At 45.5% G+C, this 144179-nt stretch overlaps 1 pseudogene; it reads right to left on the bottom strand.

Moving 5' to 3' along the window:
• Positions 1-42933: 42933 nt before the first annotated feature.
• LOC146862653 (uncharacterized) lies at positions 42934-65708 on the bottom strand (annotated as a pseudogene).
• Between the last annotated feature and the right edge of the window lie 78471 nt (positions 65709-144179).

The following is a 144179-nucleotide window of genomic DNA, read 5'->3' as shown; positions in this document are numbered from 1 at the left end:
CAGACCACTGCACATATAGAGCGGACAAATACAGAAGGGAGAAAGAAAGTCACCCACCCACAGAAAATATGGTTGACGACGACCACAAAGGCACCACAAAGAATCCCAGTCCAACACGCACTTACCGGGGTATTACCACCCTTCAGTGAACTGGAAGAGCCGGCCACAGTGTCCCCGAGGTGGAAAATATGGATAGAGCGCCTAAATTAGTATTTTGTAGCCACCAGGGAGACCAATGGGCAGTGAAAAGGTTGCTACTTGTCCACTATGCGAGAGACAAAATATTCAAGCTGTTTAAACACTTGCCGAATACAGGCCTTGCCACGGACTATGATGCTGCGGTGGCAGCATTAGACGCATATTTCGACCTTCAACTTAATCCCGATTTTGAACGATTCAAATTGCACCAGGCCAGCCAAAGGGAAGGAGAGTCGATTGATGCATTTTACGCTCGCCTGGGTGAACTGACCAGCTTGTGCTTGGAGGACGATCAACCAAAGGAGATAAGAACCCAGCTCATCCAAGGGTGCCGGGACAAGACACTCAGAGGCCTCATCCTGAGCCAGCCAAAAATTGCCTTGGAAGACATACTTATACTAGCAAGAACCCATGATCTATCAGTGGCTAGGGCCAATGAAATGGACCAAGCGCCCACAAAGCCTCAAGGAAGACCAGAGACCATTTCCTTTCACTACCTGGGAATCCAAATCTACCGTCAATCGCAAGATTTATATGATGGGAATCTCGGTAGAGCAGTGACATCCATCAAATCACAGATGCGTTTCTGCGTTTCTGGAGCACGCTGCCATTGGCCGTGACAGGTAGGATAGCACTCGCCAAAATGGTGGTCCTCCCGCGGCTCCTATACTACTTTACAAACTTACTGATGTATGCCTCCTTCTTCACTGCCTTTGAGACACAACTCAGGGATTTCATCTGGGGTAATGCTAGACACAGGATGACACTGAATAAGCTGTACCTGCCCACGGATCAAGGGGGACTGGCAGGTCCCTGTCTCGAACATTACTACCTAGCCTCTCAACTGCAGTGGATAGCACGTGGCTCTCCGATCGCAACTATGCAGATACAGCAACAACACAACCACCTTACCCCCTGGAACATATAGTCCGGTTGTTTCACCCTGGAGCATGACCGTGACGTCCGGAGCCTCTAGTCCTTGCGGTAGCCTACAGGTGTTTCCGCAGAAGCCTGTTCCTGACTCACAGCATTACCCCCTATGTACCAGCAACACCCCTACAAGGCACCCCCAGTGGGCGCTCAGTACTAACAGCCCTCGACCTCAGGGAATGGCATGACAATGGTGTCCACACCCTCGGGGACCTCTACCAGGACAGGACACTCATACCCTATGCAACCCTCGTTGAGGATGGGGGGCTGCCGGCTGGGCAGTTACTCACCCACCGCACATCGGTGGCCTCGCTCACGGCAAAATGGGGGGATGGCATGGCAGAGCCGCAAATACACCTCACCATACAATATCTGCATGTCATTGGCCGAGGCAGACACCTGACGTGCTGGTTTGCGTCCTCACACCAAACTCACGCGGCACTTAGCCATGACACACTCCGCCACAAGTGGGAAGACGACCTAGGTATCCAGTTTACGGATAAGGACTGGGCCGGAGTACTTGAGAGCCCCATGCGTATCCCCAAAAACATATACACGTAGGGCTCTCAACAGACAGATACAACTATACATCATCCATAGAGCATACCTCACACCCGCGAAAATTAACCAATACTTCAGCCATGAAGACACAGCGTGCCCGCGATGCTAGGAGGTAGGGGCCGATCTCCCACACATGTTTTGGGCCTGCCCCAGAGTGGCGAACTACTGGAGAGGCGTGGCCGCTCTGCTACACGAGAGCACCGACAGAGAGCTACCATTCACTTGGCCCACATACATATTGCACAAGTTCCGTACAACCTCTAGCACAAAGGTCACGTCCAGATTTATAGACTTGGGGATCATAGTGGCCAAGCGCCTGATCAGTAAGAGATGGAAAGCGCCGGACCCACCACACATACAGGCCTGGCATCACTCCATGCTTGTGTGGGCCAAAGCGGAGAGCCTGGGATTGCGTAATGTTCCCATCGCTACATACTGGGATACAATCTACCTCCCACTGCAATGCAACCCGGGCACGCTGACCGCGGACCTCACATGTATGCCAGCCCTTGACAGAGCTTAATCCCGTGGGTGACCATAAAGTAGGCGCCCACCAGTCTCCTTTTGGTGGACACAAACTGCCTGCGACACCCAGCTGACACACATTGTAGGCATGGGGTAATAGTCAGTCGCTTTCAAACATGAGAGCTATGAGTCTTGTCACATACGGCTGGGGGGAAATAAAGGGATGGGGCTATAGGCTATATGTTTGCTTGTTTGCACTGTGCACTCCTCTTTTCATTACTTTTATTCTATCTTTGAATGCACAGTCCACAGTTTCTCTTACTAACAGTGGATCTTTTATTCAGACCTCCTCACAGCTGAACACCAGTATACTACTGGCTTTACGGGACAGTACCCGCACGTATGTGCGACATCGGACATTCGTTAGCATTTGTATCCCAGAAGATACTTAATGCTTAGACAGTGATATGTTTACTCTGCCTTCTTACTCCTCTCCTTCCTCTGTCCTTCACATTCAGCCTATCCTCTAACATAGGCCCCATGTGTACCTGTCAACCGCATACCTGATCACATTGTGTACAATTGCTAACGTGAGCTGTTATCATGATCTATGACACTACTGCACCCTATTTGATTATTATGACGCCCAATAATGCCTGTCTTCACATGTAACCCAAGCTGCACAAAAAACAAAATCCAATAAAACAGATTTAAAAACTTTTTTTTAAAGGAAGACAAAAGGCCATCAAAAAGGAGAGAGCTGATGATCTCCGAACGAGACCGCGAAGTGACATACCCAGGAAGACAAGACCTGAAGCATCCAAGACACGGTGTGGGTACTGTGGGCATGAGCCACATGCAGCTAAAGACTGCCCTGTGCAAGGAAAAACCTGTGCTAATTGTGGGATCCTCAACCACTTTGCAGCAGTGTGCAGGACACGGAATCGAGGCCGAGATACACGAGGGCAGAGACCACCATCACGAGCTGTACGACAACTGTCCCTAACAGACCCTACAAAGAATGAAGAGCCACAAGGAAGAGCCGAAGGTATCATGGGTCGGAAGATTTATCCACGGAGGAGGATGAGGTGGAAACATACCGGATCTCGCTCACACGAGAGCACAAGTGTCGCAGAAGGCCAAAATCCACCTGTACGGTTAAGATTGCAGGATCAGAAGTAAAGGTGATTATCGATACAGGAGCGTCTGTAAACATGATGGGCTTCCAGCAATACCGACACCTCCGCCCTTGGCCGTCAATCACCACGTCCCGGACCAAGATATTTGCCTATAGGAGCAACACCCCTCTGCCACTGAGGGGAAAAATATCCGTCATGATCAGGGCAAATGACCAGGAGGTCAAAACCATTATCCACATAATAAATTGTGAAGGGGGCACCCTAATCAGCAGTCACACGGCGGAAGACCTGGGCCTAGTGTCTTTTTCCAGGAGTGTCCAAGTACATCAGGTCGACGAGATTCTCGACGAATTCCTGGAACTCTTCCAAGGACTTGGATGCATCAAATGCGATCCTTTCAAGCTACACATTGACAAGTTCATCACCCCAGTTGCGCTGCCACACCGGTGAGTCCCTTTTCACTTGAAGCCCTTAGTGGAAAAAGAACTGGAAAACCTTGGAAAGCAAGGAGTAATCAAAAAGGTATCAGGACCGACGCCATGGGTGTCCCCGATGGTTATCGTGGAAAAGCCCATACAGCCAGGTGCCATACGCCTCTGTATTGAAATGAGGTTACCCAACCGGGCTATCAAAAGAGAGTGCCACATTACGCCAACTCTGGATGACATAATTGCAGATGTCAATGGATCAAGGTGGTTTTCAAAAATCAACCTGAACGCAGGGTACAACCAACTGCCTTTAGTGGAAGAAAGCCGCTACATTACAACGTTTAGTACCCACCTGGGGCTGTGTCATTTAGGGGTGGGCGGAATTTGCGAAATTAACTTTCGCAAATTATCGCGAAAATGTTTAAAATTATCGCAAACAAGCGGAAATATCGCGAAGATGCGGAAGTTTTTTTCCGGCATGTTCGCGAGATTTTCTGCATGGTTGCGGGTCGCCAACTTACCCATGTGGTTGCTTGCGGGTGCGGCCATCTTGTTTTGAGTTTTCTCGCGGTGCATGATCGCGAGAAGAAAGACGTGATCGCGCGACGCATGACGTCACTGCAGGCGCGAACTGTCGCGAGACAGCGCAAATGGCTAAAAACAATACAACATCTCATGGAGAACGCGACCGGATCAAGAAAACTTGTCGGCGAACGCAGGGATTTAGGTAAGGCGATCGCGCGAGAATGTATTATTTTATAGCGCGAGCAAGAAACAAATTATCGCCAAGCTGTGGAAACCGGAATTTTTGACATTTTCGCGCTCTCCGCGGAACGCGAAAATTTCAAATTATCGCAATTTCCGCAAACGGAACGAAATTTTCGCCCAGGCCTGGTGTCATTACAAACGACTGAACATCGGAATATCCTCAGCTGCAAAGGTATTCCAGAACACTATCCACGAGATGCTGTCTGGGCTGCTGGGAGTGATAAATGTCAGCGATGACATCCTGATCCACTCTGCCACGGCGGCTGACCATCACAGACACCTGAAGAGCATGTTGCGTCACCTCAGTGAGCATGGCGCAACACTCCACTGAGAGAAGTGTCAATCCTTCCAACCATCTCTAGAATTCTTTGGGTACGTGTTCAGCCAGGAAGGCATCCAAGTGCATCCAAAGAAGTCACAAGCAATCCAATACGCTCCAGCTCCAACCACACCTACCAAAGTGAGGAGTTTCCTTGGTATGGCCATTTATTGGGGTAGGTTCATCCCTGATCTTGCAACCAGTGCCGAGCCGTTGAGGGCGCTAACGAAGACAGACGTCAAATGGCACTGGACACCGCGGGAAGAGGAGGCTTTTCAGAGCATCAAAGATGGGCTACAGGGAGAATCCACTCTTGCCTATTTTGATCCGGCAAAGTGGACAGAACTACTGGTAGGGTTGGGAGTGGTGCTTGCCTAGACCAGGAGCCAGGTCGATGGGCGGGCTTATCACTTGCCAGCAAGTCGCTGACTCCCACTGAAGCAAGGTATGCCCAGATCAAACGAGAGACGCTTGCTATAAGGTGGGCCTGCAACCATTTCCACCTGTACCTGACTGGCCAGCCATTGACCGTGGTAACCGACCACTAGCCTCTGGTTTCCCTTTTCAAGGGGAAGCCCCTCATCCACCTCCCCGGATTGAGCTATGGGCTGTACAACTTCAGCCATACCAGATGGACGTAGTGTATAGACCTGGAGTGAAGAACCCTGCAGATTTTCTGTCCCACACCCAGCACCAAAGGAAGAAGCGGATGACCCCAAGGGTCGGAACAATACATAAATATGATCTCAGCAGCGGTGTGCCCCCAGGCGATGATGCTTGAGGAAATCAAGGAAGCTGCCAAGCAAGACACCATAAACACCCGGAATCTCCAAGCGGTCCAAAAAGGGTCGTGGAGGAACTACCTTCAACATACTAACACATGGGCACCGGAAGACTGAGAAGACTTGATGAAGATATGGAGGGTGATGAGCGAGCTGAGCACCATGGCAGATGTCATACCCCTGAAAGGCTTGAGGCTGGTGATACTGCAAGCTCTGAGGCACCAAGCTACTCAACTGGCCCACGAAGGCCACAAAGGCGTGACCAAAATGAAAGTGAGGATGAGGGAAAAGGTCTGGTTTCCAGAACTCGAGGCAATGGTTGAAGACATAGTACGCCGGTGCCCGGCTTGCCAGATAACCAGCGCTCCTGAGTGGCCGACCCCAGAAATCACAGAAGAGGCCTGCACTCTCCTATGGTGGAAAGTGAGCACAAATTTCAGGAGTTTCCCCGGATAGAAACACACACTCGTCTTTGTGGATGCAGTCTCTAAATATCCTATAGTGTAAACAATCATGTCGACCGCTTTCGCACATGTGGCCCTGGTCCTGGAGAAGGTGTTTGCCACATTGGGGTTTCCCCTGGAGATCCGGAGCGACAATGGGACCCCGTTCCACAGGGCTGAGTTTTCTACTTTCCTCCATCAGCAAGGGATACCCCACCACCGTGTCACGCCTCAATGGCCCCAGGCCAATGGGGATGTAGAGCATTTCATGAGGACCCTGAACAAAATGCTACATATTGCCAGTGTGGATCCTGAGCGGCGTCTTCAAGAGTTCCTCAGGGAATACTGGAGCACCCCACACTGCACCACGCTGTGGATTCCATGGTCCCTTATGTTCTAAGGCCCACAGAGAGACCTGATCCCTACATGTCCAGGGTGGACACCCCGCCCCCGGACATCCAGGAAACCCAAGCGAGGTGAGAGCGACAAAACCATTGAGCAAGCGTTCAACGCCATGCCGCACCCCGGTCAATCTGACCCGGTGCCACAGTCCTACTAAAAGACCGATGGCCCGGGGGGAAGTTGCGGACCGCTCATGCACCAAGCACTTGGACAGTTGTCGCCAGCAATGGAACTATGGTGACTGCCTGGAAAGGGAGCGAGGAAATATCACGTAACATCTCCTGGTTCAAAGAGGTCCTGACAGAGTCTTTAGAGTCCGGCCCTCAGATCTCGCTGAGCCCAAGCAGAAACATCCAGAGCCAGGAAGAAGACAGGGACAACATACCGGAACCTGCCCCCCCAGGCACACTACCTCCTAGTTTGCCTCCAAGCCGGCCAGCGCCCAGTAAACCACCCCTACGAAGCCAACAATATTGTTACAGTCTGATGCAACCGCATTGTGTATTTTTACTGGACTTTCAGAAGTTTTGTTTCAAGAACCAAGTTGGAGAGGAATGTTATGGTTAGCATTCTGGTGTTTCAGTTTCCTGTCCGTAACTGTGCCCACGTTATCCGCAGTAGGCCTGGGCAGTGAACTTCGCTTTGTTTGTGGAATTTGTGGAGTTTTTTGCACACCGCACTCCATGGAGCTGGTTCTCCAGATAGTTCAGATTGTTCTGTGAGTATCTCACTTTGAGTCTTATTTGATTTATATTACACTACAGCAAACTGTTCACTTCTGGTGCCACCATACAGGAAATGGGAGTCACATGTTCCGATTAGAGGTAAAGATGAAAGAAGAAACATTCAGTCGGTGGGGCCAAAAGCAGTAATGGCATTGATTCCCACCCTCAGTTAGAAAACTCAGACGGGTTGTCATTCAATGGACAACCTGATGAACGGCAGCATAAAGTGAAGCAACGGTTTCATGTGTGGGCTATTAGATTAGACTTTTGTGATTGTAATGGCTGCTGGCGGCAGAGGGCAGAGAAAAGTATAGGAAATCGTAGAGATACAATGGTCACAAAGAAAAATGGAAGCATGTTGTAAGGGAATTTGAGAACGTCAGGCAGCCCGATAATATCATTGGTTCATCTTATTCATGCTACAGTGCTCCTTTAGGTACTGTGAACTGCAGCTGTAACTCTCCAATCTCAGGCAGGCTCCACACATGGGCAGTGGGCCTTCATGTAGAGTTTAGAGCAACTCAGCTCTCCTCAATTAGAACATGTCAATATTGTGTGAATTGCGCCCTCCAATGAAGTCCTCTTTTGAAATCCATGCTCAAATCTCCCTCCAGGTGCATACTCTTGTTAGCACCAGAATCAAGATGATTTCTACCTGGTAAACCGTGCAAATCGTGCGGGCAAATACCACACAAATCAAGATTTTGTGCACCTTGGAAAGGGGGAAATATGCAGTATTATAACATTAGCGCTAATCTTTTGTGCCTAAATGGTGTGATAATTGTGCAACCATGAATTATTTCACCACCAGTATCTGCATGTGCATTGATACCTTGTTAATAGAAGTGATTGCTTGGAACTAGGAATGAGTCCCCAAGTATTTGTAACATATGACCAATTTTCCTCTTTCTTGTGGTTTCACTAAGATAGTTGTAAAATTCACCATCCCCTGAATCTTAAGCTTGGTCTACTGCCAAGCCACTGAGAAATTCAAAGGCAAACTTTGTGACAAGGATTTCAGTTGTCCCTGGAACCAAAGGAGCCAGATGCTTATGTAAACTCACTCAATTGCAAAGTAATTTCTTTTTAAGCTTTGACTTTCAGCGATAATGTGAACAAGCAGTCAAGGTTTACTGTTATAGGGTGGTTTTTGGGAGTAATAGATTCCGGCAGCATATATGTAACAGAATCATTTCGAATGTCAAGGCAGCATTATTATTATTGTTTTTAAAAGGACATGGCTTTTATTTGCGGCAGTACAACTCTGGGACACATGGTACGTTCATAGAGCAGCATCCGTGGGCGCTGTGAGTGCAGAGGGCTTATTATGAGAGTATTTCACTCTAAGAGTGAACCTAACACAAGTCTCAGGGAGGCAGTGACAGAGGTGGGGTATCAGAGAACTGGGAAGGATCTCCTAACCATGGCGTGCGTGGATACCACTGCAGGTCTCAGCCCGAGTAGGACCTACAGGCCATAGGCCAAGACAGCCACCAGGGATCAGGCACACACCTGTAGGACAAATACAGGGGGCTGACTACAATAGAGAAAGGTGGCCGAACACATACATTTAAGAATCCACCCCACCAGATTGTTTACTCTCCTCACACGCCTGCTTAGCAAAGTCTCAGTACTGGAATTGCTCTATCAGGGTCACAGGGAGAGAAGAAGGAAAAGTAAGCTGTCCAATATCAGTAGCTTGTGTCACACTTGGTAGCAGCAACAGTTCTCCAGTTTCTGCAACATTTTGTCCAGAACATAAAAGGCGTTTCAGTCAGAGACTTGATACTGACTATCTGTATCTAATCAAGCATTCCTATATTTATTTAGGATAAAACAAAGAAGCAAATGCCATTAGACTTATAGAACTGAATATGCAATTCATTTGTTGAGGTCATTCCCTCTACATAGTCTAGTGTGGTTCAAGAAAGCTGCGTACAGATGTTTGCCAGTTTATTTCCAGTTTCAGCTAAAGGAGACTCTCATGGCTGTCTGCTTTCTTCATAATTCACAGTCATTCTGAGATTGAGGGATCAGTGGTGGACAACTCTGGGGCGCCTAGGAGGTACTGCAGCCTGGTACTGAAAGGAGTTGCATCTGACTCAAGGGATCTCTAGTAATATCCCACTGTACAGCAGCCTGCTACAGAGAGAACATGTAGCGTACCTGAGGGGCCACAGGTAATGGCCCAGGGCCTTGCACCCTTCTTCATGAAAGTCTAAATCTCTGATTTTGTTTAAATTCTTTCTCTTTGACAGGTGCAAAGAGCAAAATCGAAAATTAACGTGACTGGGTGTGCAAAATGAACAAGCATTGTCCAAGCCGATATGTCTAGTTTGCAATTTCAGTTACATCCCAGACCATTTGGCTGGAGCAAGTGTTGTGAGAAAGCCAAACCGATTTACGGTGACAATGCTTGTTTTTATTATATTTTAATTGAATGCGTGGGCTCTGGAGTGCACTATACACGTTGACCCACACTGTTGATAAGCTAACATCTTGTGCGGAATAGGAATGAGCAAGACGTGATAAAATTCCAGTCTCACCTCTGTGGTGTTAGACATCTTTATCCGGCTCAATTATGTGCCTCTGTTATTACACAGAGATAAGGTGTGTGCCTGCGTGCAATTTAAATACACCAGACACAGAATTATCCGTTTCAATTTGGCTGTGTGTTTTCCTCCACGCACATCAACACTACCTAGCAAGGAGCTCTTGAACACTAATTACCTTGCACAGTTTTGCAACATAATTCATTAGGACCTGACACATCATTCAGTATCTAATATTGATTGTGTATTCCTGTAACACCTCGTGCATTAGCCTTTTCAGCCTGAAATAATGGCGTACAAGACTGCTCTCAGTAATGAGAACAGATACTGTAAGTTCAACACCTTTTTCAGGCATAACTTTCTTTGTGGAATACATCCATGTTCTATTTTGGGTCCCTATTCTCGAGCTCATTATATATTTACTGTTTTATCTCTTTATACATGTATCAATTTGCGCATAAGGGCTCCAAGGGAGCTTGTGAACCGTAGTAAATCATAAAATTCATTTTGCTTTGAATCAATTCATTCATCCATGCTCCAGCTAATCACCTCATTTCAGAATTCAATAAGCCTAAATACCTGGATTTATGGTGTTGTGTCAGAATAGGCAAGGGAATATCAACAATGCAGAATGGGATGTCTTTGCAACTTAAAGACAAGCACCTAGTTGGAAACAATTAAAAAGCCTCAGCAGCAATAATTATATCGTTGGAGTTAGCAAATAAAATAAATTAAAACTGATTTAATTTCTGCTGTGGGAGATGGAGGGGAAACACTGAAAAGCTTTAATTTAGTCACTAAAGCCATTAAAGCTGCACTGAAGTAAAACTTTTAGGGGTCTATAAACTCCATGGTACTACATTGAGCTGTTAAGTGCATCTTGCAATCTGTACGGCACACAGAGGCATTCTAGTATTAATCAACTTGTTTTCCTTATGCTTGCAATTTGAAGGTGAGAGCCAAGTCTCTACTCACGCTCCCACTTTGACGCTGGGCAAAGGGCTGCATCAAATGGCTTACAGAAGAATAAACGGATATATTAAAAGAAAGTGCTGCATTCATAGAAGTGGCCCCGTTCCCCATTCATGAATGAGACGCTAAGTAATGTTGCAGTATTGTTTTAAGCTTAACTCTGCTTTTTGGTTGCAGGTGAATTTCTTTACATACTCTGCGCAGAACTACAAATGGAACAGTGGCACACAATGGGGAAGACATGTGCACAAGCGCCCAAGTTCACATCAGCAATCATTACAATCTAAAGACCATACATACAAGCCATTCATTGGCCTTTGCCCTCTTCCCCTAATACTGCATGATTTTATGCAGTCAGAGTCCTACACAAGCCCTATGGACGTATTCTATCCAACTGAAGAGGAGGAAACCAATATTATGGTCAGGTTTATACTTGCACCATGACCAATATTGCATTTGGTGACTGGGGGAGAGGGGAGGGGGTCAACCACTACGAGCGAGGGTAAGAGAGGAAATGGATAGGATACGTCCTCCTGTATGAACTATCTGCACACCAAAAAGTATCCTATGCACTAACTCAGTAACGAACAGACCCTACTAGTGGGTCGGAGGTTTGACCCTATAAGAGAGAAGCAATTCTTGCTTTGTTTCTTAGACCCTTATCCACCCTATTAGTGACATGCTTTATCATCGGGTCTCATCCTGGTGCCTAAAAACCAGGGTGGGCTCGATCATATTCGAGGGAGCACTTTGGATAATTTATTTCTGGGCTCTTAGAATACCAATACCTCAGAACACCTAGGAACCCCTTTATTAGTGGTGTTTCTCGGATGATAAAAGCAATATAGAAACTGGGTGTGTCTAAGGTAACAATCCTACAATCTATGAGGAGTCAGCATGTTTCAGCGCTATTTTGTTTGGCCGATGGGGTCCAGGGTTCATCAGGACTTAAACAGTATAATGCCCCAGATTCGATTTCTTCTGGTAGTAAGTTGGTTAGCCTAACAAGAGTCATTCAGGACAAGCACAACACATGTAAACAAAACATACATGAAGCGCTATCACCCCTCTGCAACAACTTTGTCGTCTTGAGTCCTGTAAAGAAATAATAATATAATAGTATTGGTATCAACCAATCCAAGCACGTCTGCAGTGCTCAATCATTGCATACCCCATTCAGTGATCATGCAGCACCCTAAAAATACGTGCTTGCTATTATCCGATAAACATATAAAGACAGAACAAGAGACAAACTATGGTCATATGAGTTAAAACATATCTATGATGGCTTAACCTGTAACACTGCAAGATGTGAGGCCAATGGTCATGCAGTAATATATTTAGCAAAGTACGATCAAACACCTAACCTGAATTATGGAGACAGGTAAGTCAAATAGAAGGAGTGGTGGACATGCCCCTGTAGTCACACACTGTGGTATCAGGTGAAAACCGGTTATCAAATCCAGAGAGGTCTACCAGGGAACCAACAAAATAAATATATGGGAAAGAAAAAAAAAGAAAGGAGAGCAGGCAGTCAGCTAAGTGTATATTTACAGTTTCTGATATGCAATCACAATGGATGTCCATGCACTTATGTCACCTGTCATACCTAAATTGTAACCAGTCTTTCCCCAAAAGATAAATGGGAAAAAAACGCTGTCCATTTATAAATGAAATATTTCTCCTAGTTGCTCCAGAGTAAGATCAGGTTTTCCCTGATCTTAATTTTGGCACTGCCCTATATTTATGTCACCCTTGTAAATATGGGTAGCATCAAAATCAATGGGTGTTGCGTGGAACGCCCACTACAACACCCATTGCCAGCCCCTTTCATGCTAAGTAGAGCATGAAAGGGTTCCTTATTCACAAGGCTGCGTTCCAAAGAGTTTGTTCTTTCTGGCGATTTGATTTAAGTTTTTTGTGGATCAATGAATCTCTCATGCTTGTATTCCTTTTAAAAGAGAATAGTGGTTTTGTAGTCTACCACTGTTTGGAATCTGCCACTGTCTGGTGATAATTTGTTTGACCTCACTCAAGACGTTTTGTATGTTCTCATGCAGATCAATTGTGTCTTAGCTGTCTTCTATTTGTCTTCCAACAGAACTTGCTTGTGGTTGTTGGAGCTCTGGTATTGGCTTTGTCGATATGTCTCTTAGGGTAGTGGCATTCAATGAATTTTCCAGTCAAAGTCTCGGCTTCTGATTTGTAGTCTGCTAATTCTGATCAGTTCAGTCTGACCCAGAGGAATTGTCCTATGGGTACATTTTCTTTTAGGGTCTGAGGATGTGCACTCTCAAAGTCCAGCAAGCTGTTTCTATCTTGGTGTACATGCTGGATTTCAATTTGCCTACTGCTACTTTAATTCTGATGTTCAAAAAGGGCATTTTGTTGGGAATAACTTTCATGGAATGTTACAAAAAGGGACTGCATGATTTGAGCCAATTGAGGAACTCATTGGCCCCTTCTGTGTTCCCTAACCAGATCACAAAAACGTTGCCAATATACTAACACCAGATTCTCACTTGTGTTTTGTAGGGTTATTGTCCCACATATATTTCTGTTCAACTTAATATTGACCACTACAGCAAAATAAACTGTCCACCTCCACACATCCTCAGTGGAGCAGCGATGACAGTCATGCAACAGGAAGTTACAAACAGGGTAAATGCTTTTAGGATGAAGAGGTACACTGTGGGGGACATCAAGAAAAAAAGAAAATGATGAGAGGAGGAGTATCAATAATGTTTGCCACAATACAGGTAGCAAAGGCACTGCCTAGTATCAGAAGCAGATCACACCCCCATCTATCTCCCTTTGAGGAGTATTTCCTTGCCTTCAAGTTTCCTAACCTGCTGAATGCCCTTTCTTCCTTCAGGGAACCCCACATAGGGCCAGGTAATGCCAGCAGACCTCTATATTGCGGTGATTCCCCAACTTCCTACTCATGTGAACCTCTTCACAAACAGCAGGCACTTCTGTCTTCACACAAGCCTAAATGCCACAAATGCTAGTGCCACAGAGCCATGCCCTCTTACAAAATGTCCAGACAAGACAAGAAATATTGATGTTGGCCTCTGCAACTTTCCTCCAGACCCAGCATCAGCATCATTAGCAACAGGTGTACCTCTACCTGTGGTAAGACCATAACCAAGACTGATCAACTGCTACTCTATAAACTGCTAGATACTTGTTGGTAGTATAGGGCCTTCAATCACATAGAGTATAGCTTGACTGTGCTTGTTCAAAATAGAAATAGTGAAGTTCTGGAGAGAAGTATAATTCAGTGTGGTAAAAGTTATAGCGTGCACACTTTAACGACTAGTTAAGTTATAAGTTCAAGCAGTACTTTATTTAAATGAGGTAGCATAAGGGTGCAACTAGTGTGAGTAGCACACATATGTTTCAAATTGGTTGTGGCTTATATCAAAGGCTTGTTGCCAAATATATGTGAGAAAAACAAAATTTCCTCCTTACAATGCATTATTTACCTGTGGAATTCTGTGTATATACTGATGGTATTGTTGTGCAATAGGAAACCTCTACATAAACTATAGATTTATAAGGTGCAGTTAGTTATTTCTAGAAATGCAGTGAGGATTTTTTGACAATATGCATTGTTAAAGAATGTATAATGTTTCAGTGACTGACTTATAAACGGTTTAATTTGCAGTATAATTGTAAACGTTTCAATATTAGTGTATACCTTTCTGCTAATTTCAGGAATATCTATTAGGGTTTTTTCAAAGAAAAAAGGTTGTCCAGAGGATTTGACTGTTCATGCCTTATCATTGGTTATTGCATGAATGGGAAGCTGTTGACTTGAAAGTCTATATCAGATGCGGTGTTTAACAGGTACATCTCATTAAAATAAATAATGACCAAAGACTCTTTGGAATGGTATTCAAGGCTTAATATAGCTGACTGCATTAATGTCTACATTAATGCATTCATGTTTACATTCATCTTATGCACTTGATTACCAGAAGCAAAAGAGCACAGTACTTTCTAAATGTACGCAATGTCAAACACAGGACGGGAAAGGTTGCATCCATTAGCACTACAGAGGTAGTACAAAAAAGGGTCTAGCAGTAGCTCACTGATTACCTCCCAGAGTGAAAAGTGTAAAACTAACTCATATTCATCGGATGATATCATCAGTAATGTTATCAAGCATGCCATTTAACATGTCATAAGGGATGTATTATGTGAGGTCATAAATAGCGCATGGTGGGGGCACAAATTATAGTTAGTTCAATTGAAGTATAACTGGTGAATTTCAGTGTTTTTTTATTTTTGAGTTTTAGTATTATTTAAACACCTGACTATGACGTCACCTTAGCCTTTGTTTTTTCTGTAAATTTCTAGGTTTTTTTTTAATGAAAGCTGCTTCTTCTTTTTTTAGTGAAAGTTAGTTTTTTTATCATATTCACCCAAATCCCCAGTAGAAAACAGCTTTTGGATGAGTGCACTGATGGGCTGTCCACAGTACCTTGCCTCGACCGAAAACCATGAGATGCATGGACTTCAGCCTGGCGTGATGTGGAGTTAACTGCAGGACCTGTGTCCAAACCCCGTGGATGCCCAGGCCTAGCCGTGGGCCTTGCAGGTAAGAGCGATAGGGCCAGGTGAGGGGATTTCAATGGACGGTGGCAAAGGAAAATTATTTATTTATTTAATTCTCCCTCGTCATCGTCTATCGAAATTCCCCCCACACCGGGCCCCACCGCTCTTCCCTTCATGGGCCATGGTTGCTCATGCCCGTTAGTGCACAGCAATGCACCCAACCCTTCTTGGAAGATCAAACTCCCCCCCGGACCCCACCCATATTTGTCCCATTTATTTTTGTACATTTTTTTCGCAGTACCACAGTACTCCTTCGGTATTACAAATGAGTGTCACCTTCATGATACCGTGGGGCCATGCAAGCTTCACTGGGTGTGACTACTGCAGGAGTAACTAGGATCCCCATGGGAAAGCTGCGCTGGGTCCCAAGGGAGTACAGCAATGCCTAGGGCACAACATTATTTTTGTAAGTTTTGGCTCCTCGGACGGTCTCACTGGGTCTTTCTAATAAGTGCCAAGGGGTCAGGGTAACCATTCAGATACACCTATTTCGTGAACACTTTAAAGCCCAAACCAAGCACCCCTTTATAAATGAATTTTTCAAAAACTGCTGAACAGATTTACAATAAATAATAAAAACCATGCTTTCTAAGTAAAGATCTAACTTTCTGCTAAATTTGGTGTTAGTCCATTCAGCAGTTTTTTCTGCATTGCTTCCTAAAAATTCCTATGGGAATAAACATGCAAAAACAATGTTTTGGGACCCTTGTTTCTTCTTGGCCCACTTGGCATGTCACCCTGAAAATTTCCAGGAAAGAGCTGAGGTGGATGAATTTATTTTGGGGAATATTTCGTGAAGATTCAGCAAATGGTGACTGTAAGAATTTAGGTTGTTGGTTGACGGGGGTGTGAATCCTTCTCAAACAACAGCCACAACCCTTGTCAGTGTGACCCACAAAAGGCACTAAAGACAGTACATTAACCCATGCTTAACCCTCTGGTACCTTGGAACAAAAGTAGTCCGGCTTAACTTAGAGGCAATGTGTAAAGTATTCATGCAATACTCAAAAAGTAGCGAAGTGAAAACACAACACAAGAAAAATCCCAACCAGAGATATGCAGTTTCAAAGATTTCAGGTAAGTATAGTGCATAAAAGCACAAAGCACCACTCACAGTTATCTGGCCGTGCAAGCCTAGGTCAAAGTCACAAGTTCAGACCAACCACGATAAACCACAGGACTGATACAGGGAACAGGTTAGTCCTGCTGAAAAAGTTACGTTCTAAAGTACGTTTGTGGTGGAGGAGGCCGTCGTCGCCATAGCGTTATAAGAGCAGACCAAGTATCGCAGATGGTCGTTGCTTGATATTTGCATGGGCAGTCACTGCCGGCTGTCGCTGATGTAGTGTGCTGTAACGTGACTGCAATCTTGCATTGCCAGGCCTCATTAGCGGTTGCTGTAGTGTGAAGAGTCAGGTTCCCTGGAGTAGCGCGTTGGAGGTTAGCGCAGGCAGCAAGGTCTTGGCATGAACTGGCCAGATCATGGTTGCAAAGATCTCAAAACTTCAGGATTTCTCCTTTTCTTCAAGGAGTACCTCAACTAATGTCACACAAAGGGGCCAATTCCAATCCTGGAAAAAGGCTGTACGAATCGTTCTACGGAGCGTTTTCTCCGTACGACTCGTACCCGGTAAACTTTCCTTACAACTTAGGAAGTACAATTCCTACAGAAAGCCTCTTTCCATACGAATTGTACAAAAGACCGTACGGGTAAAAAAAACAACGATTTGGATCCGGAACAGCCTGTACGCGACGTCCGGACGTATTTAAGCAGCGGTTTCCGGCCCAGCAAGTACAATTCGTCCCTACGGCACTCCGTACGGCTCTTTTCTTACCGGAGCCAAAAACAGCCGTAAAAGGGGTACGAGTCATACAGGCATACACCCCCATGCATTGTGTATGTACGGTGCATACCCCAACATTGCGTATGTACGGTGCGTACATACGCGATGTTGTTGTAAGGTGCGTACATATGCATGGGGGGCCTGTACGACTCATACCCCTGTACGACTCGCACCCCGGAAACAGCTTTTCCCGGGATACGAGTCGTACAAAGTTCGCTTCGTAGCGGGTAAAGTCATTCCCCATGTACGGGACGTTTTCCATACGATTCGTAAATCGGAAAGCCGGTCCGGATCGTACTTGTACGGTCGGACTGTATTTTTACGATTCGTACGGAAAAGTGTCCGGGTCAGTCTCGTACAACTTTTCCCGATCCGATTCGTACGGATCAGGCCGATTCGTATGTATTTTTACCATACGAATCGTACTTCAAGGGTCGGACGGGACTTGTACGATTCGTCTGGAAATAATTACGGATACGAGTCATACGGGAAAAAAAAATACAGGATCGGAATCGACCCCAAAGTGTCCAGGACCGGGTAGGCCCTTTTATGGATCAGGAACTTGTTCCAGCAAAGACCACCAAGGCTCAGGGAGGTCCAGTTGCAGGTCCAGGCAGACCCAGTTGCCACAGGTCTGCTGGGCAGTTGCAGAGGGACCTCTGGAGCTTGTTATGTCCCTGTAGCTCAGAACAGGAAGTTAGTCAGCTAAGCTTTGGAGTCACTTCAACTTGGGATGAAGAGTGCAGGTCCAGTCTTCCTTCTCCGACAGCAGCACAGGCCTCAAGCAGCAGGGCAGAAGGGCTGCCCTTGTTCTGTAGTGTCCACAGGCCCAGGAGTGTACTCAAGAGTGGGTCTGAGCGAGCTATTTTTATACCTGTTGGCGGTTTGAAGTGGGAGAAGCTTCTGAGGTTTTCCCCTTTCAGAAATGTCTGAAACATCCTACATCCCTGCCCTGGTCCCAGTCTGTCTGGGGACACAACAGGGTAGTGTGAAGTCCTTTGTGTGTGAACTGGGCCAGTGCCTTTGAAGGGCATGTGTGGTAGATGTCAGCTCCGCCCCCATCAAGTCAAGATGGCCACACCTGCCAACACCCTATCCTCCATTGTGATGATGTCAACTGCCAACTGTGAATAGTCATGTGAACCAGGAACAGGCTAAAGGCACCAAATAGTTAGGCCAGGAAAAAATGCCAAATAATTAAAAGTGCCATTTTAAGAATTGTGACTTGAAACCCAACTTTACCGTTAAAGAAGGTTTTAAATTACAATTCCTCAGACATCAAGCATTACATTTCTACCTGCTCCCACACAAATATTATCACTTATTAAATGTAATAACGGAACCCAATGTTACCCTATGTGAGCGGTAGACCTTGCAATTGTGAAAAAAATTAATTTTATGTTTTTTTACTACGAGGACATGTAAAACTTAAAAGTACATGTCCAACTTTTTAAATACAATGCATCCTGTCCTTAGGACTGTTTAGGGCGTACCATAGAGGTGATATAAATGTATTAGAAAGGAAGGCTTAGGCCTGGCAAAAGGTTTATTTTGCCAGGTCAAAATGGCAGTTTAAAACTACACTCACAGACTGCAGTTACTGGCCTGGGGCATGTTTTTAAGGACTACTCAAGTGGGAGGCACAGTAAGTGCTGCAGGCCTACTAGTAACATTTAATTTTCTTGTGCATATGTCATTCCTTTTTTTAAACATGATTTAAACACCTAACAGTGTAATGCTTCAAAAAACATATATATTGCCCACTTATTCTGTGGGTATGTATTTAGAGACTCTGAGGTTGCAGGAGGAAGAGAATGGGTTGGTGGATTGGGCAGCAGAACAATAGATAGACCTCATCGACCCTTCAAGTTAAATTTTTATGAGCGTGATTTGATATTACATTCAACAGACTTTGCAACTGCTTAGTATGTCCTACCTTTGAAAACACGAATATTGGATCTTCGAGTAAAATGTCACTATTTGTAACCTCCTGCTCTTTTGAATCCAATATGTTAAATATTCAAAGTCTACTCTTTTGAATCAAATATGTCAAATATACAAAGCCAGCCGCAAGGTAAGTAGCTTCTATATTCAATATGTCATTTTACATTTCAACTTTTTATAATTTATATTTTTTATTTTACCAACTGTTTGCCATACATTGCAAGATTCCTCTTTAAAACCCATATATTTTTCTGGTTTATTCTCCCTTTTAAAACAAGAGTTATTTAGTGCTTGATTTATGCAGTTATTTAACCTTTCCTCCTATAGTAATGCTGAACCCACAGCATAACATAGATACAATTGTATGTTTAATCTGAACACCCTCACATTATGGTTCAAATGGGCTTCAACTGACTGGAATACACATCACAATATAAGGTACCCCAGGCATGGCCAGTGGGCTTCAAAGGAGTACAATGAAGAAAATATATTGTAAGATACAAAGCAGGTAGGCATGAAAGAAAAGAAAACTTACCTTACAATCCTTGACTCATCTATTCAATAAGTCAAAAAGATGTATTGCTACCCCATTTATTCCTAGACTGGTTTGTATTTTTTCTCTCTGCCTACTGGGACACTGTTGACCAGTACCCAGCGAATGTTTACTGTCCCCTCAAAACATGTCATATGGGATTCTCTATAAGTCTTCAGTATATGGTACCAAAGTGTACTCAGGGCATGTAAGTTAAGTGTCAATAGTAGACTGCACCACATATTGTGCCATCACTAATGTGACAAGGCAAAGCCTGTCTCCAAGTTTATGCCTCAAGCCTGGGTAGGCAGTTCTAAAACTGCCAATAAGACTTGGCAAAGCAAATTGTTTTCCGGGCCTAAAACCTTCCTAGTAGTAATCTGTCCCTTAAAGAAGGCCTTACAAACCCAAAAGCAGTGTGCATAGTATTTACAAGTAGGACATATATATTTTATTTAATGTTTTTACATTTCTTACAGTGAAAGAGGTCCCATCTCCATTTTTCACCACAGCAAGGCTGGCTGTGCCATAGAAAAAACAGGATTACTTTATTGCAATTAATAAAGCTAAAATCAGATTGGCACTAATGAGAAAAATACTTCAAATACCCATTTTCATAGTTATCTAAAATCCAACATAGTGCTAAATTTGAATTTTGTCTAACTATTTCAGAAATTCTAAGCCTTTAGTAGCTTTTTTCAGAGTTAATCCCAAACTGTCATCTGGCAGCCCGATGCCCCCCTGCAAGGAGGTATGAATGCATCCCAGAAAAGGGAACTAAGGGGCTTTGGGTGGGTCCTTTTGACAGGATGGCCTAGAGGATATGTCCACCAACTGTGTAAGATTCAAAGGGGCATGCCCTGTCACAGGCATCTGTGATTTACACCTAGGCCTGCTCTTTCCATTTTCCAGGTAGTGAGAATGGCACCACTCTCATTGGGAAACAATCCTGTTTCACAACTGCTTTGCAAGGATAGCTTCCTATTAGCCGACACACAACTCAGGTGTGCCCAGAACTCCTCCAAGAGGAAAAAAGGTTCTGCCATGTTGAATTTTGGTAGAACAGTGCACAGTGGGATTGTTTAGAGCCAGCCCTCCAGGAAATTACGTCAAAGTGGGTAGGATTGCCACAAGGAACTTTTTTCCAATTGGTTAGGGAGTCCCCCCCCCCCCACACTGTAAGTTAGTGCCAGGCATAAATATGGCACCTTGGCTACTTTCTTCAGAACACATGTGGAAGACAGAAGAACGACTGCACTTGCTGCTGAACCTGTGGAGAGAAACCCCAAGGGCGGTACTGTTGGAAATGGCCCTTTTTGCAGGGTTATCCTCAAACACTTTGCTTCTTCCTCCTATTTTCCCTGAACTATGTTTGCTGGCTTTACATCTCTGGGCACTTTACAACTTCTGAGCAGTGCTAAAGTGCATAAAGTGCATATGCTTGCTGTGTAAATTATGATTATAATTGGTTATCCATGATTGGCATATTTGTTTTAATGGTAAGTCCCTAGTAAAATGCACTAAGTGTGCCAGGGCTACTAGGGGACTTGCAAAACTGGTTGTGCCACCCACATGAGTAGCCCTGTAAATGTGTCTCAGACCTACCACTGTAGCACCTGCACACGCAGTTTTAAACTGCCATGTTGACCTGGCAAGTGCACCCACTTTCCAGGCCCTATCCTCTTCCCTTTCTTACATGCAAAGCACCCCTCAGGTAGGCCCAAGGTACCCCGGTGGGCAGGTTGCAGTGTATGTGAAATTACTGGCTGCATTTAGAGAGGTGAGAGGAGTTTCACTTACACCTGAATAGGCAGTGTCTCCTCTGCAAAATGCTGTCTCCACCTCCTGTAGTGAAGCTGGGCCAGAGAGGGAAGAACTGGTTTGGACTGGGCACAGAGACCCTTGCCACAAAGAGACCAAAGACAAACTGGGGTATAAGTAGTGGACCTTAAACCCCAGAGATATAGATCACTTATGGACTCAAGAGGAACCTTTGCCATGGAGAAGAGCTGTGAGGAGGAGTACTGCCCATTTGCTGTGTGCTTTGCTGGGCTGGGCTGGCCGGCAGTTTCTGCTTCTGCCAACGAAAGGACAAAGACTGGAACTTTCCTGTGAACCTGCGTGAAAAAGAATCTCCAAGGGCTTGTGTGTGCTGGACTCCTGTTCTGAATTCTCAGGGACACAAAGACTTCACCACCAACTCCCCTGAACAACTCCACTGCTGGGAATTCTGACTTGCCAGGAGATGCCTATTTCAGTTTTGGGCCTCTGGAGATTGTTCCTGCTGTTGGGTATTGAAAGAAACTGAAAGAAAGCAACTTAGACCTCATCAGGGATGCCACCAGTGATGCCGCGACCTGCACCCAGGCTAGGTGCACAGCTCATGAAGTGCACGACACACCGCCCCGCCTGCACCGCAGCTCCAACACCTGCAGTAATGTGCCTTCCCAATGACAGTGCTCGCTCCCGTGCCTTCCTGCCGACGCCTGCAGTTATCGGCCTTCCCTACACCCGCGCTCACACTGATGCCGTCACCGCCAGTGCCAGCATCCTGTTATTGCTGAACCGATAACTGATGAGGGTGACTTCACAAACTCTTTGACTTTGCATCATCTCACCGGAGCCGCCGCCCCGCCGCCAGCGCCAACGTCTTCCCTTGTCCTGGACTCGACAGATTGCCTCCTTGCGGACACAATACATCGCCTCCCCGTGGCACCTCCCTGCTGCCTTGCATCATCCATAGACTTTGTTTTCCAAGGGACTATTGTTTGGTAGTCTATGTGACTCCGAGCCACGCACCTTACGGGTGGCTCCATACTTTGGATTTATGCCTGTCACAACATCGTAATAGCCCCAGGTAGAGCTATTTGTTTCTACAAGTGTTATTTCTGCAAGTAACTATTTTGTAAGTGCTATTTTGATATATGTATGTTGGGTTGTTGTCGTTTTTTGTCTTGTTTGGTTTAGCTCAAGATACTTTACCTTTTCTAATCTGGTGTGGTGTCCATTTGTGGTGTTTTCACTGTGTTAATGTGTGTTTTGAGTACAAATACTTTACAAAATGCCTTTGGGATAGGCCTGTCTGCTCATACACAGTAACCAAGGAGGTGAGCAGGGGTTACTAAAGTGTGTATACCCCTTACCCTAACTAGAAGCAAGGTTCCTTACTTGGACAAAGGTACACACCTCTGTCAACTAGAGACCCCCATTTCTAACAGGTACCTGTTCCCACTTGTACCCAGAACCTAGAAGTGGACTCCAAGGGTCAGTTGGCTGACATCCTCTTAAGCTACAGGGCCACAAAATCTGCAAGAAGTCTTCTATTTCTAAGAGACCAGCTGATGAGTTCTAACTGGATTTCATCTGGGCCCTACCAGTGGACTCTGGGAGAATGACTCTTAATCCCCAAGTGGTGTCCACAAGGGCCTGGATCTTGTTAGAGTGTATACCCCTATGACCCTGAATCCTGCAAAACTGGATACTTAGAAACATTTTCAGAACTTTCCCTCCAGAGAAATAGGACGGACATGAAGCCACTGCCGTTGAATCGCCGGTCACATCCATCTTGTCCGTTTCCCCCACTGATAAGATTTCGACTTCTAGAAACGTTTCTACATCAGAATGTAGAGGGACTACACCAAAGCTGGACTTTGCTTACTCTGGACTTTCCTGCCGTCAGTGACAACTGTTCCCAGTTTCCCACCAGAGAGGAGGCTCATACCGAGGATCTGTGCTTCACCAGACTGCTCTCGTCGAGCCCTCCTTCAGATCCAGCCTTAAAACCAACCCACCAACAACCCATTGGCAAGGACTTTTCTCCAGGAAGCCCTCTAATTCAGAAGGTACACTTTCCAGTGGTTCAAACCTGGTCCTTGTAAAAAATCATCAGTAGATTGTGTTTGGCCTGTACGTTTGACTTGGGCCCGGTCTAGCATGACCAGATAATCACGATTGGTGCTCTGTGCTTTTAGGCTCTATTTTGACTTAAAGGTTCTAAAATCAAACCTCTGGCATCCTACATCCAACTTTTGTCATTTTGATGTCTATTTCTTCATTAAATTTTACTCCATTTTTATAAATTGAAGTCGGATTTTTTCATAGTGTTTTTTTAACTGGTTTGGTACTGATAAATGTTTTGTTGCATATTTCTCCTAAATTAAACCTGTCTGCTCTGTGCTACAGCTACAAAGGGTTGAGCTAAGATTTTATATTATTGAGACCTAACTGGACCTGATACAGAATTGTGACATTATTACTTAATTAATAATCCACATCCTCACACTCAGTTCACAAATATTTCATAGAAAACACCTCAAAAACATTATTATTGACATGAATTACACAGACAGTACCATCACTACTTGCACTCTAGCAGTCCTGAGTGCCCTATAAAATGGTATGTAGGTTGTGAGGTTAAGTAGGTTGTGAGATTTTCATTGCAAATTGTGATACTAATTCTCACAGCTCTGCTCCAGCCTAATCAGCAGATATCTTCACCACTTGTAATTCTTCATTAGGTGATCATTCTGCCTAAGGTCATTAGTTGCATCTTTCATTTCAATCAATATTACCCCCTTCTCAGTCCTGAAAATGAGTGGGGAGGTGCAGGAAAGTATTTTCTTCATGCACATTGGCATACAAAAGCCCCTGAAGGCTACACTCCATTTATGACGCCCATTGTTTATGTCTCCTCGGTGGGGGTCCTTCAACTGAATGCATGATGGATTACGGCCCTGGTTTGTCTTGTCATGAAGCAGTGTGTGCTTTAGCACCACAGTGCTCAACTGATCCCCGCACTTGTGTTCCCAGCGTATCACTTCAGCAATAACAGGTATCCTGATAAAGGTAGCCTGAAATTCCTCCGTATTCTCCCTTGCAGTGACTTTGTTTCTCAAATGACTCATACAAGGGCATTGGTCCCTGATACTTTGAAGCCAGTCTACTGGAAACTGCCCATTGAACAGGTGATCCTCCCTCTGTTTGGTCTATCCACCCTCTCAAGGTGAGTCTATGGTCCAAATATTCTCCCTGGCCAACCCGAGTGCTTCGATCTGCACCACCGTCATCATGTTCAGATAGACCTGTGCCTGGATTGATTCTACATGAAATTCCAAATTCCAAGTAGATTAACGGCCGTTGACCAGCTTCTGCGTGCAGGTAGTAAAAGGCACCAGGAAAGGATGTGAGATGATGCGGAGGGTCATTGCATGCTTCCTCATTCCGTAAATGGGGATTGGGCAAAGGCTGAGTGCTGAAGTCAGTCTGAAATTGCAGCCTGATGCCCATCTGATGATTACCAGCTGAATTTTCCAGTCTGTAAAATAGGGCCGCCAGTGTTCTATACTATGAGTATCTCATACAGGCTCCGCTCGACCCCCAGCAGGCCCAGAATAGTGAAAATAGTAAGAACACAACTTTTGTATCTGTAAATTTCACCATCTTCTTTAGAATGGTTGAAGGGGCTCTGCTTCTTTGCATGATGAACAAAGTTATCTTGGCTGGTATCTTTTATAACTGAACTATCACAATAGATGTGCTCCTAAGGTAGCAAACTAAATATTTAATCAAGACACATTCAGTGCAGACAAAATAATCACAACTTTATTTTCGGAACCTCTACACAAGCTTTTCTACTAGAAAGGAGCATGACACGTCCTTTCCAAAGCCAGGTAGTAGAAATCAGTTCATTCATTCACTGATTCATTCACTCTGGAATCAGTACATCTTCCCATTCATCCATCTAGAGTTCCTTCTGATATTGCTTAAACATTGGCATGCGTGCAGGTGCGCTGATAGCCTCACTTCTTATAATGTATTATTTTCAAGACCGCCATTCACAGAGTAGCTTGCTTTGCAGTCATAAAACAATTGATTGAGATGAACAATCTGCTTTTCTGACACATGACTTTTTGGTGAAATAGCAAATATTGTTTTCCATTCCATTTTCAAGTGTAAGGCAAGCAGAAAAAGCATGACAGATTGGGGAACACAGTTTTTACAAGTAACACATAAATTAAAGTCACCAGCTCTGATGCTGCTATTAGCATTGTTTACCCTGTACAGATTTCTGTGCTACCTTTGATAAATCTTTTCACGGCTCGTGATTGATTGCAGGGGATGGAAAAAAATCGCATACGGAGAGGAAAGGATTTAAATGAAGCCAAAAGTCTTGAGAAGGGCAGAAAACTTAAAAACAGGCTTATAAAAAGTATTGGAGCCTTAGTCATAAACGTTCCACTTCTGCATCTGTTGTCCCCTTAATTAAATTCTTCGAAGTAATCAGATGCAAAATGACAAATGGCAAGGAGCACACATACCACTGCTGAATAATTGTATCATTTATACCTATAACTGTCAGTCCAGGAAAGACTATTTTTTGTGTGCTACCTAAATCATAGGAGCTCATACCTTTCTCTATGATTCATGCTAGCCCCTTTCCATGATTTACTGCTGAATGATTTCCTTCTCTTTCGGAGAAGCTTTAGATCTTCCTCGTTTGATGGATTTCCTCATAGTGAATGAGAAACAGTTTTAAATATGTGAGCACTCGAACCATATAGAATATAATATTTTCAGATAATATATTTTACGTTTTTTTTCAGATTGATTAGAAAAGACAGGTATTTCTTTAAATAGTTGCATATATATTATTTCATCAAGATATACAGCATGTGTGTCAGCTATCCATACTTACATTTTTTTAATCTTGCATGCTGGAAATGTAGGAGAGACTTTTGAGGGGGACACAGTACATAATCCTTTTTTTTGTAATCAAAAACAATTTTACTTGTCGCCAAACCTCCTCAACTAAATTCGAGCTCGATAGCTTTCCGTTTCACAAAATGACATCTCACTTTTCTGTGGTAAGAAATTACCTGAAGGGTTTTCATACAATTATCCTTTGCCCCTTTTTTCCCCAGCATTATCAAAGTCAGAGAAAAACACACGTAACCAGCATTCGTTAATATGTGTTCAATGCATTAGCGCATTAAAGCCAGACCTATTGGCTTTTGCAGTGCTTCTTTACCTTGAGCCTGAAAACAGAAACCGAGAATCTGCACGGGAACAAATAACGGAACCAGATAAACATGTATAGAGGAGTGGATTGCAAACATTCAGACCTTAGAAGGAAGAACCATAGACTAAAATGTAGAAGAGGGTAAAAAAACAGGCAGTGACCTCTCACAACACAAATAGAGCAAAAAAGAAACTAATGAAAATCCTGGTCAATATGAGGAAAGAGAAGAGGACAGCGATGGGGATAAGTAGTGAATCGGTAGAGGAAAAATGATAAAAACAGAGGGGCGGTCAGTTGCCTCTCACTGATGACATATAGTATATGGGATAAATGTGAGAGGATAAGTGAGGGAAGCGTTGGCAGGTACAATAAAAAGAGTGAGAGAGAAAATTATCTATGTTATCGTAAAGTAAAAAAACTGATTTGGTAAAAACATTTGAAGAGAATGGCCATTACCTCCTGTCCCTCCCTCGCCTTCCTTCTTTACAAATGAGACCCCGCCTTCCTCTAGACCTACCCCCAACCCATTAAAAAACTCCACCCATCCCCACCTGTTCTTTTTTGTCTCCCTAGTGAGACTTACCTTTGGAAAAACGTTCTCTCCGTCTGCAGTGCCCACCAACTTGGCGGTCCTCCCTCCCAATTACTAAAGACTGCCACAGTTCCACCTTTGCCGCCAGGAATTTGCCAGTACAGGCCAATGTGTCTGTCAGAAAGCAGATCACCAGTTTCCCAGATGGCCCAATCACAATGTCACTTCACGCTGACATGACTGTGGCGGCAAAACATCCACAAGTCAGTTGGCGGAATGGGAAGGATATACGTCAGAAACTCACCTTTACTCAACTTCACATGTCCTGTGTTGCCATGGAGCCTATCACACACATCCTGCCGCTGATTGATGATATCCAAAAACCACACTGTAGTGGACAGAACCAACTGTAAGTCACAATCTAATCTGTTTCCATTGACTTCTCAGTTAAAAGATGCACAGACAGGGACACCTTAAGGTGCTTAGGGGCCTTGGGCAAATATTCTCTGTGACACGGTCCCATTTCTCACATGCTAGGTCCTGTTTTGATGTAAAAGAAACTTAAGTAGGGAGTTTCATGAAAGAGAAATACACCTTCTGTGCAAAATGTCTGTAATAGACTCTTACACATCACCCACATTAAAATGTCGTTTTTGGAAAATGTTATGTAAAACAATCTGTTCAAGAAGTAACACAGGGCCATTAGGATAGGCTCTCCTTAGAACAGGATTGGCTCAATCAGGGGGCACCCAGAAAGTCTGGGTTCCTGGGCCAGAGCCCACTTTGCCCATGACTCTAAACGTCTCTGTGCACAGGCTCGCTGGCTTTAAGTATATCAGGGACAACCAACAGCATCGCCAAGTGCCATGCGCATGTGTGTAATGGGTAAGTGCAAGTTATTAAACCAAACACATCAATAACAGCATTCTTCGCATGTAACTAAAGTAGGTGTAAGGTACACACACATTAATGGACACATACAACAAGAAAGACAAAAAGGTATGACAACTAACCAGCCTCCAGGTGTGGATAAACAGATAACTTGTACACTTTAAACACATATCCAGCATACATCATAGGGAGAAGTGCAAGCACAATGATGTAGACATTGCTGAAATCTTCACAATTTGAAAGGCCACCCAAATCAATGTCTTGCACAATTTGAATTCATCCCACAAATCCATATCCATCCATGGAACATTCCCCCTTGTCCTGTGTGACTCCTGCACCTGTTCCAAGCTCTAGAAATACAAACCTGTTTATAATGATCATCAATCAGGGTGAAACAAACACACCTGTAGTCACACATGCCAATTTTCAAATCACATCAATTAGGTGGTGCAAATGGTAATCACTATGATGAATGCCTGCCCATAAAAACTAATCACCATCACATTCCATTTCAAATTGTGCATGTACATAACAAAGAACACTCCAAACATATGTGTAGTATAACCTGTCATAATGTGTAAACACACTAGTATTGTGTCACAATCTAACCTCTGCAACATTGCTACGTTCTCAAACATAGCTAGGGCAAAAGTAATGCCAGGACTAATGTGTTAAAAAAGAAAACAGAATTTATTTGTCCTAAGAAAACACATGGACAAAATATAACAAAATGCCAATGGCCAGTCCATACAGAAATTGTGTGGATTAGCTGAAGTTCCACAAAACATGCCCTGAAAGACACTGTCAGGGTAACCTCCTCACGAAGGGTCATTCATTGGACAGGGCAGGCACCTCAAAGATGTTATTTAGGAGTGGGGCATTTGGTTTTGGAAGGGGCGTCCTTCGTTGGGAAGTGGAGGTTTGGGAAGAGGAAAGGGTGGATTTACGTTCAGGAGGTGGGGTTTGGATATGTGAAGTGATGGAACAACATTTGGCAGGAGTTTCTTGGGAAGTGGAATGGGTGGATGGGTTGGTAATAGGAGTGGATTTGAAGGTGGAAGGGGTGGTCTTGGGTGTGGGAGGGGTGGTAAGCTTCTTGGAAGTGGTGGTTGGAGGTTTGGGAGGGATGAGGGCAAGAGAAAATGAAAGATCTTCAGTAGGATACTTAGTAGCGGGATTGGGAAGGAGTGGATTCTTTGAGATAGAGGAAGTGAGCACATATAATGTGCTTGGGTCTGTTACAGGTGCAGGTGCATGTGTGTCAGGTGTATGTGCTGCAAGTATGGATGTGTTTTATATCTGTGGTGTCTGTTGGGTGATTGTGCGTGTCTGTATTTCTTAGATGTGTAGAATGTGACTGGTGGATCTGTGGATGTTACAGCAGTGGAAGTGCTTGACCTGGATGTTGTGGGTGCTAATATGGTGGTGACAGTGTGTGTGGTTGTGTGTGGTGTGTGTATGGAAGTGATGACAGTTGGGGGTGGTTGTTGTGTTGTCTGTGTTGGATGTGGTTGTGGGGGTGTGGCATGTGCATGCATGTGTGCTGTCATCTGTGCTGTGTGAGGATGTGATGGGGAGTGGTGTGAGTATGTGGGTGGTGGGGGCACCTGTGGGTGTGGTGATGGGTGCAGTGTCTGCTTGTTTGGATGCATGCCTGTTTTTTGTGTGGCTTGTGCTTATGTGTGGATGTGCTGCTTGGGTCTGTATGAGTGAGCGAGTGCAAATGTTTGCATGCTGTGGATAGGTTTCGGACTAAGGTATTGGTATTGATAAGGGGCCGGGGGTTCCACAAGGTTGGGAGGGATGGAAGGCTGCACTGAGGTAGGTGGCCAGAGCCTGAAAAGATCTCTGTAGGCCAGAGATTGCACTGTGAATGACTTCCAGGTAGGCCACCATTTGGCTGTGTTGCCCTTGGACGGCATTCAGTAGTGCAGTTTGCTACACAGAGATGTTTCTCAGGAGGTCAATTCACACTCTGTGCAGCGGGGAGACAGACGCAAGGGCTAAGGTGCCCGGAGTGGGCTTCTCTCATAGGGGAGGGGGACTGTCCAACTGGTTGGGGAGCAACAAGAAGGGTTGAGATGGAACTGGGGGTGGTGGACAAGAATGATTTAAGAACAGATTCAGTGGGGTCAGCCATCACTCAGGAGTGTCCACTGAAGGATGACTCTGAAGATGACAAAGTAGAGCATGTGTCCTCCATGGCACTCCCCACATCCTCTCAGTCACTGGGTCGCTCTGTGTCCCTACTGTCAGGACCGGAACCTCTCTGGCCAGCAGCCTTCCCAATGATGTTGACGCTTTCTCCTTTACTTGCCCAGGATGAATCTGAAATAACATATAAAATTAGTTTATTGCAAATGCGTTAACATACCTGATCACCAAAAGTGCACAGATTTCACCAGCTTCATGGTTAACAATATACCCATCAACATTTGCATGAGCACATGCATGCATGCTACATTACCTGGAAACAGTTGCTCACAGTGATATCAAACCTCGAACAGCTCCAATACCATTAAGGACCTTTTCTACACTCCATCCTTATGTCTATACTAGGATAACTGAACACCCTGTATACTTTGGCCCTTGTAGTATACCATAGTGAACTGATGTCACCAAATAGGATACCTACAAAAATACATTTCCATATTGTTCACACAAGCCCTTGAATTCAGCAAATGGTCATTTACCTTAAACAAGATCATGATATAATGAAGGTCAAGTAATACAGCAATACAGCAATGTAGCAGCAACATGTTCTGTAGCAGAAATCATGTCACATTAAAATGCCCATTTCACACAGATGTCACTTTTTAGTTGAAACTTCATCATATGTCCACTGTCAAAAAATTGAAATGAAAGCTGCAATGAAGTAGTTTTGCTATGTATCACATGTAGCATAGAAAAATAGCCTGGAGACATTCAGGGCCAAAGTATTGGGAAATATATGCAACAAATGCACACTTCATAAGAGTTCATATAGCCCTATGAACATCCCCAATCCTGCTTGGTACTGGTGACAATACCATTCTTAGATTGCATTCCTAGAAGCCAATACACCTTTGAAGGTTGTTGTGTGTCAGTGAATATCTATGATATAAAAAGATGGAATCACTTTGGTCCTAATGGGATGACACATCACATCACCATTTTTCATTGTAAACACCAATTGCCTTGTAAGACTAAGTGTAGACACTCACATATGATCCCTACATTTCTTCATCTCACTCCCTGATGCATGTCATCGATTAGTGATTGAATCTTGAAAGAGTATTGCAGATTAAACAACAACAGGGAAAGGTACACTAGGCAACATTTAGACACTAATGCTGATGACACCAGTGATGTTTGCACACTCATGTTACTGTAGGATCCCAAATAACCAGTGGGAAGTGTTGCCCAGTCACTGCATCAAAAGTGCACTGTATGCTATGTCCCATGTAATAGGGCTTCCATCACAAGAGACATATTATGTGAGCATCACTCCTGGCACAATTAAGTGGCCTGTTTGATATAACTGTCACTCAGAGCATCAAACAACATGAGGTGCTTTATGACTTCACTCAGCCAAGTGTCTGCTCAAGACAGTAAATTGGACTGGACTCTGATATGTACCTGTTCATAAAGACAATAGGCAAAGCACATCATCATACACATACTACCAGACCTACACAATCAAGAACTCTTCTTGTCTGTTGGACATAGGGCACCGCTAATGTTAATGGGGAAATGCCTGTCTGTAACAAAAAAGTTGGCAATGTAACATGGATAACGCTGGCCAGGACTCACCCTCTTGCAGCTGCTGTTGGGCCCTCAACTACCCACCAAACTCTGGATAGTCCAACCCCAATATGTGATCCATTAAGGGGGTCAGGGTGTGGCGCACAGCCCTTCCACGTTGAGTGGTCTTCCCAAACTGGACCTCTGTGATCTTCTGGGTCTAGCACCTCAGGTCCACCCATCCACAATGGAGTTAAACAGAGTAACAGATATATGTAAGATACCTATTCTTCTGGTGAGCCATAGAGCTGGCCACACAGGGAAACAACCTCATCAGCTAGCTCCAGCTCCTCTGCAGAGAAGGCATGGGCCCTCTGACCCGCTTGGCCTGGCATGATTGCTCTCAGAGGTGGCAAATAGGAGCTAAAGTGGAGGATGTCTTGATAGCAGCAGTGTCAGGAGGCAAGTGAGGTATTTATCAAACTGCGCTGTACATTTATGCATTGTACGTGGTCATCACAGCGCATACGGACACAGCCATTGGCCCCCTACCATCACAATCACCAACGTTAGCCTATGGCTGTATCCATTGGGGAGTCAACCGCTAACTGAGTGGTCAACTTCCGCCGGTGTCGTCCTATGCAAAATGTCCAATATGCGGGGTCAGGCAGTGTCCATTTTAATGGTTGAAAGTACTGTATTGGTGACTGTTAACTGCATCACTGTCACTACAAATGAGGGATTGCATGTTTAAATATGTACAAATCCATTGCCATTAAAATGTTACCACACTTTTCATTTATGTAGTGCATTACTGCCTAAAATGATATATTAGTGAGGTGCAGTATACACTGCCGTTGATGGTATTTTGTCCAAAACAAAATTAAGACAAAAATAAAGGTGCAAGTAATACATCACAGATGTATTATTTACACATTAAAGGTCACGACACATGTCAAGGCCACATTGGGGATTTGTGATGGATGTTGCACAATATACTATTTAAAAGCAACATGTGTATATTGCAATCTGAAACATTTATGTACTGTCACATGAGTTTTGGCTTACTCTTCAGGTATGTTACTGTGGACATTGTGAGTAGCATTCAGCGTACCGTTCATTTCCAGACCTTTAGACCATGGAAGAAAGGGATATCTTCAAGAAGTTTCTTTTGAATAGGCAAACCATACTGCATTTGTGTCATCAGGTGGAGCCTGATCTCATGTCTCGCAACACTAATCCCATATGTATCACACCAATGCTGAAACTTATGGCAGTATTGCATTTTCTGGCCATAGGTTCCTTTCAATACACTGTGGCAATCTCTGGCGGTATGTCGTAACCAAGTTTCTGTGGTGTACTACAAGACATACTTCGCTAATGACAAGACACAATGACAGCTACATCCTGGTCCCTAGACGTGAGGATTTAGCCAATGTGAAGATTGACTTCTATGGATTTCTCGTCTCCCACATGTGGTTGGAGCCATTCAAGGCACCCATATTGCCTTAGTACCACCGCAAGCCAGGAAACAAGTTAACTGTAACAGGACGCACTTCTATTCTATTAACGTGCGAGTTGTCTACTTACTGGATTTGTATATCTCAAACGTCTATTCCCGGTTCCCAGGATCAGCCCTTGATTCCTTTGTACCGTAGAACAGCACCATACACCAGCTGATGTCACAACTACTACCTGAGAGGGCCTGACTTGTTGGTAAGTATGATCTTTCCTAACCTTGTGTGGGTAATGTCAGGTACAACAAACAGAAAGTGTGTAACTTGTTGTTGCACTTATGTCTGTTTTCCATCTAGGAGACTCAGCCTATCCCAAATGGCCATGGTTATTGGCAGCGATGAAGAATCCAACAATGCCATGGGAAGTCCGCTTTAATGAGGCCCATGGAAGGACATGGCAGTCAGTGGTGCAGGCTCGTGTTCCTGAAAGCGAGATTTAAATGTCTTGGCCAAACTGGGGGAACCCTTCTCTACTCCCCCAGGAAGGTGTGTTAAATCACTGTGGCCTGCTGCATGCGTCACAACATGGCCTGCGACGTAACATCCCTTATATTGCAGAGGATGGAGATCATGAAACGTCACCGGCTGAGGATCCTGAAATGCTAAATGATGACGCAATGGTAAACAGGAAGGAGCTGACTTGCGTCAAGATCTCATCAACAACTTCTTCTCATGAGTTTAAGAATTTTTGTCAAATGTAATAGCTTTGATTGTTACAGCAACTCTTGTGATGATGAGAAGAGTATGTTAAGGTTAAATATTAGGAAGGGCAAGCTCTGGGAAATCTAGGTGAAAGGTGTTTGTTAAATAAGGTTTTGACAGACTGTCCTTTTGTTTGTGTTGCTTTGTTTTGCTCTCATTTCTGTTACGGACTATGTTTTCCAGAAGTTGACTAGGAGGAGGCAAGATGGCCGCTGACCGCTTGTAGGGAGTAGCTGCTCTCTCCCCCCTCTCTTTTCCATTACAGAAGAAGTTTGGCCGAGGAGTTACTGCCGCTTTTTTTTTTAAAAACATGAAGTGGTCTGTGTTTTTCTTCGGAATGGATTACAGAATGTCTAAGGAAGCAGTTGAGATATGATTACGCTTTTTCAGCTATATGGCTCCGAGAGGGGACTGTGGAAGACTCTACAGGCAATAACTTTAACGGCGCTGTCACCTAGGAAAAGCTGGGGCTCCCTGCTACAGTATATACGAACCATGGCACCAAAATTACAGAAAACGCAGAAATCTGCTAAGGAGCAGAAGGGGAAGACAGAAAGAGGTAAAGCTGTATCACAGAATCTTGATGTGTCAAGTATGAGAGTCAAGGTTCCAACAAAGGCTCAAACTAAGAGCGCGCTGCAGAGAGCCACAGAGAAAGACATTGAAGTACAAGCCATCAGCGAAAGTACGGAGGTGAGGGTAGGGGAAAGCGGAGAGAAGGAGAAGTGTAATGATAATGAACTGCCGGTAAGCAGCAAAACTCGAGCACGACAAGGAGATGAACGCTCAGTGAGGGAGCCGTTGCTGCGACAACCCACCTTGATGGAATCTTTCCCCTCCCTCTCTGTTACACCGACGATGACGATGGGGTTACAGAGGCCCTCCTCATCGGCTTCTGATATGGCTGGAGATGTGCGAATGCAGGCGCCAGGTGTAATCGGGAGCTCGGATCGAGTGGTGGCGCACGGAGCGCAGGCCTGCATGCAGAACAAAGAGAGCACCGCGGTCGGAGCCGCAGACGAGGACGAGGAGGTAATCGAGAAACACGTTTCGAGAAATGTATCCCAGCCGATAGTTTCGGATTTACAGGAGCTACGGGAGTGCCAGGCTCCGCAGCAGTCGGTAATAAATGCCAAGGTAGGGGCAAAATCTGGACATGTGGGAGAGCACATATGCGCATCTGCTAACGAACGTGCTATGAGTAAGGGCAGCACGGGGGATACTACCAGGCTGAGGGTAGATACGCCGGGAGACAGCTTGAGAGACAGCCCTACGCTCTCAAGTTTTCAAATTAAGGGGAAAGGTGCTGAAATGGCAGAGAAACCTACAGTAAGGGATCCCCAAGGTGAAGCAACTCTGGAACCGACCTGCAATAGCACAGTATTAGCTTCAAGACGAGGTACTGTTGTAGATATTAACACCCTGATTCCTGGTTCTCCGGGCGATGATGTCTTTTTCTCAGTAAATGATGAGGAGGATGATGAGGATGAAGGAGGAGATGACGGAGACGACAATCCACTTTCAGACTCTCGGTCTGATGCAAGTCTTCCGTCTCTATCTTCAGAGAGCCCCCCGCAAGACACAGGGTCCGGGATTGATACTTCGGATCTAGAGGGCAATATAAAAGATAGGGTCGCCTCGCAAAAGCGCTCAAAAAGTGTTAAGAAAGGGATGCACTGTAAGGTAAAACAACTGCAAAACCTTCCACAAGCACAAGCACAAGCACAAGCTCAAATGCAAGCAGAGGTTGCGAAGAAAATGGATTGGGATTATTCTGCTACCTCCCAGATATATTATGAACGCGAGGGAAGTAGCACTCAGTGCCTGCCACAGATAAATCTGCCCAAGCAGCAAGATCAAGTTCAAGCTTCAGCCCAGTCGCAGAATCCTAGCTTTGAACTCTTACTTTCGACATTGAAGCAGATGCAGGGCGAGGCGAGGCTTGAAAGTCGAAGGGCTAGACAAGCAAATACGAAAATACAGGGGTCTCTTCGAAAAGTGAATAAATTATATGCTGATATGATGGGTAGGGTTGTGGAGGTCGAGGAAAGAACAGGAAAATTGGAAGAAGAGGTGGCTAAATGGAGAGACACTAACCTTGAACAGGAAAAAACCACAACGGATATAGTATGGAAGCTTGAAGCGTTCGAAAACAGACAAAGACGGAACAACATTAGACTGCTGGGTGTTGGGGAGGGGAGAGAAGGTCATGATATCCGATCTTTTGTCATTGAATTGTTCAGAGAGGGTCTCCCTGATATAAAGAATTGGGACTGGGAGAAAGAAATCCAGCGTGTTCATCGTTTCCCCACAACTTTGAAACAGGGAAACATAACAGCTAAACCTAGAGCGATTCTGATATATGTGGGCAATTTTTTATTAAGAGAGGAAATCATGAGTAAAGCAAAACCAGTGGCTAAACGCTCTTATCAGGGTATAAGCTTTTTTGTTCAGCCCGATTTTTGTCACATTACTGTGGAAAGGAGGTGGCGGATGAGACAGTTAATTGTGCCATTTCAGAATGCTGGATGTGAAGCTTATTTGATGTTCCCATCCCGATTGAAAATAGGACGCAACGGTCAATATAAGATATTCTACTCGGAAATACAAGCTCAGGAGTATCTCAATGAAATTAAACTCTCTAAGGGACAAGAGGTTCAGGCAGCTTGCAGTATTAAATAGGGAAATTCTCTTTCACTATTGATAAGTTATGGGAGTATGAAATGGGCATGGGAAACTGAGTGGGGGGGAGGCTGCATATCTGCAAGCCAGCGGACACACATAGGTCAGGATTGACCTATTTGCCAGTAAGGGGGGGTGGGATCATGGGTTGGGCTCCTTGGGTAGGGGTAAGGCTAGGTTTAGGGGGGTATGGGGCACGGGGCAGGACACATTGAGAGAATATATAAGCACAACAGGTATGGAAGAAGAAGAAGATATGCTAGAGCTATATACTATCAAGGCATGTATGAACAAAGAGAGAATGAGGTTAAGAATTAAAATCGAGGAAGGTTCAGAGGAGAATAGCAGGACTTACTGGTTGAGACAAACAGTAGAAATAAGTTAATGGCTATTCGGTTTGTTACTTGGAATGTATGTGGTTTAAATGACTCCCGGAAGAGGCGGGCAATTGCACAAGTACTAAAAAAGATGAATGTGGACTTTGTCCTACTACAAGAGACACATATATTGGGGACTCAAGGTTATCTCTTGGGACAATTAGGCTTTCATGTATTAGCATACTCTAAACAAGGAGTTAAAAAGAGAGGTGTGGCTATATTGTCCAGAAAAAAGGATATAGTTACAAGGAAAAAATTGGAAGATCAGTGGGGGAGATGGGTGCTGATTGAATGTTTACTGAGCAATAAGTGGGTTACATTAGGGTCGGTCTACGGCTCAACTGATGATGACCCAGATATATTTGAATACCTGGATCTGGAATTAGCCACATGGGCACCATCTGTTATATTAGCTGGGGATTTTAATATTAATGGATCAAATGGATTGGATCCCCGGTTATATAGGGGTAGGAAAAAGAGAGTATGCCAGGCGCTATTTAGTCTTGCGCAAAATAATGTTCTAACAGACGCATGGGCGAGTTTAAGACCGGAGGACTTTGGGTTTACATATTTTTCAGCCCCGCATAAGATCTGCACAAGGCTGGACTACTATTTTGTTTCTAATTCACTGCTCCCTAACTTAGAAATTGAAAGACTCCCTAGAGTATTCTCTGATCACAGCCCGCTGATTTTAAACTGGGCCGTAACAACTGTACCTCTGAAGGCAAGGGTATGGACATTTGAAAGAGGGTTATTAAGTGATGAGCAGTATATCCAGCACATGAAACAATGGATTAAGTCCTTTTTTGAGATTAACAGGGGGACAGCTGCTACTGGAATAGTATGGGACGCCTTTAAGGCTGGAGCCCGGGGGGAGACTTTGAGCTACAATAACTATAAAAGGAAACAAGAGCGGTTGAAAAATTCGGAATTAACTAGAGTACTCTTGGATGCTGAGAAGGAGTTGGAGCAATGCACTTTGGTAGGGGCTCCGCTTGAGCAGGCCCTTATTAAAGTCGCCAGGGCAAAGTTACAAGCAGAAGGGAGAGAGGCAGATAGAGCTGCTAAGACGTACCTGGCAAATAAAGAGAGATGCCATGAGTTTAGTGAGAGGGTCGGACGTACACTTGCTATCCGAACTAGGCAGAAAGTGGCCACAGGGGAAGTTAGAGAAATCAGGGATAGTATGGGTGTCCTACATATAGAAACAGAGGAGATACGAGAGGTATTTAGGGAGTTTTATGCGAATCTATATGATGAACAAATTGAGAAAGAAGAGCAGGCAATGGTTGCATATTTACAAGAGATACCATTATCAATATTAGGAGAGGATGAGGTTGAGATGTTAGATACACTCATAGATAAATCGGAAATTGCAGTTGCTACTCAGAATTTACCCTCTGGTAAAGCAGCAGGTCCGGATCAAATCCCGATAGAATTCTATAAGCTATTCTGGACCGAGATAATAAATGATTTTATGGTTACACTGCAGCAGGCGCAGGCAGGAATATCTATACCGACTTCATGGGGAGGAGCAGATATTGTTATTATTTTAAAGAAAGGAAAGCCATCCACTGAACCAGGTTCATACAGACCGATAACCTTAATGAACGCAGACACAAAGATATATTCAAAGGTATTGGCCACGAGATTCGCCAATGTAATACACTTCCTTGTCAGCAATAATCAGCATGGATTTATACCCGGTAGGGGTACCACCCACCATACGCGGAAGGTTATCACACTATTTGACCTTGGAGAAGCTATAGGAGATCCGATCGCGGCTATGCTTTTAGATGCTGAAAAGGCCTTTGATCGGGTCTCCTGGCACTATTTGTGGCATACTCTGAAGAGAGCAGGCTTTGGGGAAGGGTATGTTATGGCATTGCAGGCTTTATACATAGCCCCGACAGCTTCGATTAGAGTAAATGCTGGCTCCACCGCCCCAGTGAAAATAAAACGAGGAACAAGACAGGGATGTCCCTGCTCGCCGTTATTGTTTGCGATGTATATGGATCCGTTAATACGCAGACTGGAGATGAACGAAAGAATAGCACCATTAAATACACGTTTGGGACAGTGTAAGATATTAGCATATGCCGATGACGTTGCGGTTTTAACACCAGACCCAACAGAGGCAATGGAACAGATCGAGATCGAGGCTAATAAATTTGGTCAGATATCGGGGTACGCTTTGAATAGCTCTAAAACGCAAATAATCAAAAACCAGTATGTGCAATGCCAGGACTGTAGAGTGGTGGACTCAGGGGTGTATCTGGGAGTAACTATCACGGCTGCATTAGAGACTTTGGTGGAGAAAAATATAGCTCCAATAATTTCTAACGTGAGGGGAGATCTAGACAGATTACATAATTTACATCTTTCCATTGTGGGTCGTACAAATATTGTTAAAATGATGGTCCTTCCGAAATTTTTATATATATTTAGGGCTATTCCCTTAACCTTTGAGGATAAGTGGTTTAAAATCTTAGAGAATTTGATCAATAGATTCGTTTGGGCTAAGGGTAAGACAAGGAGGGCATTGAGATATATGGCACTCCCAAGATATAGGGGAGGATGGGCGCTACCCGATTTAAAACTTTATTATTGGGCAGCTGCATTACAAAATATGGCAGGCTTAATTGGCGGGGCAGAATTTGAAGGACAAGGGGCCTTTGGTACAACTGCCATATACGGGTTAGCACTAGGAATAGAAGCAGAAAATATCTTTTTGAAACAGACGGACTCGAGTTATTTTAAAAGAACCAGATTCAAGACAGTTATGGCAGCACTCCGTATTTGGAAGGCATTCGCTAAGAAATTTGGTCTTGGGCGATTTAACTGGTATACAAGAATGGGACAGAACCCTTTCCTACCCCAGGATATATTTCTTGATTCTGTGTTTAAAGAATGGGGCAGGAAGGGAATAAATAGGATTGGCGATATGGTGGCTGGGCAGGGGGTAATGCAGTTTATAGAGATACAACGTAAATATGGGGTGGACTCGAGACAGTTTTTCAAATATCTGCAGGTCAGAAGCTTTCTGGCAACAAAGAAGGGTGGGCCGGCAGGATTCAAGAAAAATTCAATCCTGGAGGTTATACAGGGAGGTACTGATTGTACAATTAAAAGACTTTATTTGGAACTGATAGAATCTAAGCAGGATGATTTAGAAAAAGGAGCGGATATTTGGGCACATAAGTTGGATGTAGGGAGAGACCCTTTTTTTCTTTCATTAGAATTGGGGCAGACTATACTATGTTCCGCCCCCCTCCAGGCACAACATTATAAAACACTGTATAGACTTTATTACACCCCTGCTAGAATAGCGCAATGGGGTGGGACATCAGGTATTAACTGTCCAAAATGCGGAAGCCCCGAGGCTGATATAGTTCACATCTTTGTTACATGTCCGCATATGAAAACATTACAGAAAGATATCGAGACTTTTTTTAATAGGTCATTAGGACTTGACATTAGTTTAACACCGGTGATTATATTGTTAGGAGTTGATAACTGCGACAGGCAATCTGAATACAATTATTTTATTTTTCTTGCTATGGCAGTACTGAGATTGTGTATTGCTGCGGAGTGGCTTGCACCCCTGCCTCCGCCTTTCCATCGGTGGTTAGCTAGATTAACAGAGATTTATAATTTGGAGATGGCAATTTATGCAAGGAAGGGAAAGAGGGGTAGACAACTAGGTAGACAAATTTGGGAGCCCATTATCAAATGGAAAGAATGCCATGTGAGCTAATATGTCTTGGTAATATGTCTCTAGAGGATATTATGTATTATATATAATATATGATTTTATATGAAATGTTTATGGTTTAAGAATAATGATAGTATTGGGTACTTTATGTAAACTGCTGTTGATTATTTGATGTAATGTGTCCTGCTTTGTGCTGTAAAATGGGAAAAAACTCTTAAATAAATAATTAAAAAAAAAAAAAAAAAAGAACAGCACCATACACCAGCTGATGTCACAACTACTACCTGAGAGGGCCTGACTTGTTGGTAAGTATGATCTTTCCTAACCTTGTGTGGGTAATGTCAGGTACAACAAACAGAAAGTGTGTAACTTGTTGTTGCACTTATGTCTGTTTTCCATCTAGGAGACTCAGCCTATCCCAAATGGCCATGGTTATTGGCAGCGATGAAGAATCCAACAATGCCATGGGAAGTCCGCTTTAATGAGGCCCATGGAAGGACATGGCAGTCAGTGGTGCAGGCTCGTGTTCCTGAAAGCGAGATTTAAATGTCTTGGCCAAACTGGGGGAACCCTTCTCTACTCCCCCAGGAAGGTGTGTTAAATCACTGTGGCCTGCTGCATGCGTCACAACATGGCCTGCGACGTAACATCCCTTATATTGCAGAGGATGGAGATCATGAAACGTCACCGGCTGAGGATCCTGAAATGCTAAATGATGACGCAATGGTAAACAGGAAGGAGCTGACTTGCGTCAAGATCTCATCAACAACTTCTTCTCATGAGTTTAAGAATTTTTGTCAAATGTAATAGCTTTGATTGTTACAGCAACTCTTGTGATGATGAGAAGAGTATGTTAAGGTTAAATATTAGGAAGGGCAAGCTCTGGGAAATCTAGGTGAAAGGTGTTTGTTAAATAAGGTTTTGACAGACTGTCCTTTTGTTTGTGTTGCTTTGTTTTGCTCTCATTTCTGTTACGGACTATGTTTTCCAGAAGTTGACTATGAGAATTGTCTTATGTATACAGTTGGAAAATTAATCTTTGTTTTGGTCTATTTTAGGTACCTTCACCACAGCATCTTTATTTGGACATTTCAGAGTTTAGACATTTGCGGATATATGATGGTGTTTGGAAGTACAAAGGAGATATGGGTTGTTCCTGGGAATGATAGTCACAGACTTTGAGTGTACAAATCCTGTACCAAGATAGCTTGTACAGTGATAGGATGGAAGTTATGAAGAATTCATTGGACTTGCTCCTTGTCATCTGGTTGTCATAATGCAATATGTGTGCCATCATGTGCTCCAACAAAATGTTTTTGTGGTGCCAAATCATGCTATTCTCCTTTCACATTGGCTAAATCCACATTGTGTGTAAAGTGTATGTAGATGTTGATATGTCCCTTCATTGTAGGGCAACGTGCTTGTGGCACACCACTGAAATTTGGCTGTGACATTCCACCAGATACTGGAACAATGTATTAGAATGAATCTGTGATCAGAAAATGAAGTACTGCCATGTGTTTGTCAATTGGTGTTATTGCTGTGAGATTCCTTTTGAGAGCTAGGCTATTTGGCTACAGTTAATGACATTGACCAATTTTATTTTGCCTATTCGAAAGGGAATTTTCTGATGTATCCCCTCCTTCCATGTCGTTAAGGTCTGCAACTGCAAATGTGATCACTGGCACAGATTATTGGTGTCATGTATGATTTGTTATGATTCTGACATAATTCCAGCCTATTGTTGGTACAATGAAATGAAGATGGTATATAAGATCACACTTGTATGTATGTTTTAGTGAGACATGATTATGATCCTGAGCTAAACATTGTGTACATGCAATATATCCATGCATACACGAGTCGATATTTTTGACTTTGAACATTTCAGATGAGAGTACATATATACATTGTTAGATTTGAGATTTATTAAAGTAGGCAATGATTTCAGACTGGTGGATTTATTTAAGGCGAACAAGAAATAATAAAACTTTGTGAAAAACAAACAGGAAAATAGAAAAGTGAAGAAGTCAGTCATAGTGAATGAAACCCTAGTTGTAGATGCCAAATAGTTTGAAGTCCAATGTCCAAAATACTTCTGCCATCAGAAAGGTAAAGGTGTCCAGAAATAGTCCACAGAGAGAATGTGTTACATACAGTGGAGGGAATTAGGATAGATATTTATTGCTGTTGGTGGTAGAAGTCTTGCCATCCACACCTCCTGGTCATTTGCGTGGATATCCCTGCCTGCCAGAGCAGGGGGGTCCACAGCTGCAGGGACAGCAGTGACTGCAGGTGTGTCTTCCTCTGGTAGAGCCTTCCTTCCTCTGGCTGCAGCAGATGTTGATGGACTTAATGTTGTTGGACAACAGGAAGAGGTAGCTGGTGCTGGAAAAGCCCTACACAGGTGTGTGTGAATGACCAGCAGCACCCCAATTAGGGAACCCATGTTTGAGTTATGGGCCTCCATCTCCTGGTGTATATCCCTCTACAACTTCTTCATCTCCTGGATTTCGGTGAGTACCCGGCCCATCACGTCTTGGGACTCATGATAGGATCCCAAGACTTGGTTGATGGTGGTCTGGGTGTGAGTGGCCCCAGTGGCCTCACTCTTCCATCTCACAGTATCCCTCCCACAATTTCTACCCCCATGAGCCTGTGCCCTTGACCCGGGGTGCCCTCTCCTACTAGATCCTGGATGCTCTGCAGCTAGGGTGGTGATTATCACAGCATGATCCAGGACTGGGGGGTACACAATGGGTGTTACTATGCTAGGTACACAAGTTGTGGTGACTAAGGTTGACTGAGGTGTTGCAGCTGGTTTGGGAGGTGTTGTTGTGGGCCCAGTGAGACTCACTGCTGCCGTCTGCCCAGGCTGACCATTTTGACCAGCACCATCATCCTCATCCATATCACCAGGAGTGTTGTCATCAGTGACGGCTTGGTCCTGAGGTGGAGTAGGTGTCTCTTCTGTGGCCAAGCTCTGGGCAGGTGCTAGGCCAGATAGACCTATTGTGCAATAGAGAACATTGTTATTGGTGGAAGTGTGGTATCTGCATCCAAATCGTTTGTGGCACAGTAAGCAGAAACCGAAGAACAACAAAATAGGTAGAGATTACTATTGTGATATATTTCAGTGGTATTGAACTTCTTAACTAGACATTTGAAGATATTAAATACATCTACTTGAATTAAACAGCTCATTGGATGTCATGATGTGTTGTATTTTGGACCAAGGAATAAGCATGACATCTCCTTAACACTGAAGCTACCACAGTGGACAGGTAACATGTGTATTTGACCATGCCAAGGGTTAGCTGTGTACAAAACAAGCGATTACACAACTTGGTTGTATATTTAGCATTAATCATCATGTGGGCAGTGCGGAGTCAATCAGTCACCTTCCATTCTAATAGGCTGAGTTAACTTCATGCCTTACAAATATTTGAGTTACACACTTGGTATGTTGTCACTGATGCCATCAATTGTTTCAGTTGAGATCATGACAACATAAAGCAACGTAGGCAGAAAGGTTGCTGAGTAGACCATTGCATGTAGATTGCTCACTTCATGAGAATTGAACATCAGTTGTAATAGGGAAGAGGTGTGGCACCGCAGCCAGGGCGACTGGCGCTGGAATCTGGGGCTCACGGTTCGATCACCGGCGGCAGGTCAGCCTAGCACCATGTGACTCTCGGCAATAGCTTACTTAATCTTCCCGGCGGCCTCCAGTGCCGGGATGCCTTCGGGTAGCTGTTCGCGCTTTACAAATACTGGATTTACATTTACATTTATATATCAGACAAGGGAGAATGGGCAAAATCACATTTTCATCTTGTTTTGAGTTATACAAACAGGCCCTCATGGTAGTTGTAGTCATTTCGATCTCAACTTGTCAACACTTGCCAAATGGTTCTTGTAAAATACCTGTTGACAAAATGCAGTTGGTATATACCATACGTTTATATATTGACAAGTATCATGGGTCCTGGAATTATATTTTTATAGAAGTACACTTAGAGACACCACTCCAACATGTGACATGTAATGGAGATTGATACATGTGATCTTATATGCAACAATACACATTAACACAGACAATACAACATCTCTGATGCGTTGAGGATTGCATGTTAAGGAACTAGGTACACAGCACAATGTCAAAAGCTGAGTTGAGAGCAAACAGGACATTGAGGTATTGTGACAGTTAGTGAGGTGTAACTTACCAGACTCCACTCCCCCAGGTATTTCTGTCAAGCCTTCATGATGTAGGCTCTACAAGACCTTCTCCTCCCAGGGAAACAATATGGGGTGCTGTGAGGACCAACACCAGTCCTCTGGGCCTCCTGGTGTTGCTTGGAGGCCAGGGAACGCAACTGCCCCCTCTGGTCATTCCACTTCTTCCTAATGCTCTCCTGTGCGCACAGGGTGTTACCTACAGCATTCACTCTGTCTACTATTTTGGTCTGCATGTCCCTTTTCTGACATATAGTAGTATTTTGGACTTGGGCTCCAAACAATTGTGGCTCTACTCTTATGATTTCATCCACCATGACTGACAACTCTGTCTCTGAAAAACGTGGATTTTTTGGCCTTATCATATCCCCAAATTAAAGTATAAACTACAAATACAGCAAGGGATGAAAAGAACAGTTGCTGAAAAAGTGTGTGGAGAGTGGTAAAAGAGATGGGGGGGAAAAGGCCTGCCTTCTCTCAACAAAATGTTGCCTTTGAATTGCTGTGCTGCTGTGGAATGGCAAAGGATCATGCTCTGAAATGGGATGTGTTTTAAAGTGTGATTTGCAGGTGTATCCACTTGGCCATCAGGTGTGTTGTATTAGTATACATCCAATGGGCACGGTTATGGTGCTTTGTTTAGAGCGTACTGCGATGGACTACCACTGACAGGGAACCGCCGCAAGGGGACCGCCAGTGCAACTATGATTCCTTAATTTGCTCTGTGAGAACCCATGGCCCTGATGGCAATGGAGTAAGAATCGGCAGCATTGCAGTCTGCAGCATCGCAGGGAGGACATATTCGATCAATGTGGTTGGTGGTTCAAGCTGCATGCATCTAAACAGGGTGGGAGGAACAACGCCGACTCCACGGAGCACTTGGGACCGCCACTGTGGCAGAATAGCGGTAAGACTGCCAAACTTGTATTCAGGCCTTAACTTGTATCACCAAGAGTAATGCTAATACTTTGGAGGGCACTTTAAAACACTGGAGTACTCATAAGCTGTTTCTCAAGATTTCTTTTCACATTGTACAAGGGACGGATTCTCAAACCCTCCCTTTGGTCGAAGTTTCTAATTCCTGTTCCTGTGGTGCCCGCCAGCTCCAATTTAGTCCTTAAAATGTATCTCCTTGAAACATTGCATTCTTCAAGATTAAAGAAGGAAGAATGACACATATTATAAGTGCACATTATATACAAACTATATATCTCTGGGCGTATCTGCAAAGATATACCGGTAATAATGATCTGAGTGTTAAACAACAATCATAGTAGACATTGAATTGATAAACAAAGACAAAGGACTTCTAACTTGCGCTTTAAAAATAATTTGAAATCATACCATTACTGAAACGCCCTTTTGGCACTAAAGGGGAAAATGACTGAATAGATCCTAATTGTGTAATACAAACAATCCTTACAAAAATAGCAATTGAATGAATATAGCACTTCATATTGCACTTTTGTTATAAGTAATAGATGTTACAATAATCCTATTAAACAACCGTAAATTACAAGCAATAAGTCATAAAAGGCTGTGTATGCATTGCTGGGATCTATCAGCATATTAACCCAAAAAGTAAGGGTACACTGTCAGTACGCCCTTTGTGTGTCTCTGTAAATGTTATGTGCCTCAAACAAATGTATTTAACACAAGGTTTGAGGAGTGATCCATGAGTAAGCATTTTTTTTTATTATACAACTTTATTCGGATGATGAAATCACCATTAAAGAGTACAAACAACATCTTCATTGTAAAAACCTTTACTTAAACATGGAATGGCTATAGTCAATAAAACAGTAAAATCTCATCCCTCCACATCTATTAGTCAAGTCTCGATCTCCTGGAGACCATAGCAGCTCGCAAAAATGATAAAACAGTAAAAGTAACACACTCATTTTAAAGCATCCAAAGATAAAACAAGGCTGGACTAACTTGGGTAATATTCATTGACTTCAAAAAGAGAATTAAAAACTGCTTCCTCGGCCAGCTAAAATAAGAGCAAAACATTACACAATGGAGAGTGTCCTGTGGAGACTTATTGTCGCAGCCGCAGTGCAACCTTGCACCAAACTGTGCCCACCCACATGGAGATGCCAAAAGATGATAAAGTTGGTTAAACCAAAAAATATGGACAATTGGCTAGATATGCAGTGAATGGACATTGGCTAGATATGGCTCCAACCCTGCATGGTTTTCAACAGCATATGGCGCCACACTGATGGTTTCTGCAGCTCCAGATGCTATCTCTCCAAAAAGGAACGGTCCAAGAACAACCTTATAATACACCCCAGTTCATGCATGGGCAGAGAAGTGGTGGTCCTCATTGATATCGGACCTACCTAGGGAAGTAAAAGCTGCATTAACATAAGCTATCCAATTTATGTTATGTGCACAATCAAGGGCAAAACAGTTTGCAAGGGTCATCTGATTTAGCTTTAATTCCTCCCTCCTCCAAACCTTAATCCAGCACAATAAGCGGCTTTGGGCTTTCAGGTCTATCACTTTTGCAAGGCCAAGGTTCGCCTGCCCTAAAATGCTGGGGTCAATTGTGGATCCTGTACCATCTGGGGTAGAAATATGTTCTTTGCCAATTGAATCCTATCCAATTTTGCATAACCCTGACTTCGCTGCCATATCGGAGTTGGGATATGAATTTACCCTGGTACATTTTTAGAATTGTCCCTTGGCACCTGCAAGCCTAACCTGTGAGAAAAGCTGCAAACTGCCACCATGGTTTTAACAAGCTCAGATCTTTTGGCTCCAATTAATGGCTTCCAACAATTTTTGGCATCAAATAAGATGCCAAGGTAAGGCTACGCCATGACTTTACCCAGAGTGGAGAATGCCAATTTAAAGGTCTTGCTGCTTGTAGATTTTGGGCCTACTAGCATCACATATGACTTTGAAAAATTGACCGACAAATCAAGGTTCCCCATGAATGACACATACCTGGCCAAGAGTAGATCCAACCCACGAACGGTGCGGGCCATAAGGGCCGCATCTTCCACATATAATGAAACAGGAAGGGATCTATCACCAACCTTGGGGCCATCCGCTGAGACTGAAAATAAAGCAAACTCTAGCCCATTCACATATAAGGTAAACAAAAAAGTGACAAGAGTGCACCCTTGACAAACGCCATCGCTGGTAGGGAATGAGCAAGTACAAGCAGTGCCCTGGGAAAATGCACTGATGCAGAGGTCTTTGAATGAAGATTGGCTTAATGGGCTACAATACTTAGGTCAACCCCCATCTGACTTAGCAAAGCCCAGAGTTTTGCCTAGTTCGCGCTGTTGAAAGTGTACGTCAAGTCCAAAAATGCTAAGTGTAAAGATTCAGATTAAGCAATTAATTGTAGAAATTAATTGTGGTATTTCTACCTGCAATGGATTTCCATGTGCTAAAATATGACATTACTTTTTTCTGTCATTAATTTTTTAAGTTCCTTACTCTTTCCAAATATATACAATAAAATGTCTGAAGAGCTCTCCCTCAAATTTTCTAAAACAGACAGTTTAAATTAACTAATGTGTTCAGACTGACAACTGGTTCTGCGACACAATGTGAGTAGAGATCCGTCATCCCATTGGGTACATCAAAGTACCTGACTCTTATATGTTGACAGTAATTTCTATCTAGAATTTGAGATGGAGAAGTTAAAGTTAAGTTTTGGTAGTGCTGAGAATAGGGGAAGGATTTTGTAGGAATACATTTGTAATTAGACTGGACTCATTGACCCTTTTAACTGATTCAGAGCTAAAAAAAAAAATTTTTTAAATGCAAGGCCCCAGAACTGTTGATAGTAGCCAGCCAGGGACTCTGCTGAGTGCCCAAGTTGCCAAATGTAAAGACAACATAGTCCTGGTTCTATCTCATACCTCTTTCTTTCTCCACCCTATACTTCGTGTCTCTTGTCTACATAGAATGAAGGTTCTTTGTCACTTTTTCCCTAGCTTTCTCATCTTCCTTCTTTTTTTTATTAAACTTTATTTACCATTTTAGTGCATTACAGCAATAAAAACGAGAGTACTCACTGTCATTGTTGCATTTAACTGGGGTATGCAGTGACCCTGACCAAATATAAGGCAATGTTTATACAAAAGAAGAAATAGAGTGATACTAATAAATGTAGTCTCATTGGAATGTCCGAGTCCCCGAGGGGAGAATGCATGCTTCTCCTAGCCCAGCCCCCGTCCTCCCACCAACGAAAAACAGTTTCCAACAAATGCATGTAATCAAGACAGTCAACCTTATCAGAGTGCATATCAACATTTGAAAACAGGGTATTGTGCTGCATACTCCACTCATCCCACCCCGGCAGGAACTATTCCGCTTTCGAGTTGGGAAACAGCAGTTTGACGTGTATTCCCAGTGTAAGTCCTGAATGGCCCCCAGATGTCTTTGGGGCGTGAGGAGCGTGGAAGTGTGGTGGCATAAACTTTCCTGTGTTTGTTGCAGTACGCTAGGCTATCCAGCCAGTTTTGTAGCGTGGGAACTCTTTTGCTGCCCCAATGCAGTGCTCTCTCCCTTTTGGCAAGCAGCAAACTAAGCGAGGCAAACCACCGTATACCTTTAGGGAAGTTTACCATATAGCCCAGTAATGCGATCTCAGGCGTGGGGACGAGTGTCAATTCTGTCATGTCTCCCAGTGTCTTGTGTACTGATTCCCAATATGATATGATTGTATTGTCCATGTAAGATGGGCGAAATCCGCATATGGTGCATTTCATTTGCGACAGTTGTGCGGTCTGGCCGGGTCAAGCCTGTGTGATCTGGCCAGGGTGATGTGCATTCTGCGCAGAAATTTAAAATGTAACAGTTTGTGTTGGCTATTTAGGGAGACACCGTTTGTCACAGAGCAACATTTGAGCCATTGGTCATCTGTAATGGTGTGCCCAAGGTCATCCTTCCAGACTTTGCGAATCTTGTCGTCTGTAACCGGGATAATGTCTGAGCTAGCCCTATAAAGTTCAGACACGAGGTGCGTCCCACTCTGATTCTCAATGATCATGGAGAGGAGAGAGAATGAGTCGGAACAGGAAAACTGGGCAGGGAGGCCCGGAGCACTGAGCGGATTCACCCCATTACGAAGCGGTCCATGAACGTGGCGTGGCAGAAGCGCTCCTCGTCTGTCACAGAAAAGACGTGTCCGTTAAGGAACAGCTCCCCCATTTTGGTGATGCCGAATTTGATCAAAGTGCGTTGTACCAGTTTCTCCCCCGTGATCGGTAGCCAGGGGGCATTGGGGATGGGTAACACCGAGGAAGACAGCATGTCAGTGCCTGTGATACGCCATAGTTTTTCTCAAGCCCAGCTGGTTGTAGAAACCGTCTGTATGTCAGCGGGGTCTCTAGGCACGCCTTTGGGCAGTACTGTGGAGAATCTCTCAGGTAATACGAAATCTGCTTCGGGATGGAGAAATGGAATCCTATCGTCTGGGTGGAACCAAGCGAAGGCATAACTGCACTGGGCCACTAAGTAATATAATTAACAATCGGGAACGCCAAACCTTCCTCTCTCGTATGGCAATGTCAACACTTGCCAGTGTACGCAGGGCTGTTTACCCCCTCCCTAGATTAGCCTGATAAGATGAGAGCGTAATGTTAGAAAGAATCTGTTCGGAAGGGGAATGGGCATGTTGTTGAAAAGATATAAAAATGTGGTGAGTACGACCATCTTGATGATAACTACTTTGCCAGCAATGGATAGCGGTAAACGCAGCCATCTTTCCACATGCGCCTCTAGAGCGGAGATTGGTTGGCCATAATTAAGACGGAGAATATGTACTGTGTTTAAGTGGATGAATGTCCAGATATTTGACGGAATCAGTGCACCACTCAAGGGGGAATTCGCATTCCCACTGCAGTGTGCTTGAAGTTAAGGGGAAAATAACTGACTTGCACCAGTTGATGCCCAGTGCTGAATGCTGCCCAAATGTGATTATTTCCCTAATGAGTGGTACAAGAATAATTTGGGGTTCCCGCACATAAAGAATGGTGTCATCTGCGTATAAGGAGACCAGGAGAGGGCCAGTGTTGAATTTGAGACCTCTCTGTAGATGTTTTTCTTGAAAGTGTCGGTTTAGGGGGTCCATAGCGAGAATGAACAATTAGGGAGCCAGGAGGCAACCCTGTTGAGTACCACGGGATAGAGAGAAGGGTCGGGAGAGTGTACTGTTCAGTCGTAGACTAGCAGTGGGGCGACTATACAATAATTCAGTGGTGGCGTTGAATCCCTAAGGCATTCCCATGCGGCGCATAACGGATATAAAAAAGGGCCACTCAATAGAGTCAAACGCCTTTTCCGTGTCTAACAGGATGGCGGTGTGAGAAAGTGGCTCTGTATATACTGTTCCCAAATAGGTACAGTGTATACAGAGTCCACAGTCCCCAGAGGTTTGGCAGAGGCTAAAGTTAGATATAACCTTACTCTCTAAAGTGGTAGCTTGGTCGAGCAGTAAGGCAGTATCAGAGGACAGTGAAAAGCATTTGTTGTACACACTCAGTCAGCAAATGGTCTCACACACTCAATAACTGAACTCTAGGTCAATGTTTTATATAAAAAATATATGTTTGTTTTATTTTAGAACCAACAATAGGTATTAAAATATACTTTCTCAGAATGAGATGCTTTAGGTAAATACTTTTACAATATGCAATTGACTTTTGTAAATACTAGTTACAGGTTGTTGCAATAGGCAACACAATTTCAAACACAATAATGCATTGAGCTCAATGGAAGTTTTAAGTTATTTGCAATAGATTACTTTCAGGATTACTTTTGTAACTCCAGGACTGGATCCTAGATTCAGACCTGGGACAGTTCCTAGAAACAAGTGATAAAAGTCGACTTAGTTACTGTTGTGATTTTTTGGCAACATTTTGCTATTTTAAAAGTAGACAATTCATAGAAAACAGTCATTGATTCCCTATGGGAGAAAATTCAAGTTGCAGGTATAGTATGTTCTCGTTACTTTTGTAATCCAGTACTGGGCTCCTAGACTCAGTACTGGGACCTCTATCTAAAACAGGTAAGTGAGTACGTTTTCACAGTTGGTACGATTTTTAAAGAATATTTGTAGTTTGCAAAAATCGACACAGAAGAAATTTCACATAAAAACAGTCAATGATTTCCTATGGAAGAAAATTGGGTTAATGGTAAGTACGGTTGTGAATGTTTTTCAGGGTCAGTGCTGGGCACCAAGATCCAGCCTTGGGATCTCTCCTAATACCAGGTGAGTGTTTTTGTTTTCGTTACTTGGTTGATTCTTGGTGAATATTTTAAATTTTAGAAACTCCACATTTAGAAGAAATTTCAGAAGAAGCCAGTCAATGTTACCCTATGGAGGAAAATCGGGTTATCGGCTTTTGGGTAAGTACTCGACTGGCGGAGTTAAGGTTCTGGGCACAGACTCAGGGGTCTCCCAGGGTCAGGTAAGTACAGTTGTTACACCCTCAGCAGCACTGGGGCAGCCGGGTGCAGAGTGAGTTAGGCCCAATGTTATCCTATGGGAGGCAGGGGGGCCTTGGTTGGTGGCTGCTGGCTAGCAGGCCACACGGTTGTGGGATCTGGGCTCCTGGTCACTTGCTCAGGGCAAATGAGGAAGCAGATAGGTGTAGAGGTTACACTGCCAGGGCCACTCGGGCAGCTGGGTGCAGGGCACTTTTGAGCCTTCGGGCGCCTAATGGATTTCAAAGGGAAAGCTCCTGGTTGAACAAAGGCTGCAAGCTCGGAGACGAAGATTCTTCAGGTGCCACCACCACTTCGAGAGGTAAGTTGGGTAGTTGGAGGATAGGTAGGTACCCAGGAGTTGGGCACAGGGGGCCGTAGGGTGCCGGGTGCAGGGGTGCCTTTTGGTGTCGGGAAATCTTACCCTCTGTTGATCGCAGTTGGGGGGAATGTGGTTCTGAGGCTGCAGGCGTCGTCAGGAGCGTCGAGGTAAGTCCTTGTGTGCCGGATTCGGGTTCACAGTCGCCGTGGGGATGTCCTCGGGGTCTTTGTTCACTCCAGCACAGGCCAGGCTTGGCGGGTGCAGAGTGTGCAGGGTTCGCGGTTTCGGGCAGATGCCAGGGATTAGAAGCTGATTTTTAGCAGAGTCCCAGGGGCTTAGAGCCAAAAGGTAGCCAGGTCCTCCGGGGTTTGTGAGGTTGCTGGCCACAAGAGGTGCTGGGATGTAGCAGGAGCAGGTTCGAGGGTCGACAGGCCCGTAGGGCTGGGGCCAAAGCAGTTGCTGTCTTCCTCTTCTTAGCAGCTGCACGGCAGGTCTTCTTTCTTCTTGCTCTTCTTTGTTTTTCAGAATCTGGAATCTAAGGAAGGAAGGTTCAGGGTGCCCCTAAATACTAGATTTAGGGGCGTTACAGGTAGGTAAAAGGCAGGGACCAATGGGTCCCTGTCCTGGGGTGGGTACACCCCCTATTCTGCCACTCTCCTGTGGGAGAGGGGCAGTAGTCTAGTCCTGATTGGGCAGTGCCTCCCATCTTCAAGATGGCGAGGGCCCGGAGATGTGCTTCACCTCGCCTCCCCCACCTGAGGGGTGGGGTTGGCAGGCTGGCATATCCCCTGTCTTTATTTGGGGTTCCCGGCCAGGCTTCCCGCCAGAGTGGGGGCAGCAAGTGGCCTGGGGAAGCTCACAGAGGTGGCATGCCTTTGAAGCTTCCCCCTGTCCATCCTGGGGGAGGAGACCTAGCACCTCGCCCAGGATGTGCATTGTTGCAGGTCCAGGAGAGCGGGGGCTCTCCTACCCAGGGGTCCAGCAACATGTCTGCTGTGTGGCAGCCTAGGCAGCCTCTCCGACCAGACGTGCATTGTAGGTTAGGTTTCAGGGGGCATCTCTAAGATGCCCTCTGTGGTGCTTTGTACATTAAATCCCACATTGGCATCAGTGCGGGTTTAATGTGCTGAGAAGTTTGATACCAAACTTCTCAGTCTTCAATGTTGCCATTATGGTGCTGTGGAGTTCGTGTTTGACGAGCTCTCAGCACCATGCACTCTTAAATGGCAGCACCGCACTTACAGTGCCCAGGAATGGACCTGGCTACTGTAGGGGCACAGGGCTCATGCTCCTGTGCCCACACCACTGGCATAGGGCACCCAGCTAGAGGGGTGGCTGATGAATGCCAGGGCAGTGTAGGTGGTGGGCATGGCACACATGGTTGTGTGCCATGTCAACTCTTTGTTTTGTCTTGTACCCAGACACTCAGCCTGCAAGGGCAGTGTGTGTGTGTTAGGGTATAGGGTCTCTAAGGGTGACACAATGAGTGCTGCAGCCCTAAGAGGCCTTCCCTGGTCACAAGGCCCTGGGTACCTAGGGTACCATTTACCAGGGGCTGACATGTGGCCAGGGTTTGCCAATTTGGGTTTGAGGTTTTTAGGGAAGGAACATAGGCCCAGGGCACCTGATTGGCAGGAGTCCAGGGCACACTCAGTCAAAGTACATTCAGCAATTCAGCAAAAAGTGGGGGCATACTATGCAAGAAAGATGTCACTTTCTCACACAACCCCCCCAAAACGAAAGGTGATGAGACTAACCTTGCCCTATGGAGTCTTCATTGTCTAAGTGGAAGAACCTGGAAAGTCCATCTGCATTGGCATGGGCTGTCCCTGGTTTGTGTTCCACTTCAAAGTCCATTCCCTGTAGGGAGATGGACCACCTTAGTAGTTTTGGATGTTCCCCTTTCATCTGCATTAGCCATCTGAGAGGTCTGTGGTTAGTGTGAACCAGGAAGTGAGTACCAAACAAGTATGGCCTCAACTTCTTCAGGGACCAAACCACAGCAAAGGCCTCCCTCTCAATGGCACTCCAACGCTGCTCTCTGGGGAGTAGCCTCCTGCCTATAAAAGCAACAGGTTGGTCTTGGCCTTCATCATTGGTCTGGGATAGGACCGCTCCTATCCCTAGCTCAGAGGCATCAGTCTGCACTATGAACTGCTTGGCATAAACTGGAGCTTTTAGAATTGGTGCTGAGCACATTGCTTCTTTCAGGGTGTCAAAAGCCTTTTGGCAACTAACTGTCCAGTTAACCTTCTTGGGCATCTTCTTGGAGGTGAGTTCTGTGAGGGGAGTCACAATGGACCCATATCCCTTCACAAACCTCCTGTAGTAGCCAGTCAAGCCAAGGAATGCCCTGACTTGGGTCTGGGTTGTTGGAGCTACCCAGTCCAGGATGGCCTGGATCTTGGATTGTAAGGGTTGTACCTAGCATCCACCTACAAGGTGGCCCAAGAACACCACAGTGCCCTGCCCTATCTGGCATTTGGAAGCCTTGATAGTGAGACCTGCATTTTGCAGAGCCTCTAAAGCCTTCCCAAGGTGGATCAAGTGATCCTGGAAGGTGGAGCTAAAGACAGCACTATCATCAAGATAAGCTGCGCTAAAGGACTCCAGCCCAGTCAGTACATGGTTCACCAACCTCTGGAAGATGGAAGGGGCATTTTTAACCCAAAAAGGTATCACAGTAAACTGGTAATGCCCATCAGGTGTGGAGAATGCTGTCTTTTCTTTTGCTCCTGGGGCCATGCCAATCGGCCAGTATCCTGCCGTTAATTCAAAGGTACTGAGGAATTGGGCTGCCCCTAATTTATCTATCAGCTCATCTGCTCTTGGAATAGGGTGAGCATCTGTCTTGGTGACAGAGTTGAGCCCTCTATAGTCCACACAGAACCTCATCTCTCTCTTTCCACCCTGTTTATGAGGTTTGAGGACCAGAACCACTGGGCTAGCCCAGGGGCTCTCAGAGGGTTCAATTACCCCTAACTCCAGCATCTTGCTGACCTCAGCTTTGATGCTTTCCTTGACTTGGTCTGACTGGCAATAGATTTTGTTCTTGACAGGTGCACTGTCACCAGTGTCCACATCATGGGTACACCAGTTTGTCAGACCAGGGGTCAGGGAAAAGAGGCTAGCATACTGCTGCAAGACTTGCTTGCAGTCAGTCTGCTGTTGGGCAGAGAGGGTGTCTGAAAAGACCACACCATCTACTGACCCATCTTGTGGGCTGTAGGAGAGGAGGTCAGGGAGAGGTTCACTCTCTGCTTCCTGTTCCTCATCAGTCACCCTCAGCATGGTGATGTCAGCCCTGTCATTTTAGAGCTTAAGGCGGTTCACATGGATAACCCTTTTGGGTGTACCGCTAGTGCCCAGGTCAACTAAATAGGTGACCTCACTCTTTCTCTCTAGGGTAGGGTAAGGGCCACTCCATCTATCTTGGAGGGCCCTTGGTGCCACTGGCTCCAAAACCCACACCTGTTGCCCAGGTTGAAATTCAACCAGTGCAGCTTTTTGGTCATACCTGTGCTTCTGAAGCTCCTGGCTGGCCTCAAGGTTCTTGGGTGCTTTCTCCATGTACTCAGCCATTCTGGACCTTAGGCCAAGCACATAGTCCACTATGTCTTGTTTGGGCTTTTGAAGAGGCCTCTCCCAGCCCTCTTTTACAAGACACAGTGGTCCCCTCACAGGATGACCAAACAGAAGTTCAAAGTGTGAGAAACCTGCTCCCTTCTGTGGTACCTCTCTGTAAGCGAAAAGCAGGCATGGTAACAGGACATCCCATCTCCTTTTGAGTTTCTCAGGGAGACCCATGATCATGCCTTTCAATGTCTTGTTGAATCTCTCAACAAGGCCATTGGTTTGTGGATGGTAGGGTGTGATAAACTTGTACTGCACTCCACACTCCTTCCACATGTGTGTCAGGTAAGCAGACATGAAGTTGGAACCTCTGTCTGAAACCACCTCCTTAGGAAACCCTACCCTGGTGAAGACACCCAGGAGGGCCTTGGCTACTGCAGGGGCTGTAGTAGTCCTAAGTGGAATTGCTTCAGGGTACCTAGTAGCATGATCCACTACTACTAGAATAAATGTGTTCCCTGAGGTCGTGGGAGGTTCAAGTGGACCCCCAATGTCCACTCCTATCCTTTCAAAGGGCACCCCCACCACTGGTAGTGGGATGAGGGGGGCCTTTGGGTGGCTAACTGTCTTGCCACTGGCTTGACAGGTAACACAGGAGCTGACAAACTCTTTCACCTTTTGGTGCATCTGTGGCCAGTAAAAGTGACTCACTAGCCTTTCCCAAGTTTTGGATTGCCCCAGATGTCCATCTAGGGGGATGTCATGAGCCAAAGTTAGGAATAACTCCCTGTACTTCTGTGGCACTACCACCCTCCTGGTGGTTCCAAGAGTGGGGTTTCTTGCCTCAGCATACAGTGATCCCTCTTCCCAATAAGCTATGTGGGTACCACTGACATCTCCCTTTGCTTCTGAAACAGCTTGCTGCCTCAGGCTTTCAAGAGTGGGACAGTCTCGCTGACCCTGGCACAGCTCTTCCCTAGAGGGTCCCCCTGGGCCCAATAGTTCAACCTGGTAAGGGTCAAGCTCCATGGGTTCAGTTCCCTCAGGGGTATCCAAATCCTCTCCCTGTGGAGAGGGGTCCTGAAAGTTTTGCTGTACAGAAGCTGGTTCTCCTGTCTTCTTACCTTTTCTCTTGGTTGGTTGGGCCATTATTTCAGGCTCCAGACCTACTTTTTCATCCTTCCTCTTGCTCTGTGCTCTGGTTTGCACACACACCAATTCAGGGATGCCCCGCACGGCTGTATGGGCCTTTAGCTCAACCTCAGCCCAGGCTGAGGTTTCCAGATCATTTCCTAGCAGACATGCAGCTGGCAACTTTGGAGAGACCACTACCTGTTTCAGGCCAGTAACCCCCTCACCCCCCAGCCTAATGTCACCATAGCCATGGGATGACTAGTGGTGACACTGTCAGCATTGGTGACTGGGTAAGACTTTCCAATCAAATACTGCTCAGGGGAAACCAGTGTGTCTTTCACCATAGTAACACTGGCACCTGTACTCCTCAGAGCTTCTACCCTAGTTCCATTCACCCAGGGGTGCGCTGCAAATATATCTTTATGTTGGGTGGCCACACAGCTACAGTGGCAAACTCCACTTCCCCCAGTGAGACTAGACTTGCTTCAGTGTGTTCCCAGATTTGCTCAGGGCACACTTCTGATTCCATCTGTATACTTGCTGCCCCAGGAGTAGCTGTACTGGGTGCCTTAGGGGCTTTGTTGTGGGGGCAAGATTTATCTACAGTTAGGTGTCCTGACCCATTACAGTTATTACACCAGGCCTTTAAGGTATCAAAGTTCTTCCCCCATAGGGTCGAGGCACATAGGGAGTAGTTTGGGTCCCACCCCCCTGAACAGGTTTTTGGGCCCCTTTGGAAGACTCAGACTTTTTATCTTGGGGATTCTCACCACCTTTCCCCTGGGGAGGTTTTGTGACCACCTTCTTCTGGTCACCCCCAGTGGCTGTCCTTGTCACCCTAGTCTTGACCCAGTGGTCTGCCTTCTTTCCCAATTCTTGGGGAGAAATTAGACCCAGGTCTACCAAATGCTGATGCATCTTTTCATTTGTGCAATTACTTAATATATGTTCCTTCATGAACAAATTGTACAATCCAGTAAAATCCTGCACACCATGTCCAGCTAACCAACCATCCAGTGTCTTTACTGAGAAGTCTACAAAGTCAATCCAGGACTGGGTCTGGGTTTCGTGAGCCCCCCCCTGAATCTAATTCTATACTCCTCAGTAGTGAATCCAAATCCCTCAATCGGGTCTTCCTCATGAGGTCATAGGAACCTGCCTCTGGCCCAGAGAGGGTCAGAAGCTTGTCTCTGCAGTTACCAGAGAACAGTTCCCACAGGAGTTCTCCCCAGAGAGGTTTCTTTACCCTTCTTATTTCACAAGCTCTCTCAAAGGCTGTGAACCATTTGGTGATGTCATCACCTTCCTCAAATTTAGGGACAATCCCTTTGGGGATTTTAGGATAAGAAGTTTCCTCCCTATCCTTGTTTTTAGTATTGCTGCCACCATTGATGGGGCTAAACCCATCTCTCTCCTTTCTTTTTCTAGAGCCAGGGGCCTGGACTCTAGCTCCAATCTTTTGGCCAGCCTTGCTAAAAGTTGTCCTCTTCACTGGTGGGTCCGTCCCCCAGTGATCTCTCTGGTACCAGGTTCACCTGTGTGAACTCTAGGTTCACAGATGCTAATTCTTGGATTCAAGGGTATGGGGGCCCTCTCTTCCCTAGGGAATAGTGCGGGGGTCATTCTCCTCCTCCTCTTCTTCCCTTTCCTCATCTGACCGGCCATCACCATGTTCAGATGGGTGGTCCTTAGCATACTCAGCCAAGAGCTCCTGGAGCCCTAGTTTGGTTGGATGCAAACCCATTGGTATATTTTTAAGTTTCCATAGGGACCTCAATTCCCTTTAAGACAAGTGTAAGTAAGGTGTGAGGTCGAGTTCCTCCAAGAGGTCCATGTTATTATTTTCACTAATAGCTGGGTTTGTTTGAGTCATTCTAACCTGACAGTTCTAATCCTCTACCCTGAATATAGTGACTTCTATTTTTCTAAAATTCTAATGGGACTTAAGCAAGGCCCTGACAAGACTTTTAGTATTTTGGAAAAGACCAACCAGAATTCTAAAGGCAATTTTAAGAGTTCTGTTGTGGGACCAAATGGTAACTAAGTAGTCCGACAAATGCAAGTTTGTATCCCACCGCTGATCCACCAATGTGAGAAAGTGGCTCTGTATATACTGTTCCCAAATAGGTACAGTGTGTAAAGAGTCCACAGTCCCCAGAGGTTTGGCAGAGGTTAAAGTTAGATATAACCTTACTCTCTAAAGTGGTAGCTTGGTCGAGCAGTAAGGCAGTATCAGAGGACAGTATAAAGCATTTGTTGTAAACAATCAGTCAGCAATTGGTCTCACACACTCAATAACTGAACTCTAGGTCAATCGTTTATATGAAAAATATATGTTTGTTTTATTTTAGAGCCAACAATAGGTATTAAAATATACTTTCTCAGAATGAGATGCTTTAGGTAAATACTTTTGCAATATGCAATTGACTTTTGTAAATACTGGTTACAGGTTGTTGCAATAGGCAACACAATTTCAAACACAATAATGCATTGAGCTCAATGGAAGTTTTAAGTTATTTGCAATAGATTACTTTCAGGATTACTTTAGTACCTCCAGACTGGATCCTAGATTCAGTCCTGGGACAGTTCTTAGAAACAAGTGATAAAAGTCGAATTAGTTACTGTTGTGATTTTTAGGCAATATTTTGCTATTTTAAAAGTTGACACTTAGAAGAAATTTCATAGAAAACAGTCAATGATTCCCTATTGGAAAAAATTCAAGTTGCAGGTATAGTATGTTCTTGTTACTTTTGTAATCCAATACTGGGCTCCTAGACTCAGTACTAGGACCTCTATCTAAAACAGGTAAGTAATTACGTTTTTACAGTTCGTACAATTTTTAAAGAATATTTGTAGTTTGCAAAAATCGACACAGAAGACGTTTCACAGAAAAACAGTCAATGATTTCCTATGGAAGAAAATTGGGTTAATGGTAAGTACGGTTGTGAATATTTTTCAGGGTCAGCACTGGGATCTCTCCTAATAACAGGTGAGTATTTTCGTTTTCGTTACTCAGTTGATTTTTGGTGAATATTTTAAGTTTTAGAGACTCCACACTTGGAAGAAATTTCAGAAGAAGCCAGTCAATGTTACCCTATGGAGGAAAATTGGGTAATCGGCTTTTGGGTAAGTACTCGACTGGCAAAGTTAAGGTTCTGGGCACAGACTTAGGGGTCTCCCAGGGTCAGGTAAGTACAGGTGTTACACCCTCAGCGGCACAGGGGCAGCTGGGTGCAAAGTGAGTTAGGCCCAATGTTATCCTATGGGAAGCAGCGGGGCCTTGGATGGTGGCTGCTGACTAGCAGGCCAAGCGGCTGTGGGAGCTGGGATCCTGGTCACTTGCTCAGGGCAAATGGGGAAATAGATAGGTGTAGAGGTTACACTGCCAGGGCCACTCGGGCGGCTGGGTGCAGGGTGCTTTTGAGCCTTCAGGCGCTCAATGGATTTCAATGGGAAAGCTCCTGGTTGAACAAAGGCTGCAAGCTCGGGGACGAAGATTCTTCAGGTGCCACCACTTCAAGAGGTAAGTTGGGTAGTTGGAGGATAGGTAGGTACCCAGGAGTTGGTCACAGGGGGCCGCAGGGTGCCGGGTGCAGTGCCTTTTGGTGTCAGGAAATCTTACCCTCTGTTCATCGCGGTTGGGGGTTATCTGGTTCTGAGGGCTGCAGGCGTCATCAGGAGCATCGAGGTGAATCCTTGGGTGCCAGATTCGGGGTCACAGTCACTGGGGGGACGTCATCTGGGTCTTTGTTCACTCCAGCACAGGCCAGGCTTGGCAGGTGCTGAGTGTTCAGGGTTCGCGGTTCCGGGCTGATGCCAGGGATTAGAAGCTGATTTTGAGCAGAGCTTCTGCTCATGGGAATCCCAGGTGCCTAGAGCCAAAAGGTAGCCAAGTCCTCTGTGGTTTGTGAGGTTGCTGGCCACAAGAGGTGCCGGGATGTAGCAGGAGCAGGTTCGAGGGGCGACAGGCCGGTAGGGCTGGAGCCAAAGCAGTTGGTGTCTTCCTCTTCTTAGCAGCTGCACGGCAGGTCTTCTTTCTTCTTGCTCTTCTTTGTTTTTTGGAATGTGGAATCTAAGGAAGGAAGGTTCAGGGTGCCCCTAAATACAAGATTTAGGGGCGTTACAGGTAGGTAAAGGGCAGGGACCAACGGGTCCCTGTCCTGGGGTGGGTACACCCCCTATTCTGCCACTCTCCTGTGGGGGGGGCAGTAGCCTAGTCCTGATTGGGCAGGGCCTCCCATCTTCAAGATGGCGAGGGCCCAGAGATGTGCTTCACCTCGCCTCCCCCATCTGAGGGGTGGGGTTGGCAGGCTGGCACATCCCCTGTCCTTATTTGGGGTTTCCGGCCAGGCTTCCCGCCAGAGTGGGGGCAGCAAGTGGCCTGGGGAAGCTCACAGAGGCGGCATGCCTTTGAAGCTTCCCCCTGTCTATCCTAGGAGAGGAGACCTAGCACCTTGCCCAGGATGTACATTGTTGCAGGCCCTGGAGAGCGGGGGTTCTCCTACCCAGGGGTCCAGCAACATGTCTGCTGTGTGGGAGCCTAGGCATCCTCTCAGACCAGATATGGATTGTAGGTTAGGTTTCAGGGGGCATCTCTATGATGCCCTCTTTGGTGCTTTGCACATTAAATCCCACACTGGCATCAGTGTGGGTTTAATGTGCTGAGAAGTTTGATACCAAACTTCTCAGTCTTCAGTGTTGCCATTATGGTGCTGTGGAGTTCGTGTTTGACGAGCTCTCAGCACCATGTACTCTTAAATTGCAGCACCGCACTTACAGTGCCCAGGAATGGCCCTGGGTACTGTAGGGACACAGGGCTCATGCTCCTGTGCCCACACCAGTGGCATAGGGCACCCAGCTAGAGGGGTAGCTGATGTATGCCAGGGCAGTATAGGTGGTGGGCATGGCACACAGGAATGTGTGCCATGTCGACTCTTTGCTTTGTTCTGTACCCAGACACTCAGCCTGCAAGGGCAGTGTGTGTGTGTTAGGGTACAGGGCCTCTAAGGATGGCACAATGAGTGCTGCAGCCCTTAGAGACCTTCCCTGGTCACAAGGCCCTGGGTACCTAGGGTACCATTTACCAGGAGCTGACATGTGGCCAGGGTTTGCCAATTTGGGTTTGAGGTTTTTAGGGAATGAACATAGGCCCTGGGAACCTGATTGGCAGGAGTCCAGGGCACACTCAGCAATTCAGCAAAAAGTGGGGGCATACCAGCTTCCTAAGGTTTAGTGAGGTTGACCGATGGGGGACAAAGCCTGATTGTGCCGGGGAAATAATAAATTCCATCAGGATTGATAGGCGCATTGCGAGAACCTTGGCCAAAATGTTATAGCCTAAGTTTAATAAGGACAGTGGTCGGTAGTACCCACATAGAGACGGGTCCCTACCGGGTTTCGGAAGGAGAATAATGACTGCTTCACAAAGGGTATGGAGTAGGATTTGTTTCTCGAGGGTTTCTGTGTACACTTCAATGAATTGAGGTGCCAACAGGTCTTTGTATGACTTATAAAAGGCCCCTGTGAAGCCATCCAGGCCAGGGGTTGCGGAGCTTTTGAGGGCCGAGATGGCATTTACGACCTTGTCCCCAGTGATCGGTTCGCCCAAAAAATCCTGCATGTGATTTTTCCAGATAGACCAAAGCGATTTGAGACAGATAGTCTTCCTGAGCAGTCAGGTCGTGTCCCACCCTGGATGTGTACAGAGAGGTGTATTAGTCCAGGAGTTCATTGCAAATCTTTGAGGTGTCGGTGTGGATCTGGTCAGAGGTAGATCTTAATTCCGTAATATAAGCTTTACTGTATGGAGGGTGAAGAGAATCTGTGCCAGAAATCGGCCCGGACGCTCCCCCTCACCATAGCGATGTGCCGTGCTATAGTTACTCAAAAATAGAATCTTGCGGTCTGCGGATTCCCTATATTCAGTGAGGAGAGCTAATCTGTGCTAGACTTTGTCTGGGTCAGGGCCGTGTAATGTGTCACTGTCGATATCCCTCAGTTTGCGCTCCAGGCGTGAGAGCGTCTTTCGAAGATCCTTTAGTACACCGGCATGTTTGGCAATGCACACTCCTCGTATGTTTGCCTTGAATCTTTCCCACTGGACTGCCCAGGAGTCTACCGAGCCGGTGTTGATGGCAAAGTATTCCAAAATAGCCTCATGTACCTCGGAATAGAAAAGGTTGTCATTTAGGGCCTGGCCAGGAAATCTCCACTGTCGCTCAAACCCATCTGATCTAGGAACCTCAAGTCGAAGTTGAACTGGGGAATGATCGGAATATGTTCTCGGGAGAGTTGCAATCGATTGGTACCAGCAGGAGACACCTGGGGACTGAGCCAGTAATCTATCCTTGTCCAGGCGTTATGTTGGATGGAATAATGCGTGTAGTCAGTGGTGGAAGGGTTACACCTGCGCCCGATGTCAAGAAGCGGCAGTTGCTCGCATAGCTCTAGAAGCGCCCGGTGCGCACAAGGTTTTATACTAGGGGATTGGGCAGTGCTGTCTAATGCGGGGCTAAGGAGCAAATTGAAGTCGCCCCTTCAATCAATAAGTCATAATCTAACTTAGTGTGCTGAGAAAGAAGGGAATGAAAAAATTCAGGGGAATCCGTGTTCAGGGCATAGACGCACACCAGGGCGATGTTGTGACCCATTAATGACCTTGTGACAATTGTGTACCACCCCTCGCTATCCCCAACCGTGGGGTGGAGACTGAAGGGCACCCTTTTGTGGAAAAGTATTGCTGTGCTGTGGGAATAACTGCTAAAGTTGGAAATATATCTGTGTGCGCCCCAGCTAGAGGCGAAACGCGCTGGCTCAGTTTTGGGCAAGTGCATCTCTTGAAAGAAAACAACATCAATTTTATGACGTAACAGATAATGTACAACATGTCTTCTCTTTCGATTATCATTAAGGCCTCTGATATTCCAGGGACCACTAACATTGCCTAGCTGGGCCATCTAACGGTCCTGATGGCTATGGCCAGAAGAGGCCATCGTTGACAAATGTGAAATTGGACATGTGAGCACAACAGTAAGTAACTCAAACATATCTGTGTAAAGGAAAATTCTCCCTCTCCTCCACCCACCCACCTTCTCCACACACAAGGCGAGGCAGAAACCCCTGCATACTACACAACATGATATATCAAGCAACTTTAAACAGTAATGAGAAAACCCTAAAGCGGTATATCCATATTGCTAGAAACAGACCAAAGGCTTACACCATGAGGGGTGGCAACGCCACACCAGACGACCAGCCACCTGAAACATTTCATACAGTCAAATACTATTATCCCCAGCAAGTTTACTTGACAAAAAAGCAACAAACAGTTCAATAAAGTCAGCCACTGCCTTTTTTTGAGAAGAGGTCCATGCTTGCATTGGAGCCGCTACACGGGGAGAGGATCTGGTGCCATCCGTAACCATCTAGTTGTTGTTTTGCCTGTGTGTTTTGCTGAATTCCTGTGCCTCCGTGGGGCTATTGAAGATGCGGGTCCGGCCACTGATATCCACTCACAGTCTGGCAGGGTATAGCATGCCGTATTTCACACCCATGTTCCGTAAAATGGCCTTGACCCCGTTAAATTTCCAACGGGCATCTTGTACCATGATCGTGAAATCCGGGTAGGGCGCTAGTTTAGAGCCCTATCATGTGGTGGCTCCGCGCTCCCTGGCGAGGCATAGTGCAGTGTCCTGGTCTCTGAAGTTTATGAGACGTGCAATGATAGGTCTCGGAGGGAGGCTCTGGTTGGGTCATGGGCCCAGTGTGTGGTGGGGGTGCTCTACCACAAACCCTGGGGTAAAGGACTCCCTCCCGAAGATGTCTGCAAGCAAGCACTCCACAAAGAGGTCAAGGCGGCCCGTGGCGGTGGTCTCTGGAACCCCTAGAATGCAGATGTTGTTCCGCCTGCTGTGGGCTTCAAGGTCCTTGTTTTTAATTGCCACTTCTTTAAGGATGCGTTCCACTCGTTCTAGGCGTTTGAGGGACTGCGCAGTGCCGTCATCGATGTCGGAAATGCACGCCTCTACCACGTCGATGTGCCGGTCATGGACTTGGATCTTGGCCCCCATACTCACCAGACTCTTGTCTAGGGCATCAAATCGCCTTTCGAGTGCCCTGAAGCCATCCCTCATCTCGTGTAGTAGGAACACGGACGGGGCAGCAGGGTCATCGCCGTGATCTCTGCCATGTCCACCCTCCTCCATGCTGGAGGTGCCTTCTGGTGTGGTGTCGGCCAGCTTTCAAATGGGAGAGTTCTTTGCTTGGGGTCTTTGCGGCCCATGCCGCTGTGCAGTAATGCAAGAGGGGGGGATGTCAAAGTGCAACCACCTTGATGCTTAGTGGTAGAATTGACCGCATGAACCTACAACTGATGGGTACAAAATGAGAGGCGAGGCAGGGCCAGGGCGCAAATGTACCAGATAGAGTTTTCGGTTGTGTAGTCAGATATAGGGAATGTAGTGAGTTCTAGAAGGGCGAGCATGAATACTGGCACTCCAGAGTCTGTGACTTTATCCAGGCGTATTTCCTGACCTTGAGGAGTGAGAAGTTACCATGAGAGGGCTCGGCGGGTAGGAGATAGAGAGTGCGGGGGGCCGCAGGACCACGTGCCGATGGCAGGCACAAGGATAAATTTGCTGCCAGCACTGTGTGCTGCTGTGCTGTGAGCGAGGCGGTTGTGCAGTGTACCACAGCCGGTCGTTGGTACAGAGTGCCAGGTGTTAGTAGCTGCGGCGGCAGGAGGCCAGACGGAGGATCGAGTGCACAGGAGGGGGCAACCGGGCACCTGGAATGTTGATTCTGCTCACGCCTCCCCCTCTGTTTCACACATGCAGCGACCGTATGGTCGCCTCCCAGACCCACCCTCGGGCCCTGTCCCCACGGGGCCTCAGGGAGAAGGCAGGAATTAGCGGAACGCACCTGGAGCAGTCGAACGCGACTGCGCCCTGGTGGGTGTACGAGGTGAGGTGGGGGAGGTGCACGTTGTTGTGTACCCGCACCCAGTGCACTCACCACTGTAGTGATCCAGCTCTGCAAGTAGGCTCCATTTTTCGGCCGCACTTCTCCCTCAGCTGCGTGCCATGGAGAGGGCCTCCAATCAATGGGCGACGCTCGCTCCATACCAGGCCTCACTGGATGTCGGACGATCAACTCAGGTGGCACGGATCAGCAATCGGATGGTATCACCGAGCTCAGCTCATGTTGGGCAAGCCGATGGTGTCAGGCTGAATACAATTTGGGCCGCATATGTGGGGAAAATTGCTGCTGTGGTGGTGGCGGAGCTTCAATGACGCGTGGCCGTCTTGGTCGGCGGCTTGGCCATGCCCCCCATCTTCCTTCTTTCTCTCCTTTCTGCCTTTCTCTCTCTTGCTCTGGTGCAAAGTCTAATGTTGAAAAATAAGTCCTGGTCTTTACAAAACATTGTCGAACCCACAACCTACAACCATCTGCACAAATTAAGAACTGGACTGACAGCAGCGGACTTTAGACTTTGCAATTCCTTTTCCATTGTTCTTGGACACTTTAGCAAGAGGAGCTGACTATTCCATAGCTGAAACTTCCATCTTCTCATTTTCAAGGGTTATGAGCAGTAGAGGCTATGTTGAGCAGGGGGTGATGAGTGGTGAGCGAGGGAAGACAAGGGCTGGTTAAGGAAACAAAATATGTCGTTCCCAAGAAGGTGTCCGGGGGAGTTGTACAAATATGACGTATGTAATGAGTAATAAAACTGCGGCCAACAACCACCACAAAAACAATGACTGTTGGCTGTGTGTAGTAATACAGATACACTGGTATGGTACGGTTCCGGGAATGGGCGCAGTGCGGCTGTTATGAGCAGTAGGGGTTATGTTGAGCAGGGGGGGTGAGTGGTGAGCGAGGGAAGACAAGGGCTGGTTAAGGAAACAAAATCTGTCGGCCCCAAGAAGGTGTCCGGGGGAGTTATACAAATATGACATATGTAATGAGTAATAAAACTGCGGCCAACAACCACCACAAAATACAATGACTGTTGGCTGTGTTTAGTGATGCAGATACACAAGTATGGTACTGTTCCTGGAATGGGCACAGTGTGGCTGTTATAGACTTTGTAATTCCTTTTCCATTGTTCTTGGACACTTTAGCAAGAGGAGCTGATTATTCCGTAACTGAAACTTGCATCTTCTCATTTTAAAGGGTTAGGAGCAGTAGAGGCTATGTTAAGCAGAGAGGATGAGTGGTGAGAGAGAGAAGACAAGGGCTGGTTAAGGAAAGAAAATATGTGCCCCAAGGGGTACGAGGGAGCTACAAGAATGAAGCTGTGCTTGTGGTAGGAAAGGGAAGAGGCCTTGGAACAAGCTTTCAGGGCATCATTTAGCGAGACATCGTGATGCTAAACATTTAGCAAAATACTTGATTCTGGTATCTCTGTTACACTAGTAGCACTTGAGGAAAACATGCCTGGCTGTAATCCACGCAACAACGGGTTGCCTTCAAATGGCAAGTGAATATTCAGTACCCCATGTTGAGACATTTCAGCTAAATATTCCTCAGAAAAATGCTTACATGCTACTTACTTTTACTTACACGTGCCATTGGATTGCGGCCATGGGTGGCAATGTTGCTTCTGCAAATTACTCAAGCTCGTCAGCACAAACTCTACCCCAAATTTTGCACTGTGGTTTGTCACTGAGAAATTGTTTATTATGAATATTTGGCATGTTGTAGGGTGAGTAGATTCACAGTTGTGACAGCTTTGCGTGAAAGGTTTATGTTGTGCATACTTCCCAGGTATCGTCAACCCGTAATTCTCACCGTTTTTCCATTGTACACACTTGCGCAGCTTCTCCTCAAAAACTGACAATATTTCCTCACAAGTGCCAAAATGTTTTCGTGTGTGCTGGTTGGCACAGAAAATGGACGTGCTGTTGCCTTGTTGCACGAAAGTCCTCAGAGCTTTCAGTTTCCTCGCGATTTTGAAACTGGTCTGGACGGATGTTGAGGATTCTTGTTTTTTCTCGCAACAACGGAAAGGTGGCTACGAAGTCCAGATTTTATCAGAAAAGTTGCAAAACTTTGGCGATAATTTCTGATTGCAAGAATTATGGGAAGGTTGCCTGAAAAAAACTGCAAGTTACACACGCCCCTCGGAAAACATCGTTACAGAAAGGACACTTTCCAGGCTTCACAAACGTATTGTTCTCTCTCCTATTGAAGAACATGTCTGCAGCGAGTCACGTGATCCTCGTGGGAGGTGTCCACAAGAGTGGTCGGAGGCCAAGGCGAATACTTTTGAAACTGCTTCTTCTTCGCTGTTGTTCCTGCGCACATCGCCTGGGGAACGTGTTCCCTCTATCTCTATCTAGCTTTCCTGGACGCCTACATCTGAAAGTGCACACATACATATCCGTTGAAGTCGCCACGTGGGCAGTCTATTATTAGCATTGATGTAATGGTACATGCTGGGCTTTCATCCTTCACAGGTACAGGCTGGGTCATCCATCCATCTTCAAGCCGTATTGTGCCTCATCAGAACCGAACTCCAGCAGCTCAGTTCATCCCTCAATTCACCACAGTCATTACTCAATCCCTTTGCACATCACGACTGTAGGGCTGGAGGTGCACTACAAACCCCCTAGCGGCGTAGTGTCTACACTGCGGATGTCACCTTGTAACTCAGGTCGATGATCTTTCCATTCCAGAGGAGTTTTGAAGGATTCTCCTGTTTTACGACAAAACACTAAAAATAGCCGCACGGCGGCGGTGATTTAGAACCACGCTGTGATACTGTGATGAATCGAACAGCTATAATGCTTTCAATGCCTACAACCTGCTGAGAGGAAGCGCTAAAGAGCTGTTCTCTGCTTTAGGACTTTCCCTAAAATATACCAAGGGGAAGGAAGGGCTTAGAGACTGGTGTCAGCGCATTCGTTCGGCTTATAAATTCCATGTGCCTTTTTTGTCGTTTCGCTCTGAGATCTCATAGAATCGCAGTGTACTCTGTGCCGTGTCTGTCAATAAAAACAGAACTGGTACAACAACTAAAAGACTCAGTGATTTGAGTAAACTGAAATGTTGGAAATACACCAAATTCATACATTTTTGTACTGCTGGGCTATAGGATGGCCATGCATCTTATTTGTCCCAGGTTTGTGCCGTATTTGGACGGTCTGTCCTATGAACCATACTCAGGTGGTTCGTGATGCCAAATGTCTCTCTTTTTGCTGATTGCAGCTAGCTAGCTTTCTGAAATGACATCCATCTCCAGCCGCGCGCCAGTGTGTCCACCTCTCACTTTTTCAGCTCTAAATGAGCCAGGTGAAAGAGATTCCTGTTGTGGCCAGAGGGAGGGGCTACAGCACATGGGGGTCATGCCCAATGCAGCTTCAGAGACACAATTGCCTTTAAAGAATGTGGAAAGAAATCTGAATGCGTGAAGGAAAAGCATGCTGGGGCATAAGATGGGCATATGCCCTTTGTGTTTACTTCTTGCATTAACCCTCCTTTAGGGTGAACTGATATTGCCTGTTCAGAAGAGAGAGGCTCAGGGGGAATATGAACCGCCAAAGATGAAGCAATTTGGCAATGTTCAAGACCTGAGATTTTAATGAAGTAGCGCTTGTTCCAGAGAATTTTACTTTAACATCATATCATATTTTGCTGAATAGAGCCTATGAGCGGGCAGTATCTACCTCCTCGCCCCAAGTTGGTATCGAGTCCAGGTTTTTTTCACAAAAAAACTCACTAGCAGCTCTAGGGGCTAGGGGCCTGATTATGACTACGGTGGGCGTATGGACAGGTGTAGCCACAGTGGCAGTGCGGGCACCACCCAACTGACTGTCCGACCACCCTCTTATGAGTTGGGCGGTTGGACCGCCATGGCACCACTGTTCCCACCAGGGATCCACAAGGGTTTTGCCATGGTCTGAGGCCCAGAATATGCTGGTGGCGACACTATGGCAGTGAGGAAACTAAGGGGGCCTACAGGCCCCCCTGGTGCTTCAGGACCACGGGGATGCATGCTGGGGGGCACATGGTGTTCCCCCTTGTCTGCATGTATGCCCAGTTCCTGCACAGAACAGACTTAATAGTCCATGCTCTGCAGGAACTTACTTTGGCGTTCCCATTGCGGTGCCTTTCTAAGGCTCACTGCTTGGGTCCGCCAAAGCTCCACTCGCTAGACCAGAAGAAAACTCCTATTCTGGCAGGTGGTGTCAGCATGGCTTTGGCGATGTGGCAGTGGGGCGCTGGCGTGGCAGCCCGCTGCCACACTGCCAAAGTCATAATCAGGCCCTAAGTATACACAGTCATGAATGAACAAAACATGGGATAGAGGTATAAGTTCAGTAGGTAATTGCCCAAGAGCACATAATTTAGGAAAATGGAGATAATGGCATTAAAATCCATTGGCTCAAAGTATTATTACAAAAGTCACAAAAAGTGGTAGCAATTAGTGAGCAGTGTTTTTGTAACCATTATGGAATTGTTTGAACTGACCTGTGTATTAATAGGACTGTTCATAAAATTCAGAATTTGAATGGAATGCAATCCAGCCTACCTTAAAAATGTTCATGAGGTAGTTACTAAAATGCAACACACTCTGATTGGACACAATCACAGGGATGGTGACCTGCTAGAGTCAGCAGGCCAACATGATTGTGATTGCCTTCAATAAAGAGAATTAAAAAAAAACATGAACCCCTTTTTCTTTAAAGGAAACAGGTGTGCTTAAAAAGAGTTTTCATTTTTCTTTTTAAACCGAGAATTGACAGTAGTCCCCTTGACCACTGCCTACTCTCCCTGACACTCTTACAAAAATTCACAAAGGGAAAGGCCCCTTCCCCTTTGCAAATGTGTCACCATCTACAGAACGTCCAAAACGCTGCATCCAGACTAGTTCTTGACATCCCCATCGCAATCACATAACACAACACCTCCGACAACTCCACTAACTCCCAATCAACAAGAGCATCACCTTCAAGCTCCTCACACATGCCTACAAATCTCTCCTCAATGAAGGACCAGAATATTGGAACCACTGCCTCGCATTCCATACACGCACCAGACAACTCTGAGCCGCCCAACTCGCACTGGCCTCTGTCCCACAAGACCAGAACCGGAGGAAAATCCTTCTACTATGTTGCCGCCAAGACCTGGAACACCCTGCCCCTCCACCTCAGGCAATCCACGTTGACCCAATTCAGGAATGACCTCACGACCTGGCTCTTCGACTGAACCACCAAACCCAGACGGATCAGCAGCCCCCACCCCTCTCAGCACCATGAGACCCTCAAGGGTGAGTAGCTGCTCTATATAAACTCCTGATTGATTGATTGACCATCCCCAGCTTGGGAATCAGTACCTTTTCAACTGTTTGTATCCGGAATTGTGGTTGCAAATCATTGATACACTGGATATTGATTCAGCATTTGGAAGGGACCACCACAACACACTGCTTCCAAATACTGAATCAGTATCCAGTTGCAATTTCATTTTAGGAATCAGTAAAACTTTACTGACTCCTGAAATAGGATTCATACACAGAAAAATCTATTTTTGCCATCACTCACTTCAATTTCCAATGTTTGTGACCAAAAAATGCATAGTATGTCTGGCCCCATGTCTTCTGATTTCACAGTTTCTGATTAGTTCACTAGACTACAACAGAGTATGCAGTGACTCTTTCGAAAATGCAAAAGAAAATATCTGTGTATTATGGGCCCTGACCTGTTTTATAATTAAATGTTTTGTTCCAGCATAGTTAGGTAACATGGTAAAGCCTGGATTAGATGTTAAATCCAGTGGTTGTATGTGCTCACTCTAGTGAAATGCCCACCTTTTAGGGGCCCGGTCTGTATATTTTTTGTTATAGCACTCAGTACCTGTGCCATCCATCCCCAAAATTTTCATTAAATGGAAAAAAAATCTGAAGTAGATTTTTAGACCCTTTAATTAGTTCCTGGGACACTAGTTGGTTTCTGGGCATTGTACATGGGGATCACTGACATAATACTTATGCATAGAATATCGAAACACAAAGATATCAATAACACAAATATCAACTTCCTTTACTTAACTAGTAAAACCACAAATATCAAGAACTCAAATATAGTTGTTAAAAATATTGATTTTAACCTATATCGAAACAGAAATATCTTGACCTTTAAATAAACAAATATTATGTCAAAAATATTGATTCACACAATAGTTACTGCAATCGTGTTGCCAACATAATTAAATAATCATTATTACGTATAAAGTCACTTTATATATAAAATAAATACGGGAAATAAACCTAAAACATTTTATCCACATTTAAATCAAATATAAATATATTACATCAGCAAAACTTTACCATTCACCCCAATAAATTATATGCTGTAAAATCCTAACAATACAATCCCAAAAATGTACCATTAACTAAAAACATGTAGACAATCTAAATATTATATATATATATATATATATATTCACTGAAAAAACCATAGGTTTCACACATGTTATAGTTAGGAATTAGCATTTAAAAAACCTTGCAAATTCACTGAAAAAACCATAGGTTTCACACATGTCATAGTTAGCAGGACATTTCACTCGTGAAAAACCAATGAAATTCCCCCGTTATAGTTAGTGCAGGCAACTATAACTCACGCGACCACAATCCTCTGCTGATGACGTCAGATATTACATCACTGTATTTAGACACTTATTTACCCATGTCTACTTCCATTAATTTTTAGCTATACATATATTACAAATATTTTTTTTTCAGAAAAACACATATGTCATCAGTGATGTAATATCTGACGTCATCAGCAGAGGATTGCGGTCGCGTGAGTTATTGTTGCCTGCACTAACTATAATGGGGGAATTTCATTGGCTTTTCACGAGTGAAATGTCCTGCTAACTATAACATGTGTGAAACCTATGGTTTTTTCAGTGAATTTGCAAGGTTTTTTAAATGCTAATTCCTAACTATAACGTGTGTGAAACCTATGGTTTTTTCAGTGAATTTGTACGTTTTTTTAAATGCTAAGTTACTTTACGCCATTCGTGGCGTGCGCGCCCACTTAACGCAGTTCGTTCCGTGCGTGCACGGTGCGCTTCGCGCACTGCGCGCCCACTTTACGCAGTTAGTGCCGTGCACGCACGGTGGGCACGCGGTGCGCTACGCGCACCGCGTGCCCACGTTACGCTAGATGGGCCATGTACGCACGATGCGCTTCGCGCACCGTGCGCACATGGAGGACATATGATGCGCTTCGTTGTGAAAGGTGATATTTTAATTTTTCACTCTTCTAATTTTTCAGTCATCTTATTCGCCATGCACAAATGGTGTCCTTCGGGCACCATTTGCACATGGGGTGGGGAGATTTTGGATATTTTTATTTTTTTAATAATTGTTACCGTACGCGTACGGTAAGCGTAATCGCCGAAATTATCGAAAAAATGAAAATGCCGTTTTTGGCTTTAGGGGAACTTTGGGGACTCCCTCAACATGGCTAGGTGCTTAGGAGCTGTCTAAACAGCCCCTTTACATGTTTTTGCCCTTTGTTTTTTAACCCCCTCTCAGAGTGCGAGAGAGAAAATGGCGGCCGCCACTTCCTGGTTTCGACCGATTCGAATGTTTACTAAGATCTAACAGCCAATCAGATTCGCGCTCGCGCACGTCACCGTACGCGTACGGTAAGCTTACCGTAAGCGCACCGTAAGCTGGCTCAGATATATATACTGATTTAAAGGCTGTTTTCTCAGGAACTACTGAACAGATTTACACCAGACCTACAAAAGGCACTTCCTTGACCTGAGGACTACCTCTCTGCCAAATTTCAAGTAACTCTGTTCAGCCGTTCTGGCTGTAGCTGTGTCTAAAGGTCCTATGGAAAAATGCATGGGAAAAACGCGTTTTGGGACCCCCCTTTTATCTCAGCCCCCGCTTGACGAATCCCCCCGAGACTTTCAGGGTAGGAGCGGAGCGTAGCGCCCCACCTATTTTGAAAATTTTGTGAGGCTTCGTCGACCGGCGCCAAAGTTATTCCAAATAGAATGTTGCGGTTTTCCTATGGAAACAGGGTCCTAACTATAACTACCTACTGGCGACCGCCAGTAGGTAATATATATATATATATATATATATATATATGTTAATTTCTGGATGGAGAATTTAGTAGCAGTGTGATTGACTGTTTACTTGACTAATTTATAGTGTCTCCCTAAATATATTGGATAGTGACTAATCTGTGTGAATATCTGTATCACTTTGTCCGTTGTTGTATAAACTGCTGCACCAGTTGGTTACTAGCTACGTGAAAATCTATATTAGTTATAGATTAGTTAACTGAGTATTTGTATGGGAGAGTGAATGTGTGTGTGGTTCGGTGGGGGGTGTGTGACAGCCCAAAGATGTGTGAATAGTTGATTCAGTAGGTATATGAAGTTAAAACTACATGTTATATCAGTTGTTTGGGTGAGTGAATATCTTTATGGGTGTGGTGATGAGCCAATATATGTCTCAATGGTACTTGTCCAACAAACTAGAAAAATAAAAGCCAGTGTATGTGTCAGTTGTTGTATATAAATAAGTATACATAAGACTCAGTGATTGTATGAGTGACTGTATACTTGTAATAAAGTTTTTATAACACACTAAGTGTGAGTTATTATCTATATGAATAGATGAAGTGGTGCTTTTATAAGTGTATAGCCAAGTAAAAGTAATTATGATCCATTATTTGCATAAGTGAGTAGGATGACTTCATAAGTGATTAGGATGTGTGAGGTGTGTAATGTCGATATAGGTGTATAAGTATATTTGATAGTGTTCTATTGAACATTGACAGCATGTATGAGTGAATCTATAGGTAATTGATTAGATGTGTGTATAGATCTACGAATCACTGAGTGGCTGTTTAAAAACTTGTATTGGTGTGTCAACGGTTTTAAATGTTGCACTCCGTATTTTACAGTGAGTGATGAAAGGTTATACTAGTGTATGATGAGGTGTATCTGATTGTCACGTGGATGATGTCATCAGTGATGTCATCAGTGATGTCATTTGAGATGTCATCAGTGATGTCACTGGCCATATCATGAATGATGTAATATGTGACATCAACAGCAGTGGATTGCGGGCGCGCGAGATGTAGTTAGTACAACTAACTATATCGGAGGAATTTCAATGGTTTTGTTCGAGTGAAATGTCCAGCTAACTATAACACCCCTAAATGCTATTGTTTTTTCAGTGAATTTCTAAGGTTTTTTAAATGCTAATTCCTGACTATATCAGGCCTGAAACCTATGGTTTTTCTGTGAATTTCAAAGGTTTTTTAAATGCTAATTCCTAACTATATCAGGCCAGAAACCTATGGTTTTTTCAGTGAATTTCAAAGGTTTTTTAAATGCTAATTCCTAACTATATCAGGCCTGAAGCCTATGGTTTTTTCAGTGAATTTCAAAGGATTTTTAAATGCTAATTCCTAACTATATCAGGCCTGAAACCTATGGTTTTTTCAGTGAATTTCAAAGGTTTTGTAAATTACAATTTTTAATGTATTAATTGTTATACTGATTTTTTTGATACTGATTTACTACATTTTTTAAACTATTTATTTTTAGAACTTTTTTAAATTACATTATAATTACATTATACATTACATTACAAAATATACTTTCTCAGAATGAATTACATTAGTTTAAATACTTTGCAAATAGGCAATAGACTTTTAAGTACAGTAGTTACAGTTGTTGCAATGGGCAACACAATTTCAAACACGATGCAACATTGAGCTCAATGTGAATTTCTAGTCAAATGCAATTAGTTACTTTATGGATTACTTTTCTAACCACAGGACTGGATCCCAGATTCAGTCCTTGAACATCTCCTGTAAAGAGTTGAGTAAAAGCGTTTTGGTTACAGTAGTGATTTTTAAGGAATATTATTGTATTTTAAAAGGTGACACTTAGACATTTTTTCACATAGAATCACCAATGTGATCCTATGGCAAAAAATTCAGTTAGCAGGTAAGTAGTGTTATTGTTACTTTTTCTTACTCAGTGGTGAATCCTGGATCCAACACTGGTGAATCTCCTGTAAACAGTTGCAAGAATGTGTTTAAGTCATACAGACGATTTTTTAGGAATATTTTTAGTTTGTGAAAATAGACACCAAAACTTTTCTGGTGAAAACCACACAATGGATTCCTATGGAAGGAAATATAAGTTACTGGTAAGTACGCTTAGAATTACTTTTCAGGGTCAGTGCTGGGCTAAAAGATGCAGCCCTGGGTTCTCTCCTGATAACAAGTGAGTAAATCGGAATTCGTAGTTCGGCTGATTTTTTAGGAATATTTGTACGTTTCAAAAATGGACACTTAGAAACTTTTCTGGTGAAAACCACACAATGTATTCCTATGGAAGGAAATACAAGTTACTGGTAAGTACGCTTAGAATTACTTTCCAGGATCAGTGCTGGGCTTAAAGATGCAGCGCTGGGTTCTCTCCTAATAACAGGTGAGTAAATTGGAATTCGTAGTTCGGCTGATTTTTGAGGAATAGTTGTACGTTTCAAAAATGAACACTTAGAAACTTTTCTGCTGAACCACATAATGGATTCCTATGGAAGGAAACACAAGTTACTGGTAAGTATGCTTAGAATTACTTTCCAGGGTCAGTGCTGGGCTAAAAGATGCAGCACTGGGTTCTCTCCTGATAACAGGTGAGTAAATTGGAATTCGTAGTTCAGCTGATTTTTGAGGAATAGTTGTACGTTTCAAAAATGGACACTTAGACACCTTTCTGCTGAAAACCACACAATGGATTCCTATGGAAGGAAGTACAAGTTACTGGTAAGTACACTTAGAATTACTATTCAGGGTCAGTGCTGGGCTAAAAGATGCAGCCCTGGATTCTCTCCTGATAACAGGTGAGTAAATCGGAATTCGTAGTTCGGCTGATTTTTGAGGAATATCTGTACGTTTCAAAAATGGACACTTAGAAACTTTTCTGGTGAAAACCACACAATGGATTCCTATGGAAGGAAATACAAGTTACTGGTAAGTACGCTTAGAATAACTTTTCAGGGTCAGTGCTGGGCTAAAAGATGCAGCACTGGGTTCTCTCCTATTAACAGGTGAGTAAATTGGAATTCGTAGTTCGGCTGATTTTTGAGGAATAGTTGTACATTTCAAAAATGAACACTTAGAAACTTTTCTGGTGAAAACCACATAATGGATTCCTATGGAAGGAAACACAAGTTACTGGTAAGTATGCTTAGAATTACTTTCCAGGGTCAGTGCTGGGCTAAAAGATGCAGCACTGGGTTCTCTCCTGATAACAGGTGAGTAAATTGGAATTTGTAGTTCGGTTGATTTTTGAGGAATATTTGTACGTTTCAAAAATGGACACTTTGAAACTTTTCTGGTGAAAACCACACAATGGATTCCTATGGAAGGAAATACAAGTTACTGGTAAGTACTCTTAGAATTACTATTCAGGGTCAGTGCTGGGCTAAAAGATGCAGCCCTGGGTTCTCTCCCGATAACAGGTGAGTAAATCGGAATTCGTAGTTCGGCTGATTTTTGAGGAATATTTGTACGTTTCAAAAATGGACACTTAGAAACTTTTCTGCTGAAAACCACATAATGGATTCCTATGGAAGGAAACACAAGTTACTGGTAAGTATGCTTAGAATTACTTTCCAGGGTCAGTGCTGGGCTACAAGATGCAGCACTGGGTTCTCTCCTGATAACAGGTGAGTAAATTGGAATTCATAGTTCGGCTGATTTTTGAGGAATAGTTGTACGTTTCAAAAATGGACACTTTGAAACTTTTCTGGCGAAAACCACACAATGGATTCCTATGGAAGGAAATACATGTTACTGGTAAGTACGCTTACAATTACTTTTCAGGGTCAGTGCTGGGCTAAAAGATGCATCACTGAATTCTCTCCTGATAACAGGTGAGTAAATTGTAATTTATAGTTCGGCTGATTTAAGAGGAATATTTATACAATGTTGAAGGAAGGGACGGGGCCTGAGGTGACGTGTGCAAACACGCCCTGTGGCGCGTTTTAAGTTGGGGAATTAATTCCTCTTCAATGCTGCGGTCCCCTGGGGGCCAACTAGCCCACCAGGTACCTCCAGTGTGCGCCAGGGAGCTGCTTTGCAGAGAGGTGTTCAGAGGTCACGCCCCTTTTTACAACACTCTGCAACGCAGCTCCGTGGCGCTTACTGGAGGTACTTGGTGGGCTAGTTGGCCCCTAGGGGACCTCTGCATTGAAGAGGAATTAATTACCCAACTTAAAACGTGCCACAGGGCATGTTTGCACACATATCACCTCAGGCCCCGCCCCCTACCTTCACCACTCTGCAAACGTGCTCCGTGGCATGTTTTAAGTTGGGGTATTAAGTCCCCTTGAAACCTGAGGTCCCCTGGGGGCCAACTAGCCCACCAGGTACCTCCAGTATGTGCCAGGGAGCTGCTTTGCAGAGAGGTGTTCAGAGGCCACGCCCCTTTTTACACCTCTGTGCAACGCAGCTCCGTGGCGCTTAGTGGAGGTACCTGGTGCGCTAGTTGGCCCCTAGGGGACCTCTGGATTGAAGAGGAATGAATTCCCCAACTTAAAACATGTCACAGGGCGTGTTTGCACACATATCACCTCAGGCCCCGCCCCCTACCTTCACCACTGTGCAAATGCGCCCCGTGGCGCGTTTTAAGTTGGGGGATTAAGTCCCCTTGAATCCCGAGGTCCCCTGGCGGCCAACTAGGCCACCAGGTACCTCCAGTAAACGCCACAGAGCTGCGTTGCAGAGAGGTGTAAAAAGGGGCGTGGCCTCATTACACCTCTCTGCAACGCAGCCCCCTGGCGCATACTGGAGGTTCCTGGTGGGCTAGATGTCCCCCAGGGACCCCAGTATTCAAGGGGAATTAGTTCCCCCTCTGCAAACGCACCAGGGGGCGCGTTTGCAGAGTGGTGTAAGGAGGGGCGTGGCCTCTGGCCCGATCCTGTCTTTTATCTATTTTTTTTTTTTAGAAGGGGGCTATGTAGCCCCCCTTCTTTTTCTAATTTATTGGCCCTGGGGACCCCATCCCCCCAGGGCCTGCCCCCAATTATTTATTTTATTTTTTTTAAATCGGGAAGGGGGCCGCATGCCCCCCCTCCCGAGGCCATATTTTGCCCCGGGGACCCCATCCCCCGGGGCATGGCCAACTATTTTTTGCTTTTTATGGAGGGGGGCTGCCTAGCCCCCTCCTCTGGCCACTTATGGCCCCGGGGACCCCATTCCCCGGGGCCTGGATACCTCGTTGGGGACCGTGGGGGGTCCCAATCCCCCCACGGTCCCAGCCTGCTCCCCGCTTCCTGCGGGAGCCGGCATTGCTTTTCCACATGGGGAGCAGCTAACAGCAATCTGCTTTGCTTCATTGAAGCAAGAGCAGGTTTCCCTGCCCTCGCTTCAATGAAGCAAAGCAGTTTGCAATGGCAGGGTGGGAGCCGTGAGGCTCCCGCCCTGCCATTGCAAACAGCAGTGTCCCGGGGGTGGGCACCCCGGGACACTGCAGGAACCGGCCTGGGGGGTGGCGGTCCCCAGGACCTGTACCAGGCTCCAGGAGGGGGGCCGCGCGGCCCCCCTCACACATATTAAAGTTGCCCCGGGGGGTGGCGGTCCCCGGAGGGGCCTGAGAGCCCCCCCACCTATTTTAAAATTGCCCCGGGGTGGCAATCCCCGGGGCTGCAGTGGGGCCGTGAGCCCCCGCCTATTTTATGTGCGTGCCCCGGGGAGCGGGGCAATGTTCAAAATAAAAGCATGTGACTGCAATTTCAGTCCTTTTCTCTGATGCCAGTGAACAAGGACATTGGCTCGAAACGCGTATGGCTGGGATGTGAGGCACTTGTCTCTTTTCTGCTTGCTGCACCTTCACGCATGGAACACCTCTAGAGGCTTTCCCCAAAAGGAGTAAACCTTTTATGTTGGATATATATATATATATATATATATATATATATATATATATATATATATATATATATATATATATATATATATATATATATATATATATATATATATATATATATATATATATTCTGCTCCAAGTTGCCCTTTCACAGAAACGCACTCGAACAATGTTCAGGAACCATTCCTTTAATTGGTAAAATGCCTCCATTCTCCGATAACTCACACAGCTATGTCATTAATTCTGCCTGACGAGTTTCAAAGCCTTGTGTCTTCTTCTTCAGAGGCTCGACATATGCCACAGGCACACCCACTTTATACAATACCACACCCTCAGATGGGCTAAGATGTCTGGATCCTGTAGTGTGTCTGTATTTCTCCCTGTATGGACGCATTGTTCTTTTACACTGTATACGATGAAAAAAGCCCTCAATGGGCCTCAGTGCACAGAAGCATTATACATCCATAGACAGAGTCCCAGACATGAGGCCAGGATGGATACCTCGCCCCGTGACCCCCAGTTATCGGGGTGGAGCGTATTCTCGCGGCAAGGGCTGCCGCGTTTACATCCTGCTCCAAGTTGCCCTTTCACAGAAACACACTTAAACAATGTTCAGGAACCATTCCTTTAATTGGTAAAATGCCTCGATGCTCCCAATATTCTTGACACAATATTTTTGCATCAAAATATATTTTTTTTGCAATATTTTGTCCAATTACCATAAAGTGTGGATACTGTGGTTTATCATTAGCGGTTCAGTGTTAAGACTATCTCATTCCATTTAGATGATGGAGTTATTCATTTTATAAACTTGTTTCTAAAAAGGTGCCAATAACTGTATACACCAGAAGGCGGTACTTGGTTTGCAATTCAAATACAGTGTCACACAGTAATCAAACTTCATAAGCTCAATAGCAGAGAAAGTGATATATTTGAAAAAGGCCTGAATTAGCGGAGGGGCTATGGAATTAACCCCCCCAAAGTACTCTCTATGTCTCATACTTGCTCATCAACAAACATCTTCTGATGTGCACATGTGCATTATGTTTCTCTGTGTACTAAAGTGACAAAGATAAAGAGATAATGGAACATTGGTCATCCTACTTGGTTATGAACGATTGGCTTGTCTAAAATGATTGTTGATCTCTTGATGAATGAGTTGCTTTTATAGAAGCTTTCCTCTGTAGTCAGTCATTAAACATATGTCTCTAACCTGTTGTCTTTGTAATATAAAAATTCTCATGTCTTTGTATTAAATGTTTTTTGTATGGAATCAACTATCTCTCACTTTAACTATTTATTTGTTCATAAGATAACATTATCATATCTGCCATTCACTTTGGCCACATTTACACAATTAAATAGAAATTGCAATTGGGTTACTCCTCTATATCAAGTTTGAATTACTACTTCTGGGGCGGGGAAGATGGACCCTGGATTCACACCCCTGAACTTTGTAACACCAGTAGAGGTGATCTCTTCATAAGCTTTATAACACCTGTGAAAACAGTCTTGGTCATGCAAATTTCTGATCCTCTTGTGATTTTCAGCAATTGTGAAACAGGGATCAACTTTATTTGTTATTTTAGAACATTTCCTAGTCCTGGCAAGCACAGTAGCTGTTTTCAGATTGTAATGGTTAACTTTAATGTTTTTATCTTGTGTTTGTAAATTCTGATGTAATTTAAAAGCTTCTTACACTAACTAAAATATAGGTGTCATTCCAGAACAAACATGCATAGGTAGAAATTGCTTCTTGCCCTTTTCTTGATTAAGGTTTATTAGGGCAATGTCTCCGTAAAAGGAAGAAGCAGATCTTAAGAGAGAAACACATCACAAAAAAAAGTGATGCAGTTCAGTAAATTGATATGACACGAATGTTTTTTTCCATGCGACAGAAAAATTAAGCATTAATAAAATCACTAAATTAGGGTCTTGTAAAGTGTAATCACATAGAAGCACACATCATACAGGTGTGCAAGCACACTTGAAGCAGGCAGACAAACTAACACACCTAAAGATACCCATTTTCACAGAATCCAAGCGCACAACCTAGGTGTCCTTTTTTTCCTCCATGTTTCATTGATTTTGATGGGGAAAACATAAATGATAGAACTTTGGGCCTTATTATGAGTCTGGCGGTCCACGGACTGCCAGATTCACGGTGGCGGTCTCCCAACTGTCCTATTACGACTAGGGCAGGCGGGCCGCTCTGGGACCACTGCATCTGCTGCAACTGCTAGGGAACCGCCGTTCACTGGCAGTTGCATGGCGGTCCTGAGGCTACAGAATGCTTGGCAAGCATATTATGAGTTTCCTCACCGCCACACTTTTTGTGATCTAGCTGGCGATTTGCACATGGGTTTGGTGGTGTGGGAGTGGGCAGTCCCGCACTGCCAAACTAATTATAAGGCCCTTAGAAAGCAAATGAAACCATTGCATCCTTTATAAAGTAAACTCAAGAAGGGCCAATCCAAAACTACTTTGACTCAGATAGGTTCACTTATATGTTATTTGTCCATCACAGTGCATCCCTTTTTTGATCTCAAATATCACTAACCCAAGAGAACCAGCTGGGTAGAGAATTTAAATAAGCATCAGGAATAAACTAGTTTTACAGGTAACACAAAATGCAACAACATACAATTATTTACAAGAGTAAACCTGCAACTCCATTTCTAGCCTTATTAGAGCAAGGAAAACCTAATTCACCAGTAATATAATCAAAAAGAATCACCTATAAGCCCCTCCGATTGCCTTAATTTGCCCCTTAAAAGTATCTGAAAAGACACTGGGCCATATTTATGACCTGGTTTGTGTCACTCTTGCACCACGCAAGGTGGTGCAAGGACGACACAAACCATAACTCATATTTTTGAAGCCACAGAAAGCCTCTTTGCGTGACTTTGAATGGCTTAAAAATATGGAGCAATGCAATGCAGTGCAAATCGCTGCGTTGTATTACTCTGCGCAAGGAAGGTGTTGGAAATGGGGTTTCTGGTTGGCTAGGGTATACACCTAAGCCAGGCAGAACGCACCACTCCAGTCAGGGTAAGGGAGTTACACACCCAAGATAACCCCTGCTTACCCCCGTGGTAGCTTGGCAGAGCAGTTAAGCTTATCCCAGAGGCACTGTGTAATGCATTTGCGCAACACGCATACACACACACCAGTGACACACTAGGCACACCACAAAAAGAGACTCGACACAAGGTTATATAAAAATATCCTTTGAATTATTCATAAAAACACATTAAACCACAATCACATAATCACTGTGCAACTAGGCACTTGTCATGACGTCACATAGATCATAAATGACTTGGTAGTATATACAGCACATTTAGAACACCACCCACATAAACTAATGACCGCTGTGCCACAAGGCACTTGTGATATAAAAATAAAGCATGGATCCTAAATCTCTTTGCCATAAGGCCATTTTCATAAATATTAAGTGCACTAGCTAATTAGCTATGAGTTGCACATGTAATGCACACCATCACTAAAAAAGACACCCTCCTTGTGCTGCTCATGCCACACCAATATACATTTTTACGTCAGGTCATTAGTTATAGGCAGAGCATTACTCACTAAGCATCATCATGAATATATAGGGTGCAGCTTCCATGCACTCCTACAATACTTGATATGGGAAGGCCAAATACACATAAAGCACTGCTGGGCCTACATGCCAGCTCTGGGGAGGTGAGGAAGAACAACATGTACCTCAACCATAGGGCATACATCCAACAGAATTATCTGTCAGCACCCCAGCGCACCTAGTACGGTCACTACGGTATTCAGAGTGGTTTCCCTGACATCCACTCTCGGCCGACTCCTCCGTGGTGAAGTCACTGTGCCATGTTGTGCCCCCAGGTATGTGCAAGCAATGTAGGGGGATGGGCGCATATCCTTCCTCCCCCAACGGTGGGGAGACTTTACTCAGTCCCCCCCCTGGCCTCAGAAATGGCAGAGGCAGCTGCTCGCAGATCCATGGTGCAGCTGCCAACCTTACATGCAGCGGAATACAACAAGAATTACCCCAAAGTGTTGCACAAGAAAAAGGGGGTAGACACCAACAAGGCCCCTGCCCGCAAATGCATGGGGCAGCTGCCGCCCCCTTCAGTCTCCCATACCATCAGGTAGCACGTCCAGAACCCTCTAAGGCCTCCCGTACCACAACCTCTTGCATCAGGCCTGCCCCTTCACTATGCGGGCAGGCGGGTGGGCAGGCAATTTTCAGGACCAGACCCAAGCCTGGACTCGCTCCTTCTTTGAGTCCACAAGCCTCCTCCGTAGCACCAGGGAGATCGTGTAAACCTTCGGCCCTTTGGGGCTGCACTGTGGGAGGTCCCCGAGGTACAGCCTCAGGGCAGTCTCGACCTTCATTTGATGCTCATCGTGCCAGTAGGTCTCACCCACTGGTGCAGCAACTTCAGGCACTTCCTGGTCGCCTTGCAGCAGGGGCAGGGGTGGTGAACAGTCTCACAGCTCAGACCACGAGCGGGCGGCACCGGCTTCTGGACACACGCTGACTTGGCCAGAGACACGCCTTTCGTACACAGCCCTTTCAGAAAAATAAAGCTCTTCCCATGCACTTGCAAAATGTACACGCTGGTGCCCCACCATAAAATGTTCAACACGTGCTTGGCATTAAAAATAAAAGGTGGGAAGAACACAGCACATGCCCTTCAACTTTGGGCAGGGAACAAAAGTGCTCCCAGGCACTTTTAGGGGAAGAGACCAATAAAGTACTTTTCCAAGCTTTCTGCTTGCTAAAAAGTTGAAGAACAGTCCAGTACTTCCCGTGCTCCAGGCAAGAGCAGCCACTGCAGGTCATCCTACCCCACACACATCAGGGGCAGCGCTCCTCACACAGCTTCTCTAGCTCTCCTCCCAGGCAGGTCCTTTTTAGTAGTAGCACAGATCTTTCCTGAAGTCTTTTTGTATTCCTAAGACTTCCAACAGGAGGCCAGCACACAAAAGCCCTTGGAGATTTCCTTCCCAAGCAAGATACGACAGCAGAGAAAAAAGAGTCAGTCCTTTTCCTCCACCTTTGACAGAAGCAGCAACTGCATGCCAACCCACCCCTCCACATAGTATTTCACTATCAGGACATGCCACACAGACCAGGTCATGTCCTACCTTTCAAAAACACAGCACCCTGCCAATGAGGGTACCCTGGGCCTGCCTTATTGGTGCCTTGCATGTAAGGAAAGGGAAGTATTGGGCCTGGCAAGTGGGTGTACTTGCCAGGACAATATGGCAGTTTACAACTGTGCGTGCAGACACTACAGTGGTAGGTCTGATATACATTTATAAGGCTTTTCATATGGGTGGCACAACCAGTGCTGCAAGCCCACTAGCAGCATTTGAGTTACAGGCCCTTGCACACACCGTGCATTTTACTATGGACTTACCAGTAAATCAGTTATGCCAATCATGGATAACCAATCATATCACAATTTATGAAGAGAGCATATGCACATTAGCACTGATTAGAAGTGGTAAGGTGCCCAGAATCATAAAGCCAATGAAAACAGGGTCAGAAAAATAGGAGGCAATGGGCATAAAGTTTGGGGATAAACCTGTCAATAGGGCCAGGTCTAACAGGAGGCATTTCATGGGCGTTGTATGACTGTTCCCACGCAAATCTCATGGTTGTTGACACTTAAAAAAATTGGGTCTCACTCTCTAGTTGGCAGAGGTTAGCACCCTGTCCAAGTAGGGACCACAATCCTAGACAGGATAAGCTAGATACACACTTTATATTAACCTGAGCTCACCCTCTGGTAGCTTGGCACCGAGCAGGTAGGCTTAACTTAAGAGGAAATGCGTAAAGTATTTGTGGAACACCTCAAACAGTAACATAATGAAAACATCTAATAATAACTCCACACCAGGTTAGAAAAATAGAGTATATTTTTATGAACAAATCAAGACCAAAACAACTAAATCTCCAATTACTATAACTGGAGTTGTGAATTTTTAAAGAATAAATGATAAATTACTGCCTAAAAGCTTAAAGCGCCAACTGGGTACATTTGGCTGCACTTGACCAAGGTAAATCCAAAAGTTTAGGCCGGCTGCAATGGAGCACGAGTCCAATACAGGGACCAGTCTTGACCTGCTGAAAAGTACCCGGGATGCGTTGTTGACGAAGTTGTGATGCGAGAAGCAAAGAGGTGATGCATTGTCATCGAGACCCACAAATTAAAGATGCACCATCATCAAGCTGCAGGGTGTAGGTGATGCATTGGGAACTGGAGGTGATGCGCCGCTCAGTCGTCGAGGCGAGGTCCACTATCTATGCAGCAGCAGCAGCGATGAGTCGGAGTCGAGGGAGATAAGCTGGTTCCAATCAGCGCAACATCATTGACGAGTGAATTTTTAGCAGTTCCTTAGACTTAGAACAGGCAGCAAGCCAACATTCCCTGGGAGTCACTCTGAGTTCAATTGAGATGGGCCCAGTCCTAACTCAGCAGGGGAGAGGGTAGCAAGCAGCAGGGCAGCACAACAGAAAAGCAGTTCATCCAGAGCAGCAGTTCAGCAGAGTGGCAGTCCTTGTAGCAGCACAGCAGTCCTTCTTCCTGGCAGAGTTCTTCAAAGGACCAATAGTGTCTGATTTGGTGGGGTCAGAGACCCAGTACTTATACCCAGTTATGCCTTTGAAATAGAGGTGACTTCAATGAGGGGCTTTGAAGTGCACAGAGGTCCTCCCTCCCAGTTCTGGCTCAAGACTCACTACAGGGGGTATGCAGCCCTTTGTGCAGGGACAGGGCATAACTTATTCAGGTGTAAGGGTCAACTCCTTCCTCCCATCCTGCCCAGGATGGTCCATCAGGATGTGGATGGTCACTCACTCACATCTAACCTACTTCTGTGTGTGGCTGTCTTGAGGGAATGCACAAAGTCCAGATGTCATCTACCCCAGATATGTATAGGGGATAGGCTGCAGGCTCAGGGTGCTCAGAGCAGAACAATGCCATTGATGGAGCAGGTAGTGCAAAATTTTGTATACCTCCTCTATTCTTGCATGAAAATACTAATTTTATAATCTATTAACTATAATATAATATTTAACGAGTATTGCATGTATACTAATCAACATTATTAAAACTTAAAACTACACATGGAATTTGCTATTTGCATGGCTAAATAACGTTTATAACTAAAATCTGTACGCATATTACTGAGTAGTATATGTGGTGATAGAATATTGCATGATATATGTTGCTTTGTGACGTTGCATCATCGAGGAGGACCGGAAAAAGGTGAATATAATGGCTTTGAATGTCGCTATATGCTAGATAAATACAAGCGCATAGAGGGATTAGTAAGAGGTTCACATTAGAGTCACCATTTTTATGTATTAATTATTATTTTGTGTTTGTTTCGCTTAAGTTGACATCTGGGCCTAAATCCAATATGGCCGCTGACATCGCATGCAGAAGTGGCCACTTTCTCGTGAGGCGCGGAGTGAACTGCGCAAGTGCTAACAAGTATCCTGAACCTCTTAGCGACCTTTGCTCATCATGTTCCCGTTCAAGGATATGAAATTGGTGGTTCGCCAAGATAGGGGAACAATCAACCTTACAGTAAACCAGAGAGGAGCCTAGCGCGCAACCAAGATGGCCGCGTAGGTGCGAGGCTCCCGAGGACCTCCGCGACCTCCTGCATAAATCCTGACCATATCCTGTCCTAGACGAGGGGACTGTGTTCGTGAGACCGAGCTGAGGTGCCACCCGTTTTCCGTTTCCAAATCGGACCTCGGACACCGGCGGGAGCATCGATTGAGGTTTGCGGCCTTCTCCACGCCGGCCCCCCGGATTGGAGTTGTGGGGCGATCCGGAGACAAAGTGAACAACAGCGGCGGGCGAGGCTGGGCGATTCGCGTACCCCGCACTTTCACTTTCGCTTTCGCGCCCTCCTTGCTGCCAAGCGAGGTAGGGTCGCGAGGCGGCGTGCGGTGGTGTGGCTTCATCGGGGTGCCCTGCCGGCCCGCCAGCTGTGATCCGCCCTTCGGAGCTGTGGTCGCCCTCCCCCGGAGCCCGTGAACTGGTTTGTCAGCCCCTTTCAAGGAGATTGGCACGATTTGGGGACTGGAGCCATGTCCACGAAACAAGATGGCGACCGGGCAAAGGTGAAATCGACCCGCCGTGGCGCAGCCCCTCAGTCTAACAGCATGGACCGCTACACCCTCCAGAAGGGATCTCCAGAGGCGCCGCGTAGGTCCCCTGTTGGCCCGACTGATGCTCCTGCTCTGCCCGCGGATCTGACCCTCCGGGACGTCATGGGCGCCATCGCCGAGATGAAGGCCTCAGTGGACCAGCGCTTTGACACTCTGGCGCAAAAGATTGACTCGGTCCTCGTGGATGTGGGCCTGGTGAGGGCCGATCTGTCCAAGACGAATGACCGGGTCGACTCTTTGGCCCACACCACCTCGGGCCTTACAACGGACGTGGCGGCCCTCCAAAAGGAGGTGCGCCGACTGGGCCAGGCGAGCGCCCTGATGGATCGTCGACTGGGAGATTCCGAGGGTCGGGCCCGGAGGAACAATGTTCGCATTGTCGGGGTGCCGGAGGGACGTGAGGAGGAGGCGGCGGATCTGTTTGTGGAGGACCTGATCCTCACCCGTCTCCAGCCCCGGGGGCTGAGTAAACTCTTCGCAGTGGAACGTGCCCACAGGGTCCCCGGAGGGAGACCTAAGATCGGAGCCCCTCCGAGGCCTCTCATTGCCCGGATCTTCAACTTTCGGGACAGAGACGCTATCCTGCAGACTTCTAGGCAACAAGGACCGGTCAGACTCGACAATATGGACGTAAACTTCTATCCTGATTTTACTCCGGCGGTCCAGAAGCAGAGACTGAGTTTTCTCGGAGTCAAACGTCGCCTACGGGACCTGAACCTCAAGTATGCGATGCTTTTTCCAGCGAATTTGAGGGTAGAGGTGGATGGCCGCACGCACTTTTTTGATCGTCCCGAGGCGGCCGGGGACTGGTTGGACACTTTGCCCGGGGATCGGGGCCGGGGGGGTGGGGGGGGCGCGGTTGGTGGGGAGGGCTTGCCGGATCAGGACTGAGGGACTAATAGTAGGCCTTGCTCTGGACAACATTATTGTCATCATTGACTGATTGTGTAAGTTCCCCTCCCGTGGAGGTCGTATGGGGTCTCTTGGGGGCTTTCCCTCCTCCTCTGGGGGACTAGTTAGTGTTTTCATCTATGGGGCGACAGGCACACTGCACTTTGGGGGGGCTGTTTGGGCTCATGCAGGGGTGCAGGGAGGGGGGAGTTCTGTTGGGACGGGTGGGTTGGGGTGGGGTGTTGTTCGTTTTTACCGCAAGGCAAACCCTTTACTGTATTGGTGTTTTTGAGGTGCTCTCGGGGGGACGAATGATGGCTTCTGTATGTGATGGGGGGTAGGGACTTGACTTTGTTGTCTTGGAACGTTAATGGACTGGGGGATAGGATTAAGCGAGGTGTGGTCCTGCAGTATCTGAAACGAATTTCGCCAGATGTGGTCTTTCTGCAGGAGACACACCTTATTGGTAATTCCTTTTGTGCCATGAATCGGCGTGGCTATCGTTTGGTGGCCCACTCGGGCTTCACGTCTGGCTCGCGGGGGGTGGGCATCATGGTTAAGAACTCGCTCCCGCTGGAAATAGATGAGGTGCGCCATGATGAGAGGGGACGCTACACTGCCTTGGTGGGGAGAATGGAGGGCAAAGTGGTTGTCTTTGTTTCAGTGTATGTCCCACCGGGGCTACAGTCTACCACTTTTGCGGACCTGGGGCGCCTCCTCCTTGACCTTCCGGGGGGGCTTCTGGTGGTTGGGGGGGATTTCAATGCGGTGGTTTCTGGGACTATGGATCGTCACCCCCCTAGGGACCTCCCCCGGGCGCAGGCGTGGCTGTCCGGCCTCTTAGATACATTGGGATTGGTGGACTGCTGGCGCTTAAAACATCCCTCGCAGCTGCAATACACCTTCCATTCGGGTGCCCATGGTAGCCTCTCGCGGCTTGATCATATCCTTGTCCCTGCGGCCTATGCTGGGAGGGTGGGAGAGGTGCGCCATCTGGCGCGGGGTATCTCAGATCACTCCGCGCTCCTGTTGCACTTTGGTGTCCTCCCGAGGGGGGAGGGCAGGGTAGCTCCAATCAATGCCTGGTACCTGCGCGACCCCACTATTCGTGCTGACCTGATTAAATCCTTGCAGCGGTATTTTGAGGAGAATGTGGGGTCTGTCCCTTCGGCTATCTCCCTTTGGGAGGCCTTCAAGACAGTTATTAGGGGGGAGGCCCTCTCCTTCATATCCCATGCCCGGAGGCGCGAGCAGGAGGAGGTGACCCGAGTGGAGGCCGAAATTACTGAATTAGAGGGTGATTTGGGGAGTGGGGTGACGGATGCTGCACTGCATGTTCTACACCTTAAGCAAGCGGCCTATAGGGCCCTCGTCACGGAGGCAGCCAGGGGCCTCAGTAGAGAGCAACAGGGGCGACTGTATGATGTGGGTGATAAGGCTGGTAAATTGATTGCGTGGTTGGATAAAAAGGAGAGAGCGAGTCGTGTGGTCCCGCTGATTGAGAGGATGGATGGTGTACGTGTCACCGAGCCAGAAGACATTGTCTCTTGCTTCGCGGATTATTTCCGCGAGGTGTATTCCCCGGTCTCTCCCTGCTCGGAGGCGGATTCCCATGCCCTGCTTCGAGATATCGCGCTGCCCTCCCTTTCGGTGGAGGACAGGGAGTCGTTGGATGCTGCTCCTACCTCGGACGAAATTGCCCTCGCTATACGCTCGGTCGCATCTGGCAAGGCCATGGGCCCGAACGGCATCCCTATCGAGTTGTATAAGCTGCGACCGGACGTACTGGCACCCCACCTCCGCGCGATGTTCCTGGCGGCCCACTCGCGGGGCTCCCTCCCGCCGGACCAACGTCTGGCTACAATCGTGGTGATCCACAAGGAGGGGAAACCCCGAGACCGGGTTACCTCCTATCGGCCTATCTCGCTCTTGAATGCGGAGCCCAAAATCCTTGCCAAGGTGCTCGCCAACCGGCTGGTCGGCGTGGTGGGCGATTTGGTCCACCAAGACCAGTCTGGCTTTATCCCCCATCGCAACACGGCCCTCAATCTGCGGCGCTTGCACGGGGTGCTCGCGCGTGTTCCGTTTGTGCGGGAGCCGGCCATCTTGGCGTCCTTAGACGCCACCATGGCGTTTGACACGCTCGAATGGCCATACATTTGGGCGATGCTGGCGAAATTTGGATTTGGACCGGGATTCATCAGCTGGGTCAAATTGTTGTACTCGGGCCCGTTAGCGCAGGTGGTAGTGAATGGGCGAGTCTCGGCCCCGTTCGCGCTGGGACGGGGCACGCGACAGGGTTTCCCCTTGTCGCCGCTCCTGTTTGCATTGGCCTTGGAACCCCTGGCGGAGTGGCTGCGGTGGCACCCTTCCATCCGTGGTCTCCGTTGGACCCCCGAGTATGAGGACCGCGTGTCCCTCTACGCTGACGATATCCTTTTGTACCTAGCCTCCCCGCGCAAATCACTGATTGTCCTGGTTGATGTCCTGCGCTCCTTTGGCCGTAACTCAGGCCTTGTCATCAACTGGGCTAAATCATGTGTCTATGTGCTTTCCGGGGAGGCTCCCGTCCCCCCGCGGGGATGTCCGATCCAGATTGCCTCGCAGGGGTTTCGGTACCTGGGTGTCTATATCACGCTGGACCCGGAGGCCCGCTACGAGCGAAACTTGCTTCCCCCCCTCCAGCGCTTGAAGGAGGACGTCGCGCGCTGGCGGCGCCTGCCGCTTTCGCCGCTCGGCCGGGCGGCATTGTTTAAGATGATGTCGTTGCCGCGCTTCCTGTACGCTCTCCAGAACACTATGGACCTAGTCCCGGCGCGCTACTTCCGTGAGGTGGAGAGTCTACAGCGCCGCCTGTTCTGGGACGGGAGGCCGCGTATAGCCCTGGCGAAGTTGACGCTCCCGTGGTATGACGGGGGGATTGCCCTCCCGGACATTAAGCGGTATTACTGGGCCTCCCAGCTAGCTGCAATTAATCACGGCCTCTATGGGCCCGCCTTGAACCCGGCATTTGAAATGGACAAGATGCTCCTGCCCGGGGGCGACTACAATCGAGCACTCTACTCTGGCGCGCCGGATCCCCGCTTGACGGGGCCCACGCGTGTCATGGTGCGGGTGTGGCACGCGGCCAATGCAGCTATGGGGTGGAAGGACCGTTTGACCCGGGCGTCGCCGTTGTATGCGCCTCAGCGGTTGGGCTCCCTGTGGACCTCGAAGGGCTTCGAGAAGTGGGACACGATTGGCATCAGTAAAGTGGGGGACCTCTGGACGAGAGGGGGATTTAAAACATTCGAGACGCTGCAGACGGAGTTTCAGCTGCAGGGCAGTGAATACTTTCGGTACTTGCAGGTCCGTCATGCGCTGGGCTCCGTCTTCCCAGACGTCGCCTCCATCCCGGAGTCTTCCCCCCTGGAGGATAGAGTGCTGGATGGCCACGTTCCGGATAGCACGATCTCCCTCATTTACAAAAAATTGATTAATGATCGCTCGGGCCTGCTGACCGGCCTCCGCGAGGCTTGGGTTGCCGACGGGCTGGAGTTGGACGACGAAGACTGGATTTCCGCGGTGGCCTCTCCGAAGGAGGTGGCCATACCGGCTCGCCTTCGCTTCGTCCAGCTTAAGATACTCTACCGGGTTTACATGACGGGGCCAAGGCTTCTGCGTATGGGTTATGCTGAGGATGGGTTGTGTAAGCGTGGGTGTGGTGCTTTGGCGACCTTTTTGCATATTTTGTGGGAATGCCCGAAGGTGGAGCGATTCTGGCGTGGTGTGCATGAGGTCCTGCGTCTGGTTACGCATGTCGCGCTGTTGCCTGAAGCGAGGAGATGCTTGCTGAATGTGTGGGAACCAACTGATTACTCGGTTCCGCAGACGCGATGGGTGACTCTGGGATATATGATAGCTAAGCGTGACATCGCTCAACTGTGGGGATCCCAGCGGCCCCCGGCGGTGTCGGCCTGGAAAGAACATATGGATTGGTGCATGTTCCGAGAAAAGGTGGTGTATGTGGCGAGGGGCAAGCCTGGGGCGTGGGTGAAAATATGGGGCCCCTGGAACGCCTACCGCGGGGGTATCTGCGAGCCACCACTGCTGCCTGCTGCCTCACCGGCTCCGTCCCCCTAGTTGACCCCCTCCCCCAGCCCCGGGCACAGAGTTCCCCCAGTCCTGGACTTGTTTCCCTTCCCCCTCTTTAGATTCCTGTGGATGGTCGGGGTCCCTCATTTGAGGAGCACGTGTGGTTACCTTCGATTGCGGGTTGCCTTGCGGGTGTGGTTTTTCTATGTTGTTGTGTTTGTATAAAATGAAACCGTATTGTGGGCTTAGAGTCATGTGGCCCACATCATTGATGCCTCCTGATTTACTTCTCTGCAACGCCAAGTGCCCTTTTGTAAGTTTGTCAGGTGCTCCTGTCACTCTAGCGGCCGGCCGGAAGGTTGTAGGCCCATACTTGTATATACTTGAGATTGCAATAAACGGTTTAAAAAAAAAACCAAAAAAAAAAAACCTTACAGTAAACCGGAACAAGCCGACACTTTGGCTAACAAGTGACCTCACCCCTCGAACTGTACTAAGAATCTGGGAATAAGGATCGGACGATCCCAACCAGCCAATCAAAACTGTCCTAAGCTTAAAATTGTATCTTCTTTAACATGAAATCATTATAAAAAGGGTGGTAGAATAGAGAGATAAAGCTATGTTCGTGACGCCTTTCCTGATGGTCCAGATGCTGCCCGACCGTTTGATGAGTGCAAACTTTTTCCAAATCCACGGGCTATGATAGATGCTTGCACGATTTCCTGTCCTTTGATAAAATTGGGGACTGTAACGTGCTGAGCAGAGGACTTTGTGCTTTGGCCTGCTTTATTCAGACAATTTGCGACAGACTTGGTTATGCAGAGCCAATGAATTAGAGGATCCCAAATAGCCAGATTAGGTAAATATGATGTTCTGCGATTTATTTGAATTGATCTAGAAACTCTAAACTTTGCAAATGCAAATTTAAATCATTATGAAATTTTAGATAAACGAATATTGATTAACAAGAAATATGAGTTTGTGATTTTTCATTTAAGGGAAATAAGGATTCTGAGTCTTTAAATGTGTTTTAGCAGGTTCTAAATCACCATCAACCAATCCAACTAATTGGTCCGTCGACCAAGTGGGAGGAGTGCCTTGATGTTGAGGATTAGAGATCTATAGGCGACGGATGTTAATGTATATTTTGTAAAATAACTTTTCTCTCCTATAGGTTATAAGGTGTTCCCCCCACATGTCCAGCGCTTGAAATACTCATCCCTCCTGCGTGTGTAGACTCGTGAATGGTGACGTGTGTGACTTGGTGTTATGGTCCCCACCAATGAATGCATGTATGAATGAGTGTGCGTGACGACGGGTCTGCGACGCAGGGAGGATATCAGTATATGTTGTTCCCCATTTTCCCAGTCTTGCGCTGGATCAGTTTTTCTGGTAGCAGAGTTATGGTTTTATTGTTTTGGTTTAGTGATTATTGCTTGTAAATTGCTTATTACTATTGATTGTGGATAAGTATTGGTTTATGTATTAACACTCTATGTTGAGTTGCGTCGAGTTCTATGTTGTTTGACGGCTTCTGGGATGTAGGAAGTCGGAAGTTTGTAACTGTTCCATAGTAGAGCAGAGGTAAGCGCTGCTCTCGGGAAAGACGGAATTGCTGTTGCCCTGTAGGTACACGGGGAAAAACGTGTGACAATTGAAGTTTTACGACGCATTGTCTGGGTTCGATTTGGTAACATCATCGTGTGTTGCCGTTAGAGACATTTTCTGTATGAGAGAAATGTATGGTAGGGAAGGCCACCTGTGAAATTTTAGTCTTAAGTACCAGGAGTCCAAAAGGCACTCTTATTACGCTTATCACTGGAAAGGTAATAGGTGTTCCCTAAGCTTATTAGAAGGATAAGGTAGAGGGAGGTGCTACTTTGTTAACGAGTGTCATAATTCTGTAGTAGGGCAGAGGTAAGCGCTGCTCTCGGGAAAGACAGAATTCTGTGTGAATGAACTACATTTTCCGCATGAAAGTGCGTGGATGAAATAGCATTCAGGCTAATTGTGAAACTCTGGTTTTATTTCTCAGGAGCAGAGCGTCTCCAGCAGGTGTCTTAATTCTAGAGAAACGGTTAGCTAATGCTTGTTAGAAGGGTAAGGTAGAGGGTTGTGCTACTTTATCAATGGAAGTAACGATTCCGTAGTAGGGCAGAGGTAAGCGCTGCTCTCGGGAAAGACGGAATTCTTGTAAGAAAGGTCATTAACTATTCTTTGTTAGCGAAACAGATAATTGTGGCGTTTTTATGTCGTTATTAACAGATTTGTAAGTCAGAAAGGACGTAAGAAAGTTTGCCGATACATTTTGTAAAGGAGGGGTCAGCAGAAGCAGGAGTAGCGAGATAAGCTGACGCCAGAAAGACCGCGCTGGGATTGGCCAGTCAGTAAGAGACGTAGACACTCCTGATTGGAGCGTTAGTGTGTGCCGCGCTGAGAGTGGAGAATTGCAGGGTGACGTAGACGCTCCGAATTGGTGCGTTATTGTAAATCGCGCTGGGATTGGAGAGTTACAGAAATGACATAAACGCTCTGGATAGGTGCGTTAGTGTGAGTCGCACTACGATTGGTTAAAACAACAGAATAGTCGTAGGGAAAATCTAGCGATACACGGAAGACAAAATGATGTATTACGATCCACCAAAAAAAGAGAAAAAGTCTTGGTTTGGAAAAATAAAGAGCTTATTTAAAAAGGACAAACTGATTGTGACTAGAGAGGGACAGTTGCTTCCCCCACCAAAATCGCCCGCATCCTATATGGTTGCGAAATACAGATATCATACTTGCATTTGGTTGGACAATTGGGCAAAATATACAAAAGATGATGGAGTCTTAGCATTTCCGGAACATGGTTCATTTGATTTAGTGGTTTTGAGAAATTTGAGAGAGAGAATGATGAATCTAGAACCGAGACCTAGACCAACACAGTTTGAAGCATTGACAGAATGGGAAGATGAGATGCATGACAGAGAACGACAGAGGAGTGGCGGAAGGTACAAATATATGTTTGGTAGATCATATGGACAGGAGAATCATGATGATAGAATGAGGAGATGGCGAAGCGCAAATATGACTGAGGGTTTGCTTCCTGTGAGAGATACTGAAGAAATTAGCAATAGAAAATGTATGTAAAAGAGAAATATTATCGAGTCAAGAGGGTATGGTTTGCATGAATCGGAGGATGATGTTCTTGAGGACATGTTTTATAAAAATCCACCCCCATATCAATCAGATTCCACATTATTGCCACCAAGTGCCCCAATAAGAGAGATTCCACAAAATATAACATTTGAATCAGTACCACAAGAAGTAGGAAGAAATAATCCTTTTAGAGAAATAGAGAAAACACAACATGGTAAAACGGGTAATGAAAATTCAGCTGAACTAGCAAAAAACACTTTTGAATTAACTGAAAAGATTAGGGAATTGACCAAACATCTGGAAGCCGTAACCGTTCCAGTAACTATAGGACCTGTAATGCCTATTTTTGATAAACAGAGGGATAGTGAGCATTGTCTGACGATTCCTTATAACAGTAATAAACAGACCGAAAGGCCGGAAAAAATTGCAGAAGAGAACCCATGGAGACAAACAGCAGGTATTTCAGAACAAAGTACGCCTAAAAATTTGACAGTAAATCAAAGTTTAGTGGATAGAATAATAATGACAACAGAATCAGTCCCAGGATCACCGCAGAGTTTAGCACAACAAAATGCTGAGAAAAATAGTGTAGGGCCTATTTCAGAAGAATTAAGTGAATGGCTGAGGAGTTTACAGCAGAAAAATACAGAATCCCAATCTATAGATGTGGCCAAGCGGAAGATTGTTTTGGAAGAATTAATAGTAGGAACTATCCCCACGGAGAAGTTAAAAACCTATCAGGATGAAGAATGACTATTTTTATGTAGAAATATAACCTGGAGAGCAAGGAATCTACACGAAAGACTAGAAGAAGTGACAAATGAAATGGGTATAGACTTCGAAAGAGTAAAAGCTTTACAAAAACCATACCGAGTAGATTTTTCTGAAAAGGATATTGAAAATCTGAACACTGCAGGAAGAACAACTCAGATTAAAGACATAGGGCCATATGTAGAAAGCAAAATTGCGATCGCAAACGCCGAAAATTCGCCGAATTTCGGCGTTTGCGATCGCAATTTTGCTAAGTGGGATGTAGGAAGGCAAATCTGCATGCAAAATAAGGAATCGCAAAATTTGCGATTCCTTATTTTGCAAATGCATTTAAGGAATCCCAAATAGCGATTCCTTAAATGCAATGTAGAAAGCACCCAAGTTGTGCTATTTTGGCTTAAGGAATCGCAAATTACCACCAACTTCAGGTTGATGGTAATTTGCGATTTCTTTCAATAATGCAGTTTTTTGCATTATTCAAAGTGCCATGTGGCACACATACATGCCCTTAGGGCATGTATGTGCGCCACATGTGCACCCATGCTCATTACAGGGGTGCAAAAGGGTGTCATGTTGACACCCTTGAACCCTTGAAATTGCATTCTCAATTTGCGATTCTCTAATTGAGAATCGCAAATTGAGAATGTCTTCCTATTCATTCCTATGGGCCTTTTCGCCCATAGGAATGAATGGCAAGGTATTCCTTATTTGCGATTCTCAATTAGAGAATCGCAAATAAGGAATAGGTGGGATTCGCAAACAAAATTGCTAATCCTACCTACATAGCGTTTTGCTATTCTCTAATTGCGATTCCCTAAAAATTGCAATTAGAGAATCGCAAAACACAGCCTACCTACATATGGCCCATAATCATTTTGTTAAGAAAATGGGGAGATGTAGATAAATGGAAGAGTAGGTGGTTTCGAAAACGAGATGATGTCTCAGACAAAACGTTTGCAGCCTTCCCCATAAGAGAAAAGGTAGTAACAGAATGTCCCATGAGAGAAATTCCAGGAGGAGGATATGTACATGTCCCTTGGACTAGACAAGATATTTTTTCATTTACCAATGATTTCCCTCGACTACGCGAAAAGCCAATTGAGTGGTATAGGCAGGTAGATAGGTTCGTAAAATTATCCAAAGTTTTATGGATTGATTTAAATAGACTATTTGACATAATAGTACCAGCAGATTTATGGACGGTATGCAAGATTATGATAAACTGGCCTACACAAGAGTACCCCAGAGACCCAAAAACGGGTGCCGCTGATCCTGAAGTTATGAAAAAATATGAACAGGTAATTACTTTTCTGAAAAACAAAGTACCTCCCAAGGAGACTGATTGGGTAAAAATTGACAGAACTCATCAGGAAGCTAAGGAATCGGTACACGCTTATTATGAGAGGTTAGTTCTCGCCTTTAAGCAGTTTAGTGGTGATGAAAATTTGAGTGAAAAAGATTTAAGTCACTTTGTATACCGATTTGTATATGGGCTGCGTCCAGAAATAAGTGAAATGATTAAACAGCATACAGTGGACAGGCAAAATAAGAAAATAGATGAAGTACTGAGACATGCAAAATATTTTAGTGATGAAATTGAAGCTAAACAGCGTAAATTAAAAGAAAAGGCTATGTGGGCACAGGTAAAAGTGGCAGAAAGACAGGAAGCTCAATTGATTGAACAGGCAAATGGTGCAGGTATGAAACCTAAATTTAATGTTGGAAAAGGAAAGGGACAATTTAATATAGAAGAAGCCAAAAAGAAGTGGCCATGTCATAATTGCGGAAGAATAGGGCACTGGAAATCCGAGTGTAAATTTCTCCCGAGTACTAATGGTGATAATGCATCATTGAATTTGCAGGTGCAGAAAGAGGTGAGTTGTCAACCACAGCGACAGCAGCAGGTTGTTGCCCAACAGAATCAGGCTCCAAAACCGCCTTTCCCACAGAGCGTAAATCCTCAGAAATACAGTAATGAGACAGGATTCTACAACGAGGAACAGGTAACTAAGCTGCCGCGCGCTAGTGCTGTTTCGCAGTATTGGCTACAACGCGATGAGAGTGAGTCAGAAGAAAGCTATTTGAGACCCCTGATGAAGATGTATTGTATAAAATGACTATGGCTAATATGGAACCTGAGATTACTGAGGCATTTGCTGTATTTAACCCTGAATAACTACCAAAAGAACTGAAAAAGACAGTAACAGCAGAAGTCTGGGATTTCACAGGAGAAGATGTGGGATTAATGAACAATGTAGATCCTGTAAAAGTGACTGTAAAGGAAGGAATAAGTTACCCAAATATTCCTCAGTATACATTGACACACGAAATAATTGAAGGAGTTACTCCTATAATAGAGAAAATGATAAAACAAGGTATTTTGAGAGAAATAATGAGTAGTCCATGTAATTCACCAGTTATGGGCCTGAAAAAGCCTAATGGAACATTTAGAATAGTGCAAGACTTGAGAAAAATAAACAAAATTGTTGTGTCATGTTGTCCTATTGTACCAAATCTATCTGTGATTTTGTATCAGATTCCACATGATGCAGAATGGTACACAGTAATTGACCTGTGTCATGCTTTCTTTTCCATCCCATTGCATCAAGACAGTCAGCAGATTTTTGCGTTCCGGTTCGGCGAACGTATGTTGGCATGGTGCCGAATCCCACAGGGGTATACAGAGAGCCCCTCAATATTTAACCAGATATTGAAAAGGTCCTTAGAAGATCTAGAGATGTCCGAGAGCTCAGTACTGGTACAGTACATTGACGACCTGCTTGTGGCGTCAAAAACACAAGAAGCTTGTGTAGTGGATACCATAGCATTGCTAAATCATCTAGGAGATTGAGGACTTAAAGTATCCCCATCGAAATTACAATTCTGTCAGAAAAAAGTACAATATTTAGGCCACAAAATTGAAAAAGGACTGAGAAAAATAACTGCAGAGAGAATCAAGATAATAAAAGGAATGAGAGTCCCAATGACCCAAAGAGAAGTGAGAATGTTTCTTGGAATGGTTGGATATTGTCGTCAGTGGATAAGTAACTTTTCCCTGATTGCAAAACCTTTGGTACGCCTGATGAGAAGTGATGTAAAAGACCCCATTGAATTAAATAGGGAAGAATTAACAGCCTTTAAACAATTGAGAGACAGTTTGTGTGAGGCACCAGCACTTGGTATGCCTGACTATGAGAAGGAATTCAAACTATTCTGCAGCGAAAGGAATGGATGTGCACTCTCAATACAGAAACATGGAAAACTGAGAAGACCAATTGCATATTTTTTGATCCTGTAGCTGTAGCATTGCCTGGTTGTTTGAAAGCTGTAGCAGCCACTTGTAAGAGTCTGGAACAGAGTGAAGGAATTGTGATGGGATATCCTGTGCGAGTGTTTGTACTTCATGATGTGGCAATCCTTTTAACAAGGAGCCCCACTCAATTCATGACGCATAGTCGGCTGACTAAATATGAGAAAGTCATATTAGGTGCAACAAATGTGAGCCTTGTAAGTTGTCTGAATGGGAATCCTTCAACGTTATTGCCAGATGCTGAGAATGTGGAAGTCAGAGATGATGTGGATCATGACTGTTTGGATGTGCTTGATTTCTGTACCAAACCACGACCTGATATAAAAGATGTACCTTTGACAGAAAGTGACTATGTGATGTTTGTGGACGGATCATGCTTGAGAACAGACGACGGAATTCTGAGTGCAACATATGCAGTATGCGCAGTAGGAGCGGTAATGGAAGCATCCTACCTAAAGGGAGTAAAATCAGCCCAGGTTGCTGAACTTTTTGCATTAACCAGAGCATGTAAGTTGGGAAAGAATGTAAGAGTGACTGTGATAACCGATAGTCAATATGGCTTCGGTGTAGTGCATGATTTTGGCCAAATATGGTCACATATGGTTTTTGACTTCAAGTGGAACCCCTATAAGGAATGCTGAAATGTTTGGGAAATTGCTTGAGGCGATGCAGCTACCTAAGCAATTGGCTGTTGTGAAGTGTGCTGCACATTCGAAGACTGGAGATTACATTGCAGCAGGGAATCAATATACAAATGATATGGCTCAATATTGTGCGCGAAATCAGAATTTAGTGAATCGGGCAAAAGAAAAGAAATTGAATTCATGTCCCTTGTTGTTTACTAATATTGTGAATACATAGGAAGAAGTAAGGCAGTTACAGGAAGAAGCAGGAGATGAGGACATGAGACAGTGGGTAAAGGCAGGATGTGCACCAAGGGAAACAGATCATGTGTGGGTTTATCGGGATGGAAGACCAGTTATGCCTGATAGCATGGTGTTCGCCATGGCACGGATGTATCATGGACAAGCACACGTAGGGAGAGATGTAATGCTTAGATTGTTTAAGCAGACATGGTACAATGCAAAATTCAGACTTGTAGCTAAGAGCCTTTGTCAAAGATGCCTTATATGTCAACAGTTCGATCCTGGAAGGAAAACAGTGGTAAGTCTAGGAACGATAGGTCGAGAAGGAGGGCCTTTCACCAGAATGCAAATCGACTTCATTGAGATGCCCCCCTGTAACAGGTTGAGGTATGTTTTAGTGATGGTCTGCCTGTTTTCTAGATGGGTAGAAGCATATCCCACAAGAAGAAGTGATGGAATTACAGTAGCAAAACTGCTTTTGAGGGAATTCAACTCTAGATTTGGGTTTCCAGTCACAATTGAGTCAGATAGAGGAAAACATTTTCATAATGAAATCATGAAGCTAATTTGTGAGGCATTGAATGTACAACAAAAACTGCATTGTGCCTATCGCCCAGAGGCTTCTAGTGTGGTGGAACAAGTAAATAGCACTATTAAAAACAGATTAGGAAAGATGTGTTTAGCCACAGGACTGAAATGGCCTGATGTCTTGCCTCTGGTACTCATGACTATTAGATCAATTCCAGATAGGAACACAGATTTAAGTCCCCACGAGATAGTGATGGGAAGAGCAATGAGGCATGTATTCATACCAGTCAACAAGGTATTGCCTATCTCTGATGACTTGTTGGATTACTGTAAGGGGTTGGCTGACTCATACATTCTGTGTTTCATTAGGTTGGATCGGATGCCACCACCCTTGAAAAGAAGCCAGCTCATGATCTAAGTCCAGGTGATTGGGTGAGAACTAAAGTGCACAGAAGAAGGAACTGTTTGGTCCCACGTTGGGGAAAACCACGACAAGTGATTTTAACTACGACAACAGCTGTGAAGTGTGCAGGAGTAAAGAACTGGATCCATGCTAGTCGTACCTTGCGAATTCCAAACCCAGTGGATAACAAGGAAGGAGAGTATTTTGAAGAATCAGACCCCAGCTCTGAATCTGATACTGAGGTTACCAGAACAGGACAAAATCCTGAAAGGGGGGGGGGAGTCAGAACCAAATGTGACCGTTGCCCCGGAGTACATTCCCTTGAGGAGGAAGTTACAGATTTCTGACACCAGCTCAGACTCAGAGACTGAACAAGCAAAGGTACATACAGGAAAAGAAAAAAGCAGTGAAGAGACAATTAAAGAAGTTTCCGATAAAGAAGTTCCTGATGGAAAGCTGAGAGAAATTCCACCTGAAGTAACAAAAGCAGATGGTCAGGTGACAGATACAGAAAGTGAGGGAAAGAGTTTTGCGGAAGACCCCCGAGGAGTTGTAGGGAATTCAAACATCCAGTTAGAGGAAGTGACGGTTAGTTAGCAGGAAGATTGTGTGGAAGAAACACGAGGAGGGACAGAAGTAGGGAAAATACAAAAAGAAGTGGAAAGAAAGACAGTCAAAAATAAAAGTCAAGTTGCAACAGAATCATAGAGCAGTGATGAAGAAGTACCAGAAGGTCGAGTCCTGAGAAAGAGAGCATGGAGAGCTGAGAAAAATGATAAAGGAAATAAATTGAAAAGATCAGCAAGAGATGAAATTTGGCCAAACAAAATAAAGAGATTGAGATACCGATTGACACGAGTGAATTCATCTAGAGCTGAACAAGTTAATGAAGTATCTAGTCAAGAAAAATTGAAAGACAAGGGAAAAACGACAGCAGAGGAAAATAAGAGAACGAGAAAACCTAACCAGAAGTATAAGTCGCCAGAATGGTCATATGTGGCGCTGACTGAAATAAAAGAAGAGGCGGATAGCCAAGAAAACCCAGAGGTGACTGTACCAGAAGTGGTTGAGGAAGAGGAAGAATCGGAAATCCTGAGAGTTATCTTGTCCGATATTGGGGAAGAGACGGATGTTCAGGAAGTTCTGTACCAAGATTATGAAAGGAAAGTGAAAGACGATCAAATGCCAAACTGAGAAGACCAAAAGTGACCCAAGTGGGAAGACAATAAATTACTGAAAGAGACATAACTGATAGAACCAAGTAGGTGCTTAGAGCCTTGGGTTAGACAAAATTAGTTGTGAAGAAGAAGAGGCTAAGTCAAAAGACACTGTTCATTTATCGAAATGGCAAACACCGAAAATAGAAAACCTAAATGTGTATTTCTTAGAAGATGGTTTAAAATGTGTTGTTGTTGTACAGGACTACTAATGGTTCTATGGAGTGCGTTGGCTTTATTGATTTCATTTAAAGTTACATTAGAAACAATAGAAGGACATAGTGAAAATAAAACTAAAGTAGAAAGATTCAGAAAGTATACCCGACTAAAATAGATAGAAATTATTTACATAAAGACAGGTCTATAAATGATTTTTCTAAAAATGTATTTTCAAAATTACTGTATGAATATGTAAAGACGATGGACGTAAGGGACTGCTACATCTGCATGCAGTTACCTGCATCTGTGTCTGAGGGAGTGACCTATAATCACCTCCCAGTAACGTATGGAATAACATGTAGTGTAATAGCAAGTTTGTTTTACAAAATAGGGAAATTAGAATATTAATTTTCAGATGTAGATAACATATTTTCTCAAGTACCTGTAATTAACAAATTAAATAAAGTAAAACCTGCAAAGGTGTTAGGTGAATTTTTCTTAGAAACCAAAGAACTAACATTAGAGTCCATATTTAGAAATAATTTAACCTGCAGCTTAAAGAAGGAGGAGAAAGTGTTCTTGGAGATGGTTGAAGAAAGGAGATTGAAAATGCAAAAGAAAGTACCTGAGGAAAGAGTGGAAAAGACAGTCTGGGATGTTGAAAAAGAGAAACATTTGAAAGGAGAAGCTAGTCCAACAATGGCTTTAGATTGGCCCCAGAAAGTTTTTCCTGGTTTTTCCTGGATTATATTTTATCTGCGGGAACAAAGCATATTATCATTTGCCAGATCATTGGTATGGCACATGTTATGTAGGCCTGGTTTTCCCAAAGATATTCCATGTTGGAAGAGGAAGAGATGGTGTACATGAGATAGGTAGTCAACTAACACGTAGAAAAAAAGAATCTTGGTCAGAAATTGTGGGAGACATTTTTGGAGCATTGATACCAGCAGTGGGAATATCTCTGAATGCACACAAAATTAGAAAATTATCAACAGTAGTGGATCGCTTGTCAACAAGCACCGCTGGAGGATTTTTATTGGTAAATACTGAGATGGTTGCCATGCGTGCCATGGTAATTGCACCACTGGAGGTTGAAGGTGTTTGGGAAAAGATTGGAAAGAAATGATCCTTTCTTAAAGATTTCCTATTAAAATTAGGTAGTACATTTATAGGTAAAATCCTATTTCCATTAACCTGTGTGATTCTTATTAATTTTAAGACTAGGATGTTTATGTTGTAAAAGAAAGAAAATACAGAAAAATTTAAAAAGAGAAACTTTGAAAAAGAGAGAAAGTAAAAGACGAGAAAGAGAATTTGAAGAAGTAGAATTAGAAGAAATGAAAGTTAGTATGTATAGAAAAGCAAGAGGAGAAGAAATTGGTGAAACAGAAATGTGAACTGAAAATAAATGAATTCATTTTCTTTTATCATAAATTTACAACATTTTAGGTATTGTGGTGATATAACCACCAAAGGGGGGATTGATGGAGCAGGTAGTGCAACATTTTGTATACCTCCTCCTATTCTTGCATGAAAAAACTCATTTTATGATCTATTAACTATGATATTATTAAACGAGTATTGCATGTATACTAATCAACATTATTAAAACTTAAAACTACACATGGGATTTGCTATTTGCATGGCTAAATAACTTTTAGAACTAAAATCTGTACGCATATTAATGAGAAGTATATGTGGTAATAGAATATTGCATGATATATGTTGCTTTGTGACGTTGCATCATCGAGGAGGACCGGAAAAAGATGAATATAATGGCTTTGAATGTCGCTATATGCTAGATAAATACAAGCACATAGAGGGATTAGTAAGGGGTTAACATTAGAGTCACCATTTTTATGTATTAATTATTCTTTTGTGTTTGTTTCGCTTAAGTTGACATCTGGGCCTAAATCCAAAATGGCCGCTGACATCGCATGCAGAAGTGGCCACTGTCTCGTGAGGCGTGGAGTGAACTGCGCAAGTGCGAACAAGTATCCTGAACCTCTTAGCGACCTTTGCTCATCATGTTCCCGTTCAAGGATATGAAATTGGTGGTTCGCCAAGATAGGGAACAATCAACCTTACAGTAAACCGGAACAAGCCAACACTTTGGCTAACAAGTGACCTCACCCCTCGAACTGGGGAATAAGGATCGGACGATCCCAACCATCCAATCAAAACTGTCCTAAGCTTAAAATTGTATCTTCTTGAACATGAAATCATTATACAAAGGGTGGTAGAATAGAGAGATATAGCTATGTTTGTGACGCCTTTCCTGATGGTCCAGATGCTGCCCGACCGTTTGACGACTGCAAACTTTTTCTAAATCCACGGGCTACGATAGCTGCTTGCACGATTTCTGGTCCTTTGATAAAATTGGGGACTGTAGCGTGCTGAGCAGAGGACTTTGTGCTTTGGCCTGCTTTATTCGGACAATTTGCGACCGACTCGGTTATGCAGAGCCAATGAATTAGAGGATCCCAAATAGCCAGATTAGGTAAATATGATGTTCTGCGATTTACTTGAATTGATCTAGAAACTCGAAACTTTGACGAGACAAATGCAAATATAAATCCTTGTGAAATTTTAGATAAACGAATATTGATTAACAAGATATATGTGTTTGTGATTTTTCATTTAAGGGAAATAATGACTCTTAAAATGTGTTTTAGCAGGTTCTAAATCACCATCAACCAATCCAACTAATTGGTCCGTCGACCAAGTGGGAGGAGTGCCTTGATGTTTAGGATTAGGGATCTATAGGCGACGGATGTTAATGTATATATTGAAAAATAACTTTTCTCTCCCTATAGGTTATAAGGTGTTCCCCCCACATGTCCAGCGCTTGAATTACTCATTCCTCCTGTGTGTGTAGACTCGTGAATGTTGACGTGTGTGAGTTGGTGTTATGGGCCCCACCAATGTATGCGTGTACGAATGAGTGTGCGTGACGACGGGTCTGCGACGCAGGGAGGATATTGGTATATGTTGTTCCCCATTTTCCCAGTCTTGCGCTGGATCACCATCTTTCTAAAATTGGCAATTTTAAAAGGGTAGTGATAAATTCATCTTTGCCAGGAAAGAGTATTTATTGTTCCTGTTCAAGAGATATGAAACATAACCGATCTACCTTTTCTCAATCAGGAATTACAACCTATAAGTGTAATAAGGAATTCTCAATGTTAAACTATGAGAGGGGTAGGCCTCACAGCAGTGAAAAACTAATTTGAGTGTTTTTACTACCAGGAAATGCAAAACTTAAAAGTGGGTGTTCTACCTTTTGAGTGCACAGTGCCCTGCCTTATGGGCTACCTAGGGCCTACCTAAGGGGTGACTCACATGAAATAAAAGAGGAGTTTAGTGCTTGTCAAGGGGTTTAAAATGCAAGTCGACATGTCAGGGTAAACTGCACACACAGGCTCTGCAGTAACAGGCCTGAGACATCTGAAGAGCTACATGAGTAGATGGCGCAATCAGTGCTGCAGGCCCACTTGAAGCATTTAATTTACAGGCCCTTGGCACATATAGTGCACTTTACTAGGTACTAGGTACTTATAAGTAAACTAAATATGCCAATGTTGGATGTGTCAATTAATGCATGTTTAGAGGAGAGAACATGCACTTTAGCACAAAGCAAAGTGCTCAGAATACTAAAGCCAACAAAAAGATGGTCAGAAAAAGAAAAGCAGGAAGGCAACACTTTGGGGTGACCTTTCAGAGGGGTCCATTTTACAACACCACTCAATAATTGAGTTCTCAATTAATGAAAGTTAGAGGGTTTTATCACAAAAAAATAAAACAATAAAGGGCAAATGCTATAAAGGCTCTAAGAAGCAGTGTTATTCGGAGTATGAAAAAAAACAGAAGCTATTTTAAGTCCCTAATGAGCAGCAAAATCAGTAAAAAGTTGGAAAGCATCCCTAGTAGCATCAAGGAAACCTCTAAATCTCTGGTTTAATCTAAAACAAACTAGGGTTTTTTAATACACCATTCTTGCATAGAATATGAGTAAACTCACCATGATCATCATGGTGTGAGCAAAACTATTACTTCATTAGTAAATCAGAATACAGGAATGATAAACTTCATTACATTAACATATAAGTACCATCCCTTTTTGTCAAATGTTATTGAACACCCACTACGCTAATGTCATCCGAAGATGTTCGAACAGTAATGACATATAACAATGAGACTTTCAGAGAATTAACTGAGCGCTGGTCGTTGGTAGTATTATCCTCAGTAGACTGGATTACTGTAACGCCCTACTGTTGGAGGCCCCTACATTTTTGATTGAACGCCTTCAAAGCGTCCAAACTGTGGCGGTCAAATTGGCACTGATGAAACCACGACGCTCGTCAGGCTCATTGGCCCTTGCAGAGCTTCATTGTTTGCCAATAATGCAGAGGGTTCAGTTTAAGTCTCTATGCTTGGTCTTCAAGGCCCTTCACGGCTTTGGACCCATACCTCTCCAAGAGACCTTCACATGGTATACTCCAACAAGGTGTCTCCACTCTGCCACCGCTTGTTTGGTGAAAGTCCCGAAAATTCGAAGAGCCAAGTCAGGAGGCAGGGCGCTCAGCTTGGCCACTGCCAAACTCTGGAAGAGCCTCCCTTTGGAATTTAGACAGTCCCATGATCTTCTACAGTTTAGGAAGAAGATCAAAACATGGCTGTTCCCTAGAGCTTGATAGCTCTGGAATTGCCCTGCTTAACTTACTCCCATTACCCTCCTCCACTGTCTGATGATGATTCACGTACTATAGCGCCAAGATACCCATTGGGTGATAGCCGTGCGCTACAAATACCACATACAAATACAAATACAAGTGATCACAGCGGAAAGACCTTGAGAAATGTTACAAGTAATAGGGAACAGGAAAAGTTAATTTGAAATCTGTGTAATTATAACAGTGGAAATAAACTACTACACTTCAGCTAGACTGTGATCTATGCAGGTTGTGGAGTAATGTGCGCTGAGGGGTGGAACAGGAGTGAGTGACAGGGATGGCATCCATCTTGTCTAAAATGACATTTTGCACATGAAATATGGCATAACTAAAACATGTTAATAAACATACTTCTACACATCATAGGGAAAACATTTTCATTTTAATCATGTTAATTAAGTTTATATATGTAAAATCATATGTACAAACTCATTTTAATCATCATTATTGATGCGCAAAATTATAGATCTTAAAAATAATTCAACATTTTGCATCCAAAATGGAACCTAGGATGCATTTTGCTCTAAGATCTTAATTCTGAATGTGACATAAGAGGAAAAACAGCAGCCTTCATCAATTTGTGCTCTGTTTCTGTGCTCTTGGGTTGGCATTTTTGCAAGCAGGCGTAATGCAAAATTATCAAAAACTATCTTATCTCCCCGGCCTAATTGAATTTCACCTAAGCCTAGTTAATAAGCCACACCTAAGTACACCATAATGCCCAATAGGTGCTTGGCATTTAAAAGTAGGAGAGGTAAAACATGTCTTTACAGTCACACATCCCTAAAAGCTATTTTTACTGACACAGGCATAGCTGTTCCATAGAAGAGCATTGGGATACATTATTAAAGCTGATAATGTATCTCAGCATAAGAACCAGCTAAAAGTGTTGTTCTTGGACGTTTTAAAATATTTACTAAAAACCCAATTAATTGGTAAAGTCGGATTTGAAACAACTATTTTACAAAAGGTAATTTTAAAATGTCACCATTAACCTGACTAAAGTCTCTAGAAGTACATTTGCATCATCTTCCAACTGTCACCCAGGAACTGAAGAGCTTCTTGATGAGGTGTGAACTGGCTTCTAAAGTGAAGACATAGGCATTGGGTGTGGGGAACGGCTATTCTTCCCGTGACAGGATGGCCTGGGGGCTGTGCCAAGCCCCTGGCATATCTTCAATGGATGCCTACTGTCACTGAAAGATGTGGTTCACACCTGTGCCTGTCTCTCCTTTGTTCTTCTTCACAGCCATAGTCCAATTCCAGTGGTAGAGGAGCTGCCTCCAGAATTGTTTTTCAGTGATCACAGAAGAGGGGTTGCTCATTTCCTTAGCCAGACCTCTGACTGGCCACTGGAGCTTGGAATACAGGAAGAAAGGTTCTGTTATCTTAGGTTTAGGCAGAGAGGGGAACTGTGGGATTGTTTGCAGTAGGGCACAAAGGAACTGCTCCAAAAAAGGACAAAGTTATAACTTTTCCCTATTGGATAGGGTGGGGCCAGGAGTCACCCCACCCACAGGCTAGTCAGGTATACATGTGACACCCCTGGGCACCCTATTCAGAAAAACTACTGGACTCGTGGAGGACAGAAGAAGGACTGACCTGCTATTGAGACTAGTTAACAGAAGCCTGAGGACTGGACCTGATCCCACTTGTACCCAGGACATAGATATGGAGTCCAAGGGTCAACTGCAAGACTTCCTGTTAAGATACCATGTTTCCAAAGCTGCAGAGTCTAGCTGTCCAGTTTCCACTGGACCTGCCCAGGGCCCTGCTGGTGGCTTTTGTTGGAGTCCGGCCCCCAAATGCTGTTCCTTATGTCCTAAAACCACTGGCTGGTGTCAGAGTGCACTTCTCTAGCCTTACTGTCAAGAATTCCTGTCATACAAGGGAAACACGCCCTTATGTAAACAGGAGAGCTGTTACATAACTCAAGGAAAACACGCCCTTATGTAAACAGGAGAGCTGTTACATAACTCAAGGGAAACACGCCCTTATGTAAACAGGAGAGCTGTTACATAACTCAAGGGAAACACGCCCTTATGTAAACAGGAGAGCTGTTACATAACTCAAGGAAACACGCCCTTATGTAAACAGGAGAGCTGTTACATAACTCAAGGAAAACACGCCCTATAAAGGGAGGAACCGGGAGGTACAACGCTGTCGGATATTGTGTTCACACCGACGTACCTGCTTCGTGAAGAGCAGTGGTCCGGAGTGGTGCTCCAGTAAGGCAAGAACGGAGGTAGGTCGAGTCGTTACTCCCTGGGCCGTGTCTTGCCCCATCGTCACCTGTGAAGGACCCGGAAGCTCTACCGGTCAACCATTGAGCTTCGCTTTTTGACTCGGCTGAGTCCAAGCGCAGTGGCGCTTTTGCTGGTTGGAGTCGTAACTCCCAGCCCGACCAGAGACACAGGGACTGCCAGCTGTAACGCACACCAGGAGGTGTTTGCCGCGTTACAGACTCGGAAGTCCACAGGATCGATCGAGCGGCTGCTCTCGGTTCAGTCTTCTTGCTTGTGATTGGGGTATCGGTGACGCATCACCAGGAGGTGACTCCGCGTCCCGGTGCAGTCTGAGGAAGAGGTTGAGCGGCTGCTCCCTTCAGGTAGAGACCCCGGCTGGGTGTTTCCCTGACTCCTCGATTCTCCCCAACACTCTTCGTGCCCCTCACAGCCTACCGATTGCCATTGTCGGCCATTTCATTTCTGCCCTCTGTTGGCATACGCCGGGACCGGCGTATATGCAGAGGACGGTTAGGACCATCCGTGCTGTGGGCTGGTAACGTACTTAGCCTGGAGGATTCCAGTGACTATAACTTGTTTATTCTTTGTATTATATTTGCCTTCATTAAAACAACTAACCCTTCATTAGTGGTTGCGTCCTCATTGTCGTGTCTGTTAAACGATCCTGAGACGTTCAGGGCGTTACAAAATATCCGACCTTAATAACACTAACTGTCTCCCGGTCGATAACAGACATGGCAACACTTGATGATGTGCTGGCTGCTTTAGCGGCCATGCAAGTTGAAGTGGCTGCCTCTAGGCAAGAAACAGCCGATGTAAAAGCCATACTGGATGCTATCCAATTGGACCCGCTCACGCCCAGCACCTCCCTCACGAATCAGACCCCTGCGGTAGTAGTGGAAATGCCGGTAGCCATCCCCTTGGCGACACCAGAGAGGTACAGTGGGGATCCTAACACAGTGCAGGTATTCCTCACACAAGTGGCGCTACATTTATCGTGCAAACCAAAGGCGTTCCCCACGAGTCAGGCTCGTGTGGCTTTCCTTATATCCTATTTGGCTGGAAACGCGGCACAATGGGCCGTACCTCTGGTGAGCAGGGACGACCCCCTCTTATGTGATTGGGGTGCTTTTCGCGAGGAATTCCTGAAGGTATTCGACAGAAGGGCTGACTCGTACACGGCGGACCGTGAAATGCTTGAGTTGAGACAGGGATCCAACGACCTGGTGCAGTATCTCAACGCGTTCCGAAGGCTGGTTGCGGAAACCAAGTGGCCTGTTGCTAAACAGACGGCGCTCTTCCATCAAGGGCTGTGCGATGAGCTCAAGGACGCCGTGGCTCATATTGACCCTCAACCCAAGACATGTGAGGGCCTTATCAACCTGGTATTACGGCTGGAACATAGGCTAAGTGAAAGAAAGGGGGATCATGGGAGAAAAGGAAAATCCCTTCCATCCTATGTGACGGTGGGAAGTCCTGAAACTTCCACCGCATCCAAGGGAGAACCCATGGACATCGGCGCAATACGAGCGAGCCTCACAGCCACGGAGAAAGAGTCACGCCGTAAACCAGGATTGTGCCTATATTGTGGCAAAAAAGGCCACTACGTACGTGAATGCCCTGCCAAACCGAAGACGTCACGTTATCGGGCCAACCGGTCGGTAACAGCCGTGGTGGACATACCGGCGGAAAACTAGAGGACTCCAAGACCAGAGAAGGGGCATCTCGGAGTCACTCATCCATCCCTTCACTTTCCAACTCGGTCACTAAGGGACAACGACACCTGTTTATCACGGTGCACGTGGGAGTGCATGACCAGTGGATACCCGTTGTGGCCATGGTGGATTCAGGGGCCACTGGCATGTTTATGGACCACAACGAGGCATGCAGGCTAGGGCTAGTGCTTCTTCCCAAAGCTGTACCCGAAGACGTCTATGCTGTAGACGGAAGGCGATTGGTGACGGGGCCCATCGGGCAGCACACGGGGGTCCTTCCGATGAGATATGGGTGGAACCATTTGGAACAAATCGATTTTAACATCATCCGAGCGCCCCAATATGGCGTCATATTGGGATTGCCGTGGCTACAGAAACACAACCCCTTTGTGGATTGGCCAACACATCGCATCGAAATGACGTCACCGTATTGCATCCTGCATTGTGGAATAAGAACGGAATCCCTTGACGCAGATGAGAGCGGGAGTCAGACGGTGGCTACAGCCGCAGAAAAAGATGTGGCTCTCCCCCAGGCTTATCACAGTTTTGAGGATGTATTTGATGAGGTGAAGGCGGAAGTGCTACCACCACATAGACAGTTTGACTGCCAGATCGACCTGGTGCCAGGGGCCAGCGTTCCCAGCGGCAGGCTGTATGCCCTGACGGAGCCTGAAAACGTGCATCTCCGGGGGTACCTGGATAAACTCCTCAAGCTAGGATTCATCCGCCCGTCCAAGTCTCCGGCCGCCTCGCCACTCTTCTTCATCCCGAAGGCTAATGGGGAGCTGAGAGCCTGTGTGGACTTTAGGGCATTGAATGCGATAACCATAAAAAATCGGTACCCCTTGCCTCTCATCAGTGTACTTCTGGAACAGGTCAAGAAAGCTCGTATCTACACCAAGTTGGATTTGAAAGGGGCATACCATCTGGTGCGCATGAGGGACGGAGACGAGTGGAAGACCGCCTTTAAGACCAGGTTCGGCCTTTTTGAGTACCTCGTCATGCCGTTCGGTCTGTGCAACGCCCCGGCAGCCTTTCAGTACTTTTTGAATGAGGTATTCAGAGAGGAGTTGGATATCTACGTGGTCGTATATATCGACGACATCCTCATCTATTCGTCCAGTGTGGAGGAGCACGTACACCACGTCAAAGCTGTGCTCCAAAAGCTGAGGGAAAACATGCTGTTTTGTAAACTCAGCAAGTGTGACTTCCACGTCACATCCGTGGAATTCCTCGGAGTGATGCTGAGTCCAGAGGGACAGGAGATGGCAGAACGAAAGATCAAGGCGGTGAAAGAATGGCCGGTGCCCCAAAGCGTGAAGGACGTCCAAAGTTTCATTGGCTTCGCCAACTTTTACAGGCAGTTCATAGATGGATTTTCAGGAGTGGTGGCCCCAATCACACAGCTACTGAGGAAGTCCAAGGAGTTTGTCTGGTCCCCTGAAGCGAACAAAGCCTTTGAGGCCCTGAAAAGCGCCTTTGGTAAGGCGCCGGTGTTGGCTCACCCCGATCCGGATCTCCCCTACGTGGTGGAAGCGGACGCGTCGGATGAGGCGCTGGGGGCTATCTTGTCCCAACGCAACCATGACACAGGGGTGCTTCATCCCGTTGCGTACATGTCCCGCAAACTCAACGACGCCGAACGCAACTACCATATTGCGGAGAAGGAGCTTCTCGCAATCAAGGACGCCTTCACCGAATGGAGGCATTGGTTGATGGGGGCAAGACATGTGGTATCGGTGTACACGGACCATCGGAACCTACAGTTCATGACTGCCACTAGACACCTTTCTCCCAGGCAGCTGCGGTGGATGATCTTCTTTGCGGGGTTCAACTTCCGCATCACATATCGGCCGGGGACGGAAAACCGAAAGGCGGACGCCCTGTCCCGTCAATCTGCAGTTAAGGAACCATTGCCTGCGACCGAGCGTTCCATCATTTCCCCGAGGATGGTATTGGGGGTTATCCAACCGGATACTTTCCTGAGGGGAATAAAGAGAGGGATCAGGTCATTCGCATGGCGGAGGTGGCTCCTCAGTCACAGAGAATGGCAGCTGAAGGACGGGATACCCCTGAAGGGCAGGTGCCTATTGATACCCACGCCTAGGCTAAGGAAACAAGCATTCATCTGGTGCCATGACTCTCCATGCGCAGGTCATTTGGGCTTTGAAAAAACGGTGGCTAGCATGGGACGGCATTTCTGGTGGCCAACCATGAGAGTGGATGTCAGGAGGTGGGGACAGGAGTGTCCTACGTGTGCTACCATGAAGGCCGACCATGGCCGAACCCAAGGGCTCTTACATCCACTTCCAACCCCGGATAGACCATGGGATAGCATATCACTGGACTTCGTGGTGGGCCTACCGGTAGACCAGGGGATGACGGCAATACTGGTGGTGGTGGATTACTTGACGAAAATGGGGCACTTCATCCCCTGCAAGAGAGTCCCTACGGCCGGGGAATTGGCGTCACTACTCCTAAAGAATGTGGTACGACTGCATGGATTACCTGGGGTGATCGTGTCGGACCGGGGGTCGCAGTTTACTGCGCAATTCTGGAAGACTTGGTGCACTGCGCTGCATGTTAAGACCGCCCTGTCCACCAGCTACCACCCTCAAACGGACGGCCAAACCGAGCGCCTGAACCAAACGCTCAAACAGTATCTGCGATGTTTTGTGGACCAGGGCAGGGAAGAATGGGTCGACTTGCTATGGGTTGCAGAGATAGCCTATAACAACTCCACTCACAGCTCCACACAGTCATCTCCGTTCTATAGCAACTATGGCCAACATCCCAGGTTCTTGCCATTTCTACATCCGTTCAGAGACGACAGGATTCCCGCCACAGCGGACAGGGTGGCACACATAAAAGACACATTGATGCGCTCAAGGGCTGTCCTAATAGAGGCCAAGAGAAGATACAAGGCTGCGGCAGATAGGAAGAGAAGGCCCGGGCCACTGTACCGCACTGGAGACTACATCTGGATATCCACAAGAAACATGAGGTTTCGAAAGAACAGTGTGTTCCATCCCAAGTACATGGGCCCCTATCGAATTACCAAGTGTATGGGTCCCGTGAACGTGAAGGTGTGCTTGCCCCAGTCATTGCGGATACACCCTGTCTTTCATGTATCATTGCTCAAACCAGCACCCTCCAAGCCGTCTGGGACACCTCGGCCGGTATGCGTGGAGTCGGAGGTGGAGTATGAAGTGTCGGGCATACGGGCGTCCAAATGGCGCAGGGGGAAGCTGTGGTACCTGGTTGCGTGGAAAGGCTATGGCCCGGAGGAGCATTCATGGGAACCGGCTGAAGGGGTTCATGCTCCGCGCTTGGTCTCCTTGTTCCATCGGCGTTTTCCTGCCAGCGCTGGACCCGTGGGGAGCCGCTGAGAGGGAGGATGTACTGTCAAGAATTCCTGTCATACAAGGGAAACACGCCCTTATGTAAACAGGAGAGCTGTTACATAACTCAAGGAAAACACGCCCTTATGTAAACAGGAGAGCTGTTACATAACTCAAGGGAAACACGCCCTTATGTAAACAGGAGAGCTGTTACATAACTCAAGGGAAACACGCCCTTATGTAAACAGGAGAGCTGTTACATAACTCAAGGAAACACGCCCTTATGTAAACAGGAGAGCTGTTACATAACTCAAGGAAAACACGCCCTATAAAGGGAGGAACCGGGAGGTACAACGCTGTCGGATATTGTGTTCACACCGACGTACCTGCTTCGTGAAGAGCAGTGTTCCGGAGTGGTGCTCCAGTAAGGCAAGAACGGAGGTAGGTCGAGTCGTTACTCCCTGGGCCGTGTCTTGCCCCATCGTCACCTGTGAAGGACCCGGAAGCTCTACCGGTCAACCATTGAGCTTCGCTTTTTGACTCGGCTGAGTCCAAGCGCAGTGGCGCTTTTGCTGGTTGGAGTCGTAACTCCCAGCCCGACCAGAGACACAGGGACTGCCAGCTGTAACGCACACCAGGAGGTGTTTGCCGCGTTACAGACTCGGAAGTCCACAGGATCGATCGAGCGGCTGCTCTCGGTTCAGTCTTCTTGCTTGTGATTGGGGTATCGGTGACGCATCACCAGGAGGTGACTCCGCGTCCCGGTGCAGTCTGAGGAAGAGGTTGAGCGGCTGCTCCCTTCAGGTAGAGACCCCGGCTGGGTGTTTCCCTGACTCCTCGATTCTCCCCAACACTCTTCGTGCCCCTCACAGCCTACCGATTGGCATTGTCGGCCATTTCATTTCTGCCCTCTGTTGGCATACGCCGGGACCGGCGTATATGCAGAGGACGGTTAGGACCATCCGTGCTGTGGGCTGGTAACGTACTTAGCCTGGAGGATTCCAGTGACTATAACTTGTTTATTCTTTGTATTATATTTGCCTTCATTAAAACAACTAACCCTTCATTAGTGGTTGCGTCCTCATTGTCGTGTCTGTTAAACGATCCTGAGACGTTCAGGGCGTTACACTTACCCTAAAAGTTGGAATTTAAAAAGTTTCTACAAATGTTTTTCCTGGAGAATGGCCAAGGAGCCAGAACCAACCTGCCAGCCGATCCAGTCAAGATGCTTGGCTGGTGGGTCTGACACCGCCGTAATTCCTGCTAAGTTCTCTGTTCAACGCCACAATCCATTGACGTTGAGGTCACTTTGACTTCATCCCAACGCTCCCTTGACTCTGCAGTTGATGAGGACCGGAGCAACACCGAAGACCTGCAGGATTTGGAAACTTGAACCTCTCCCACTGGACCCTTTCCTACCTAAATTAGTAGGTATGATGAGGTTCCATCCTGATACCAGAATCTGTCAGTGTCCCACCCTTTGTCTCTGTGTCGTCTCACCGTCAGCTTTCGCTAAAGGTTCTAGACTTCAGGAGGTAACTTTACTACTGGGACAAACCTGGTCCTTGTATCTGACCCATGATTCATCGTGGTCAGCATGAGAACTTAGCATTGTCGTGACAGGTTGTCTATAGTTGGCACTTTGCACTTTTTGGCACTATTTTATTTAAAACCTTAAAAATTCATATCTCTGGTACCCCTTATTGGATTTGTATTGTTTTGTTGTCATTTTGTTCATTAAATTATCCCCTATTTTTATAAATTGCACCGAGTTTTGTATTGTGTTGTGTTTTCAACTTTTTAACTGTTTTGGTTCTTCTAAATGCTTTTCACATTTTCTTACGTTAAGCCTGTTTGCTCCATGCCATTGCTACTAGGGGTTGAGCACAGGTTTAAATAACTGTATCTGTTACTGGACCTAACTAGAATAGTGTAATTAGTACTTGTGGTGAATTACCATCCACCTCACTTAATAATCCACATTCTCACTACGGGGAAGGATTTTAAACCTTTGTTGTCCAGCAGCATGTCTCCCAGTGCTGGAATATTCTGTGGGCAGTGGCATAGAAAAGAAGCCATGAATTCTAATGCAAGGGAGGTAAATGGTAAATTAGCACTAAAAACAGCTGCAGTTGGGATCCTTTGGGACTCTCACAACCCTGCGCCCTGGTGCCAACCTGGCTCTGAGACTATCGGCTGTAGAACAGACCTCTATCAGGTAGAGCATTCTCTGGTTCTACTAATGCACTCATTAAGGGCTTTCCCACCGACATCCTTGGATTGAATTCCAACCGCTGTATTAAGATTACAGCGGTCGGCATTCAAACTGGCCGGTCATTCCGGCTGGCTTCCGACAGGCTAATGGCGCCATCAGCCAGTCAGAAACCCACCATAATTCAGTGGAGACGCGTTTACCACAGGCTTTCCATGTTGGGCTTTTCGACATGGAAAGCCTGCCGGAAAGCGACTTTGGGGGCTCCTAGTAGGGACCCCTTCTCCCTGCAGCCTCCAGTTGGGTCATAGGTGCCCCCCTGTAAATCCCTACACCGTGTGGCACGCACCATGAGGTGTCTGCCACATGGTGCAGGTATTTGCACAAACTCCCATCTCTCTGTAAGAGCTTGTGCTGTGGGCGGTTTCCACCCACGGCACAAGTTCCCATAGAAATATGGAAGTTTGCGACCCCACCATGTGCGGTCACATTGAAATACGGTGATCAGAACTGCCGACCTACGGTCGGTCGGTTCCCACACCAAGACGGTGTTGGTCGGAGGCAACTCTGACCGACATCGTAATAGGGGCCATAGTGTTCATGTGGGAAGAACATTGAATCTAGCTATATTCTTTTGACATGCAAGAGACTTCCTTAGAGATTGCTAGATTGCAATTCACTTACTCATGATATCTCCATGTGGAAGCTCCATGACACCCTTCTGCAAGTATAATATGAGATAAGTTTAAGGGCCTTATTAAGACTACGGTGGTCCATTGGACCACCATAGCCACAGTGGCAGTCCAGGCACTTGGGCGGTAGGATCACATTGGCACCACCTCAACTACTAGCAATTAGAGATCCCTGGTGGTGTTGTGGCAGTCTTGAGGCTGCAATATGCTTGGTGAGGCCGCTGTGGCCCCGCCAAGCATATTGCGAGTTTCCTCACCTCCATACTTTTCATGGTGGTGCAACAGCCATGAAAAGTGTGGCAGTGAGAAAACGTGTTGCTCTGCGCTATGGGGTGCATGCAGGGGGGCACATGTTATGTCTCCCTGCCTTCATGCACCCCCAGTTTATGCAGGGCATGGACTTGACACTCCAATTGCAGAGCCTTTTTCAAAGGCACCGCAGTGGGACCGCTAAATAGCTGCCCGCAAGAGACTTAAAAAGTCATACTCTGGCGGGTAATTTTTTTATTGCTTTGGCAATCTCAGAATGGGACGTTGGTGTGGCGGCCCTGCTCCAAGACTGCCAAAGTCATAATAATGCCCTAAATCCCTAAGTGGAAAAATGGGAATTGTTGTGCCATGCTGGTTCCAGTGCCAGTGCCTGCCATCCTATGGATTTGTAGACACATTCACTGCTATTATTTGCTTTTGAATATTACACTGTGGTGGGTGTCTGCATATAAAATGTGGGTCACATAACTCTTTGCCATAGAAGGGGAACATTGTCAAGAGGAACACAGATGCTTTTCCACATCACTGTAGGTTTTGTGATAGAGAACCAGTGGCTTGGGCTGCTTACCTTGATTAGAGAAACAATTGAAATGTCAATTTATCCATTGTAGTTCCAGATACATGGTAAAATGATATCATAGGTAAATATTAACAGTAAATTCCCATTCTACATTTTCAACTTGTGAATCGCTGGAAATAGTTTGTGCCACAGCTCCCATGGACACTGAAAATCATAACCACAAATGGGAAGTCCATAAGTATGTGCCTGTGAAATCTTGCACAACAGGAAATTAATTTTTTGTGCTAACCCATCTCCAGCCCTGTATTTAGAGGGCTAGGAAGACAGTTTAAGTAATAAACTGATCTCCCAGAAATATGTTCATTGTCACAGGTACTTGGGATCCACATTAATTTAGAACTTGATGCTGGGACCAACGATCCCCTCGTGCAGTGCTGGTGAAACTTCAGTAAAATTTGGAGCACCCATGGTGAACTTACAGATAATCAAGTCTATTGGGAGCAAATCACAGCTTTTCCCAGAAAAGTTTGGGTGAAGCCAGGGAGGTGCAACGCTTTTGACATGCACAGAACGTTTGCCTACAATGATTACATATATAGATATATTCATGTTCTCCTGGCATTTAATGCCAACTATACCTCACGCCTAACTCATTTAACCGAGACTGTGTATTATTACAGCATTGGAAGAGAGGTACTGAAGGTTCTACTTGGGGGGCCAGAGGGTGCCTTGCTGTTGACAGATTTTCCTCTCATTACACTGGACTCTCCTCAAGCTCCTTGCTGTTGGTGATGCTCAGTGGTTACTCATCACTTCTGTCATTTTCCATTGTGCCAACATGTGACTACAGCAGAGGATCTGGGACTACCTATTATTTATTTCGGAAGGACCCCCTGTATACCCACAGATTCACACTTTCTTTTAAACTCTCACTTTCATGTGCATTGTGATATTTTACAACCCATTTGACAACTGTCCACTTCTAACGCTTTGCATGGCAAGGGGCAAATGGTAGCATATCACCACAAAAGCATCAATGTGAATATTTTATTTCTGTTTGTCACTCCGTTTACCATAACAGGCAGCATTTTATCATTAAAATATTAACGAAATGCTTTTCACATTTCAGCTTCTAATCTGGCAACTTGATTCCAATCATATATTTATTATTTTTCTCTGCCAAAAATGTTCCAGTCGCTTATTTATTTATGGCTTGCATTTTGTTTGAGATAAATGTTTTCAATAGTGTTTGCACAGTGTGAGGATGGTTATGAGCACTGTGATAATGAAAGTGTGTGTGGAGAATACTAAATGTAATGGTCCTTTAGTGTTAAAAGGGAAAACATGATTGAAATAGAATATGGAAAGAAAAAGACAACATGATATTAAGCAAGTGAATGCATCTCTGATCATGTCCTAGCTTTCTGTTTTAAGTAAAGTGGCGGTGAAGTGGTGCGGCCGTGATGACAAATAAGTCAAGCAAGCAATCAGAATCTAAAGGTTTTGACACTACTTTTTCTTGGCCTTCTGGCAAAATTATCTTCATGGGGATTATCATGCGAGCAACAGCTGACTGCATAGTATCCACAATCCATTTGGGAGCTGACTTAACTTTTTCACTCAACAAGGCACTTCCTTTCATTGTCAAGAAAATCTAGTTTTCCGCCTGATTTAGTCTACCATTAGACAACTGCAACGTGACTCTTGAAAGTCTTGCACTTACTTCTACAATTTGTTCTGCCCTAACACAATGCAAACATAATCTATTTACATGTATTATTTTTCTCTCTGCTTTAGATAAGGCCCGCCTCTACCTCCGAATTTCATTGGCTTAGAAATTTCCTCAGTTCTGTATTCTTATGCATTAGTGGATACTACTAGAACTTTTTTCTCTTCTGAATGATGTTTAGATAAGAAATGACTTAAATGTATTACTAATTCTATGAGAGCATCGCAATAAGCAAAAAGAATAACCCCCTTTGCTCTCCATCTTTTAACTAACTTCAGATGCCAATTTTGTGTCTAGTTTCAACAAACAATTGATTTAATGTGGTAATGTTACTCAATAGATCCCGAAGCACTGTTTGAATTTAACAACTCTATAGAGGAAAAATACAGGAGTTTCTATCAAATAACTTCTGCATCTGTTCACAAAAAGCAGAACAATTGTGAAGCAAAGTTTATTTATTTACTCCAACGGTATGTTCTAAAAACATTCATTTAAACAGATTAAAGAATAACACAAATTTCTTATGCCTCTCCAGAGAAGCAATTGGAAGGTAAAGAGTCCCTGACTTATTGAGATTTTGCGATGTTGTTTCGTCAATTTTGTGGTGGAGCACAGATGCAGTCCATTTTTATTTACAAGCCCTGCAGAGTGAACATGCGTGGCTTTGCGTGGGTCAGTACATTGAAAGAAACCCAAGACAGCACATAGAGCATCAGGTCAGCACTACATGGGTGAAGAAAATCATTCCCATGCTTCTACCCATGTAATTTGACACAAATACAGATTTGCAAACACATGTAGGCCTGGATTTGTGCTAAAATGGTGCACCTACCTGATGTGTAAAAAGGAATAATAGCCTCATTTGCACGTGTGCTTCATTTTACAGCACACATACAAAGAGGAATCCACCTCTAAAGATTGTTTTTGTGCAGGAAGTTATTACATATTGACAAACACTATCTTGCTCCCTGGCACAAGGGTGCCTGCATTAGCGCTAGGCAGCCACAATTGTACCAGTGCATAGAGGGAGTTGAACAGCACCATATATTGATAAATAAGGTGGTCTTCAGCTCTCTCTCGTCAACACAACGCAGCACAGCAATTTGCCTTGCTGCTCTGCATGAGCTATTAGTAAATATGCCCCTCAGGGTATAATTGGAGTCACCGTAGAACAAGAATGTGTAAAATGTTTAGTATAGCTCCAGAGAGATGACAATGCCTATGAACCTGAGTTTTGCTTGTCTGTGGGCAAAGGTACTTGACTGGACTGTTAATTCTGTCTTCAGGAAATTACAAATCTCCTGTTTAATGGAACTCTAAATGAAATGATTTGCTCTCTGATTTATTTACACGAATTTTTGTGTGTAATTTAGTTAAGATTTTCTATATTTGAGACAGAGTAGTGCCCAAACCATCATTCAGGTTGAAAGATATTTGCGGCTAGGCGATCTGTGAGGTAGCAATAATCTTGAGCTCAGGTTCCAATAGGACCGATCTCTTCTGTCACTTGCCACCTACAATAATGACAAGGTATACACAGATATAAAGGCTAGTGGTAGATTTACGATAAGAGCAATGAGATCAGAGAGAAAGGAGAGACACAGGACTCCGCTATTTATGCTTTGTTACACAGCAGGTCAATATTGTCTGTGGAATGTGGTAAATTCCTATAAGGGAAAGAGATGCCTTAAGTATCATGATATTCAGAGAACTAGACATAATTGCAGTTGTGAATGGGTATACCAGAATTATTTTTTTATATTGTAATAAACTTGCTGTACTTTGAAATGGAACAAGTAATTCCTGAAAGCTAAACATGCACACAAGTACCTCAAATATACATGTGTGCTAGTTATTCACCCTAAGCTTTGGGTAACTACTTCGAGTATTTTCACTACCCATTCCCTTATTAAATATAAGTTATAGTTTCTACTTGAATTCTGTAAAACTGGAAAGATATCCAACACTCTTAATAAACTTCTGCTCTCTCATATAGCAATGATTTGTACTTACAGGAACTCTTATAACTTAAACATGACATTTGGAAACACATATGTAATGATTCTCTTTACGAGTCCTCCTTGTCCCTACGCAAGTCATGATAGCAGACGATAACCCTAGTCTTAACAGTTCAGATTAATGTTCAAGAGAATAGTTGAAAGTTTATTTTCATCAACATGACTTCAGAAAAGTGCTCTAAAGTCCCTTAACATAATGTCGCCTCAGTCATACCAGGTCAAATAACTGTTCAAGTGAATAGGTCAAAGTTATTTTTATTCAAAAATATGACTTTAGGATACTTCTCTGTGATCCAGTTGTTCATGCAAACTAACCTTTTAGAAGCAATGGGTCTCTGCAGGGGATATCTGGAATCCATGCAATAAGGTCATGGCTATAAAAAACATTGTAGAACGATTTCCTAGCAAAGGATATTGTGAACTACGAGGAAGGTATACCAAGATAACCACCGCCTCTCTGGAAGCATGTGAGAATTCCTGGCCTGCTGGGAATAATAGATGCTGTCAGCATGATGATGCACAGTGTGTCCTCTACATTTGCACAGTTTCAGTCCAGGCATCACCACCAGTTCACTGTTTGACAGTGTTTGATCGTTGATTGTCTACCAATTTACCTGAAAGTACTTTTGTATGCAGGTTTGAAAATTGTGTGTATGTGCTTAGCAAAAATTTGAATATGGCTGTATGTGTGTCTGAGGTCAATGTCTGAAAATGTAGACACCATTAAATGTAGCTATTGGAACATGGGGTGCATTGTAGAACACACCACTTAGTTAAGCCAGTAATAGAGCTGCAGCATCAACCTCGATCATTTCTCAGGTCCATTTATGCAAAAGGCTATCTCATTGGATTAATCGTGCGGTCCGGAGAATTGTGTGCAGCCTATGTGCTGCCACGCTGTGCCTGTTATATGAGGGAGAGGACTTTGCATTGCTGTTTGTTTGTTGCACCTGTTTTGTAAGAGAGGGAAGCTTTCACTCTTGTTTGACTGTTCCAGATCTGTATCTATGCATCTTATATACTACTGGTGGCAAGTTGCATCTGTTCTGTGAGGGAGGACATGTAAATAGTTCCTCCCTTGTGGTACCAGTTCCCTAAGGGAGAAGCACTTTCACAACTGCTTCTGCCTGCCCTATATGCGTTGGTGAAGGAGGGACGCATGACTGCCCCTACCCATGCTGTTTAAGTGTTCGTTGTTAGTGTCACTAAATAAGAGTCACAACGTTTGGTTTGTCACTGATTGCATTAGAGCAGCTACCTATGTACAAAGAGACATATCAACATGTCCCACCTGGATCATAGCAGATCAGGACGATTGACGAGTATGATATTAAGTAATAAACACAACGAGAGTGGTTAAATATAGTGCAGAAGTGTCAGACATTCAATAAAAATGTCATGAGAGACGCTACATTCATTGGCAAGATCCCAATCAATATCTGTCAGCTATTCTCATGGGCAAGAAGCAGCAATGGAAGAAAATACCTTTTAAAAAGAATAGAGAGAGAGATAGACTCCATAATTGACATCAAATGGCTTCCCGACTTTCGTGTCTGCAAGAAATGTATGAATACCTGTCAACTCTTTGCAGGCCATGACCTACTAAGGCAGGCATATCAGCTCTGAAATGCCACACTATGCCCCAGAAAGGAGATTTGCTCATACATATGAGTAAATTCATGCACAAGCATACATTATAATTTTACAATCAAAAATAAAGGTTTTAATTTAGGTGGGCGGATACCTTTGTGAAATGGATGTTGGCTTTCTCATCCATTGCCTCAAAGGAATGCAAGACATCTTTGATATCATTCTGATTTAAGACTTATCAATACCAGGGGCTTAGCTTAGTAAGTAAGATTCAGGTGGTGTAAATCTCAAATTTCCCAACGAAAAACAGGGGTGGGCAGCAGGGTGGATTGGTGAAAGGACCTTGGTTTGAGGGGACTGTTCCCATGAGGAGCAAGGTAAGTTTTGCTTTGTATAAGGTGAGCCTCTGTCGAAATTGAACATTGTCTGAAAAATGATTGGTTGGAATGCTACCTTAAGTGAGTGCCAGTGGCTACACTATTTATATGCATTTGTACCATTTATTTATTTATTTATTTATTTATTTATTTATTTATTTATACCATTTGTATGGCGTGAACATGACCCTGGCGGGTCAGAGCGCTTCACAATTTGGATGGGTAGGGAATAATAGTGGGAAAGGCCCAGCGTCACTTAAATATGCAAGCACGAATAATGACAGAGGGGGTATCAAAGTACATCACATTTAGAAAGACAATAGCGCACTGGGAGAAGAATAAACATTACTTATAAGAGTATAGCAGGTTTTGGCTATTTACCTGCCAATAGTATGCCTGGAAACTTAATACGGGTGCTGTTTCCAAGCCTACTACTGCCAATAGTTGTGAATTCCAAAATGTAGTACATTTTCACTGATTCAAAGAGTACTTCAACAGGTGCAGATGTATTACTTTTTTAATAAAACCATCAGAAAATACATTTGTGTTCCTAAAGCAAAAAAGAAAATGTTTCAACCGCTTAGTGAGATGAGATCAACTAGAAAAACCAACAAAGACATAGCAGACTCGACTCAGGGCTCCCAGAGCCGCCTACCAAGCCATGAATGCATTTACTTGAGGGTGTCACAACTCAAAGACCCCCTTGAGCTACACCCCTGATCATTGCCTACAAAGAAAGCGAGAGAAAACTAAGAATAGTTCATAATGCAGCTGCTGTGGTATCTGTGTGTGAGACATCACAACAACATGGCAATCTGGTTAAAAACTGGAGCATAATCCTGGAACACAGGTGCGTGATTCCTGGTGTAAATGTTACATTTGAGCATCACATGGAAAATGGAGGTAACAGGTCATCATGCAATGTTTGGCAGATGCCCCAACCACCAACCTCTAAATTCTCCAATCTAATTCAGAGGTGGGAATATACTGTGTTTGCCACAGCAGAGCCACAGCACTGCTATTGCCAACAAGCTCTTGCCACACAACTGGCAGCAGGCCTAGCATTGGAAGGCCTTCAGCCGCCATTTCATCCCTTTATTCCTGTCCATGCCATGTATAGCGATAACAGGCAAGAAAATAAAACAACACAATGGCAGATATTGGTGTGAGAGCTAGTGTTTGAAAATCGAAATAAAGCGAGCCTGCAATGCCTCAATGGCGACATAGTATCTTTTCATCAAAAAGTGCTCCTGCCATATAAGTGGCTGTGGCTAGGAAGGTCTGCGGCCAAACATCAAAGAGGGTCTGTAGAGATGTTCAGGTGAGAGGTCTGGTATAAACCTCAACACAGCAAGGAAGTTCTCTTAAAATGAGCATGAAACTGAAATGTCTTGGAACAATGGCTGCTGCCCATATTTGCATTTGGCGTCTGGCACGAGCAGCGGGGACAAACTGACAGTGAGCAGATGGAACACATGCTGCAATGGGGAGGGTGTCTCATACAAAGTAAAACTTACATATCGTCATAGCGCGTGTTCTTTTACAAAGTTAACTAGAGAAAGAAAACATACAAACGAAGAAATGCATCCTCTCCCACCCAGAAAGGCATAGTAATCAGAGAGAAATGAATGGTAATTGTTTCATCTTTGTTCAAACCTGAGCTTCAACTCTATTTTTGAGACTATGTGGTTGTGAAGATGGCTGCACAGTCAGCTTAGCAATGTATGGAACTTTGCCATCCAGGCAGAAAGAATTGGCAGAAACTAAAGCCTTTGTTAAGGGTTAGTTTTGCATACATTTTTCACTAAATCAGTAATACATTTGGTAGAGCTTCGAAGTAGATTTACTAACATTTCACGCAACGCAGAGCCACAATCAAAGTTGCAGCACTGCGTGAAAGGGAAAGAGCAGGGCTGTAAGAAATTGGGTTACTGGTTGAGGGGGGGTGGGTGAAACCCTTCTCAAGCAGCACCCACAATTCTTGACAGGGTGAAAGCAAACCCCAAATAAATCTGTGCTCAGTCTGCTGATAGCACAGAGCAGTCAGGCTTAGCGTAGAGACAATGTGTAAAGTATTTATGCAGCACTTCAAATGGCAGTAAAGTGAAAACACAACACAAAAAAATCCCTCACCAATTTAGACAAATAGAGCAAAAGGTAATAAATAAAAGATGACAAAGATGACAAAAATCCAATCAGTAAAACAGGGAGATGTGCAATTTTAATGAATTAAGTGAAAATAGTGCCAAAAGGCCCAAAGTGCAACCACCGGTTATCTTGTTGTGTGACACTGGGAAAAGGTCACAAGTCCTGGCCAACCACGATACAGTGACCAGGTTAATCCACCTGAAGAAATACCTTCCTAGTCCAGGACGAAGATTCTCGTTCATGGTAGAGGGGGGCTGAAAGGAGTAGAGAAGCGTCGCAAACGGTTGTCGATGTAGTGTGAAGAGTAGTTCTGGTGTTACGGTCAGTTGTCACTGTAGCATGAAGATCCCGTGCGGGTGACACAGTTTCGGCCCCAACGGGCCCACTTGTGGATGCAAAGGGCCCAACAACTTCAATTCAGGGTTTCTGCGGCCACACCAAGGACCTGAGAGGCACCACTTGGGGGTCAGGGGCTTGCTCCAGCTGGATACGGGTGCTGGTGGTTGGGAGCGTGTTATGGTCCTGTGGCTCATAACAGGATGTCAGAAGGCTAGCCCTTGAAGTCACTCTGGAAGTCTGGAGTTCAGGTAAAGATAAAAATTCCTTTGACTGAGGCAGGATGGCAGCAGGATAGCAATCCAGCAAGGCAATAATTCAGCAGGGCAGCAGCCCACTAGAGTGGCAGTCCTTTCAAAAGCAATGCCGCCCTTCTTACTGGCAGAGTTTCCATAGGTCCAGAAGTGTATTGAAGAGTTGGTGTCTAAGGTCCAATATTGATATGTGGTTCTTCCTTTGAAGTGGGAGAAACTTATAGAGGTTTCTCCTTGAAGTCCACAGGCTTCCTGAATTCCCTGCCCTGGATACAGACCAACTACAGGGGGTATGCAGCTCTTTGTGTGGAGGCATAAGATGGGATGTGACTGCTCCACACTCTCATCCTGCCAGTGATGGCCCATGCAGGCACACCAGAGCTCTCTCTTGTGTGTAGATATGTCCGAAGAATACACAAAGCCCAACTGTCAGCTATACCCAGTCATGTGGCCTGGAAACAGGCTGCAGGCACCAAATGGCTGAGGAAGGAACAAGTCAACTTTCTAAAAGTGGCATTTTCAAATCTGTAATTCAAAATCCGACTTTATTATAAGATAGGATTTTTCATTACAATTCCAAAGACACCAAACATGAACTGGTTACTTGTTTCCATTTAGAAATTACAGCTTATTAAGTATTTATAAGGTAACCACTATGTTATCCTATGGGAGAGGCAGGCCTTGAGGTAGTGAAAAATAAATGTAAGAGTTTTTGCTACCAGGACATGTAAAACATAAAGACCCCCAACTTTTAAAATACACTGCTCCCTGCCCTCTGGGCTGTCCAGGGCCATGTATGTATTAAAAAAAGAATGTTTAGATCTGGCAAAAGGTTTATTTTTCCAGGTTGAAATGACAATTTAAAACTGCACATACAGACTGTAGTGGCAGGACTGAGACATGTTTAAAGAGATACTTCAGTGGGGGGACAATCAGTGCTGCAGGCCCAATAGTAGAATTTAATTTACATCCCCTTAGTACACATAGTACCACTTTACCATGGACCTATAAGTTAACACAATGTGCCAATTGGGTGATAAGCCAATGTTACCATGTTTTAAGGAGTGAACACATGCACTTTAGCACTGGTTAGAAGTGGTAAAGTGCGCAGAGGTCTAAGGCAAAGTGTTAGATCTGGCACCTTGGGGTGGGTCTCCCCTCCATTTTTTGCTGTTGCCTCAAGTGTTTTTGCTGGTTAAAGATGCTTTGGGCACTGTGCCACTGCTGTCCAGTGCCACATTGCAAGTGCTCCCTATGGTAAATTGATGTATGGATTAGTGATTCCATGATTGTCTGGTTTGGTTTACTTGTCAGACCCTAGTACAGTGCACTGAGTGTGCCCAGGGCTTGTAAACCAAATGCTGCTGGTGGGCTTGCAGCACTGGTTGTGCCACCCACAGAAGCAGCCTGTAAAAGTGTGTCTCAGGTCTGTCATTGCAGAGCCTGTTGCCAGTCTGGTACTGCCATGCTGACTGGGCCAGTGCACCCACTTGCCAGTCCCTAAACCTTCCCTTTTCTGCATATTAGTCACCCCTATGGTAGGCCCAAGGGCAGGGTGCATTGTAAGTATAATGTAGGACATGCCCTGGTGTGTGTGGCATGTCCTAATATTGAATTACAGCCATTTTCGTTTTTCACTATTGTGCAAGGCTACCTGTTCCCCATAGGCCAGAATGGACAGTTTGATTATTACATCTTATAATCCTAACTGACTCAGGGAACTAGGTAGACATTTGAGTTTAGTATGCCTGAACTAGAATGATAAAATGGATTTTTCAGTGAAGTTGGTTTTAACATTCTGTGTTTGAAAATACCACTTTTAGAAAGTAGGTATTTTCTTGTCTAACCATCCAAGCCTGCCTCTGCTAGGTTGTGTATTCCCTGTCTGGAGTTTGAGTGACAGGGGCTGGTGATTCCAGGAGACAGGGTGAGTCAGCACAGGGCTGAATAGAGAGATCTGCATGTAGATGGATGGGAGGAGTTGCACCTGGGACCTGAATAGGGTTGTGCCTTCCCTCCACAATGCTGGCTCCACCTCCTGTGGTGCGTCTGATGTCCCTGTCCTGCATTGTGAAAGGAAAGAAGGAGTCTTGTCAAAAAGTGCTCCAGGACTGACTAGAACTGGTTTGGCCTAGGCAAAGGGCTCTCTGCCTTCAGAGAACAAAGATAAACTGTGAATAAAAAGGGGGACCCAGACCCCAGAACTTTAGATCCCTTTTGGGAAACAAGAAGAAACCTTTGCTGAGGAGAGGAACCAGAGAGACTGAGGAGAGACTATCCCTAAGCTTGAGGGATTGGCCTTCAGTGGTTGCCTGACTGCCAAAGAGAGTAGAAAGGAACTTTGTGTGTACTTTATTCAACTTGTGAAGGATCACCAAGGGTTTGAGAAAGAGCTTGCCTCCTGCTGAAGTCTCAGGGACAACAGACTTCAACCACCAGCTCCCCAAGAGTTCTTTGGAAGTGCCTGCAGTTGTGTCGGGCTTTCTGAGGGACTGCGTGTCGCACGGAGCTGGAAGCGCGACTCGCGAAGAAGAAGCGTGTCGCCGCCGCAGCCACTGTCATCGCATCACTGAAGAAGGGTGTCGCCGCTGCAGCTGTCACATCGTATTGCAGAAGAATCTTGCATCACTGAAGAAGCGTGTCGCCGCCGCAGCCGCTGTATTCGCATCACTGAAGAAGGGTGTCGCTGCTGCAGCTGTCGCATCGCAGAAGCGTCTCGCATCACTGAAGAAGCGTGTCACCGCCGCAGCCGCTGTCGACGCATCACTGAAGAAGTGTGCCGCCGCTGCAGCTGTCGCATCGCAGAAGCATCTCGCATCACCGGAGAAGAGTGTCGCCACTGCAGCCGCTGTCGTCGCATCAGTGAAGAAGGGTGTCGCTGCTGCAGCTGTCGCATCGCATCACTGAAGCGCCCCACATCACCGGAAAAGCGTGTCGCAGGGCATGTCGTGGCTCAGAAGAATAGTTGAGTAGCCGCACGGCCGTCGGACGTGCACGCATCGTGTTGCATCAAGAAGAAGACGCCATCTTTGTTTCATTGCACCGGAGCTTCATCGCATCATGGCGTTGTGGGCCGCATTGCCACAGAAGCACAGTAAGAAACTGACGCATCACCGTTCCTGCATGTAAGGAACTGACGCATCACCTTCCCTGCAACACTTTTGTTGTATAGCGTTACGCATCCTAACGTACATTGAACTCAAAGTGTCGCATTTTAACATCTAAAGAGAACTAAGCTAATTCTACCATTTTAAGTACAGTTTTGTGGATTTTTGTCGTTTATGGTCTTGTGTTAAAACTATATAAAGAATACTTATTTTTATACTACAACTTGTGTGGTGTCCATCTGTAGCATGGTCTCTGGGTTATTGTATGTGTTCACAAATGCTTTGCACACTGCCTCTGAGATAAGCCTGTCTGCTCATGCCAAGCTACCAAGGGGGTTATTTTAGGAGTGTACCCCCTTACCCTGACTAGACGCAAGGGCCCCTATTTGGTCAAAGGTACCTACCTCTGTCAACTAGAGACCCCCAAATCTAACATTGGTGGTCAGCCGTGAGGATTCTGGACTTGCATTTGTGACTCATATACAGTGATTGGTGAACACTACTAGTGAATGCAGACCAAAACGCAACCACGTACTTTTGGTAAATTGTTTTTCCTGGCATTTTCTATTTTTGGAAATAACTGCCAAGTTTAACCACCATGGAGAAAGCAGCATCCATAGCATCTGTTGATTTTGATTGGGAAGAGGAGAAACTGGAATGCTACAATGTGAGACAGCTGAAGCACTTCTGCAAGAAATTTAAAGTTGCAATGACCGGTCTCACCAAGAAGGATGAGTTCCAAAAGGCGCTGAGGGCCTGGGTCACAGTAAGGAGTACCCCTAAGAATGAGGAAGGGGCAGAGGATGCAGAGGAGCAGCTGGAGTGGCCATTGGGTCCAGGGGGGAGGACAGCAACTTCCCCAGTAGGTAGCAGTGTTTCTGCCAAAGGCCTGTCCCCAGAGGAGTTGGAGGACAGGGAGAGGTGTAGGATATATGAGATGGAGCTGACCAAGCTGAAGTTAAGTGGGCAGTTAGAATTTGAATTGCAAACTAGAAAATTGGCCCTAGGGGAAAAAGGATGCAACTGGAGCAAGAGAAAAGTTTGAGGGAGATGGAATTGAAAGCCAGGAGCTTTGACATTACTCCCTCTGGTGGCAGCACACAGTCAATGCCTGTGGAAGCTAGAGTGTATATTCCTAAAGATGTGGTGAAAGAGTTTTATAAGAATGATGAAATTGGGCAGTGGTTTAAGGCCTATGAGGTAGTCATGTCTTCCAACTGGTCCCTGCGAAGGATTGGGGAGCAGGGTTGTGGGGGCGGTTCCTTAGTGAGGGGCGGGATACACTGTTAGACTTGCCCTCTGAAACCCATAATTCTTATGGCCACATGAAGGAAGCATTGATGTCCAGGTATGGGTTAATTCCTGAATTCTATAGACAGAGGTTTAGAAATTTCAAGAAGGTGGAGTCAAGCACCTGGGTAGAATATGTAACTTTCTTTTGCAGAGCATTGGATGGTTGGGTGAAGGGTAGCAAAGTGAATGATTTTGAGGGGCTCTTTGATTTAATTGCAAGGGAGCACTTGTCAAGTAATTGCTTCCCAGAGCTATGCAAGCACCTGATTGAAAGCAGGCTGACTAACCCTAGGAAGCTTGCTAAGGAGGCGGACTGCTGGGTGAGCACCTGGGTCCACAAGGGTCACGTGGGAGACTCAGCCAAGAGTGGGCAGGGTCCCCAGCAGAGGAGTGGGGGGGACACGGGTAAACAGAGGGAGTTCCAGAGAGGGCCCCAAAGTAATTCCAAAGGGAACCAAGGGAAAGGTTCCCAGCCTCCCCCTGAGAAGAAGCACGGGCACCGACAGGTAACCCTGTTCTTAGGGGACCCCTGAAGTTCTACAAGTGTGGAGAAATGGGCCATAAGTCTAATGATCCCCCGGTGCCCACAGTTCGGAAAGACAGCACCCACTGGTGCTCCACCCCGGCAGATGGCGAGTGTAGCCCTGGGGGAGGAATGGGGTGTCTAAGGTGGGTGGGGTCCCTCAGAGATATCCCTTGTCTCTTTAGGAGACTGTGAGGTTGTCCCCAGGACCCAACTGCCTGATAACACTAAGAAGTACAGGCAGTGGGTGACCATCAATGGCCATAGAGTGGAGTGTCTTAGAGACACAGGAGCCAGTGTGACAGCTGTCAAGTGTCACCTGGTATCTCAAGAGCAGGTTGTCCCCAATGCATTTTACCCAGTTGTTGCCGCTGACAACACAGAGAGCCACTGCCAGGTGGCTCAGGTTCCCTTTGAGTGGGGGGGTCTCTGGTACTCTTCAAGTAGCTGTGAGGCCAGCCATGCCTATTGACTGTTTGTTAGGGAACGATTTGGAGAGATCACCTTGGGAGAAGGTGGAGCGAAGTGCTCATTTGGAGATGTTGGGTCTGCCTGACTGGGCGTGTGTGACCACACGGTGAATGGCAGCCAGTAGGGTGCTCAAGAGGACCTGGAACCTGAGAGGGAGGCGGTGCCTGCTTTAAAGAGAAGAGGCAGGGGGCACAGGAAACTGGCTCCGAAGTTTCCACGGTGCAGGAGGAGGCAGACACTGAGGGGGATGCCCCGGAGCCCATAGGGGAACAGGTAGCTGAACTGGGGGACCTGCCTGAGCTGACCCATTGGCAGCAAGAAGGAGGACCCTCCAAGGAGGAGCAGAAGGAATGCCCTTCTCTTGTGGGTTTGCGGCAGCAGGCTGCAAGCCAGGCAGCAGGTGATCAGTCTGGATCACATTGGATCTACTGGGAGAATGGTCTCCTGTATAGTGAGCCTAAGGTTGCTGAGCCTGGGTCAGCCAGTGTGCTGGTGGTACACCAGCACTTCAGAGCCTTCCTACTGGGGCTGGCTCATGATGTGCCGTTGGCAGGACATTTGGGAAAAGACAAGCACTTTGAGAGGCATGTCACCCACTTTTATTGACCCCAAATATGCAAGAGTTCAGACACTTATTGCAGGACATGTCAGACTTGCCAGGCAAGTGGAAAGAGTGGGAGGAAGCAAAAGGCTCCTCTCCAGCCATTCCCTGTGGTCAGCACCCCCTTTGAACGGGTGGGTATTGACATTGTGGGGCCACTGGACCCCAAGACAGCCATGGGCAACAGGTTCATCCTGGTCTTGGTGGACCATGCCACCCTGTACCCGGAAGCCATAACTCTGAGGACAGTGACAGTGGTGGGACAGGCACTGATGGGAATTTTCTCCGGAGTGGGATTCCCTAGGGAGGTAGTGTCTGACCTAGGATAAAACTTAATTTCCAAGTAATATGAAGTCACTGCGGCAGGAATGTAGGGTAACCTACAAGTTTACCACTCCTTACCACCCCCAAGGAAATGGGTTGGTTGAAAGATTCAACCGAACCCTAAAAGGCATGATTATGGGTCGTGAGGAACCTATGAGGCATAAGTGGGACGTCCTCTTACCATGCCTGCTGTTTGCATACCGTGAGGCACCACAGAGGGTTCAGTCCCTTTGAGCTTCTCTATGGTCACCCAGTGAGAGGACCTCTGAGTCTGGTCAAGGAAGGCTGGGAACAAACTCCCAGGAAACCTCCCCAGGATGTATATAGCTACATGCTGGCCTTCAGGAACCAGACTAGGCATTTCAGGCAACTTGCTGAGACGAATCTGGAAGCCAGCCAGGAGGAGATGAAGCGGTGGTACGACCAGAATGCCACTCTGGTAGAGCCTCAGCCTGGTCAGAAAGTGTGGGTCATGGCCCCAGTGGAGTCTTGTGCACTCCAGGATAAGTGGACCGGACCATTTGAGGTGGTGGAGCACAAAAGTCCTGTTACCTACTTGGTGGACTTGGGGTCTCCCAGGAACCCCTTGCGGGTCCTGCATGTCAACCGTATGAAGCCCCACTTGGAGAGGTCCGAAGTGGGCATGCTCTTAGCGACAGATGATGGAATGGACGAGGAGACTGAGCCTCTTCCTGATCTACTGTCGGCGACAGAGCAAGATGAGTCAGTGGATGATGTAAACCTCTCTTCCACCCTGACCCCTGAGCAACAGAATGACTGCCGCCAGTTGCTGGGACAGTTTTCTGATCTGTTCGCCCTGATTCCCAGTGTCACTGATTGGTGCATCCATGATGTGGACACTGGAGATAGTCCTCCTGTGAAGCACAAAACTTACAGGGTGACTGACAGGGTGAAAGCTTGCATTAAGGAGGAGGTCTCCAAGATGCTTGCGTTAGGGGTGATTGAGTCCTTTAAGAGTCCTTGGGCCAGCCCAGTGGTCTTGGTCCCAAAGGCGGCCGCACCGGGTGCCATGCCAGAACTTCACTTCTGTGTGGACTACCGAGGGCTCAATTCAGTCACGAGGACTGACGCGCACTCCATCCCAAGAGCTGATGAGCTCATCGATCAGTTAGGGGCTGCCAGGTACCTCAGCACGTTTGACTTTACGTCTGGGTACTGGCAGATCGCCTTGACTGATGGGGCAAGAGAGAGGTCAGCATTCTTCACATCAGATGGGCACTACCAGTTCTGGGTTATGCCCTTTGGGATGAAGAATGCCCCTGCCACCTTTCAGAGGTTGGTCAACTAGTTGTTGGCACGACTGGAAGAGTTCAGTGCCGCCTACCTGGATGACATTGCAGTGTTCAGCACCAGTTGGGAAGAACATCTGCGCCATCTCTGGGAAGTGTTGTTGGCGCTGCGGAGGGCAGGCCTCGCGATCAAGGGAAGTAAGTGCCAGGTCGGGCAGGGTTCCGTGGTGTACTTGGGACACCAGGTTGGGAGCGGCCAGGTGGCGCCCCTACAGGCCAAGATTGAAACCATCCTGGCTTGGGAACACCCCAAAACCCAGACATAGGTGAGAGCCTTTTTAGGACTTACTGGGTATTACAGGAGGTTTGTCAAGGGGTATGGCAGCATTGTTGCACCCTTGACAGAGCTGACTTCCAGGAAGCAGCCCAAGAAAGTGATTTGGACTGACACCTGTCAGAAAGCTTTTGAGGCCCTGAAAACTGCTATGTGCATGGCACCCCGGCTCCTGGCACCCAACTTCTCGAGAGAATTTATCGTTCAGACAGACGCTTCAGAGCATGGTGTGGGGGCTGTTTTGTCACAGATGAATGAGGAGGGCCTAAATTAACCCGTAACCTTCATCAGTAGGAGGTTACTTCCACAGGAACAGAGGTGCAGTGCGATTGAACGTGAGGCATTTGCTGTGGTCTGGGCACTGAAGAAGCTGAGACCATACCTGTTTGGGACTCACTTCTGGGTTCAGACAGACCACAGGCCCCTCAGATGATTGATGCAGATGAGGGGTGAGAATCCAAAGCTGTTGACGTGGTCCATTTCCCTACAGGGGATGGATTTCACGGTGGAACGCCGCCCTGGTACAGACTACGCCAATGCTGATGGTCTGTCCAGATGTTTCCGACTTAGTGATGAGAACTCCTAGGAGGTAGGGTAGTTCTCACCACATTTCAGCTGGAGGGGACGCGTGTTAGACTTGGCACCTTGGCGTGGGTCTCCCTTCCATTTTTTGCTGTTGCCTCAAGTGTTTTAGCTGGCTATAGATGCTTTAGGCACTGTGCCACTGCTGTCCAGTGCCACAGTGCAAGTACTCCCAATGGTAAATTGATGTATGGATCAGTGATTCCATGATTGGCGGGTTTGGTTTACTTGTCAGACCCTAGTACAATGCACTGAGTGTGCCCAGGGCTTGTCAACCAAATGCTGCTGATGGGCTTGCAGCACTGGTTGTGCCACCCACAGAAGCAGCCTGTAAAAGTGTGTCTCAGGTCTGCCATTGCAGAGCCTGTGTGCAGTCTGGTACTGCCATGCTGACTGGGCACCCAAATGGTAGGCCCAAGGGCAGGGTGCATTGTAAGTATAATGTAGGACATGCCCTGGTGTGTGTGGCATGTCCTAATAGTGAATTACAGCCATTTTCGATTTTCACTTTTGCAAGGCTACCTGTTCCCCATAAGCCAGAATGGGCAGTTTGATTATTACATCTTATAATCCTAACTGACTCAGGGAACTAGGTAGAAATTCGAGTTTAGTATGCCTGAACTCCGAATGATAAAATGGATCTTTTAGTGAAGTTGGTTTTAACATTCTGTGTTTCAAAACACTACATTTAGAAAGTAGGTATTTTCTTGTCTAACCATCCAAGCCTGCCTCTGCTAGGTTGTGTATTCCTTGTCTGGAGTTTGAGTGACAGGGACTGGGACTGGGGGATTCCATGAGATAGGGTGAGTCAGCACAGGGCTGAATAGAGAGATCTGCATGTAGATGGGTGGGAGGAGTTGCACCTGGGATCTGAATAGGGTTGTGCCTTCCCTCCACATGCTGGCTCCACCTCCTGTGGTGTGTCTGATGTCCCTGCCCTGCACTGTGAAAGAAAAGAAGGAGTCTTGTCAACAAAGTGCTCCTGGAATGACCAGAACTGGTATGGACTAGGCAAAGGCCTCTCTGCCTTCAGAGAGCAAACAGAAACTGTATATAAAAAGGGGGACCCAGACCCCAGAACTTTAGATCACTTTTGGGAAACAAGAACAAACCTTTGCTGAGGAGAGGAACCAGAGAGACTGAGGAGAGACTATCCCTAAGCTTGAGGGATTGGCCTGCGGTGGTTGCCTGACTGCTAAAGTGAGGAGAAAGGAACTTTGTGTGTACTTTATTAAACTTGTGAAAGATCTCCAAGGGCTTGAGAAAGAGCTTGCCTCCTGCTGAAGTCTCAGGGACAACAGACTTCAACCACCAGCTCCCCAAGAGTTCTTTGGAAGTGCCTGCAGTTGTGTTGGGCTTTCTGAGGGACTGCGTGTCGCAAGGAGCTGGAAACGCGACTCACGAAGAAGAAGCGTGTCGCCGCCGCAGCCGCTGTCATCGCATCATTGAAGAAGGGTGTCACCGCTGCAGCTGTCGCATCGCATCACCGAAGCGTCTCGCCTCACCGGAGAAGCGTGTCACAGGGCTTGTTGCGGCTCAGAAGAATCGTTGAGTCGCCGCACGGCCGTCGGGCATGCACGCATCATGTCGCCTCATGAAGAAGACGCCATCTTTGTTTCATTGCACTGGATCTTCATCGCATCACAGCGTTGCGGGCTGCATCACCATGGAAGCGCAGTAGGAAACTGATGCATCGCCGTTCCTGCATGAAAGGAGCCGACGCATCACCTTCCCTGCAACACTTTCGTTGTATAGCGTTACGCATCCAAAGGTACATTGAACTCAAAGTGTCGCATTTTAACATCTAAAGAGAACTAAGCTAATTCTACCATTTTAAGTACAGTATTGTGCATGTTTGTCATTTATGGTCTTGTGTTAAAACTATATAAAGAATACTTTTTTTATACTACAACTTGTGTGGTGTCCATCTGTAGTGTGGTCACTGGGTTACTGTATGTGTTCACAAATGCTTTACACACTGCCTCTGAGATAAGCCTGTCTGCTCGTGCCAAGCTACCAAGGGGGTGAGCAGGGGTTATTTTAGGAGTGCACCCCCTTACCCTGACTAGACGCAAGGACCCCTATTTGGTCAAAGGTACCTTCCTCTGCCAACTAGAGACCCCCAAAACTAACACAGCGAAAACAAGATCAGCAAAAATGGAGGAAGGCAAAAAGTTTGAGGGAAGACCACCCTAAGGCTGACAGGTCTACCAAGGGCACGGCCATATCTACTATATGGTGGTGTTTCTCTCTGCCCCTGTGCAGATGATAGTCAAGCTGCCTTGCACCACACACACAACAATGAACCATGGTGCAAGGGTGGATATGTGAAGTGTAGCATAGGTTTTGTACTGGAAGAGTAAACATCCAGTACAAAATACAATGCATCGTCAGAGTTAAGGCTTTTACCACACTTGATGTAGGCTGTATCGAAGCAGCACACTTTCAATGTTGGAAAAGTTAAGGAACATTGTTAGAAATGGGGGTCTCTAGTTGGCAGAGGTAGGGACCTTTGACCAAATAGGGACCCTTGCTTCTAGTCAGGGTAAGGGGGAAACACACTGTAGATAACCCCTGCTCACCCTCTTGGTAACTTGGCACGAGCAGACAGGCTTATCCCCAGGGCAATGTGTAAAGTATTTGTATCAACACTCACAGTAACACAGTGAAACACCACAAATGGACACCACACAGGTTTAGAAAAATATAGTTATCTTTATCTAATTTATGCAAGACCAAACGACAAAGATGCCAACATACACCATTAATCTTTTCTTTCAAATGTTCTCTTGTAGTGTTCTTTTCATAAACAAACATGTAGGGCCCGATTCACAGAACAAACTTAAGACTAAATCCTAAACTTAGTACCATTCTGGTATTCACAGAATGCACCTAGTACTTCTGGTATTCACAGAATGAACTTACTACTTTTGCTATTCACAGAATGAACTTAGTACTTTTGCTATTCACAGAATGGATTTACGACTCCTAAACTTACGTCCGCACTCGGGCCGGAAATTCCGGCCCGGAGGCGGAGCTTCCGGCCCGGAGGCGGAGCTTCCGGCCCGGAGGCGGGGCTTCCGGGCCGGAGGCGGAGCTTCCGGCCCGGAGGCGGGGCTTCCGGGCCGGAGGCGGAGCTTCCGGCCCAGAGGTGGAGATTTCAGCCATAGCTAAATCGGCCGGAATCCCCACCTCCGGGCCGGAAGCTCCGCCTCCGGGCCGGAAGCCCCGCCTCCGGGCCGGAAGCTCCGCCTTCGGGCCGGAATTTCCGGCCCGAGTGCGGACGTAAGTTTAGGAGTCGTAAATCCATTCTGTGAATAGCAAAAGTACTAAGTTCATTCTGTGAATAGCAAAAGTAGTAAGTTCATTCTGTGAATACCAGAAGTACTAAGTGCATTCTGTGAATACCAGAATGGTACTAAGTTTAGGATTTAGTCTTAAGTTTGTTCTGTGAATCAGGCCCGTAGTTTCCGTCTTCATTGAGGAAAATATAAGGGGGTCCAAAAACAGTCTCAGAATAAAAATAAGCTAGTTTGCAGAGACTGTATTTCTTTGGAAAACACTAAAAATATTGCCGATTCTGTTCTCTGTAACCCTTGCACTGTTCTCGTGTCCTCAACAGACTTTCTCTCGCGGGACTGCTCGCTCCGGTGGTGATGATTTGTAAAAGGAATATGCCCCTAAAAGATGCGGAAACAAGCAGGCTCCGTGGAGCGGGCCCTGGTACCGCAGCTTGTCAGATGTGCCGGTACGGGCCGTATTTGCTTTCAGAAGGGAGTTCCCACCACTTTGGCAACTACCCACACAGTCCCCGACCGGCCCGTCGAGTGAACTGAAGCTCTGGGCCAACCCGCTCAAATGCAAACGAAGCAGCAGTGCGGATGGGTGTGTTACCTTTAGAGCTGGTCTGGTGCAGTGGCCCGCACTTGGTTAAAGGGCAGACGGGAGTCCTCCTTTCTCGAGGGCGCCTTACAGGGGAAGCAAAGCAGTCTTCCGAGACTCAAACGCGGCTCCCCTCAGTGACTGGGTGATGCTGGGTGGCTCCCCCTTCGGCGGCCTTACGTCGTGAGGGAATCCCGGTTGCCAGGCAATGCCTCGCAGCCAGGGAACTCAGCACAGCTTTCTTCTCGGATAGTTGCGATTTCATGCCAGCGGCGGTGACGGGACACAAAGGCTTCCACAGCTGGGTGCAGGAACGTGCACACAGCGTCACAGGGCATTCCTGGGTCTGAAGCACTTCGCAGCAATTATAATTTCCCGAAGGTCACAAGGTGGGTGCAGGCACACGCACACAGCGGCGTAAAGACGTCCTTGGAAACTTTTATCAACCTGAATTTCTGTAACAGGAGGACAGCTCTTCTCAGGCCCTTGGAGACAGTTTCCTCAGGACACAGCACACAGCAAAGTCCTTTTCAAGCAGGGGGGACACAGCACACAGCAAAGTCCCTTGTCGTCTCCTCAGCAGAACAGCAAACTGCAGGCCAGCCCTAGACACACAGCAAGGGCAATGCTCCTCAGTCTCTTCAGCTATCCTCATTGGCAGCAGGTTCCTCTTGATCATGAAGTAGTCTAACTTGCAGGGGTTTCCGCTCTCATTTTATACCCCAAAAGTCTTTGTTCTTTATGTATCAGGGGTCCTGGACCCAGTCCAAACCACTTCTTCCTTTGTGAATGTGGACCAGGGTCTTCAGATGCACCGCAGGAGGTGGAGCCAATCTTATGTGAAAGGCAGGCACAGCCCTAGTCAGGCAGAGCTACTACTCCTCCCACCACTCCAAATGCAGATTGGCCTATTCAGCTCAGGCTGACTCGCCCAGACTCCTGGAGCCACCCCAGCCCCTGCCACTCCAAAGCCAGACAGTCAATCCACAACCAGGCAGAGGCACACAGTAAGGTTGAACAAGAAAATAGCACTTTTCTAAAAGTGTTATTTTCAAACACAGAATTTAAAAACACATCTTTACTAAAAGATGTGTTATTAAATTCTGAGTTCAGGGATACCACACTCCAATTTTCAATCTCACTCCTATGGGAAGATATACACGTAAAAAGTTAAACAGCATTCCCCATTCTGTCCTGTAAGCAAGATAGCCTTGCAACAGTGAAAAACAAAATTGGCAGTATTTCACTATCAGGACATGGTACACACATCAGTACATGTCCTACATTTCACATACACTGCACTCTGCCGAGGGTGCACAGAAAGGGAAGGGTATGGCCTGGCAAGTGGTTGCACTTGTCAGGGCGAAATGGCAGTTAACAAACTGCGCGCAGGCACTGCGGTGGCAGGCCTGAGACCTCTTTTTAGGGCTACTCATGTGGGTGGCACAATCAGTGCTGCAGGCCCACTAGTAGCATTTGATTTACCAGCCCTGACACATGTAGTGCACTTTACTAGGGACCTACTGGTAAACAAATATGCCAATCGGGGAGAACCAATCAAAATATTAATTTATGTAAGGAGCACTAGCACTTTGACACTGATCAGCAGTGGCAAAGTGCCCAAAGCATCTAAGCCAGCAAAACAAAATCCAGCACAGCATCAAAAAACACAGGGGGTAGAGGCAAGAAGTCAGGGGAAACCATGCCAAGGATGCCAGGTCTAACAAACATCAAAACATTTCTCCTTTTTAAAACCTGCATCAAAGCAGCATTATTTAGTTTTTCTTTACGCAAAGCCCTGTATACCATTTTTATTAACTAGGGTGTCAAAATCCATGAGTGGTTGCATGTTCAAGCCCTGTAACACCCAAATGATGCCCCTTGACACAAAGCAGCACTAGTGCTACTTTGTGATACTTTAGGGTTATTTTCCAGCGCAAATGACGTTTTGCTCTTGAAATTAAATCTCAAATTAACAGTTTACACTGGCTTGCATCATTGTTGTGATGCAAACCGGGCACATCTTTCCTTTTGTATTACATACAGTAACTTCCCCAGTGGACAGTTTTATGTATTCGAGAAAAGGAATCTGGTCCTAATAGAACCCTGGACACTGTTGTCTATTGCACCTCTACAGACATCCTTAATATTCTGTGCTACAAAATACAGATCGCATTTACAGAACATATTATGACTGCTTATTCTGATTAATATGGCATGTAGAAAAGGAGAGGGATACGGATGACAAATGACCACTTCAGTGCTTTTCCTCCTCCCATCCCATATTCACTCTGCTGCGAGTATTGCTTGCTTATTGCTTCCTGGTAAAGAAGCAATCTTGAGTACAAATTATAAAGATCATTTTACAGCAGGATAATGCACTTGAAAAAACATCTGCTCTCCACAGAAACGTCACCTCCTGGCAGAGACACCCTGGGAGTTGCCATGCCTGCTCTAATGCATCTTTGCCTTTGTTAGAGAGCATTTGAAATCAGGCGTTTCTATTCTCGGCGAACTTCAAAATGTGCTCAACACTAACAGCATCACTTCTGTACAACTTAGAGCTTTGTTCCATGGTAAAAACGGGATACTCAATGAGTTCTTAAATACAATCGTGGGGGGGGCAGTTTTGATAAAGATGTGATGGGAGGAGGTAACAAATCGATCAATGGAACTGCAGGCAGTTCGGCCTCAAAAGGAAATATAAATAAATGTTACTTATTCACAAATCCATTTCATCAAACATTTCATTTCTGGAGATCATTCACCATAATGCCTCCAAAAGATGGGATTTCGAAATGGAAAATAATCTACATATTTATTTATTTGTGACTATGGCCCAATAGCTCTCTGCCCAGGGCTATACAGGTTGAACCTGAGAGCCTATAACAAGGGAGAGTGTCTTTAACAACTGATATAGCTTGAGGCAGAAGGGATATGACCATTAGACCATTCCACCTACTATGGGTAGAATGTTCTTAATTAAAAAGGGAGAAACATGAAGACAAACATCGGAATGTTAAAGCTCCGGGCTTATACCAACCATTATAAGCCCGGAGCTACTCTATTGTCTTCAATGAAGCTTTAGACCTTCCAATGTTCTTATATTTTTATTCAGCACTAGGTGTACTCCGAAGGGTTTCTTTGCACTAGGAGTCACAAACCGAGGCCCAGATTTGTTAAGGACGGGTGTCACACAAGGTGACGTAAGCCCATAAGAGATTTACTATACCACGCAGAGTCACCTTGCGCTACTCTGCATGGCATTGTAAATCTGGATTAAAGCCAATTGCTACCTTGGGTTACTCTGGCGCAGGAGGGAGTTCCATGGGTGAAGCATAGGTGTTCCCACACGACCACCCATAGTTTTTGGCACATTCCCAGATTTACTAACACTAGTAATCCTGGGAATACGTCAAAATGCTACACCTTCCCAGGTGATAGGCAATGAGGAGAAATTTGTTTTTATCTCCATGTTTGTTCCTCTTTCTACATTTGCTGCATTCTGCAGCACACACAGAAAGAGGAAAAAGCCTCAGAGGATTGCTTTTTTCCTGCACAAAAACAATTCTGGATGTAACACAGACACCATTGTACAATGGCACAAGAGCACCTGCATTGGCACTAGGCTTAAATCAGCTTTC

This window comes from Triturus cristatus, chromosome 2_2, assembly GCF_964204655.1.
Source record: "Triturus cristatus chromosome 2_2, aTriCri1.1, whole genome shotgun sequence".
Lineage (NCBI taxonomy): Eukaryota > Metazoa > Chordata > Amphibia > Caudata > Salamandridae > Triturus > Triturus cristatus.
This window is presented reverse-complemented; position numbering and strand designations above follow the sequence as displayed.